This window comes from Nothobranchius furzeri, chromosome 12 (assembly GCF_043380555.1).
Source record: "Nothobranchius furzeri strain GRZ-AD chromosome 12, NfurGRZ-RIMD1, whole genome shotgun sequence".
Taxonomy (NCBI): Eukaryota; Metazoa; Chordata; class Actinopteri; order Cyprinodontiformes; family Nothobranchiidae; genus Nothobranchius; species Nothobranchius furzeri.
The window spans coordinates 21086400-21230578 of NC_091752.1; the positions used below are offsets into that span (position 1 = coordinate 21086400).

General features: G+C 41.8%; 4 protein-coding genes across 6 annotated transcripts in view; all 4 read right to left on the reverse strand.

Annotated features, from left to right (window-relative positions):
• The window catches only part of LOC139062090 (uncharacterized), a 9253-nt gene extending 5239 nt beyond the window's left edge, over window positions 1–4014 (reverse strand). For both annotated transcript variants that reach the window (XM_070542403.1, XM_070542402.1), the window contains exon 1: window positions 1–4014. This exon is cut by the window's left edge. The gene's annotated coding sequence lies outside the window, so the exon portion shown is untranslated.
• Window positions 4015–7122: 3108 nt separating this feature from the next.
• Window positions 7123–52217, reverse strand: crtac1b (cartilage acidic protein 1b). Of its 2 annotated transcripts, XM_054750102.2 has the most exons (15): window positions 52046–52217; window positions 47815–48005; window positions 43953–44149; window positions 43576–43712; window positions 37261–37417; window positions 35882–36016; window positions 35670–35812; window positions 21224–21360; window positions 19732–19814; window positions 19355–19455; window positions 19102–19270; window positions 15031–15176; window positions 14753–14795; window positions 14514–14657; window positions 7123–13478 (listed from the first exon to the last, which is right to left on the reverse strand). In XM_054750102.2, exons 1-15 carry the CDS (start codon window positions 52130–52132, stop codon window positions 13363–13365), a joined length of 1986 nt encoding a protein of 661 aa, XP_054606077.1. In that variant the 5' UTR covers window positions 52133–52217; the 3' UTR covers window positions 7123–13362. The 2 variants fall into 2 exon arrangements, with proteins under 2 accessions (XP_054606077.1, XP_070398505.1); XM_070542404.1 differs by having other exon boundaries at window positions 35670–36016.
• Window positions 52218–75186: 22969 nt separating this feature from the next.
• Window positions 75187–115742, reverse strand: loxl4 (lysyl oxidase-like 4). Its single transcript, XM_015944344.3, has 15 exons — window positions 115689–115742; window positions 114494–114826; window positions 110348–110649; window positions 110055–110269; window positions 98725–98763; window positions 98378–98591; window positions 98116–98293; window positions 87658–87812; window positions 87414–87581; window positions 86936–87098; window positions 86613–86856; window positions 82928–83043; window positions 82508–82644; window positions 77719–77830; window positions 75187–77642 (listed from the first exon to the last, which is right to left on the reverse strand). Exons 2-15 carry the CDS (start codon window positions 114804–114806, stop codon window positions 77572–77574), a joined length of 2427 nt encoding a protein of 808 aa, XP_015799830.1. The 5' UTR covers window positions 114807–114826; window positions 115689–115742; the 3' UTR covers window positions 75187–77571.
• Window positions 115743–130238: 14496 nt separating this feature from the next.
• zgc:123010 (stress-induced-phosphoprotein 1) overlaps window positions 130239–144179 on the reverse strand; it is a 15180-nt gene continuing 1239 nt past the window's right edge. Inside the window, exons 2-16 of the mRNA XM_015944343.3 lie at window positions 140953–141035; window positions 140777–140857; window positions 140611–140667; window positions 138076–138294; window positions 137838–137951; window positions 137674–137719; window positions 137405–137495; window positions 131750–131891; window positions 131578–131682; window positions 131409–131502; window positions 131246–131279; window positions 131050–131127; window positions 130860–130962; window positions 130655–130776; window positions 130239–130493 (exon numbers count right to left, since the gene is read on the reverse strand). Of these exons, the coding sequence (XP_015799829.1) occupies window positions 130358–130493; window positions 130655–130776; window positions 130860–130962; window positions 131050–131127; window positions 131246–131279; window positions 131409–131502; window positions 131578–131682; window positions 131750–131891; window positions 137405–137495; window positions 137674–137719; window positions 137838–137951; window positions 138076–138294; window positions 140611–140667; window positions 140777–140857; window positions 140953–141035 (1505 nt within the window). The 3' untranslated portion in view covers window positions 130239–130357. The remainder of the gene's footprint in view (window positions 130494–130654; window positions 130777–130859; window positions 130963–131049; window positions 131128–131245; window positions 131280–131408; window positions 131503–131577; window positions 131683–131749; window positions 131892–137404; window positions 137496–137673; window positions 137720–137837; window positions 137952–138075; window positions 138295–140610; window positions 140668–140776; window positions 140858–140952; window positions 141036–144179) is intronic.

Genomic DNA, 144179 nt, shown 5'->3' on the forward strand with positions numbered 1-144179 from the left:
TATGTCTAAAAATATTTTATCGCACACTGAGTCTTTTTCACTGCACGTGCGACATATATCTCTCTTGTTCTGATCTGCATCAGTCTGCTCTGCAGCTGCATGCTAGGGGCTGCATGACTTAATTTTTTTTAAAGTCGACAGTCAAGTAATGGAAATCGAGTCGACTTTTGACTAGTCGTTGATGACGTCATACACCTGAAGCGGGTTGGTTGGCTGGAGTTTTTGACAATAAAAATTTCGCCTACATTTTCTAAGTTAAACACATCTCTTTTAACAACTGTAGTTTCTGCATCTTTACTGTTCCCCTGCTTCAGCCCTCTCCCCCTCCCCCTGCGCAGTGGCCACAAACTCACTGATGCGCCTGCAGCCTCTCACCGCCATCCACACGCCGGCTGCACCAGTGAGGAGCGTCACCGGAGGACAAAACAGGTGATGCACTCCGCTCCGCAGCAGCAAAACGTATCAGGCACAAATAAAAGACAGAAAACATTGTAATGTGCAGAAATGGTCACTTTTCACCTACATATTGACCTAATATGTAGGAGTTGGTAAATGCAGTGCTTTAAGAGCCTAACATATTACCTCTACTTATGACCAATAGGCTGTGATACTCTATATAAATATAGAATATCAACCTGCTTGGTCTTTGGATGTTTATTCAGAAGATTCTAGGATTCTTTGTTTATTCAGGGATTGTAGACACTTCGTCTTGGTTCAAGGAAAGAGTCAGGTTTATAAAAAGTAAGAATTTATTTTCCAATTAACACAAGACAAGTTAACTAATATTACAGTGAGTGAATGGATCTAGGTGGATGGAATGTAATGTATGGTGCCTATGTGTGAATATGATATCAGATCTTTCGTATCTAGAAGAACTGAGTTCTGGGTGTAAAAGGGAAGAATTTGGTTTTCGTTAAGCTATGAAGTTGATTCCTATCAAAAGGCATCAGACGCTATCTGTGTATCTACTTCACCCTTTCTTGGAGACCCTCTTCGTGGATCCGAAGGTCAGAGAGGTCGGATGACCTCTGGCACCGAGGGTTGTAGAATCCCGCAGCACCAACTCTTCAGTCCAGAGATGTTTTCTGGGTCACAACAGACGGATGGAACTGCTTGCGTCTCAGAGGACTCTGAAGGAGTCTGAACAATATCAGCTTTGTTCTGCAGGAACCGTTTGCCGTGTCAGCAGTAGGCAGCTTTTAGCAGGGTTTTGGCAGTTCGCCAAAAATGCTCAGAGTTAAAGAGGTGTTGCTCTGGACGGCCGTTCCGAAGCGTTCTCTAGGACTGAAAGCTGAATGATGAAAGCTGGAATGTGACTACAACTGCCGAATTGCTGTAAGTGATTCTGCTGTAATATTCTCATATTATGATTTACATGGCCATTTGGAGCGTGTCATGTTAAGGGATATTACAAAGGCAACCTCAGAAAACACGCCTTCTTGAGATACCGGATGCTCTGATCTGGGGTAAAGAAATATCTATGTGTCATGAGTTTAACTTAACTTCAATTTGTCCTTGTGTCCGAGTGCGGGTGACGACTGCCTTGTCAAATCAAACATTACTGATTACCATATATATATAAATCAATGTAATACTTCATTTCATTTGAATAATTCAAGCACATATTAATGAAACATTATTATTATCCATATAACATTTGTTAATTTCATTTAATGAACGATCAACTCATATAAGCTGAAGCAGTCCTCCTATTATAGAGAGTGGGCACTCCTGCAGTGTTGTCAGAGAAGGCTTTGTTTGGGAACACAGGTCGACAACATGTCCCTCCTGAAATGTCAACAAGGTTGCAGTATCCTTCTGGGCTTTTAGGAAGATAGAGTGTAAAATTAGAGGATAGAATTAGGTCTGCAGATGGCCAGTGGCATTAGGTCAATATGTAGGTGAAAAGTGACCATTTCTGGACATTACAACATAAAAGGAAATGAGTCGACATGAACGATCGCGTGTTAAATTTGTTTTTGAGGTGGCGACACTTAATTTGATAATGCTACTGTGGCCGTGCTCAGGACGCAGATGTCTGGAGCGTGTCAACGATCAGAGCTTTGCATGCGCAAGCTGGTTAAGGTAAGGATGGGGGTGAGGGGAAGGTTAAATTGCAAGAGGGTAAAGGTCACAATTCAGTCATATGTCCATTTTACCGCGGGCGTCAGATACCCTCCCGACGCGCAGGGGCTCGTCACCTGCTGTCTTTTCCGAGGACTGCATCTTGTCGGTCATTATCACGTGACAGCGACTAGTTGATGAAAGGCATAAAAAGTCACTACAGAGCAGTGAAGTCGACTGGTTGACACAACCCCTACTGCATTCAAATGAGCAGCGCACATTGACTGCTAAGTAAAGGTTGCGTGAAATGAAACAGTTGCACAACACAATGAGTCAATGATGAAATGCGTTGCCAGTGCCTTTCTTCATCGATTTTTATCGATTCGTTGTTGCAGCGAGTGTGTCTCGCTCGTTGTCAACTCCCCCTACTAGTTACTCGTAGATTGCAGCTTGTGAACACGTCGTACTAATTTGGGGGGATGCTTCAAATCAATGCAAGTTACGCAGGGCAGCCATTTAAAACATGCATACGCTTCATTAAAAAGCAGATATATTTCCGGCTAAATGATATCTCTGTGCTCTTCACTTGATTTCTTTGTTCGACTATGTTTTCCAGAGAATATTTATCTGTTCATCATAATGCTGCCCTGAAATTTGCTTTCATTTTTTTGGCTTCAGAGTGACTAACATCTGTTCTGTTAATTCAAAATGTTGCATAACAACATTACATTAAAAACTGAATAATATAAATCAGCATACTTTTGTTAAGGTCGGGTTAGGTTGCATCGTTTAAAAGCAAGACTGAGTCAATGCATGGCATTTAGTTTTTCATCTCAATTCTTCAAAAAGCTTTTAAATAAATCAAGTGTGAGATCACGGAGGTGAATCTGAAACAAACTGTCAGACGAAGAGATACAGAAGACTGGATCTGTTTTCAATACCCAACGCCACATTCGGGACCAAAGCAGGAGATAAAAGATGATGAGGGAATTCATCTCACCTCATTAACCATAACTGATGCTTTCAGGAGAAATGTGGAAGAGTGAGAGCAAGAGTTTAGATTAGTAAACTATAACTAATTGCCTATTTTATGTAGTTTATTGACCTTTTTTTAATCTATATAACTAATAATTAAATTCCGACTGATGGGTGTTTTTCTGTAAGACTGTATTTTCTTGCATTTTTGGAAACAAAGCTAACTGAAGCATTCACCTAATAATGTTTAGATTTATATTTTTCTATCAGGTATTACTGACATTTACAAAAAATCCATTTCTCCTTCATGTGTCCCATGAATCTACACAGACACGGTGGATGAGTAAGCTATGCGACTATTACACCAAAATAAAATTACTTGTGACATTTTCAGACAGTGAAAGAATGAGATTTTATTTCAGTAAGCACCAAATTGCTTTGTCCAATATGCTGACTCATGAACAGTTTGCAAATCAAATAAATAAACTGAAGCATATAACGGCTTATTAGCATGAGAAAATATAGAGGTGAAGCTGAAAAGAAAAAGACCACAGTCGAGTAGACAGGCAGCTATTTAAACTATTTATTATCCACCATGGATACAGTTTGGTAACCTAATTTTATTCAAATCGGTGCAGTCATCAAGAACCACTGATGTGATTTATTGAAACTATAAGAATGTAATCACTAAATGCACATCTGCAACTGATTAACATTTTAAGTCAACCTATTTTCAAATGGCTTCCATGTCTACTCATAAAATAACACAAAAATGGCTATAACTTTGTTGGGTTTTCTATATCTTATTGGATTCCCATGTTAAGCTAAAATTTTGTGCCATAGTAGCTAAGAGTCAACTTCATCACTCTGAGCAGTAAATGTACAGATTTAGCTCAGGCTAATACTATTTTCTGCATTACACAACAAAACACAATACAATAAGAGCAAACACTGATCTGTGTCATACTGTAAAAGTTGTGTTCATTAACTCAACCACCTTGACCCACGACTGCGAAAGGCTTTGTTGACTTTGCTGCAAGGAGAGAGCAGTGTGTGTATCAGCTAGCAGAAGCTAACTGTTAGCTTTAGCAACAATACAACATGGAAGAACTCCTTCAGGCTTCTGTTATTTATGGTGAAAACAACGTTGACATTTTCAGCCAAAGATAAAATAGAGGCAGTTAAATAGCTGTGTTGCTGTTAGCCAATTAGAAGCTAGATATTTGCGCATCGCGAATATTTGCGTATGACTTCATATCCTGCCATGTTTTGCTCTCCTACTCTTCAGTCTAACTTCTATTTGCGGAAACAGGAGCACTAGCGCTTCTATAGAAAACGACTCACAAGGCATTCAGTCATACTAGACCACACCGTATTTATTTACATAACAAGTGTAAGCCCACTTTAAAAAATGTACCACTAAACTGTTGGAATCAGCCCTCCTCATCTTATACCTCATTGATCGTTTATTGAAACTTCCAGAAAATAATTTAGATGTGCATAGTGAACCTAAGTCATGCCCATCTACTTCTGTTAGATAGGAAGAATGAAAAAATTATTGCAAGGCAATTGGGCTAAAAACACTATTTTCTAATCCTGCTAGTTTTGTGCCATGTATCTCAAATATGATGTCCGTGAATTTTAAAGAAGCTTCTTTCATGGAAGTAAATTCAAAGAGTCGGAGTACCCGGCCCAGAGGGTTACCGGGGTCCCACCCTGGAGCCAGGCCTGGGGTTGGGGCCTGTGAGCGAGTGCCTGGTGCCCAGGCTTTCGCCCATGGGGCCCGGCCAGGCCCAGCCCGAACCGGATACATGGGCTCATCCAACTGTGGACCCACCACCCGCAGGAGGAACATGAAGGGTCCGGTGCAATGTGGATCAGGTGGCAGACCAAGGCGGGAGCCTTGGTGGTCCGATACCCGGACAAGAAAACTGGTTTTTGGGACATGGAACGTCACCTCGCTGGCGGGGAAGGAGCAGGAGCTTGTGGCAGAGGTTGAGCGGTACCGGCTAGATATAGTCGGACTCACCTCGACACATAGCATTGGCTCTGGAACCCAAGTCCTTGAGAGGGGTTGGACACTCTCCTTTGCTGGAGTTGCTCCGGATGAGAGGCGGAGGGCTGGAGTTGGCTTTTTGTTAGCCCCAAGATTCTCTGCCTGTGTGTTGGGGTTTACCCCAGGGGACGAGAGGGTAGCTTCCCTGCGCCTTTGGGTCGGGGAACGGGTCCTGACTGTTGTTTGTGCTTATGGGCCAAATATCAGTTCAGAGTACCCACCCCTTTAGAGTCCCTGGGACAAGTGCTAGATAGTGCTCCATCAGGGGACTCCATTGTCCTGCTGGGGGACTTCAATGCTCACGTGGGCAATGACAGCTTGACCTGGAGGGGTGTGATTGGGAGGAACGGCCCACCTAATCAGAACTCGAGCGGTGTTTCGTTATTGGACTTCTGTGCAAGCCGCAGTTTGGCCATAACGAACACCATGTTCTAACACAAGGATGCCCATCGGTACACTTGGTACCAGGGCAGCCTAGGTCGCAGGTCGATGATAGACTTTGTAGTCGTATCATCTGACCTACAGCCGTATGTTTTGGACACCCGAGTGAAGAGAGGAGCGGAGCTGTCAACTGATCACCACCTGGTGGGGAGTTGGATCAGATGGCAGGGGAAGATGCCACGTAGACCTGGCAGACCCAAACGCATAGTGAGGGTCTGCTGGGAACACCTGGCAGAAGAATCTGTTAAGACGGTCTTCAACTCCCACCTCCGGCAGAGCTTTGACCACGTCCCGAGAGCAGTGAGGGACACTGACTCTGAGTGCGCCTTGTTTCACTCTGCGATTGTTGAGAGGGCTGTTGCTAGCTGTGGTCACAAGGTGGCCGGTGCCAGTCGTGGTGGCAACCCCCGTACCCGCTGGTGGACACCAGAGGTTCTGGGAGCCGTCAGGCTGAAGAAGGAGGCCTACAGGGAGTGGCTGGTCTGTGGGTCTCCGGAGGCAGCAGACAGGTACCGGATAGCCAAGCGGGGTGCAGCAGTGGCAGTTGCCGAGGCAAAATCTCGGGCGTGGGAGGAGTTTGGTGAGGCCATGGAGAAAGACCATCGATCGGATCCAAAGGGGTTCTGGGAAACTGTCCGGCGCCTCAGGAGAGGAAGGCAGCAACTCGCTCACACTGTTTACAGTGGGGATGGGGAGCTGCTGATGTCAACTGGGGCTATAGTTGGACGGTGGAAGGAATACTTTGAGGAGCTCCTCAATCCCACCTATGGGCATTCTGAGGAGGAACCAGAGCCGGGAGACCTGGGGATGGACTGTCCAATCTCGGGGGCAGAAGTTGCTGAGGTAATCAAACAACTACACAGCGGCGGGGTCTTGTTCACGAGTGAGGGTAGGAGGGATCGGGAGATCGACAAGCGGATTGGTTCAGCATCTGCAGTGATGCGGACGCTGGGCCGATCTGTTGTGGTGAAGATGGAGCTGAGCCAGAAAGCCAGGCTCTCGATTTACCGGTCGATCTATGTCCCAATCCTCACCTATGGTCATGAGCTTTGGGTAATGACCGAAAGAACGAGATCGCGGATACAATCTTCCGAAATGAGTTTCCTCCGTAGTGTGGCCGGGCTCAGCCTCAGAGATAGGGTGAGGAGCTCGGACATTCGGGAGGGACTCGGAGAAGAACCGCTGCTCTTCCGGATCGAAAGGAGCCAGTTGAAGTGGTTTGGGCATCTGGTCAAGATGCCTCCTGGACGCCTCCCCGGGGAGGTGTTTCGGGCATGTCCTGCCGGGAGGAGGCCCCCGGGTCGACCCAGGACACGTTGGAGAGGTTACATCTCCAATCTGGTCCGGGAACGCCTTGGGGTCCTGCCGGAGGAGCTGGTGGAGAAGGCCGGAGAGAGGACGGTCTGGAGCTCCCTAGTTGGGATGCTGCCCCCGCGACCCAGACCCGGATAAGCGGAGGAAGACGACGACGACTTTTTGATACCACTTATTTTCGGACTGGGGGGAAACGTTATTTTAGGTTTTGTGTGAAAATAAGTCCTGGACTACAAATGCGCTTCACAAAGTGATGTCATCGAACCAGACACGGATAAAAACAGAGGGAAAATGGCTCTTAGTTCGGCTAACTTCAAGTTCTTCCCGCAGGAGGAAGGAACCACCATAAATCTGGACAAGTGGTAAGTAGCAGCTATGCTAGGGGAGAGGAGATTCCGTATGCAACGTGCCGATTTCTGGTGTGTAGTCTTGCTAATTACGAACTTTTACAAGCTGATAAATCTCAAAGTACGTGACTGGCATGGTCAAAACACCCATCATTACTTTTCATTCAAACTGCAGTACAACATATGTGCGATCCAGGGCGTAAGGCAAAGCAGATTAGAAAATTGCATTTTTAGCCCCGTTGACTTCCCTTCATTTATTCGTTCTTCCGGGGACCGATGAGCCAACCGGAAAGGAAGGGGACTTAGGCTCCCTATTCACCCAAATAGGTCAATCCCATTCAAAATAATCTTTACAGCTATTTAATTTTGATAAACACCAAAATGGCCATATCTCAGTTACAGATACCAAGATAAGATTTTATGTGGTAGCAGCTGAGATAGCATGAGATTGTGCATTTATGTTTTTATTACACTAAAAGCAATTATAACTCCATTATTTTTCAACATAAAATGATCCAAGTTTAAACCCCTGGAAAACAAGGTGGCAGATGATATGCATTCCTTTAAAAACTCGTTTTTCTTTTATTTCTCCCAGACCTGTGAGTTGTGCATCATCCGTTTCATCTGCCATCACTATTTACAGCACAGTTTGTGTTTAATGGTGTAAAGCAGGGAAAATATGGCTTTTAGATCGTCTTGTTTATGCTGTCATTCCACACACATGAACACCCACTGGGCTCCTTGGAAAATCACACACTGAAAATTTTCTTCAAGGTTTTATTGTGTGCAATGGCTCATATTCATCCCAGTAGCGAATCACACAGCTGGAACATCTCAGACCCAAACAGTGCAATGCTGTGACAATGTCAAACACACCAACGCGCGCACACAGACATCCTTTTTTCTGCAAATCATTGGATCATCATAACCAGAGAGAAAGAATCCCAACTGTGCACTCACATCGGCCCTTATTTTCATTTGTGCTTCCACAGAGGAATGAAGTGTTAGCACAACCAAAACCAACATTTTATCATTATTCGTGTCTCTCAGGACACAGAAATGTATATGAACTGACATCAGTGTTGTAATAGGAGTAAGAAACCTCACGTATGTTTAGGTGAATTGAAAAAACAGAAGAAATACTTTGCACATTGTGTTAAAATGCACATTGAATGCACAAATAGCAAAAGAATCAGTCTTTGATAACTCTTTTGTCTAAAAACTTCTGAATCAGCTAAAAATCAACTGTACAAAAAGAAAATAATTAAGCAGAATCACACAGCAATGTAAATAAAACACTGTTGAGAAGGAAAACATGATCAATAAGGTAAAAACACCAATAAGCATGTTTTTCCAAAGGGTGTAACTCTGATGAACACTTTTCGTCAGGCAAACATGTTTTTATTATTATTATTTTGGTCAGAAGTGTGACTTTCACAGAACAAAAGTAAAATAAACTCCCGTACTAATTCTGTATCATCTTTGCAGCTCCATTAAAACATATTTGACTGGAAACGGAAAAAAAACTTCACAAAGCTTTTGATTTGTGCAGACAAGGCTTCAAAACAATATGAATTCAACAGTAAAATGATGATGCATTGACTGTTTTATCTTGTGTTTTTGTGATCTGATGCCTTTTTTTTCATAGAAAATTGAAATTGTTTCGATTGACTGGAACCCGTCATTAAATGTGGCTGATTATCAATGAAACACTCTTTTTGCAATGTCCTGCTGGGAAAACCTGCATGTATGCACTAGCACGGGTGTTCCTTTGACAGTCTCAACCGACCTTGACAATCTTGAGGACCACTGACCTTGTTACACAGAAACAGCAAACCTCTACAACAGTAGTAGCCTCTGAGAAAAACCCAGACCCTGTAAAACCCTCAGATTGCAAACCAAGTGCACAAATTAGATGACATCAGGGAGGGTGAAAATAATCCCAAGCACCGGTGACAAAAAAGTAAACTTAAAGACTGACAATAAGTTGTTCTGTATCATTTTCCTGCTATTTAGCCTAAGTGTGCTTAAGCGTGTTGATAAACTAATAATCTGCTGCAGGGTTTGTGGTTTTATCAGTTACAGTTAGCAGTTCTAAAGCAGCAAAACAGTCCCACACCATCACACTACCACCACCGTTTTTGATTCTCGGTTTGATGTACTTTTTCTGAAAAGCTGTACTACTTTTATACTGCATAGAAAAAGACATGCACATTTCAAATTGTTTCACCGTATTCCTCATCTATCCACATAATATTTTCAGTACAGTCTAAATGATCATCAAAATGCTTTCTGACACGTGTGAGACAGATTTTGTTGTTCTTTTTGGTCAGCAGAAGTTTTCATTTTGAAACTTTCCCACAATGTCATTTTGCATTTTCTCTTTCTGACCTTAACCATGTGAAGTCTGTGAAAGAAGCTTTTTTGAGATATATCATAGTCAGAGAGGTTCTACTGAAGCAATTTCTTAATTCTACAAGTCTTGCGGTTATCAGGTCTAGGTGTGGCATGGGAAACCGAACTCAGCTTTAATCAGTTCATGATTTAGCAAGAGGGGCAACGACTGTTCCACACACGACCAGGTTGGTCTGATATATCAAACATGAATTGTAAAATTGTTTGTTGCAAAAGAACTCACTTTAATACAACAGGAACTCCAGCACCTGCCTATTTCAGGAGGTCCTTGATCAGATGATAAACTATCAAAACTAACTAAAAAGGCTCAGTTTTATAGATGGCATTAAAAACTCAGTATTTTTTTTATTTTTTTATTTCAAAAATAAAAGTTATACCAGGTTTTTTCAGCATCTTGTTTCAAAGGTGCATGAAGTGAGAATGGCATCCTGTGGTCAAATTTGAGTACTTCCGTCTATGTATCAAAACCAAAGAGTCTGCCCTCAGCCACTCCCCTCTCCCCTTCTTCAGTTTATGGCTGTTGCCAGTCACAGATCAGCACCTGAAGATTCTAGATGTCGAACGAAGACGAGTCATACACAGACGTCCCATATTCCAGTCAGAACTGGCAAAGCTCCTCGGATGAGAAGTGAAACGTCATCAAGAAGCCAAAGAAGTCCAATTGCCTTCATTTGAACCATTTTGGGTCATACACAGTAAGTTGATAAGTAGATAAATACATTTAACTGTAATGTCAAATAGTTGGTAATTTTAAAAAGTAGCTTGAGATATTTTTATAGCTGATTATTTTTTCTAAGTTACCATTAGCTCAACGTTAGCCTCTAGCCTTCTTTAGCTGATATTAGACTAAAACAAAAAGGATACCGTGGCATCTGAAGCCTAGTTTGTACTTCTCCATCAGCACGTTTACACCCACACGTGTTGATGGAGACGTTATCCTTTTATGCTTCTCTGCTGGTGTTAGTGTTGTCAAGCAATTCTCCACCAGGACAGCAGAGGGCGTACCACTTTTCTGGGGTATCCTGCCACCATTGCAGTAACATATCTAGTGTGTTTAGGTTGTGTTTGTGTATTTGAGTGTGTTTAACATGGAAAATGCCCCTCAATCTACTCCACGTCCAAACCCACATTTCTTGTATATTTTTTGACACAAGGAAAAGGTTTGCTGCGTATATTTGTACCCCTTCAGCCACGGTTGTATTAACGCTTATATTCTTGAACTTTTTCCACGATATTTTCTTTAATCTGATCCGTGTTTGTTGCTAGATATCTTTGGCTTCCTTTTTTTTTTTTCATTTTAATTTTGAGCTCAGTGGCCTAGTGGTAGAGTGTCTTCCCTGAGACTGGGAGATCAGGGTTCGATTCCTGGTCGGTTCATACCAAAGACTTTGAAAAAATGGGACCCAATGCCTCCATGCTTGACACTCAGATTTAAGGGGTTGGATTGGGGGATTAAACCACCAAATGGTTCCCTAGCGCGCCCGTGTCTGCAGGATGGGTCAAATGCGGAAAACACATTTTGAACACACATCAGTGTGTGTGACAACCAATGGGACTTTAACTTTTAACTTTGACTTTAATGGCGGTGCTGTTGACCAAGTTAAAGGAAGCGGAACCATGCCCAATCACAGGTTTGCAGTCTCCATCACTTTTGGCGGATAATTAGACAACTGGGCTCGTCCTTGCGAGCCTGTTGGATCGTCTTTGTGACCACAGATAATGGCATTGGGTGTCTCTGCACTGATGCAGATGGAGAAGTATAAACTAGGCTTTTAAGGTTCCTTTTACTGACTTCCATTACTTCCACAATGCTGCCCTTTGTTGGCCGATGTGGAATTACAAATGGCAACCTTGCACGCTCAAAACTGATTGGCTCTGGAAGTACGGAGGCAGGACAGATTGTAAACAGTAACTATGTCCCTCTTTAGCCTTTTTAAAAGGAGAAAAACAGACAACCCCTCAGCAGGCTGAGAAGGAAATATGTTTAAATGCAACCTTAATTCCAACATGATCAAACAGACTGTTTTGTGATTATTCCACTAAAAAAAGTCTTATTGTACCTTTAACTGAGTACTTAAAGAGCAAATCACCCCCAAATCAACTTTTTTTGCTGATAAATCTTCTCAGCCTGCTGAGGGGTCATTAGTCTTTTGGGGCAGCAGTAGTTCAGGAGGTAGAGCGGGTTGTCTCATGATTGGAGGGTCATGGATTTGATTCCAGCTCCCGCCAACGGTATTCTGCTGTTGTGTGCTTGAGCAAGACACTTCACTCGACTTGCCTGTGTTGGTGGTGGTCAGAGGGGAACAATGGCGCAAAATGGCAGCCTCGCCTCTGTCAGAGTGCCCCAGGGCGGCTGTGGCTACATAGTAGATTACCATCACTGGCAGTGTGTGAATGTGAGAGTGCATGAATAATGGAAAGCAATTTGGGTGTCTTGAAAAGCATTGCATAAATCCAAACCATTATTATTATTATTATTATTAATAATATTAATAACTATATAAATGAGTCTCTAATCGTGCTGTAGACATGTGTAGTCAATAATTTGGCACTTTGGTGCATTTTAGTTAAAATTTAAATATTCTGATTAAAACTGCCAGTGTGGCGTCACATTCAGGTAAAAACTAAGCAATGCATTTGAATTTAAATCTGCCATCGCTTTTGGCTAAGAGGTCCACTATGACATTAGCTGGTGCATAACGATGTCACAATGTCATTGTTAGCCTGTGTGTGTATTTGTTAGCGGCTCCACCCTCTCGGTCTTCCAGGCAACAGGGTAGCTGTGGCTGCATTAGCTCATCACCATCAGTGTGTGAATGTGTGTGTGAATGGTTGAATGACACAATGTAGTGTAAAGCGCTTTGGAGTCCTCTGACTCTGAAATGTGCTATAAAAATGCGGGTCTTTTATCATTTTTCGAACAGGAAGTGGAAGTGGAGTAAGCCTCTGGTAGGGAGTGACTTGCTCTTTCACAGTTGCTTTTACTGCAAAAAGACCAAATGAAAACTCTTGATTTTCTCTCAAATCATTTTCCTCTCAACACCTGCTAATTGTTTAATTAGAAATTTCACCCTAAACTACTTTCCTATCACAGTGCACGTAAACAATGAACTGGTTCAACATCTTTGTGGAGTCACTCACACATAGCCTTTTGTTTATCATCTTCCCTGCCCTGTTGCATTATTCATAGGTATCAAACAGCATCCCGCCATCGAAGACAGATGGTCGGACATATGTTTTCTCTATGTGATCATACACGTCCGTGTACATACACACACTTCGCACACATAACCTACAGCTTCCTTAGCTCCCTAATAAGTCCAAAAAGAAAACATATGTACCACATTGTGTGGACTGGCGTAGCAGCGTGGTGGATCACAGATGGGGCCTTGGAGTGTGTGCGGTGGCTCTACTGTAGCACCACTCACTGACCTGGCATCAGTTAAGTCCCACCAAAATAAATGCCAGGCAATGACATGGGCGCTCCACAGGTGACACAGTTACTTCTGATCTCTGTAGCTCCCAGCGAGCATGCTCCCTGCATGTTTCTTTAGAGTCCAGAGGGGGCCAGGAGCCAGGAAGTGACATATAGCAGCAGAGATGTTGTGGGGAGGTGGTGAGATGCTGATAAAGAAGAAAAAATACAGCAGAGATCCATAGAGAAGAGGGGGGAGCATCTTTTTCCTTTTTTGAGAGGAGAAGAAAAGTTTACAGGTAGAGTTTCTGTACATCTCTGCTCAGAAGTGATAGCTACAGCAGTCCCGTCTGCAATTGGGTGGAGATGAGTGATAGGATAGAAAAAGAAAGCATGTGGAAAGCATGGCGTTCACCAGAGGACCGTGTACCACCAAAGTAAGCCACCTGAGCTGCAGAGTAAAACAGACAGACAGGTTAACCAGAGAGCTAAAACATGAGCTGTTTACATGAGGAAGTTGTGCACGATGATGGAGAAAGAGAGAAACTTTAGTCTTCATTCAAAACTGGGGAAACGGTTGCATCTTAAAGGTGAGGTTCAGTGAGAAACATATAATACTTATTCATTTTAATTACAGTCGGCCATGTTGAGTTTCATATGCATGCCGAACATGAAAAGCAGTAGAATGTAAAACACTCAGGTATAAAAAAGCCACACATCTATGCAGGGATGAGTACTGAATTTGGTACTTTTTAAGGCATCGACCGAATTCCATAGTACCGGCTGAGTACCGATTGTTTCGGGACCCGTTCTTCAAAACAAGAACATGCGAGACAGCGATTAGCCAAGATAGACAGCAGCGCCGGCGGCGCAAGAGCGTAATGTCGTCAGTCACTGTGGGCGAGCTGTAAACAGAAGCAGCATGGCAGAGAGGAAGCGTTCTGAAGTTTGGGTCCACTTCACTAGATGGGATGGTAACTGGGTGATGATGAAACCAGCAACAAAGATCTAAGTTGGGCATCATCGTCTTAATCTGCTCCGGTAGGTAAGGAAAATGTTTAAGATAACGTTAGCTTGATATGTTGGCTTCCGCTCAGCTAATGGTGCGTTCGCTTTCTCCTCAGAACTCCAAAATTCCGACTAGAAGACGGCGAACACGCTCTAAAGTTTGGCTTCACTTTACCAAATGCAATGGGCTATTGGGTGATGTTCAAATATTAGGAAATAAGACTCAAAATCCTTCCGTGTTTAGCTCTCCTCTGATGTGGCATTCTGCTAGTTTCTGAAACAAGCGCATCTGAGCGTTTCTTCCCCTCCAAGTACGACTTACAAGACATTCATTCCTACTAGAGACCACTGCAAACATATTGATTAAACGACTGAACCACAAGTGTAGGCCCACTTAATGAATCATTTCCTCCAACAGCACCATCCTTTGATCTCCTAATCTTGGTAAGTCAGCTAAATCTCTATCAGGACCACTCACCCACACAGGCTGAGCCGTCATCATTTGGCTCAAAGCCCTGGTTGCATCTCCTTTTGGCACGACACTTATAGCTGCCATAGGTGTTGGTGCACACAGGACGATCAGAGGGGCACACAGAGGGGAACTGGGTACATTCATCTTTATCTGAGGGAGGGATGGGAGGGTGAGGAAGGCAAAGGCTTAGAGGACAGATAAAAAGACAGGTGCAGGGTTCAGGTGACGGAAACGTCTCTCCTCACCTGTGCAACGGCCATTCTCGTTCAAAGCAAACCCATGACCACACTGGAAGACACAAATCATTGGTTTTATTCAAGAGCTGATAACTAATAATAAACCACCTAGTTCTGATCTTGCACCACTTCTGCAAAACTTCATGGCAACTATTCAACAGGTCGACATTCATGCTAGAATTGTCTCTATGAGTAAACCCTGACACCACGTGGCTTTTCTCAGAGGTAGAACAGTATTGGCTCAAACAAAACCAAGTTTTCATTTGGCATTTGCAGTTATTTTTTACCTCTATTTCAACAGTAGGAGTGACTTCCTCCTCGTCTCTTGGATAGTGGATCTCCAGCACCGAGTTGATCTCTGACGGCTCCAGGGGACGGGCTATAGAGCGTCCATCTGGCCAGTAGACCTCAACGTTTGTGGCCACATCCTTTCCTGCCAGGTATCAAATCTGAATAAATTACACCGAATTTTATATCACATATTTGTTGTACCCCCATCTTTACAAATCGTACGGACTACTTTCATCACCCACAGAAAAGACTTATCATAATGGGACACTTTCTGGTCCTCGGCATCTTCTAAAACAGATTTTCACTGACTCAGCCAGACAGACTGATCTGGATTAGATTCCACATCAGTCCTGATGATCATTTATGACATTTCTTGTTTAAAGCATAAACCTTCACCTCTGGCTTATTTTGACTTTGGTTCATAGCCTTTAAACCCCTAGTATTTAGGGCTGAAACGATTCCTCGAGTACCTCGAATAATTCGAGTACAAAAAATCCTCGAGTCAAATTCTCTGCCTCGAGGATTCGTTTAATTCATGTTTAATTAATTCATGGCTTTGCAATCGCCCGGGGTCATGTTTCACCCGGACCGAAATAAGTGACGCACATGGCCACTGGACTGAATGCACACGCGAGTAGCGAATGTAACTTAACTTTCTCTTAAGCCATGGCGGACAACGTGGACCCCGGTGGAGTGCGAAAAAGACAGAAAATGTCAAAGGTGTGGGACCGTTTTTCACGTCGTAAGGTGGAAAACGTACTCCAGTATAAATACTGTAAAATGGATTTAGCCTACCAAAACACCACATCCTCCAAGCTGCAGCACCTGTAAATGTCCCTTCTGCAAGCGGACTCAGAGCCTCTACAAGATAATGCATTTTAGCCTGAATTTCTATATATTCTGCAGACACTGTGCAACTTTTTCGTTTGTAGCACTCAGTTTCAGCTCACACGTACGTCTGGTAGCAACACGTCAGGCTTAAAATGTGCTAAAAATAGCAGTTTTTACAACACGTCAGACTTTTTACTGTGTTGTTATTGATGTCCGTTGTCCCTCAGGATTGCTGCAGGAGGACGCAGGTATTTATGAGTGGCGGAGGAAAACGAAAGAAAGTAAATAAATGTTTTGTGATCAGTATAATTTGACTAAACCACAGCAAACATGCTTTCTCGACAATCCTTGTTATTGTGTGAGAAAAAGTGTAGAAATTAAAACGAATGTGTGTTAATAGGGAAACAGCCGGCGAGCTGTTTGCGCCATGAGCGGTTCTGGTTCTGCTTGGGCCGCAGCCGCTCGCAGCGCTACTTCAGCAGTTATCCTCCTAGTTTTTGTCTGGCTTGCAGGCTAGCAGATTCTCGCATGAGGGGAAAATCGGCTCAGGTTGTATACTTATTTTTTGCACAGGCATTTGTTTACTGTGAAGTACAGTTGAAGTGCTGAAGTTTTGCAAACTAATTTTGAATAAAACTTGAAGAATAACTGGCAATTGCTTTCTCATTTTAAGAGGTCTTTCATAATTATAACATGCTATTTGATATAATGGTTTACAAACACAAAAGGGTAATTTATTAGAGTACTCGATTAATCGAAAAAATATTTGATAGAGTACTCGATTACAAAAATATTCGATAGCTGCAGCCCTACAAGTATTATTATTGGTGTTTATATGAATATTATGAGGACAACATCCGTGTACTGTATGCTGGTCTGTCAGATTATATGGATGTCAGAGATGTGTGCATCTGCAAAAGGCTTCTTCCATTGTTGAGGCTGTCCATTTAATCTGTGCCTACTGCGTTGTAAACCTAAATGACATTAATGATGCAGTCATTTAGCAATGGTGAGACCCTCCCATCCCCCACCCCCCACCAAACACACACACACACACACACACACACACACACACACACACACACACACACACTTTTATGTCTCTGCTTGTGGTGTGATTCACTTGACCCAGACATGTAGTCTGGTACCTGTTAGTGGTCTGGCCTATTTCATCTCATGTGCAGGAGGCATGTTTAACAGAATAAAATAGAATTTCAGTTTATGCAACAAAAACACAGATTATAGCAGCAGAACACAAATATTTATATTTTAGAGTAAAGCATCAGGGCACACATCATTTCATTTTCTGTTCCTCACTTCTGATTACCTTCAATGGTGTCTGTTTGTTGCAACGACCAGGTACAAAAACTAACTTGTTTGTATTTGACTATTTTTCTGTCCTGTCTCTGTGTATTATCTTCCGGCATCTCCTCTCAATCCTAAAGCAAAACTGCTACCTGCCTTCATATTTTTTCACCTCATGAGTTACCTTTGAACTGCAGTTCAAAAAGATCTACCGACCGCAAAAACAGCGGAGTGCACGCTGACCGCACCGGTGAGGTGAATTCACCGGAGGATGAAACAGGCGATGCGCTCTCCAACACAGCAGTAAAACGCATCAGGCACAAATAAAAGATGGAAAGCATGAACAGAAATGAGCAGACATAAACGATCGCGTGTTAAATTTGTTTTTGAGGTGGCGACACTTGGAGAATGTTACTGTGGCCGTGCTCAGGACGCATCTGTCTGGAGCGCGTCAACGATCAGAGCTCTGCGCCTCTCAGCTCAAAATAATCCCTGGAGAGTCCACATTAATGATGTAATATCAGTAGAACCAGGATCATTTGGGGCCCCCCCTGGGTGTGTTGAGGGCTTCCAGGAGCTCCATAGCTCACCCGTTATTTGAATCCTGCGTGTAGCACAAGTTTGTCGCGTGAGTTGCCGAATCCTAGCAGACAGTTGCCGGTGTTCCACCAAATTCTGCGACCCATCACAATTTGTGACCCCAGGTGGCAGTGTTGCGTTTTGTTGCATCTGTACATCCTGAATTGGCATAAAAGAAGAAGATGCTATGTTAAAACCGTAAACTACGTAGGCATTGAGGAAGTTGTGCGGCGCAGACCATGGTCACACAATATGATAGTGTCTATCACAGAATGTGACCATCTGCATCTCAGTAATAATGCAGATGTCTTTAATTTTCACTAGAGATAATAACAACAAAAGGCGTTTCATGGTGTTTGTGTCAGTTTATGTCCCTTTTATCTCCACCAGTACATATGAGTGGCATTGGAGCGACAGGAGAAAAAAACGTAGCAACCAGATAATCTGCAGTGGTTTCTAATAAACTGAGGATGTAGATCACAACATTTATTTCAATAAATGAAAGTTCTGAACATTTTACCTGCGGACCTCGCATGGTGTAAAATCAATGTTTAAGATAGTCTGGCAAGGTGAAGAAACGAGTGCCCGGGCGGGATTCGATCCCCAGACTCCCGGGTGAGAGTCATGCGTGCTTACCAGTCAGCCAAAGGGACATCCCCTTGGCCAAGTAGCCAGGGCGCATGATCAGTCGGGACACTGTGACAGGACGCTCACACTGCCTCTTTAGCAAACATTTCTTGTCAAAGCCCTGGTTATCGCTGCATTTATAGTCCCGTTTGTTTGCAATAAACATTAAAATACTCTTTATAATATCCATGGTCCGCGCCACACAACTTCCTTAAAGCTTACGTAATTTACGGTTTTAACGTAGCATCTTCTTCTTTTATGCCAATTCAGGATGTACAGACACAACAAAACGCAACACTGCCCCCTGGGGTCAAGAATTCTGATGGGTCGCAGAATTTGGTGTTACACCGGAACGGTCTTTTCAAAATAAGATAGTTCCCGGATCTTGTTCCGGCAAGATCCGGCTCAGATTAAGCCCTGGGCGTACCTGAAGCTACAATGATGTGCAAAGTTTGCTGTTAGCACCTCATATAAAACTTGTAGAAGCTGATGCGCCCATGATGTAGCGACTGTGATTCCAGGACTGGACGACCACCAGCTAGCTGTCCCAGAGAAAAGTTATAAGGAGGTCTCACTGCTAACCTCTCAAATATTTTAAATAGTGTAAAGGAAACACACAGTCTGTGTTTCAGAATGCAACAAATCTGCAATTTGCACAAAAAACACTCCAGAGGAACAGATGTGATCAACTAAGTTTCTCTAGAGCCTAAAGGCATCAGTCTTACCAAGGCCAAAGTGGGCAACAGGCTCCATCTCACACAGATAACCAGAGCCACCATCAATAATCCGTGTGTGTGGGCCGCTCTTCTTTGTGTACACGACCACTTTAGCTCCTCTGGCAAAAGCCCCATTCTTGGTTCGTGGAATTACTCGCAGCCAAGAGTTAGAGAGGCCCTGAGGTGTGGGCAGAAGGACAAAGGGTCAGGCAGGCAGGCTTAAACTCATGCAATCCATGTGAATTAGAATCTACACACTCACCTGGTTAACTTTGTAAATGGAGAGCGGTTGAGCTGCACTTTCTCCGTGAGAGATTACTAGTTCAAGATGGCCGTCGCCATCAAAATCCGCAGCTACAGCTCCTGGAGAGCCATAAACAAAAATGAAGCAGCTGAGGAAACAGATTTCATAATGTTTCCTGGAGCCAGGACATGTGGATTTAAGTTAACAGCAGGGCACTGAAGCACAGAGGAAAACTTAGCTAACAAGTGGAGCTGTAGCGCCATCTGGTGGCCTGGTCTGGTTATAGCAGAGCCTAGAGCTGTTGTCCTGAGCTACATAATAACACGTGTGAGCCTACTAAAGAGATCAGCGAGTAGTCATTATTATTTATTTCTATTTATTAAAACAAGCTTCACCAGTTCCTCGTCCTTCCAGCTCAGCTGCCTCCCCAATATTCAGCTCCTCTATCTGGGGGTCTCCATGCTCCCTCCTGCTCACCCTAGGAAAGCAAACAGAGCACAAAAGGACCCAAAAGTATAAAGGCCAAATCCTTTTTCTTATATATTTTACTACATGTGTACGTAAAAGAATGTAGATTGTAAAGATCGCCATGTTTAACCTACTCTTAATAATAATAATGCATTTTAATTAAAAGCATCTTTCAAGGAACACAAGGACACTTTACAGCAATAAAACCAACAACAAACAAAACCAAGTAAAAAAAAGCAAAAATAAAAATAAAACACATGCAGAAGCTTAAAAAACACAAACTAGATAATAAAACAAAAATCATTTATATGTTTTCTACTTGCTGCAGTTCTTGGATTTTCGTTATGGTTTATGTGTTCTGTTTTAATGTTTATTTCTCTGCTTTTCATATATTACTTAAATAAAAAAAACAAGTTTCTAATAATTTTACAAATCATTTATTTAATTTACATTATAAATAGGCTAAGGTGTTCATTTAAACATCTTAATCATCACATGACTAATAAAGGCCCAAGCTAAGCTACGTATTGATGCGTTCTATTGAATTAATTAGCTTATTTTTGTCTCTCGGTGCCACATACTAGAATAAATTGGCACATTTATCTCCATAACAGACAATAGCTGAGCCACGGGCTGTGAAGCTGTGACCCTCGTCAGACCAGAGACTCGCTGTGCAGGGATATTCAGATCCAGGGAATTCTCCGGCACGTGCACTGATCACTGATGCTCAGCGAGAACTGAACTTTGAATCCTGTTTAGACAAAGTTACCAAATCAGATTTTATTATTTTATTTTTTCTTTTCTTTTTAATTCACCCAGGAAGGGTTCATTTTACTATCAGTAAACTGATTATATGATCTGCACATTTTGAGCACTGAGTTAATTAAGATTATCTGGAAAGGAAACCAAACTTGAGCAAAAAAATAAATAAATAAATAAATAAAACTGTTTTAATGAAAGATGTATTCATGCGTGGAGGAGGTGAAGGAGGCGGGACGCCAGACTAGATAAGTATTCTTTTGCTGGATGTTTTAAATTATTGTCAGCTTCCAAGCTCAGGATAAGAATATTAAACACAAGAGTTATTTAACCTCATCATTAACTATATTATATTTACACTTACTGTCAGGACTAAAGTGCATTTGTTGTATGTAAATGGTAAAATTGCCTGTATTTGTATAGCTCCTTCTTAGGGTTCAACAACCCCCCAAGGTGTTTTACAACACAATCAATCATTCACCCATTCACACACAGGTGGTGATGAGCTACAATGATGCCACAGCTGCCCTAACAGAGGCATGGCCTCCAACCACCACCAGCAGGCAAGGCACGTTAAGCGTCTTGCCCAAAGACACAACAGATGCATTCTCTGGTCCTGAGCTACTGCTGTCCCTAAGTAGGCTCATGATGTGTCAGTACCTAAAAAGCCTGTTGGCTGATGGTCCTCGGTAGGCGATGTTGTTGAAGAAGACCTCTAGCTCATTGTCGTTATCAAAGTCCGCAGTGATAACGGTTCGAACTGGAGATGGCATGGAGAACTTCTGGGAGGCTATGTCCTGATGATAGAAGCAAACACACTCATTTGTGCTCACAACATTTATTTTATTCAGCTTTTACTTGTTTTTGTGTTTTTTAATTTAGGTCCCATCAACACGATTCCAGAGAGATTGGACAAGTGAGTTTCTGCTGCGTTTGCACAGTGGCGACCACAAAATCTTTAATGGGGGGGCACTGTGCAAATGGTAACTCCAGAAAATGATCTGGGGGCAAGTGAAAGTTATGAGGTTGCACCAGCTATGTCCCTGCAGTAACTCTGGGAGCATTTAGCACGTAGCAGTGAAGTGCATTGATCGTTAATTATTTCTCATTAAAATAGACATAGACCTATGTATAAAACACATTTACCTCGAATTTCACAAACAAGGATTTCTGAAAAACAACGTTTCAAACCCTTATTTCAGTTATTGTTTCAAATGTTATTATATCCGAATATCAAAAGTTTCATTTTCCTGATGCTGTGTCAACTAAAATATGTACAAAATCTTTTGGGATAACTGTGATTTTCAGTGGCATACATGTCTATTTAAATTGAGATATATGAAATTAGTTATGAATTATTTTTTTAAATAGATGCATTTCTTGGTTTAAAACGCATGTCTTGAGTAAAGAAGATGGATGTGATTTATTAGTCGGGGTGCGAGGCTGCACGTCCCTGGACGGTAAGTGCGGTGGCCAACAATTTTTCAGGGGTCGCCATGGAAACCCCTAGGCCAACCCTTGGGGGCACACCTGCACGTGCACCTCCTGTCCACACTAGCACCAAAAAAGTTTCTGCAGCAGCTGAGAAAGTAACAGATATGTCCCCGCTTGAGTGAAACTGTGATAAGTCCAGAAAGAGTTATAGAGCAGCCCTTCACTCCCCCAGTATTTACCCCCCTGTTTTAATTATAAGGCTCATAAAGCTGCAGAGGTAAGGGCCGCCCACAATGACCTTCTCCCTCGCAGGTGAAGGAGAGGGAACGGCCATTCGAGGCCTCGAGAGAAGAGGACAGGAGCAGTTTTACATATTAACTATTAAGTTTATGCGTCATAAAAACAGAAAAGGGGCTCCCAACATAATGAATGCAGAATCGCAAGATTTCCCTTTGTTTTCAAATTTGATGCATGCAAAACATCTTATAATGGAACAGTTGTAGTTTATTCATGAAAATGAAAGAAAATGCTTAAAAATGTCTGTTTACACCTTAGAAAACTAAAATAAACTCATAAAACAGGTCGGCCTTTAAATTTGAATAGGTCATCCTTTCTTTTGTTGTAATATGTTTTATGATAATATAAGAAATAAAAAAAAAACTACAAAATTTGTCTAAGTGACTTTTTAATAACCAGCGCTCACGTTCACTTCAATTTTTAGTCTCCATTAACAAAAAACAACTGTAACAGCTTCTGCCTGTGACTTCTTACATAAATATAAATCAATATTCATTGTGTGTATATGTTTGTGTGTGTATGTGTGCATGCGCGCGAGTGTGTTAAACCTCCTGCAAGGCAAACTTATTCAATAGATCTTAATTAAAGCATAAACAGGCCTAATCTGCACTTTCCACTACCAAGGCAAGCTGCTGGCTCAGCCTAATTTAATTGGTGGTTTACTGAACTGATACAGCTTCATTATGCATGCCAAAGGCTAACACTGGATTACTACTGGAGGTGTCAGCCTGTGTGGGTGAAAGGGGTCTTAAATATGTTGTAGTATTCTGATTTCACAACATGGTTGTAAAAAAAAAAAGAGAAAAAACACACACTAAATAAATTAAAAGGGTCCTGCTAGTTTGCTTTGTCTTTGGTGAGTGTGTGTAGGAGCAGATGGATGTGAGTGTCACACATTAACCCTTTATTTGACCCCTATAAAGATGATTCCTGTGACATTTGTCTTTTTGATAAAGGATGCAGAGGCAGGCAGTGACAGGTAGATCACACACACACACACACACACACACACACACACACACACACCATCTCTCTTGCTCAGTTGAATAAGGAGATCGCAACCGTCTCACAGGAGTAATCTGTGGAGTCATTAAGCACGTAAATAACTACCAACGTGTCTTTAAATCCCACTCACATCCAAAGTGGGCAGTGCGAGTGGTGCTAATTCATTAGCCAATTGTCGAGAGTGACAAGACGGTGATTTGGCAAGAAAGAGGAAGGGATTGCTCAGTCTGTGCAGCTTTTTCTCAAAATTGTGGCAAAAGTGAAGAAAGCACATGTTTGCCAATGGTCAAAAATGTCATTGTCAAATGCCAACTTGACAAAATATTTTAATTAGCCCACCATAAACAACCCTTGCTAGCTTTGCTTTCAAAGCAATGGCTCATGGGAGTATTGACCTGCTACAAAGCATGTATGCTAGGTTGACTAGTTTCTAAATTGTCACTGAGTGACTGCTAAAAGGGTTTTTGTTTCTGTGAGCCCCTGTGATGGTGATTTCAGTTTTTCTACTGCAGTTAAGAAATAACTAGCTTGGCCCGCGCCAGTGAGGTGCTGAGATTTACGTGCTTTTAAATGAGCTCACGAGTGTGAGTGTGTATAGGAAACAACCTAAGTGATTTCTTGATTTAAATCATTTGGACGCAACAACGACACTGTTGGTAGAGAAAGCAGGAATGTGACCCATAATTCACCATTTTTACTTTGTTAAAACACCCAGACGATCAAAGAGTGGGTGGGCGTGGCCAGAAACAGCTTGTTTGATTTGAAACGACAGAACCCTGAAACGACTCACTCTGGAAGGTGATGAAAATGTTGAGAATAGAGCGGGTGAGATTGTTTTATGTGTGTGAATACAAAAAAATCATAATATGTCCCCTTTAAGAAAATGAGTAATAAGTGAGTAAACTTGAATGAAATGATTGACGGGCGGAGGAGCAGTTTGTGCCGCCTTGAGGTGGGCGTTTCCCAGTGGCTCCAAGATCACCTTAAACCTAAGAATTAAGTTTAGTTACAATATCTTTAAGCCAGCACAACGAAGCTGTTGCCCCAAAAAACCCATAATCTAACATGCTAATGCTTCAGTCTTTAATGATCATCTGGTTGAAGCAATTTTTAAAACCAGAAAAAAAAACAACAATAAAGACGACCTTTTCCACTTCAGTTCTTTTTACTCAGTTGTTGGAACACACAAAGCATTTTCTAAACAATAAGTTCTGCTTTGAAATATTTTCAACGAACCATCACAACTGTCAGACAGATCGGTCCGTTTAAACCCTGATATGAGCTCAGTAATAAATAAGCCAAGTTCAAATAAAAAGTCAGTCAACTTGTAAACTAATCAGAGTCAAGTTGAGTCAACAATTCTTTTTTAGTGTGAATGGAACATTTTTCAGTAAATTTGGGGAAAGAGTTTTGTAAATGTCATTTCTGTTGGAATAAAAAGCCCTGCATCAAGACGATTAATCTTCATAAAGAGAGGAAATCCACTTTTTCCTTCATCTACAGCAGCAGTGTCCAGTCCTGGTTCCTGGGAGCCATTATTGAACATGTTTTAGTTGTTTTCCTGCTCAAAAAGAGAGGGCAGTTGTCCAATTCTTGTCCTTCATTGATAAACAGTTTGACTGGAAATATTCTAAATCATGCATACATCGGACATAACTCAAGAGAGCACAGCAGCACTGTAGGTTAACAGGGCAGTGTTCCCCCTACATAGGGCTAGCTGTGGTGTTGAACCACAGCTGAATGAAGAACATCGTGCCCACAAAATGCTGGGAATGAAACTTGTGGCCAAATTATGGATATGCATTGCATCACGTTTTTACCTCTCCAAAGATGATGAAATCTTCAGTCCTCTCCTTGAAGATGGTTGGCAAGAGGAGATGTCCCCCTTTGAAGTCAACTTCTAGGTCATACGGATACAAATGAACATAATTACATTTTGATAGATATTAATAATGTGCAAATTCCCACAAGCATGGTCGTGCATTAGACACTCTACACATTGGTACATCCATTCTCTTTGGAATAGATCACACATGAATTACATAATTGTTGCACTATTTGTATGTGTTCAAATTAGCACCTGTAAGTATGCGGTCAATCACCACTGTTGTCTGGATTTAGCTTTCTGTGTTGATCCAGGAGAACCTTGATATGAGCCTCAATGGAGGCTGCATCTTCCCCCACAAAGCACAATTCCTTTGTCAAAGAAGATATCAGTGTTACCAATCATGTGTAAAATCTGACAAGTTCAAGTAACTTGAAGTAATGTGCACACTGAATGCCTTAAAAATGCAGAATAGGAACTGCAAGCTGAGCTAGAAGATATCTAGCAAGAGAGCTATGTAGAGAGATATCTAGCGGCAGACATGGAGCACCTTGAAGAATAGCTTGCAGAAAAATTCTAAAAATATGAGCTCTTTATTCGCAGAAGCATAAACTAGGCTTTAGAGGCTGAGGGTGTGAGGACTTACGAGAGAGGGCTTCAGTCTCTTCGGACATGGGCTGGTGGAGTCACCTGTGGTCTTAGGTTGCCGTGCGTGTCCAAACTTTTCTTTGACCCGTTTCACTTCCTCATTGCTGATTAGGGGAGCCCGTTCTGCTTTGGACTTTCTCTTGAGTTGGCTGTGCCAGGTATGCTAGTTGTTTCAAAAGGATATAATTAGTCAATTATGCTCACTTTATATTATTATTATTATTATTATTATTATTATCTTTAAAAGAAACCAAAAAGTGAAGGAACTCACATAACCATTCCCATGTACATCTCCTAAGAAAGGATACTTCACAATCAGTGCTTTGATGACCTGGATGTAGTCTGAGAGGGTTGGATACCTGTTTCAAACATGAGAAAATGACCAACATTACTTTAATTACTGAGGCTCTGCCACCACAGTGCCCGCCCATGCTGCCGGGACTGATGTTAAAGACCAATGTCAAACTAATGAAGCTTAAGTTGATTTTATAAAAATGAATTAGGGGTGGAGGAACACCCACACCTCTCCCAAAGTTTGTGTCTATGTATGGCACAGCCTAATGGCTGCAATCATGAATTATTAATTTATTCTTTGAGTAATTACAAAAAATAAACACTTTGGAGACAGAAGTGCAGACTACGCCTGAGGACACAGAATGCATGGTTTTGTTGTGTTATGGTGTAACCACCATCGACAGAGCACTCAGCCAGCTCCCATTTGTACTCTGCCTCTGTTACAATGGCATTATTAATATTAGGCATGCATTTTTAACACATTTATTCATTAATTCATTTAAAAACACAGAATAAACATACAAAAGATGTTTAAAAATAGTATGATATTATTGACAACATTGTGTAATATTTGGAAAGGAACACTTACATTGTGTATCGTGACAGCGTTTCATAAAGAGTCCCAATTATTTTCTTTCGGTACTTCTGTTCTTTCTGGGCTAGTTCTTTGACATCTAAGCGCCTCTGGACATCTTGTGGGAATTGTGGAATGGTAATGACCTCAGGCAGTCTACAGCAGGAAGATATAGAACTGCAATACAGTAGGAAACCAGCATCATCTCAGCCATTTTGCAAGAACTTGAATACAAATTGGCGCATTTAACGGGATATTCCACCCAAAATTGAAATTTTGTCTGTTGACATATTTCCCAGTGTTAAGATAACACAGTCTGATTATTTCGGTCGCCAAGCAGAACTGGGATCACTACTGAACGATTTTATGGACTTTTATACTCACAATGCTAGTTGGACCCATTCACTTACTGTGTTTTATGCCAAGCTAAAGCTAAAGGAGTACAGCTGGGTCAGGAGAATGACAGGTTTGGTTACAAATTGTTTTTTCACACTCATCTAACTCTGGAAAATATGTTAATGAACAAAATTTCATTTTGGGGTGGAAAATCCCTTTAATACAAAATACTTCTGGTTTGCTTGGGACACCGAACCTTCAGCTGTATCTTGATATGGCTTGACCGGTTGTAAAGTGATGATGACTTCCTTGTAGCGGTTTGTGAAGTCTCTGAACTTCAGCTGCTTTTTGAAGGACTTGTCAAAAAAATATGCGGTCATGGTTTCTGTAAGCCCACAGTCTACTGTCTCTCATCTACAATCAATTTCCCTCTGAGATTAATAAAGTATTTTTGAATTGAATTGAATTGAAGTTATCTGAAATGTAAAATACAGTATTCAATCAAAATAAAACTCTTTCCAAATTTAGTTATGGTAAATAGTTAAGATCAATATTTAATAATAATAATTTATTGTCATTGTCAATGTGTCTACATTACCCAAAAGGAAGTTTCACAATTCATTTTTGTGAGAGAAAATGCTTGTTAACCCTCCCACTGTCCTAATGGGTGTGACCCCCATGAGAAAAGTTGACCATAGAGCAGGGTTGATGGTTTATTCCTTGGGTCCATGTGGCAGGGGTGAGGAGTGAGAACCACCTCACCCCTGCCACATGGACCCAAGGAATAAACCATCAACCCTGCTCTATGGTCAACTTTTCTCATGGGGGTCACACCCATTAGGATAGTAGGAGGGTTAATTTAAAAATGTAAGTAAGTTAATCTAAAATATGGTTTAGGCCTAATGTTCAAGCAAAGATGAGGGACACTAACACCAAAATTATGTTCCCCCGTGTCAGGAGGTCACATTTCAAGCTATCTTCACAATGATAGACTTTAATGGGAAAATTACATAATGTAATTATTGCTTGTGGTGTTACTTTTATCTCCTCCATATGTCCTCCAAAAAACAATTAAAAAGTACAGTAAAAACGTTCTGGTCTACTCTTTTCCTGCAGGCTTATTTTTCATTTTTGAAAGTTATCACTCAGTTTAACCATCTTTTATTTGAGGGTCTTTAGACCTCAAAATGGACAATATGTCCTGTCAGTTTGGAAATATTTGCTTCTGATTTGGATAAGTTTTTAAGGGAAACAGAATATTTCAGGGAAACACAATTTCTCACAACACCTGACTTATGAATGCATATTATGCCTTGGCACAACGGAGGGGTCAAGATCACATGTAAATATATTGTAAATGAAAGTAAACACAGCAATAAGTTATGCTTTTGTAAACGGAATCAGCAGATAAGATAACCGAGCGATGCAGCGCTCCGGGACCTTCTCTCCGTTAGAGCTGGAGCTCCGATCTGCCAACAGTTTACAGAGGCTGTAAATGACAGCCACCTTTAGAAGCGGCTTGTTAAAAAACCCTTCATGAGCGCGGCTTCGATCGCAATAAAAAGCAAACTATGTCTAAGAAAAACGGAAGTCCGCGGCAGCGCAGAGACAGCCCCATACCTTCTTTATAACTGCCATCAAATCATCTTTTGTAAACAGGACATGATTGCGCCACTATACCGCCACGACCTAAGCTCCCTGATGTGTTGTGGAAAACAGGTGGCATTGTTTTCCGAAAGAGGCTCCTAATAATAACATTTTACTTTTTTTGACATTGAATGTGCTACTACTAGTTTACCCGTTTAATTACAGATTCTTTAGAATAAATACAATAAAGTTTATCTCTAACCAAAGAGAATATTTACCAAGAAATCACAGTGTAACCACAGAAACATTACTTGGTATATATGTTGTGTGTGTGCATGCGTGCGTGTGTGTGTGTGTGTGTGTGTGTGTGTGTGTGTGTGTGTGTGTGTGTGTGTGTGTGTGTGTGTGTGTGTGTGTGTGTCTGCTCTGTCTTCTTGATCCCCAGTGAGTCATGGCGGATGGGTGCTTATACTGATCCAGGATCCTCTGGAGGTTTCTTCCTATTAAAAGGGAGTTTTCCTCTCCACTGTCGCTACATGCTTGCTTAGTATGAGGATTGCTGTAAAGTCAATTTGCTGGGTTGCTTATATAGGAATTTTTTTTCTGATTGGCTTAATGAACTGACCTGTATTGGAATGTTTACCATGTGAAGTGCCTTTAGATGACTCTTGTCGCGATTTGGCGCTATATAAATAAACTTGAGTTGAATTTAATTGAATTGAGAAAATGAAAAGTCGATCCTTGATGAATACGCATCCGGCTGACATGATACTTTTTCCCTGCGCTGCGCTAACAGCTCTGTCATGTTCGACATTACGCCAAGAAGTTGAAATGGTACAAATGTGTACCTTTTATTGTTTATAATCCCTTCGAACGGGAAACAAGATCCATGGCTGATGAAATAAAAGTTTGCATGCAAATCATATAATTAATAGCTGGATTTACTTACTAGCATGCAATGAGACATAATTGATTTTAATAATGTTTGTGTACTCAATAAAACACAAATATGGCAGCCAAAGAGACATTGAGCTAATAGTATGGTACAAATTAGCACCCTTCCTTTGTTTAAAACTTAGCTACCAGCTAGCTAATCACTCATGCTAAAGACAGTTCTTCGGAAATTTGCTAACTTTAGGGTCAAATTACATGTCATCATTATTTAAAAACAAAAAATCACACCTCACTTACCTCTAAATTTTTGAGCCTCTTCCTCTGACACGCCAATGCCGCCTTCATCCAACAACTTTTGAAGGAGCTCCTCAGTCGATAGACCCTGAGAGTCATTTCTTGTGTCGACGCGGAGGCGGCGCCCACTAGTCTGTCAGCACAGCAGCCGTCGTTTATTTAGCCTGTGGTATTAATGCACTTCGCAAACTTCTCATATGACAATCAAAGTATGTGGTATTAATGCATGGTTGCTTAGAAACTGTTTTGCTGTCTTGGGGAACTATATAACTTGGTATTTTACAAAATAGAATTACCGTAAAATAGAAAGCTACTTGACATGGTTCCATGTTGTCATTCTTTTTTAAAACACAGAAACAGTTTTGTTTACCTGTTTTGTAGCTACAGTTTCGCCGACGGCTACCGGCTTCTTCAGGCTGACGCTGATGGTGGCGCGTCACTTCCTTCTCCGTTTATCTGCGGGCAGCAGAGGACGTTGTCGCCCTCTGCTGCCCGCTCTCCCCTCTCCGACGATGCAGTCCCATGCGTGGTCCAGCGTGTAAACTCCGTCGTCCCTGTTCATGGTCCCACATCCACGTCTCCTTATCTCGATTGCTTCCTTGATCCATCTTTTGTATTTTTGTTGTTCAGTGGTTATGATCCGTGTGCTGTCCCAGTCCATTATATGGTTTTCTCTTAAGCAATGATCTGTTACGGCTGACTTTTTTATTGTACTTTCTGCTTCTTCTTTTGCTGCTCTTGTGTGTTTTCGATTTGCCTCTTTCTCGCAATCCTTTCTGTGTTCTATTGTTCGTGTATTGAGTTGGCGTCCGGTTTCTCCTATGTATGTTTTATTGCAGAGTTTCCATGGGATTTCGTAGATGACTCCACATTTTTGTCCAGCTGATATTTTGTCTTTTGGGTGTACTAGTCTGTTTCTAACTGTTGTGTATGGCTTTGTTGGTGTGTTTATGTTGTGTTTTTTCATTGTTGCTCTTATTTTTTCCGTTATGCCTCTGATGTATGGTAGGGTGACGCGCCACCATCAGCGTCAGCCTGAAGAAGCCGGCAGCCGTCGGCGAAACTGTAGCGTCAATAACAGGTAACAAAACCGTTTCTGTGTTTTAAAAAAGAATGACAACATGGAATTAGAAATAACGCACAGCAAGAACACACCTAAGATACTTGACATTGTGACTTTAGAAGAACTCGGTTTAACTTAAAGAGCAAGCGACCCCCAAATCAACTTTCTTTCCTGATAAACTATACAAATGTGTGTCTAATCGTGCTGCAGACACGTGTAGTCAATAGTTTTGTACTTTAGTGCATTTTAGTTAAAATTTAAATTTTCTGCCTAAAACTGTCAGTGTTGTACGTTGTCAGGTAAAATCTCTGCACTGCATTTGAATTTACGTAAATCTGCCATCGCTATTGGTACGAGGTACCATAGAACGTTAGCTGGTACCATATGATGTCACAATGTTGTTGTGAGCCTGTGTGTGTGTGTGTGTGTGTGTGTGTGTGTGTGTGTGTGTGTGTGTGTGTGTGTGTGTGTGTGTGTGTGTGTGTGTGTGTGTGTGTGTGTGTGTGTGTGTGTGTGTGTGTGTGTGTGTGTGTGTGCGTGTGCACATTTGTTAGCGGCTCAGCCCTCTCGGTCTGCTAGGCAACAGCATTTGTTGCATTTTTCAAACAGGACGTGGGAATGGAGTAATACTCTGGTAGGGGGTGACTTTCTCTTTAACTTAATATTGCAAATTCCATAAAAACCTCACTGTAACACTTAATAAGGGTCCCTTTATTAACATTACTAGTACATTATTAAGCATTAATTACAAAGAATCCCTTTATTAATATTCCCAATATTTTTTACTAATTTTGAATGTCTTTAAGGTTGGGACAAAGGGACCGGGATGGGTGTGTGTGTCTGCTTAGTAATGCATTACTTGATATTAACATTAATATTAATCAGTTGTTAATACTTTAATAGTTTATTATTGTTTAATAATGCACTAAGTACATTAATAAAAGGACCCTTATTGTAAAGTGGTACCAACCTCACAATTAACAATTGCAGGATGTTGTAAAAGCAAAAAACTAAATGGCCAGACATAACAGTTAAATGATATCACATTTTTGAAAGCTAAAACCAATATTTAAAACATATTGAAAATTTTATAATGAAACTTAATAGAATGAAAATTTACCAGCCTAAGTCAGGCTTGCAGGAGCGGTGCAGGTTGAAATGGTAAAAATTTGTACTTTATATCCAATTGGACCCTTAAAGGAGCACTTATGGCCTTTTAAAGACCAATATTGTACTTTTGAGGGAAAATTTTAACCCTCTCAGGCTCAAAATAAGTTTTAATAAAAGGACGAATAATGTTTATGTTTATGTATTTAGCAGATGCTTTTGTCCAAAGCGACTTACAAGTGATAATTGGCATGTTGCCCTTGAAGCTAACGACAACAATAACAACAACAACTTGACATAAATCATGGAGAGGAGGGAACAAGGAGTGGACAGTAGAGAGGGTGATGGGTGCAGGGAAGGTGCTAGTTAAGAAGATGCTCTCTGAAGAGCAGGGTCTTCAGGAGTTTCTTGAAAATTGAAAAGGATGCCGCCGTTCTGGTAGTGCTTGGAAGGTCATTCCACATTTGTGGAACGATGCATGAGAAGAGTCTGGATTGTCCTGAGCGTGGTGTAGGCACTGCTAGCCGACGATCCTGTGATGACCGGAGCAGCCGAGCCGAGATGTAAGCCTTTGCAAGAGGATTCAGGTAGATTGGAGCTGTACCATCTCGGACTTTGTATGCTAGTGTTAGCAATTTGAATTTGATGCATGCTGCTAGCGGTAGCCAGTGGAGCTCAATGAACAGAGGGGTGATGTGTGCTCTTTTTGGCTGATTGAAGACCAGACGCGCCGCTGCGTTCTGGACCATTGGAAGAGGTCTCACAGTACAGGCTGGAAGACCAGTTAGAAGGGCATTGCAGTAATCGAGGCGGGAGATGACAGTAGATTGCACCAGGAGCTGGGTGGCATGTTGTGTTAGGTATGGTCTGATCTTTCGTATATTATACAGCGCAAAGTGGCATGAACGAGCAACAGAGGCAACATGATCTTTAAAGCTCAGGTGTTCATCAATAACAACACCCAGATTTCGAACTGCCTTTGAACAACTAAGTCCTTCAGGGGTACTTCTGAGTAAAAAAATGCTCATGAAATAGGTATGCGGAGTAACCAGGTAGGTAGGTTTTAACGTTGCAAATCTGCAGCGCCTGGGGTTGAAAAAATGTACCTTCAGGTACAAAAATGTTCTTCTCTCGTATCTCTATTTCTGAGAGTGTATTATTTTCCTAGAGCTCCCTGAAGAGCCACTAGAGCTCACATATTCAGATACACAGTGGTGGTCTTTCCGAGGAGAGCAGACGGGGTTCTAATTTAGTTATATTTACATGTAACAGCAACCTAAACAACTACCCAGAACTCCATAGGAGGCCATCTAACACAAACCACCAACTTCTGATTGTTGTTATTTATTCTAATCGCTTTTAGCTTCAAGTCTCTCTGCAATCTAGCAAACTTAAATAATGTCACATAAAGTTGTATAAACCTTTCAGACATGTGTACTGTATGACAGCTCTATTTGTTTTGTACAGAAATAAAGATTATTTTCTCAAAAAGTCAAGTTTTATTTCAATCCATCACGATTTTGAAGTTTTTATCAGTATTTTTTTTTAGGAAACATAGTTATATGGTCAATACAAAGTCATTTGCACAAAATCCCTCTCACATAAATTTTATTCAGCTGTTTTATTCCTGACATTTTCAGTACTTTCCAGAATGAGTCATTCCAAGGCTCTGTCACTTTAAGAAAACAAGCTAGAACTGGCCACGTCCACCCCGCCTGACTGGCTGCTTTGAGGTGAGGTGGTCAAAGTAGAGAATTCACAATAAGGGCCTTCTTGAAATGGCTCGTTTTGGCCAAATGATTCTTAAAACTAAAAACTGACAGAAAATTGATGGACGGATTTATTCATGTTTGAGAGTTTATAGAGCTCCGGACGTCACGTGACTCTCAGAGAGTAGACGCCATGTTGGCAGGCAACAAATGTAAACAAACTGAACGGGATCGGCTTGGATTTTACTTCGTCGGAGTTTACTTCACACTTTAAAACCGAAGAAATCATTTTATGTAGTCAGAAATTAAATAGATTAAGCATCTCTGACCCTTACCGTGCCCCTGGGATACTTTTTTAAAACGCCAGAAGCTGTCGGAGCGGACTTCTTACTGGACCTGGCCGGGGAACCCCTTGGGATTCCCCCGGAGGAGCTGGCCCAAGTGGCTGGGGAGAGGGAAGTCTGGGCCTCTCGACGCTACTGCCCCCGCAACCCGACTCCGGATAAGCGGATGAAAATGGATGGATGGACAAATATAGATTTAAGATGTAAGTAGTTTAAATAGAGTGCTGTGCTGTTTGAATGTATAAACTGAACGCCAAGAGAAATCACTAGTCTGATTTTTTTCCGTGAATAAAATAAATATGTCAGGCAGGAGCGTCTCAGGATCTGTCTGAGATCTGTCTCGGTGAGACAGATAATAGCAATCCAAAGTGCTTTTTATGTGTGATCTGACAATTAATCAACCATTGCTTAAAAATGAAATACAGCTTAGCCGGTTAACTGCTGTGATCATAAAACACGTAAACGGCAGCACGCAGAACTCACGAGGCAACGTTTTACATGATGTTTACTTGTTGCTGTGAGTAATAAGACAGAAAAAACCACGCCAAAATAAGTTTAGGAAGCCCACTAAGAATCGTAATAAAAGCATTTAAAATAAATACCATACACAGTTGAGGAAACGTTGGTTTAAGTACCTGATATGAAGCGGTCGCTGCATAAGGAAAACCTTTACTCTCGGGATCCCACAGTTTCATTTTAGCCCGGTCACTAGCGCATTTTATTACAATGATCCAACGTTTGTGGTGTTCCGGATCTTGGGGAATCCTGTAGATGGCTCATTCCTTATGTCGTCCGCGTCTGTTCTGGCATCCTGGGGCACAACAGGAATCTACCATATTTCCCGTTTGATTGAGTTTTCTGACAATAACAAATAGTCCAGCTGCGGGCTTCTGCCTGCCAAGATGGCGCCGTTTCGATTTGAACTGTTGCATGCCGGGAGAAGTGACGTCAACTCCCGGAGCTCTATAGGCAGTAGAGAACCACATGGCAGCACAAAAGAGTGCAAAAGGTGAGTTTTGCTAAATATGTACTATCTTCATTAGAACCTGCCTGACTACATTAAGGGGGGTAAAAGATGTCAAAAAGCATAACATCAAGCCAACCCTCTAAAGAAATACAAAAACAAAAAAAAAACATCATCCAGGGCTGCTAACTCTCATGCATTGAGCGTTAGACACACACATTTAACCCTATTCACACACTCCCACGGCACACCTCCAATATCTCACACTGATTAACACACACACACACACACACACACACACACACACACACACACACACACACGCACACGCACACACACACACACACACACACACACACACACACCACTCTGCCAGGCAGGGAACAGGGTGAAACGGTTCGCCCTACGAAGGCTTTGTCTTATTCTCGTTTTTCTCTGCCCACAGCTGGCACTTGTCTGGTGCCTCGGCCGTTTCCTCTGTCACCTCCGAGCTCCTCTGTGTGTTTATGTGCTGCTGCTTCTGCTGGGTTAAACAGGCAGCCTGTTGATTAGTCTAAGCGCCGCTGCTACCTACTGACTGGGGTGGTTTAGCGTATCATGATAATGGATTCTCCTGCATTTAGCACTCCCCCTGGGGGGTCTGGCTCTAATGACTCAACAATAAGAGGGAACACAGTCACAAAGGGATGAATGAAAGTTTGCCATTTGTGTGTAAAATACGATTTATCCACCTTAAACTTCTGCTTGCGGTTATTCAGCTGTATATACAGACGATGAGGTCCATTCCAGTTTCCATAGACGATGTCCGTCCTTCCATCCCGGTTGAAGTCTGCCAGAGCAACGCCTCTGCCGTGCTGCATAGGGTCCTCCACACCTCGAATGACATTTTCATGTGACCTGACGCGAACTAAACTCTGCACGTCAAGCTTGCAGTTGCCCTTACCAGCCTGCTGCGCCACATCAATAAAAGTCCCATCGCCGTTGTTCCTGAACAGGAAGTTAGATCCATATTCGTTGTCACAGAAGATGTCTGACAGAGCCTGACTAACAATGGGCCCCACCACCACGCCTCTTCCTCCTGTACAGATGAAGATGATGAGCAAAGTCTTAAGAAAGAAAGTAAAGCAGCTAAATAGAAGAAAGGAACATACAATTGGGAACAAAAGTAGAGATCAGCTCTATAACACAAGGGATCATTATTGTGTTTCCAGACCATTTGCTGAGAGCAGGGTGAGCCTTCTGCTGACACGGACATTGACTGTGATTGGCCACACACACACACACACACACACACACACACACACACACACACACACAGGTAAACATACCAACACTACCGCAGCATTACGACACATGCTGAGGATGTTTTGCATGAACCACCTTCCTTCCTTACAAATTGATCGCCGTGACTGTTCAGTTCACTCTCAATATCACCCCATGATTTTCCAATGACTTTCTATTAAGTGAAGTATCCCAGTGAAGTGTTTCATCGCAGACCAGCAGTTTAATTATGTAGCTGAAAGGGTCTGAATTGCCCTTCTTGTATGCCGAGTCAGAGCCATGAGCCAGGACTCGCTCCTGATTTACTGGCTCGCTTCATCAGCCCAGACAAATATCACTTGCCCCCCTCAGCCATAAACCTCTAATGTCCCTCCAGAGATATGTAACCATCAGATATACAACTTCTCCGGCTGTCCATCTGCACTGATTAACGGCAGGGTGACGACAAAGCCATCAGCGTACATTATTTATAGTAATTCGGAGCCAGCTCACTTTGCCCCCCTGGTGGATCAGATGATGTCCTTCATGTAAAAAAGATCCAAAGATGATGAAGATTCATTCTGCTGCACTCAAACACAAAGTCATGGCCCATTTTGGAAACTTACTGGAACGCCAGCATCAAGGACTTTGCGGCGGTTACGATAAAGTATCATTAATCCAGGATGGTCTCGATTACGGAGAGACAAATCACACTTAAGTTGTGCATTTTTGACATTTACTGTTCTGTTCCTCTAATTACGTCATACAGTTCAGCTGATGCAAACCATAGAGATGAGCCATTCTGTAGTATTATTAATAAATAAACACATTTTATGATTTTTTATTGATCATAAGAATAAATAAAACTGTAAAAAAAAGTCATTCAGTTTGCATGTTCTCTCCTCCAGGTTTCCCCATCCTCCTTTTCCTTTTTTAAATGTATTTTCACCTGAAACTTCTGCAATTTTCTTCTAGTTTTACTCCAACTTGCACATTTGTACTGTCACATTTCTGTCAGACCTTACATCCTCTTCAGTAGAAGTCAGTATGGATCATACCCACCTATTAACTTGTTGACTCCAGCTTGCTCTGCCACGTTGGAGAGGGCAACAACACCCTGCGAGAGGTCGCTGGCTGCCTCGTCCATTTCTATGAGAGCATGAGGCCCCACACTTCCACTGGCATAGTTAGCGATGTAGATCGCATAACGGCCCGTACCCTGTACAAATAACAATGTGGTTTCCACTGGTTTATACGTGTATGTTTATAAGGGAGAGATGCATGTGTAGTGATGGAATGATTCTTTTTGAGGAGTATTTTCTTCAGAATTAAACATTTATGCAGCAGCCCTTAGCCAAAGAAATTAAATGTTCACACAATTTAAAGCTGCTATCCGGAGTTTTCCCCTTTCAGGAATTTTGCATGGTTTTTCAGAAATCCATAAAAGTGATTGTTTTATCAAGTACTGTGATATAACGTAGAAAATGTGTCTTTTTTTGCTAAGCCTGCCCCCGTCCTGTAGAGCTCCATGCAACATGAACATTGGTCAGCTCTAACCAATAGCGTTAGACTACCGCATACGTACAGACGTCAATCACAGAGTGTGCTCGGACATTTAAGGATGTACCTCGGGTTGATGTAGAGTTTGCGACCTTTCTCGTGGATAAGTAAGTCTTTCAAATATAAATAAATCAAAACACAACATAAGGTGAGCTATATAATTGTAAAACAATGTGTTTTAGCTTTGTTTAGTTGGCTACAGGAGGGCGTTCAAGAACAAGAGGCGTTGCTTTCGGCTGTAAATACGAAAATGAAACAACATCTTGGTGCGATACGCTTGTCAGCCACTAGATGGTGTCATCAGATAAAAAAATGCTCTAGACATCTACTTTAACACTGTGATGCTTTTCCAGACACATTTTAACCCAAAGCACCGATGTTAGAACTCTTTATGAAATAAACCAAACACAATAAAGCAGAAAAGTCGGTCTGTTTGTGTAGATTCTCAGTTGTCCAGGGCATGATAATCTTGAATGTGAAGAAGCTGAGTTGGTGGTGAAATGGGGCGACGGTAGCACAGGAGTTAAGAGCTCGTCCCGTAATCAGAAGGCTGCAGGTTCGAGCCCCGCTCAGTTTGTCATTGTCATTGTGTCCTTGGGCAAGACACTTAACCCCCCCCCCCCTCCTACTGGTGGTGGTCGGAGGGACCGTGGCGCCAGTGCTTGTCAGCATTGCCTCTGTCAGTGTGCCCCAGCACAGCTGTGGCTACATTGTAGCTCATCACCACCAGGGTGTGGATGTGTGTGTGAATGGGTGAATGACTGATTGTGTTGTAAAGCACCTGGGGGGTTCCAGGACTCCAGAAGGTGATTTATCAAATACAGGCCATTTACCATTTAGAAGTCTTATGAGGTGTGGTCTGGAACAAACATCTATTCAGATCCCTGTTTGTGTCGTTGGTGCTGACAGTCCTTACAGGTTACCAACAAAGCCCACATGTGCACTATTTTGGTCACATATCTCAAAGTGTGAGTTTTGGTTTAACTGTCTGGGGACACAAGTCAAAGCTGCACTGCAGGTCTTGGAAAAAGGAAAACTAAAGCCTGATTTATACTTGTCGATCAGCTGAGTTGTGTAGTCGCACACATGTATTGCCCAAGACATTTTCCCTTCAGACATCTCTGTTGCCCGGGGAGTGTTGCAAAGCATTTTCCCGCCAAAATAACAGAGGGCATAACACTTTTCTGAGGGTATCCTGCTACCATTGCAGTCACATATTTGGTCAACAATAGTGTATTTACTCTGTGTTTATATACAGAACAGAGCAAAAGTTTGGACACACCTTCTCATTCAATGTGTTTTCGTTATTTTCATGACCATGACCATTTACAAAGGGGCCAACAAGTACCAAACAACTCTGGGAACTCCTTCAGGACTCTTGGAAAACCATTTCAGGTGACTACCTTAAAGCTCATCAAGAGAATACCAAGAGTGTGCAAAGCAGTAATCAGAAATGGTGGCTTTTGAAGAAAATAGAATATAAAGCATATTTTCAGTTATTTCACCTTTTTTGGTTAAGTACATAACTCCACATGTGTTCATTCATAGTTTTGATGCCTTCAGTGAGAATCTACCAATGTAAATGGTCATGAAAATAAAAAAAAACACATTGAATGAGACAGGTGTGTCCAAACTTTTGGCCTGAACTGTATCTCTGAGACATTTTAACACGGACACGTGTCCTTCATTCTCCTCCACATCTTCATGCAGTCACCACCTCTAAACCAATGATTTTAGCTATTTCCGTTCAAGAATAAAAATTTGAAGACGTTGAATGATCTGCTCCATGTCTGCTGCTAGAGATCTTCGAAACTCTTAATTTTCCAAAAGGCCAGTATTGTTAGCAAATTTAAAACACGAGAGAGCCCACATGTGACAATAAAAACATCATGGATCTACCATGTGTTGGCATACTGTGTGTGATGTGCAGTGACATGGATGAACACTACACATAAACTGATTTCACACATGAACACTCCCAGGTCAGTAACATGGGTCATATCTCTAAAAAAGTCTTGGGATAGAAAGTGACTTTGGAGTAAACAAACATGGTGGAGGAGGAGTGTGAAGTGGGCCTCCTCGCTTTCTGACTGGCTACATGTCAACAGTTAGCATGCTCATTTGTCCTTGAAATTGGACAATCCAACTCATTTACTGGGGCGACGGTGGCAGAAGAGTTAAGTGCCTGTCTCGTAATCGGAAGGTTGTTGGTTTAAGCCCAGCTCAGACTGTCACTGCCGTTGTGTCCTTGTGCAACTTAACCCACGTTGCCTACTGGTGGCGGATGGAGGCACCAGTGGATCAGGATTGGAGCCATTATTGTAACCAGGTGTGACTATCAGAAGAGGATCAGGTCAAAAATCTGCATAATAATCTTGGCTAAGAAAAACTTACAGATGATGTTAGAAACAATGATCACAGAGACAAGCCTGTTTGCTTATAAATCTGCTAATTATTGAAACTAACTAAACACATTAAGTTATTTGTGCAAAAGGTTTTACGCTACAGTGAATTATTTAACAGAGTCCCTGGATTCTTTGGGGCAATTATGACCACTTTTGGTTCTCAAGAACAAACCGAACACAACCGAGATCTATCACCACCGTTATGTTGACTACCAAACATTTGGAACCTTGTGTCTGACAATCTGATGGGTGTTTTTGTTTAAACCGTTTTCTTTTCTCTACATTTGTGATCTGAAAGCAAAAGAAATTTTACGGAAGACCATTAAATCATTTCAGTTTGGAATTCCTCCACGTTATTTTTTAACACTTTAATGCTGTTAGCATTGCTAAAACACACAGCAACAGTAATAAAAACACAAATGATTACCTATTGCATTATCTACAGTGGCTCACGTAGGACTAAAATCAGCCTGATTTTTGCTGAAACATTCTTTCTTTTTTCTCCATGTAAATATTCATCACTTTTTCCAAATCAAACCTTTAATTTTCCCCTTTAGCTCTGATTACCCAGTTCCTTACCCAGTCGTTTTTTTTTTCTCAGCCCTTCTCCCTTGCTCTGCCTTTCTTTCTTTTGAGATTAATTTCACACTCCATTATCAGTCAGAGTCCCTGCAGACACAAACTCACAGACGGAACCACACTAATAGACTGTACACTCGATTTCAATGAGCTTTCCCACCAGGCCTAACATGTTTCCATCAATGCAAACACATGCAAGACCACACAAATGCAAACCACTTCACCACTAGTGTTCTCCTGACTACGCATAAAAAAGGCAAGCGAGTTGGGTTGTGTAAATGTCACGTTAGGACAAGCTATATGATGGTCTCTCTCACGCACACGCACATGCCCAAGAACTTAAATAAAAGACCTGAAGGCCACTGGCCGTTATTTAACTAAGTTAAAAGTCAATGATTTTTCAATAAGCCTTTACCTCAAGCTAATTTCTGTCACCAGGATCACAAGTGCAAGATATACAACATGTCTGCCTGCAAAGTGCGTGTTGGTGCAAGGTCTGAAGGCACCACTTCCATCTGCTTGCATCAATAAACCACCACCCTGCTATTAGATACACCTTTACCACAATTCATCAAGTAACGGTGTGTATTTTCCCTGGCGATACGGGGCAGTATATACTTAAATCATCGCAAGCAAGCTGCATTTTTGTGCTTGACTAAGGCCTTACCAATGGATGGACATTAGGGTCAAAAATCCCAGGGAGTGCGGTTTTTGAACGAGTACTTTGTCAGATCGTTCAACCTCCAGCTACGAGCAAAGAGATAAATGTGTAAAACAACAAATTTTATGAATGGCGAAAGTTTTGTAACTGCTTGTGACAAAAGAGTAAATGTCCTCACGGGCTCCCGTAGAAGGGGCGTCTAATATAGCGTTGCCCAGAGACTTAGACCTGCTACCTGATTTTTATGGTTTTATGTTACGAAACCGCCTATATTTTTCAACAACTGGGCGTCCTTTAATTCATTTTCAACAGCATTTCGATGGACATTTCCAGAGATCAATGGTAAAAACTACACAGCGTTAATTCTAGTATGTAGTTAAACACGCTACAACATTGTCACTTTAAATTATATATTATAAAATGTGACAGAAGTTGCTCAGGAGGTAGAGCGGGTTGATGCAGGTGGTCACCAGTGTTCTGCAGGCCTCGCCTTTGTCAGTGCGCCCCAGGGCAGCTGTGGCTACAACGTAGCTCATCCCCACCATCGTGCGAATGGGTGAATGACTGTGTGGTGAAGCGCCTTGGGGGGTTGTAGAACTCTTAGAAGGTGCTATACAAATACAGGTTATTTACCATGTTTCTGTTATTTCAGCTTTAAATTAACACTAAACAGTTTTTAACACTTTAATGTTTTTGTTTAAAAGTTTTTAGCTTTTCTGTTGGTATCATGGTGGAGTCTGACGGTAAAAGTACAAAAGTAACGTCTTTGGAGGCGATGCAAGAAACCGGAGTGAACATTGGCGCAGTCTAAACTAGTTTGAGGAACCTAAAGGAGGCTACAAAATCACAGACTGATAGTGACCTGGCTTTGTAGCTATTGGACTTGTAAGTATTTTTTTTTTTGCCCAACAGTGTGGATCTTTTTACTTTGTGGTTTATTTTAGTGTTAGTTGGCTCATGTTGGTGTTAGGTCATTGTTAGCTAGCTACAACTGGCTGCTGCAGTAGGGTGTTTTTTTTAAAAGACAGTTGTAATTCTGCCTTCAACCAGTAAGCGGGAGAAGCTAGAAACAGTTTCATGTTACTTCAAAAATCTACGTTTTCTCTCCTGGCTGACTGCTCAAAGCAAACTGATCCATCAGTTCAACTCCTCAATACGTCACCCCCGTCAGTTTGTTTTGGAATAATAATGGAATGCCAGTTCCAAAGAGACAGGGAGAGAGAGAATGGCCGGATGACAAATGCACCTCTTTATACTGAAAGATAACATTTAATTTATGAGTAAACAAGACCAAACGCATTAACTACCCGGCTGAATCCAGCAGCATCCCTTGGCTTTGGTCTTTGCAACCTTCTGCTGTTGTTCCATAATGCGTTGCAATAAAACATGCTCAGCAACGGGAACGGTCGATCTGCTTGAAGTGGCATGCAAGAATACACATCAGGGCTTTGGTTTCTTCTAAAAGAAGTGTGCCATTAAAAGCAGATATCTCTCCAATCTGTTTGGCACCTGCACATCCTATCAGTGCTCACTGAGATGGGACTTAAAAAAAATCTATTGTAATCCCTGCCGTCCTCTTTCCACTATTACTGTCTTTATCCCATCGCCTGATTAGAAGAGACAACAGTATGTGTGTGTGAAAGATAAGAGACAAAAGAGAGTGTCTGTCACTCGGTCCGGAGGAAAAAAAAAGGGGGAAGCAAAGAAGATGAGAAAAAAAACAACAGGATGAGAACAAAAGGAACAGAGAGGAAGCGAGAAAACGCTACAATCAGAAAGCAGCGGCTTGGAGTCATCACTCCCCCCTCGTACGGCGTTCTGTAAAACAAACGAGCCTTTGCTTCTGTAATTACACTGGTGCGATGGACAGAGGAGAGAAAATGGCACACCACTCCCCCAAATGAACTGTCAGAGTACATGCTGAGAAGGGCGGCGTAGGCAGGGCATGAGTTATCGCTGGTAAACAAACAGAAGCACCCGTGCATGTGCATAGAAGACACTGGTAGGAAATGATGTGTGCGCGGTGTAAATCTACAGTTCATACTGTACTCTAAGCTGTGTGTGTGTGTGTGTGTGTGTGTGTGTGTGTGTGTGTGTGTGTGTGTGTGTGTGTGTGTGTGTGTGTGTGTGTGTGTGTGTGTGTGTGTGTGTGTGTGTGTGTGTGTGTAGTACCTTCCTGTCCACACAGGCCACTGAGCGCCCCGCCATTGGGTTGGCTACATCTCGGTGTTCGTTAATATCATCGTTAAGCAGATCCTCAAAGCGTCCATTGCGAAACTTAAACAGCTTGTCAGAATACGTTGCCCGACCTTAAAATGGAGAGATCACCAGAGCACAGAGGGATTAAATCACCACTAGAACCATGAGGCACATGAAACAGAACATCCGGCTGTTTGGCTGAAAACCGGGAGATTTAAGGAAAATGACTGAGTGAGTGCTGCGGCGTGTGGTTATCATCTGTCTGATGAAGGCTCTGATCAGATTAACTCAAGTTACTCCTCCTCGGTGTTTGTGATCCTGTGCACACACGATAGGAAGTCATGTCGTACCAGAGAAAGCATTATTGGTGTTGAGGACATAAATCTCCTCTCGTCCATCCCCGTCTATGTCACACGCTGTCACTCCAATGGCGTTGCCTTGACGATCTCTCAGGGCGTAAAACGGGGAGCCGCGGTCGTCGACAGCGATATTGACGAGCCTTTTCTTCTGTTTGTCGTACTTGAGCACTAGGTTTGGTCCATTGTAGCTGTCAAAAGGGTGGAAGCTAGGTGTTACGTCTAGATCATGAGTTATGACTCATCACACTCTACTCTGGACACTATCAGGCACATAGTAACAATAAAAATCAAAGACAACTAAATATAAAATAAAAAAAGGAATAAAAGAGTAAAAAGTTAAGTAGAACAGTTAAACAAAAAGCAACAGGGAGCTCATATTAAAACAGTTAAAAAAACATACAGGCAACAACGCCGGTGGGTCCAAAGACTGGAAAAGAAGCAAATTGAACTACGCTTGTTTTTGGACAGAATAGAAACAATTAAGTTGTCAGAGGCCATCAGACGGCACATCCATCTGTACGTTGGATCGCAAAGCATGGCAGCACAAGTAGGAATACCTGCATGCAAAAACAACTGGCTGGCACTGGTCCATCTAGCAACCTCAGGCCATCACTAAATGCCACCTGGAGTTTGTACTTGCTACTACTTCTGTAGTTCCACCACAGGTGGGCTGTGTACATGGTGATCTAAACGCTTTAAATAAAGTTCCAGTTTCACAGGACAAGGGCATACAGCAAATTTCTGGACGAGCATACTGGCCTGGGCATATTGCAGGCAACAATGTCTATACATGTGAACTGAACGTTAAATGTACAGATTTTTAAAATAATCAAAGCAAAATTTGGTGTGATTACAAAATATATAATATAAAACAGTTAGCTGATGAGGGGTCTTCTATAGCTAATACCCATTTTTAGAAGTTAGGGCTGCTATAAAACGCAGATTTCATTCACTGTTGCTAATATGTGCTCATTTTTATCAGAAAAAAATAACTAAAATGCAGCAAATCTGCAGCAAATTGGTGTGTATCAGTTGCTGCTGCAGCTCTGAAGGTGAAAAAATGAAGTTGAAGCCCATTTTTGTTATTTAAAAAGGAAAACATTGATGAATCAGTCAGCTGATTATTGTTTAGCTGACTGCTAAAACTTAGTCTCTTTCTGGAGTATTTATCTTATCCGATGAAACCATCTAGTGGCTGACAAGTATATCACTCGCTCCGTTTTTTTAAGATGGCGACTTCACGTTTCGTGTTTATTAAAAAATAACACAAGCCTGAAGGAAATTGCCAGGTTGTGAAGTCGCTAATGCTAACAGTTAGCTTCTACTAGCCGAGACATGCTCTGCTCTCTCCTGGACGCTAAATCAACAACAGACATCCCTCTAGCACAGTGGTTCCCAACCTGGGGGTCCCGACCCCCACAAGGGGGCGCCAAAGCCTCTCAGTGGGTCAATCAATCAATCAATCAATCAAAGCTTTATTTATAAAGCGCCTTCCGCAACCCTGTCAGGAAGCCCAAAGCGCTGAACATTGTACAGTTGTATGTAAATATATTGAATAAATCAACAATAAAAGAAATTCAAATTACAAAAAACAAATTACAAAATACAAAATGGAAATTACAAGATAGATGAAACATTCTGGTAAAGGACAAATGTGTGAAACACATTTGGATTGAGTGGATGGATTGAGTGTACCAATGAAAACTGTGGAATGGATTCAACATAAAAGAGGGCCAAAATCAAACATGTTCTGGAAAAGCCAAGCGGAGGAGGTGTGTTTTTAGGTGATTCTCAAAGACTGGCAGAGAAGGGGAAAGCCTAACTGACGGGTCGCCAGGACCTTTCCACTTTAAGGGATTAAAACTTCATTTATTACTTGTTTATAGCCTATATTAATGTCGATGTTTATAGCCTACATTTTGCTCACATTTTTTTTCATGAGTGAAAAGTTTACTGATATTAAGACAGGAAATAATTAGTACAGAAAAAGTAACACACTTTTCAGAACATTTTGCTCAGCTCACTGTTTTATTTTCAAGTGTCAAAAGTTCATTAAAGATAGGACTGGTGGATTAATCACAGCCTTTACAGTAAATAATCTAGTATAAACAGTAATACACACATTTAAGTACATTTTGCTCAGTGTATTTTTTATGTGTCAAACGTTTATTGAAAGGAATGATTGATTTGTCAGTGTTTACAAGAAACAATGTGTTCAGAAAAGTAATACAAACTGTCAAGCACATTATGCTCTGTTTGGTTTTGTTAATGACTTTGTTCTGTACCGGAGCCTACTATTACTGTTATCTATTGAATCAGAGCATATTAAAATGTGCTTGAACAATTTTATCATTTCTTAGTACTGTTTGTACTGTATTTGTAAATTTTACAGGTAAAAAAGGGGTCCCTTGGGAAAAAGGTTGGGAACCACTGCTGTGGCAGATGATGAGCTGTGTGGACCTATCTGACCCGAGCGTTTAGCGTCTCTTTTCATGTGGCGGCTAATGCAGGAAACAGGGATGGAAGCCTAGTTTCTCATTAAACCTGTGTGTGAAACTCAAAGTGATCATATTTCAAAAAGAAAGAGTATTATTCCTTTCTCATTCAGTGAACATCAACCTCCCGATATCCATGTTTTTAATTATTTGTTGCTCATAATTAATAGTAATATATTTTTTGTAAGTATTAATGATTTTATTTATTTAAAATCAAGTCTCTCTGATTAAGTACAACAGATGAAAGACGAACAGAATAAAATACCGCAGGTGGAGGATGTTGTCATCAACATGGACTGTGACCAGGTGTATGATTCCAGTCACAGCTGCTTCCTGTTACTCACGCCGCCACTGATCTGGTTTTTCTGTCGAATTGTTAACTGCTGCAGTTTGTCTGGCCTCAGTCCCTGGTAAGGACTTTTTTAGATCAGCGGAGAACTGATCTCACTACTCATGGCTGCACTGCTTCCAAACATCAGTTATCATATTAATCCACTTTAACTGCAGGTCAGATGTAGCTTTTGGGTCCAAAATCCTTGTGTGCGCGACATGGAGACTGAATTCACTCACATGTCCTAATCCTACAGAAGTTAACTGCTTTTTATAATCTTATAATTGTATTAGTATGTTATTGTTTTCTCTGAGGTTACTGTCGCAACCACATGTCTGTGTTATAATGAGTTATTTTTGTGAATCCCAGCTTATGTCTGAGAAATGCATCTGAAAAAATTTTGTTTCAATTTGATGTCTTTTTATGGGGGATTAACAATCTTTTTTTATTCACTCAGCAAAGTTTTGCAACAAGAAGGCAAAAGAAAAAAGTTAACTGCACATATAAACATTTCTATTTTTTTAAATACTTTTTGATGAAGAAGAAAAATATTTGCGATCATCAATGTGCTGCAGGTGCTGAATGTAAGCAGCGCAGCTGTAGCATAAACTGCATGAAGCTATTCATGCAAAGGCTCTTCTAATGGCAAATGAAATCACATCCTCTATAGGGCCGGGGTGATCTTGTGCACAGGTTACCTGCTGAATAAGATGTTTTGAATAAATGACATTTAGTAATTACGCTCATTTTGACTCATCTATATTGAGAATCTCACTGCAGCTTCATTGGACAGCGGCAGGCCCGCGACACCATTCTCATCAATGGCGATCTGTATTACCATATCCATTTTCATCACTGAGTCTCAGGTCACTTTAATGTCTCGTTTTTTTACATTTGTCATAAAACTTTGTGACAATGTTTAAAGACCTATGGAAACACAAATTGTGTTGTTTTATATTAAAAATGCATTGCTAAAAAAAGAAAAAGGTCTAGGGAACATTACAAGAAAGTGACAAACACTCCTCACCCTGCTACAAATATCTCCAGGTCTCCGTCTCCATCTACATCAGTGACGGCCATGCCGTAGTTGAGCTGCGTGGGGTTGTTATCGTAGTCTGGAGGCAGGACGGACTTAGTTATAGCCGAGAACATAGGCTCTGATCTCTGAGCCAGAGAGTGGGCAGAAAGGAAGAGAAGGAGGCACAACAACATCCTCACCTGAGGAGCAAAACACATCATTTATGAAAATATTTACATTATGTCTCAAATTTACTCTTCAGAGAATTCATATTGCTTTCTGTAAAAACATAAATATAAAAGGACTTTTTCTGTCATTTAAACTGAATATATCAATGAATAAAAAAGGCAAACATCCTCTAACTGTAGAGCATCGTCAGAGTGTTCCACCATACGTAAAGCACTGAATCAGCAGCGTTCTGCAGGGGTAGATCTGAACAACCCCTCAAACGTAGAACAGCCTGAGGGATTACAGGACAGGAAATCCATACATGGATGCAGAGCATTTGGGTGAACAAAGAGGAAACCAATATGACCTGATACAACAAGCTCAAGGTGCTGCCGAGTCAGAAATCAGAGAGGAGCGCTGCTTTTAGCAGGATTAAAGGTGAAACGTGTAAGAAATTAAGTTCTGCACGAAATCAGACGTTAGGGGGTTCAGCTGGAAATACAAAATAAAAGCGGTAGAACGAAAGGTCACCTTCTGGATGCCAGAATAAAACTTCACACACACATACACTAAATGGTGTTTACAAGCTGACAAGTTGATTTTCTCTGCTGGTGGATTTATGAACACAGCCTTAGTCATTCCATCTGTGGCGCCGCTGAGACATTCCCATCTCTGCATGCAGACTGCTGCATATTCCTCCTTTCAGCTCTGAGTGTCCAGGTGATGTATGATTCCTTAATGTCTCCTTAAACAATTCAATTTAAGATAAAACTACTGTGTTGTTTTGGAGTCCTCTCCAACGTGCATCCACTGTGAGGCAAAGCACCTCCTCTGACATCTGCAGAAAGACGTCTGGGTCTGGTGCTGGCGTTGGAGCTAGGCAGCATGGAGATAAGCTGACAGAAACGTAGCGCCTGGCTGTTAGCAAAAAGGGGTTAATTAACAGCCGGGTCCCCCCATTAGAGCAGGATGTGATGACAAATGGGCCGCACACTACAGAAAGCAGTTTACAGACTTAATACTGTGTTTTAGATAAAAGCGGAGAGCTATAAATTATAAAAAGACAACTTTTAAAGCTGTGGTGGGAGTAGTAACTTAAGTAGTAAAAGCACAGATAAAGGAGTAAAAAAAAGTATTTAACCCTCCCACTGTCTTTATGGGAAACCCCACGTGGAAAGTTGACCATAGAGCAGGGTTGATGGTTAATCCCTTGGGTCCATGTGGCAGGGTGAGGGGGTGCTCACTCCTCGCCCCTGCCACATGGACCCAAGGGATTAACCATCAACCCTGCTCTATGGTCAACTTGCCTCGCGGGGTCACACCCATTAGGACAGTGGGAGGGTTAAGAAAAAGTTGAATTATCCAACAACATTTTGACTGTTCTACTGCACTTGTATAAGTAGGGGGGGCAAATTAAAGTACCGGTACTATTACTATTTGGAACTGTAGTGCAGAGAGGACAAAGGAGTTTGTTGTTGGTCTCCATTGGACCATGAGTCGGACAAAACATAAAAAAAGTTTGTTTTTTTTACTTTTACTTTTAAGAAAATGTAATGGAGAGGAGATACAATGTACATATTACCATAAGTAAGTAAGTAAAAATTAGGCGTGAAGAAAATTCCTAAAAGGTCAACTTTACCAAAAGTTTTAAGACATTTGCAGTGGTCTCTAGTAGGAATGAAGTCCTGTAAGTCAATCTCTGGGGAAAAAGTTCTGTAATGTCAGCTGGAGGACAGAGAAGCTGCAGACAACAGAATTTGGAGTCTTATTTCCTGATATTTGGACATTTCACCTCTGATTGGCTGACAGCAAAGCAACTCTAGCTCCGTTTGCTCTGCAACATTGATGTTTTATCTCCAATAATAACACAAGCCTAAAGGAGTTCTGCTGTGTGGTGGAGTTGATAATGCTAACGGTTAGCTTCTACTAGTCGAGATGTTCTTTGCTGTTTCCTGGACACTAAACCACCAACAGCCTTCCTCGTCGCGATGGCTGATGGGTGAGTCCATTCATGTTAAGTGACAGTGTGATGTAGATCTGTCAGGCTTTTCTGAACCGAGCGTTAATCTGTCAAAAGGCAATGCAGGAAACAGGGGTAGAAGACTATTTTCATCTTCAGCCTGCATGTTAAACTCAGAGTTTACTGATCTTTTTCAAAAATTATAAAAATGGTTTCTTGGTGAAGAAAAAACAGGAAGTGATGGATAAAGTTGCAAGAAGGAAGAGCTATGGATAAATGATGCAACTTCTTTAAAGTGTCAGCGATAGGAGGCAGTACATAACTAACTCAAGCAAACAAGCTGTATTTTTATGTTCGAGTAGGATTTTACCAACGGATGGCCATTAGGGTCAAAAACCCTGGAAGTGCAGTTTTGGAACGAGTACTTCGTCATATCGTTCAACTTCTAGCAAAATAACAATCACATCAGACTCCCTTTCATCGCCGAGAACGAGCGATGAAATAAACGTTTATGAATGGCAAACGTTTTGTAACCACTTTTTACAATCCATAAATGCATTTTGTCCTCACAGGCTCACATAGAAGGAAACATGGCACCTAATATGGCGCCTCCCAGAGACTTAGACCTGCTCCCACAAATTTTAGACCCGATTTTTATGATTATATGTTACGAACACCTGAGCATCATTCAATTAATTTCAAACAAATTTTCGATAGATATTTTCAGAGATTAATGGAAAAGAACTACACATTGTCATATTAAAACAAGTTGAACTTCTGTGTCCAAACACACACACACACACACACACACACACACACACACACACACACACACACACACACACACACACACGGTTCAAAATGGGAGAAGATCTATTCCTTTGGAAAGTTTTAAGTTGAAGGACCCAAAATAAAGATTCAAAATGTCTAATTTCCTCTAATACAGACATAAAACGTGGGGGAAAGAAAAGACAGGTGAGTCTGTGAAAACCACTGGGGACTTCTGGCTTTGATGAAGTCATTAGTGTTACATTATCCAGTCAAGGACATACAGTCACTTCGCTGCAGTGAAGACCACAGCTTCCAGCTCAAGTCAAGTAGTAATGTGCATGCATGGATTCCCATTTCACGCACTCGTTTGGGGTTTATGATTCAACATCTGCAAGGTCGACAACAATCATGAGACGCAACGCATAAAGCCATTTGTACTAAAGTAGTCAAAGAGCGTATAATAGCCTGGTAAAAATAAAAAAAGAGAAAGAGAAAAGAAATGTTGTTTGAAGCGGTGAAATGCTTTCGATTTGGTTATTTATGTGAGCAGTAAGAGGCCATTACCACAGCATGCAACATCAGCATGTGCTTTCTGGAGCGTTCCTGCCCAGCTCCAATCCTGATAACACTGCGACAAAGGGCCAACAGCATCTTCACTTTAACACACACACACACGCATACACACACGCACACACACACGCACACACACACACACACACACACACACACACAGGACAACTTTAATGCGAGATAAGTGCACAGAGCACATGCTGTCTCCTATTTATCACAAACACTATAATTATGATCAAACTAAAAATTCTCCCTGATTCATTAAAGTGAAAAAAACACAAAAACTCTAACAAGCAAAATCTTGAGTGTTCACAACAACAAATGAAACATTTCTTTCTGTCTGCAAAACTTTTGAAGCCTTTAAACTAAATGTTTGCAGAGTTACACAATCATAAATCTATATTTATAATTACTGCACACAAATATAAAGTCAAAATGCAATTTTTTTTATTAAGAAAGTAAGAAATAACCATAAGAAAGTAAAGTGAAAGCAAATACTGCAGCCATTACTCTGGGCTCATCTTTACGCTCCTCGTCAGCGTTTTAGACATGATCCACGTTAATGGAGCACAACTCCGTCCGTAGTAATTAAAGGTTAACGACTTCAACAGTTTCACTTCACGCGACTTGTTCTGGAATTTATTAGCTGAGAAAATAATGAAGTTGCGTTGAAATTAAGAAGGAGAAATCAACTTTCTCTGCAGCGGACTTCGGCGGAGCGTCACAAGGAGGAAGACGGACAGCAGCATCCGAACTCGGGCAGGTACTCACAGGTTCGGAGAGGTTCGGAAAGTCCCAACAAATCCTGCAGCGATTGACAGCGAAAGGTGAGCGAGGAGGGGGGTTAGAAACACACATACACACCTACACACACGCGGAAAGTCGGCTAATTGTGCTGTGGGTGCCGACGTTATCTCAAGGGATTACCCCCCTCAATTATTCCCTTTGAACAACTTCCCAAAAATGTGCTTTCTGAAATCGCTGCTGTGAGATTTCAGCCAATTACCGCGCAGCTTTCTGAATATCTAAGCAGCCGGCCAATCACGGAGCAGGGAATCTGTGTGTAGGCGTGTCCTCGGGTGATTGTCTTAGTGAAGCGGGATGAAGATGCTGGGCTCAACTTGTCACTTTAGGATGCTTTAAATCCGTCTCAATAAAATAAAAACACAAATAAAATACATAAATGTTCGTGGTTCTGATTTATTGTTTCAAACTAATTATTTTTAATACTTAAAACATGAAAAAAACGAATCTATCCAAATGTTTTGATCTAGACCTTAGGATAAATCAAATCCTCACTATTACTCCAGAGCAAAACTCATTTTCTAGATAATGTCTGCACCCAATAGCATAAAAATATCAAATATCTTGTGTTCTTTATATATCATCAGTGTTACTTGAGAAGCTTCTGCCCTCAGTTTTATTGAATTCTAGCCTCAAACGCTGCAGGCTGTAAGCAAAGCATGGCAATACTTAAACAGCGTCATTTAGAAATGACAAAATATTGATTCTTCATAAGTGCACACATGCAAAATACTCAATCTCACCTAAAAATCTGATTCTAATAGTGGAATTGACAGTTTTTTCTGTTTGCTGTGGCAGTCTAACTGAAGCGAAGGAAAGCAATTAGTTACAAGCAAACTGACAAATTTGCAGGTTTTTGTTGTCTTGAGGGAATCAGATGGTGAGAAATGAATTTAAAAAACAGCAAATATGTAAAAAGAAGAAAAAAAAGCAGCTCATTGTCTCAGAATAATGATCAAAAAGTTCCTCATAAGTAGTGTGTGTGTGTGTGTGGGGGGGGGGGGGGGGGGGGTCAGGTTTACAGCTGTCAGTTGTATAATTCCTATGTCATGCTTCACTGAGTCCACTCACCTGGAGTCCCCCAATAAAATCAGTTGTGTGTGTGTGTGTGTGTGTGTGTGTGTGTGTGTGTGTGTGTGTGTGTGTGTGTGTGTGTGTGTGTGTGTGTGTGTGTGTGTGTGTGTGTGTGCGTGCATGTGTGTATGTGTGTGTGTGTGTGTGTGTGTGTGTGTGTGTGTGTGTGTGTGCGTGCATGCGTGCCTTGTGTGTGTGTGTGTGTGTGTGTGTATGTGTGTGTGTGTGTGTGTGTGTGTGTGTGTGTGTGTGTGTGTGTGTGTGTGTGTGTGTGTGTGTGTGTGTGTGTGTGTGTGTGTGTGGTTACGTCCAGCCTGGTGAAATGAGATGTTCACATCCCAAGGACGTCTCCCACCATAATTTAAACTCACCGGTGCTGGACGACTTCAAACCGAAAGTACTGAAGTCGTAAAACTGTGCACTTCTGTCTTTAATGTTATTATGTGCGATCGGCTGCTGTAAATCTGCAGGTGTGTGGCTGTGACTCCAACAATGCAAATACCAGGACCAGATTCCCCATTGTGATTGGTGTGCATTGACGGCAAACAATTAATACCGGAAAGTGTTTTTTACACGTTTAGTTTTCATCCTCTGTTGTACCAGCCTGGCTGCTCGATGGGAGACATTCTCCACTGGGTCACGACACCTTCAGCTATTTACTCCCTGATCTACCGTCCCTCACCCTGGAGAGCACTTATTTACGAGGGGACGGAGAAAAATCTGTCAGCACTCAGCTGAAGCCAGCGACAGTGTGTAGTATGGCTCTGATTCTGAGAGTGAATTGTATTTCTTTCCCTGGGACGAGTGGGGACAACCCTGGACATCGTGCTGCTTCCAACACCACCTTACCTTGTCTTGCTTCCCTTTCTACAGACAGTGATCATATGAGATGAAGAGGTTGGAAAGCTCTAAAAGAATGGGACAAAATGAAAGATATAGTTTATGGAGTTAAAGCCTTAAGATAACTCTTCTCCACGAAGAATAGGTGCACTTTCCTCTTGTTTTCATTAAACTTTCGTAATGGCCCCAGCGCTGAGTTGCTGCTATGGCAGGGTGACCTAGCATTTACATCCTTGGTCCCCTAGTCAGCAGATGTCGATAGATCACTGAGTTTTGGAGTCTGCACATCTGTCCGTCCGTCCATCCTATCTAGGACCTGGCCTAGGTAACAGTTTAAAGGTGGGAAAAATACATTTAATCGCCTCTTGAATGACCAAATCCCCCCAAAAACTCACCCAGTCTTTGTGAACATCCTGCTCTTAATGACTGGGTCACGATCCGCCCAAACGGCCCTCTGACTATCCCTCCCCCCTCTGTGAAGACTCTTCTATGTGCACGATTCATGCATTTGAGCAAGTAAACAGGAAGTAAAGCCATCTGGGCTAGCTAGTGTAACAGACCGAATGTTTCGTTCTGTTTGTCGTTTGCAGATTTCTTTGAAGGAGTTATTTTACATGTTCATTTTAGAGTCTGGTCCTGCTCTTGTAGGGGATGTTTAGGTGAAGGACTTGATGTCTATCAGTGCAGCTTGTCATCCGTCAGATGGCAGAGCTGTTGGTCAGTTGCTTAGGCAACGCGCCTTGGTGCATGAGAGCAAGTGTGAGGATTTCTGGGTCAGGTTCTGGAAGTTCTGACCTGTTGTTCATTGGGTTTTCCCAGATTGTTAGTGGCAATGAGTTGCTGTGATTTAGAAGTTAATAACGAACACAGAAAGCTAAAAACTGCCTCGTTTTTACCATAAAAACACAACACTATTAGTTTAGATGCCAAATTGTCATAGTTGTGTTATGTTAGGAATTGTGGCAGAAAAGGTGCCAACAACAGGTCGAAACGTAAGATACTGTAATGTTTTTATGGCTGCTCAATGGTATCCATCCAGTGTTACACCATTTTCTGTGACCAACTGTGACTCTAGAGAGTGGATCCTGAAGAAAGGGGGCTGGACCTTTTCATTTTCATTTTATAGTTGTCAGCTTGCTTGAAGGACTTTTTCCAAGAACATCCAGTATAACTTAAAGAGGAGATCCCCAGACATCCCTCTCCTGTACCTCCTCTACCCCATCCCAAAGGAATTCAAGGTATTCCCAGGCTAACTGTGTTATATAATCTCTCCAGCAGGTGAGGTGTCCTGTGGCTCATGTTTGAGCAAGACATCCAATAGAAAGCATCCAGAATTCATTATGCCTACACCTTCTTATTTGTTTCTTTTCAACACAAAGGAGCTCTGAGATCTTTATCCCTTCCCTGAAGGTTAATCCGGCTGCTGAGGAAACTTGTTTCTGTCACCTGATCTGATTCTTTCCGTCGTTTCAGCTCATGACCGCAGGTGAGGGTTGATTAGGAAATCGACAGCTTTGCCTTTCCACTCAGCTCTCTCTTCACCATGAATGATCGATGCATTATTGCCTCAATCCACTAATCACTCCATCACTCTATTATATTGTCATTAACCCTGAGATACTGTACTTCAAGTCCTCATGGTCACAATACTGATTTGCAGATGGCACTCTACGTTTTTCTAATTGAGGGCCGTGGCCTCAGACTTTCTTTCTGAAGCTTTAGTAATAGTCCCGGCGCTGTTTCCACCATCAGAACTGCTGGACCATTTTATGCCTAGAAGGAGAATTTTCCAGACCATTTTAGGAACCAACTGCGTACCGGAACAAGGGTATGTACTTGGAAAATGCCCGGCAGAGTCACTAGGCGGGACTTATGGCTAACTCATGCTGATTAGTTGTAACTCAATATAATGACTCGAAGACGAGTCATACACAAGTTTATAAGTGGATAAATACATTGTCATATCTGGTGTTAGCCCTCTTTGGTGTTTTACGGTAGGGAGCACTCACCACACATATTATGGTAATATGCATCCGCCACTGGAGGAAGTGTGGTTAGCTTGCTGTTATAGTTCTGAACAACTTGTGAAAGGAAGTAAAACTCCACTATTGACTCATTTTTCTCTTCACACAAACATTTCACTGTAATATTGAGTTATTGGTAACTGAAAAAGTAGCTTGAGATATTCTTAGAACAGACTTTTTTTTTTTTTCAAATTCATTGTTAGCATTTTTAGCTTAGTGTTAGCTGCCTTTTTTACTCAATTTTAGAGTAAAAAAAGATGCTGACTTCTTGGGTGTACAAGAAATAACTTCAATTCAATTCAGTATTTTTATAGCGCCAACAACAACAGTGTCAAAAGGCACTTTACTAAGTACACAGTACAGATGAGCCTGATTATCAGTGCATTGAGTTCAGTTCATTGTGCCAATTTGTAAAAAGTTTTCTATGTAAGTAAACCCAGCAGAACACATCAAGTCACTGACTTGTTATGTTAGTGACGTTAAAGAAATCTCCAAGTGCGTTTGTACATGCTGCCCCAAAGCTGTGGAACTCTCTACCCATTAGAGTTCGACAGGTTTTTAAATCTCGTTTAAAGACCCACTTTACGATTTGGCTTTTAGACAGTGACTTGTTTTAGGGTTTTATTGTGTTCTTAGTATTCCTCCTTTTTTATTTGCTTTTATTGATTGGTATTTTTATCTTTTGTTTTTGTTGCTTTGATTGTTCGTGCTTTGGTCCAGCCTGTGGAGCACTTTGGGCAGCTTCCATGCTGCGTTTTAAATGTGCTATATAAATAAACTATGGTATGGTACGGAGAAGCTGTGACTCTAATAATGCAATGCAAATGCAACTTCTGGGTCGCTCCTGTTTACTGGCTCTGGTTCTTTAAACAACTCAGGAGCTCTTCGTTGGCCGATGTCGGATCACAAATGTTGGCGCTGCAGCGTTAGCTCAGTGCAGATTCTGCAACCTCAGGGGCTCACATGATGTAAACAGTAACTACGTCCCTCTTTTTTATTTATATTTTTAAAGGGGTAAATACTGTCACAATGTCAGAGTCTGACACACAATCCCCCAGCCGGCTGAGAATAAAATCTGTTTCAATAAAAGTTTCCTTTTAACATGATTGTTCATTTCATATAACACAGTTAATCTGGCAGAAATATTTTGGTGTTCCTGATGGAAACAGCACCGACTGCACTAAAGACTCTGATTTGTGCTGTAAAGAACTACAGAACTCAGCCATGTAGCAGAAGCTGGTTCATACTTCCTCTGTGTTTATGGTTTTATGATTAATTATTTTCAATATTTTATCATTTGTAATCTAAAATGAACCACGTTTACATGCGGGGACACGGTTTTACCTTGTCAATGTTTTGTGATTATTTCACTGTAAACTTCTTTAAAATAAAAAAATATGTACTTAATTTAATTTAATTAATTTCATCTGGTAATCAAACATTTTACCATGAAGCTTATTCACTTGTTAAAAGTTTTAATGTTTTTTAAGGTAATGAATCCACTTTGTTCTGAGTGAAATACGTGTTTGAGGCTCCTGTGGGTTTGGGCTCATGTGTTTTTTCTGATGTTATTGCTGTTGTGTTCCACAGGGTCACCGTATAAACCTGACCTTACCCAAGCCTTTCCCCTAAAGTGTAATGATTTATTTTATGGAAGGCAAATCCCACCAATATTATTGATTTATGTCCCCATTATGCGAGCCAAGCAACAACACACACACACACACACACACACACACGCGTGCACACACACACATAGAGGCAGAGGCCGAGAGCTCTAAGCATGCTGTTTTCTTTTTGGGGGCCAACATTTACTTTCAGAATCAATCTTTCTATAATGTTAGTTTATTTAAATTTGTTTTATTGTTTTGTTTAAGAATCAGTGTGCAATGATCTACATTTTCTAACTGAAGCTTGCATGTTTCGTGGTAGAGCGGCTTCACCTCATTACTGTTTTTTTTTTTTTTGTTTCATCTGATGTTTAAACTATAATCCTCATATTTTCTGTGTGGATAAACTCCAGCTCTAATCTTTCAGCGTCACACTCCGAGTCCGCTCTGCCTGAACCTCCAGGGTGTGAGGGCATGTGTTACTTTATGCATTGGTGCCACTGCACTTGCATCTTTCACCTGCTCACACACACACACACACACACACACACACACACACACACACAGACTGGGGTATAGCTTTTGCCAGGGTCCTCCATAGATCAGCCTCCCTTGACAGCTCTCTTAAATGTCCTTGGCAGCCCCCCAACACCAAGCCTCGTTCTCGCTCTCTCTTCCCGCACCTTTTCCCTCTTCGGTCGAGCCTCTGATGGATGCCGCCATATTTCTCTGCTTCTCTCCTCTGGAATGCTCCCATCATTGGGCCCTATAATGCAAGACACAATCTGTATATATCCCATTAAGTGTCACTTTGAGGACGAACCTGTTTCTCAACACTCAGTCCAGCTGAGTCACGTTTACACATGAAGACAAGGCTTAACCAACACCTTTAAAGTCCAGGAGACACATTTCACATTTCTCCTGCCTTCTGATTTTTACATAATTTTTCTGTAGCTGCAGCTTAACAAAGCATCAATTTCCTTTTTCCTCTCCTGAACACGGATACTCTCCTGACTGTAATAAACTCCTCTCAACATGATGAGTGTTTTCCTCGTCTTCTGTAGTCTCCAACTTATTTTTTTAATTCTAAAAGACGTCAAACACACGCTCCGCTTTGCCATCAATCACATTTTTTAATTTAATGTATGAATATGTGATTTATGTGACCCAGCCAGATGATATAAATCTATTCTTTCAAGGGGGGCTAAGCGTGTTGATGTTCCTTTATTGATTGGCTGGCTTAATAGTGTTTGTTCTTTATAGCTGATCTCAGGAAATAAAGCAAATAAATAGTTGAAAATGAGTCCAGTCACTGTGACGCTCGCGAGGATGCGGAGGAGAGTGATCGAGAGCGGAGGAAGAAGCAGGAACAGAAATATGCAGATAAAGGAAAAAACTGCTGAAACATAAAAATCAAACAAACGTACAGATTTTCAGTCGTATGTTTCCTTTTTCTTTGCGTGAAATCAGGACATTGAGTTCATTCTTTTTACACGTGCGAGCCGAAGGTCTGTGCTGAGTTATAATAAGGTTAGCTTCCAGATAACTGTGTCCTTTGTGTGCAAAACGCTAACTTTTATTGACGTCTAGGAGTGACAGAAGACGATGCTTCTCTGGAAAGCCTCGTGGTCACACGTCAGGCTGGAGTCGTGTCTCTCCTCCTGATGCACAATGTCAGGCCATTATTTGCTCTAAGACAGTTTTACAATTCTCTGAGGATTTGTCAGATTGATTTGAAAAGCAAACAGAAGTTAACGCCCGACACCAAGATCATCGGACGAGTGACAAATTGGATTTGTCGTGACAGGTCGCATTAAGGGGAAAGAAACTGCTCTCTTTCTTCTTACATAAAGTCCTAATTTAATTTGTTTAACTTCAAACTCATCATTTAGTTTTTTTTGTTTGTTTGTTTGTTTTCCTGGTGGCAATCGTGTTAACTTTAATCACAGTCGACTGAACGAAACACTAAAACATCCTCAGCTTCAGGACCTCACCTCTTTCTCCACAGACTCGGTCCAGAGTGAGAGGAGGAGATGAGGGCATAAATCCAGCCCATTAGCCCTGGGCGCTCCTGATGACAGTTCCCGCCCTTTGGCTGATGTAAACCAAACTTCCTGTTTGGAGATGAAGAAGCCTGTCATTCGGCTGCAGCCTCCTCAGCCTCTGTCACCCTCCCTCAGCGACACTCCGGCATTAATTGCAAATCGATCCCAAATGAGGGACAGGAGAAACAAGAGATGGAACAGAGGAGGCAGTCATGTCCAGAGAGCATGGCTAGTTTTAGGAAGAGACTGATGGAAAACAACTGTATGAAGATTTTGATCAAAAGAAAATAGCTCATTAACATCTGTTCTTCCTTGAACATCTGCTGGTTGGGAACTCATGAGCTTAATCCTAATTTTAAAATGTTGAGATTTTGTTTTTCAAATGGAGGAGTTGAAGTATCTTGGCTTCTTGTGCATGAGAGAGGGAACGAGTGTGAGATCAATAGGCGGATTGGTGCTGCGTCTGCAACGATGCGGGTGTTGTACCGATCTGTCGTGGTGAAGAGAGAGCTGAACTGGAAGGCAAAGCTCTCGATTTACCGGTCGATCTACGTTCCTACCCTCATCTCTGATCACGAGCTTTGGTTAGTGGCTGAAAAAACAAGCGTCCAAAATGAGTTTTCTCCACAGGGTGGCTGGGATCCCCCTTAGAGATAGGGTGAGAAGCTCGGTCATCCGGGAGGGGCTTGGAGTAGACCCGCTGCTCCTCCACATTGAGAGGAGCCAGCTGAGGTGGCTCAGGCATCTGGTTAGGATGCCTCCTGGACCTGGTGAGGTTTTCCAGGCACGTCCAATCGGGAGGAGATCCCAGGGAAGACCCAGGACACGCTGGAGGGACAATGTATCCCAGCTGGTCAGGGAACACTTTGGGATTTCCCTGGAGGAGCTGGCCCAAGTAGCTTGGGGAGAGAGAAATCCCCAGCCTAAGCCACCCAGCTTAGGTTGTTGCCCCCGCAACCTAATCCCGGGTATGCAAATGAAAATGTAGGGACTGACGGCTTTTTAACTGTGTTTGTCTGATTATTTGTATAATACCTCATCAGTCCCTGAAAATATTTTTTTTAAAACTACATTTTTATGAAGCCAGTAAGAGCTAAAATGACTCTTTACAGGCTGAGTAATAGTCTCTCCGCTCCCTGTGGACTGAGTACCGCGTTTGCAACTTGAGCCTCTCTAGACCAGTAACCTGAAATCCTGTAAAGTTACTTATCTTGCGAGTCATTAATACTTCATGCCAGTCTACGTTTACACCTCAGAACCATAACCGTCAAGTCTCCCCTTCTAGCCGAGAAACTCTTGTATTTTACCTGTTTTCCACTTTTTTTCTAGTTCAGAAAGAAAATCCCGTATTAACCCAGTTGGCGTTTATTGAATCGTGTTGATCATGTCCGAGCTTCCAGAGTAAGCCTTTGTCTGATGTAGCGAAAAAGAGAAAAAGTACGTCTGAATGAAAGAGGGGAGGAACAGGAATGAACATCCGCAAAGCATTTCCTGATGGCTGAGATCTCAGAAACAAACAAGGGTTCAAACTGGATGCAGACCATCCACTCATGCTTCTGCGCTTGTACGGTTAACTTTAATATATGGTCAGCTGGCTTAAAAATACAGGTGCACGGCCAGGGCAAGAGGAAAGTCCGTTTTTACGACAGTAATTTTAAAAGGACACCAGGGGGTGTTAAAGCAAGCCACAACTGCCTAACATAGGTGTGGGGAGCACGTCTAATCAAACATTTGCTGTTGTCTCTGGTTTGAACGAATGCCTTGCAAGCCATACTTAGGGCCAAAAAAGCCCAGAATTGCTCAAGTCTGCTGCAGCAGAGAGTGGCAGCAGACATCTTGGACATTTTGCATCAGTTCATGACTCTACCACTGACTTGCAATGTAAATGGTAAATGGCCTGTATTTGATATAGCGCCTTCTAGAGTCCTGGAACCCCCCAAGGCCCTTTACAACACAATCAGTCATTCACCCATTCACACACACATTCACACACTGGTGGGGATGAGCTACGATGTAGCCACAGCTGCCCTGGAGTGCACTGACAGAGGCGAGGCTGCCGAGCACTGGCGCCACCAGTCCCTCCGACCACCACCAGCAGGCAATGTGGGTTAAGTGTCTTGCCCAAGGACACAACGACAGCGACAGACTGAGCGGAGCTCGAACCTGCAACCTTCCTATTACAGGGCGAGCACTTAACTCCTGTGCCACAATCGCCCATGTGGATGTTTTATCTCCACAAATAACACAAGCCTAGTGGAGTTCCTGATGCTAACAGTTGGCTTTTAATATTCGGGATGTTGTCTGCAGTTTCCTGGACGCTAAACCAACAGCCTTCCCAGTCACGTGTCAAGATGGGTGCGTCCATTAATGTTAACCCCAATTTCACACTGGAAGCATCAACGGTGCATAATGGCAGCAGAACGTCACTGCTTCAAACAGAATCTGTTGGTGCTTCAAACCAGCTGCAACGCGAAAAATTTCAGGCACGTCCCAGAAGCGACACGCCGCACCGCTAAAGACAGGATCTGGTTCTATTTTTGCCGTGTTCCGCTTCTGAGACACAGCAATTACCTTAGTTAATATCGTGCTAAACAGGAAATCACACATGGTTTCTGTGTAAAAAACCCACAATTTTCAAAATAAAAGACTATTACAGCAATGCGATTTCATATCTATGTAGTTTATGTCCTTGCATCATTCCAGAAGTGCTGCGGTGCATTCTTCATGGCTTTAATCCTGACAGTGGAGAGGAACAACATCATATATGACAAACAGCGGCATCCAATGTGTTTTCCTTCTTTTTGGTTTAATTAATGGTGGATGGCATAAACTAACCGGGAACTTTAAAGTCTTGAGGGATTTTGTGATCTTGCGAGTCCAGCCAGGAGCACAACGAAGAAGCTGTTCCGTGGCCAAGACCTTTCCGGTGTGTATGGGGCCACATCGAAGCTCGGGAGTAAACTGTTCCGCTGCCACTGATGCGTCCACTGTGAAATGGGGTGACCGTGTGATGTAGATCTGTCAGGTTTTTCTAATCCTAGCATTTCATCGTCTGTTTTCTAACAGAAGATAATCAGATCAGAAATAATATTTAAAAATTGTTTTTCCATGTTCTGCACCTTTAAAAACAATTTCATTCCAACTAGATTAGCTAAACAGCTAGCCTGAGCAGGGTCCCAGTGTGGATTGCTGCCATCCTAAAGTGAAGGCCTTATGTAAACCATCCCATCTGTTCAGATAAATGTAATTACATAAACCTTTACACCATTGTTCATTTCATATTAGTTAATCTGGCATACATATCCAGGTGTTCCGGCTGGAAACAGCACTGGCTGCTCTGTAGACTGTGATTTCTGCTGTAAATAACTACAGAACTCAGTTAAAATTGCTTTAGTCATATAGCAGAAACTGGTTCATCCTCTGTGTGTTTATGGTTTCATTATGAATTATTTTCACCACTTTTAATCTGAGAAACGAGGAAATGAGAACAAAATCTCTAAGATAAAATCAAATCTTTGCACCTGTAGTCTTTGGTTGATTGTAATAATATGTAGTCCTAGTTTGGTTTTTATCCCATGAGCGAAACGCGGCCGGCCATGCAGCGATCGCCGTTGCTGCCAGCCTCAGTCAGCAAACGATCCCTCCTCCTCTGCTTCTGTCACTGTCTTCTCAATGGGGTAATCGGGCATTCTCCTGCAAGGTAATTCCTGCTCAGGAGTGCATGTGGCCGACACTGCGGAAATTCATTTTTTGGTTTAATTTCAGGCCTATTGATCGTGGAGCACTTTACGACTGCATGACATCCATAATCACAACAATGGTATGACAGTGCAGATAAATAATGTGGCGAAGGAATGGAGATGGGGGGAGGTGGGGGGGGGGGGGGGGGAGGAGGAAGCGAGAACGGAAAACAAAAGGAAAAAGCCAGGTTGAAACTCTCACTGCATTCTGTATTAATTACTGGTCTCCTCCCTTCATCGTCACCTGATTGATCTCCCCTCGGAGGCCGTAAATTAGTTTTCTTCCCCCCAGTCCCTGAAATCTGTTTGTTTAAGCACCCATTAAAGGACAGTAGTCTGTGCTACCATGGTAATTACAAAAGCCAGGGTAATATATAATTATTGTGATTAGTGGAGCAGAATTAAGTTACTGCTAAAGAAACCACAAGAGGCCAATGCCAGAGCATAATGATGTGAGGCTGCAGCGAGCTGAAACTATTTAGGGAGCGGCAACAGGGAGAAGGAGACTGTCAGCTGCCCTGAATGATGCAAATATGCAGAATGTAGCTTTAGCTTCAGGGAGCCTGACAACAAAACTGAGTAAATATTTAAATTGCACACCCAGGAACAGAAAGTTGATTTGTTCTGGCAGAGCTGTTGACCAACATTTAACATAAGCCATTTGCACATTCTTGTACACTTCGAGGAAATTTGTCGAACCTTGCACACATTCCCGACATGCTGTTGAGTCATTTTCTACTCAGTAAGCATACATGCCTATTTCAGAAGCATGGAGGCCAGTGTGGTGAGAATCTGTGTGTGTGGAAACTTTCAGAGGGTCAGGAGAGCTGTTTTAGGCTGGCAGAGGCCACAGAAGCTCCCCAACCTCGCCTACAGAGTGTGTGTGTGTGTGTGTGTGTGTGTGTGTGTGTGTGTGTGTGTGTGTGTGTGTGTGTGTGTGTGTGTGTGTGTGTGTGTGTGTGTGTGTGCACATATATAAGAGTTTCGTGTACCTTTACTATGGCTTTGCTTACATTTAAATAGCCTCGGCTCTGACGCGTGATTAAAGTGAGATTTTGTATTTGTGTCACACAACGATAAAGAATAAACCGAGGCCTAAAATGTGACCTTTTATAGCGGACATGCAGTGAAACGATAACGGTGTCTAGTAAACAGTGGTGCTGGTGATGCAGCAGTGCATAAAGCATGTCTCTTCCTGTTGTTGGAGTCCGACAGTTCCCTCTCATAAAAAGTCTCAAAGCAGGAAGGCGATAAGGATGCAGGTTTTATGCAGCTTGGCTCTCAGTTTTATTTGTGCAGAGAAGTCCTAATACCCCCACCCCCACCCCACCCCACCCCCACCCCCACCCCCACCCCCCACACACACACACACCCGCTGGTGAGAGACCAGAAGTGGGGTAGAAACTGTTGCCACATGGGGAAGCAGTGGAGCGATGGAGGGTGAGCTAAATAAAATGACATGAGTGATAATTGGGGTATTGATCTGTTATAAAGTCCGTTTTGAACTCAAAGAAAATTTAGGTTTTTCCCCAAAAGCATTCAAACTGTTTATTGATATTGGCTAATTGAAATATCTGAAATGCACTAAGGGACATATGAAAATTGACATGAATAGAATGACATGAAAATGTTTACAACATCCTTCAAATGCTGCAACATGCATTAGCGACTGAACTTCCTTGAGTGTAAAATCAGTAAAATAAAAATCTAACTTTGACATAAAACTGCAGCAGCTTTTTATATACCCAGAGAGTGTCTATCCACTGGATACAGAAAAGCAGCTCAGGGCATTCGTTGGTTTTGTTGGTTATAAAGGTTTATGTCTGCTTTTACCTCTTCCAGTGAGGAAGAGCCTGGGAACTGTGAGTCAGGATCCCCAACCTCTGGTGCCGAGGTCACCGAGGGGGTCTCTGCTTAGGCTGCTGCCTCTGCGACCCAAACTGGATAAGCGGAAGCAAACGGATGGATGGATGGTAACATTTATGGTTCAAAACAGACATTTTGCTGTGTTTCTAAGAATAACAGCAGCACACTAATTTTAATTATAAAGCCGTAAAATAAACTAACCTATTTTCTTTATTTGGTACTTTATTTATGTAAAACAGCAAGTTTCTGATCATAGCGTGATTTCTTTTTTTTAAATTAAAGGTGTGGAACACTGAAAAAACATTTAATTAGTGGCTCATCACTACCAGTGTGTGAATGTGTGTGTGAATGAATGACTGATCATGTATTAAGACACCTTGGGGGGTAGTAAAACCCTAAGAAGATGCTATACAGGCTGTTTACCATTTTTACAATTATTTCTGATTATAATCTAAACATGAAAATAGTCTCCTACACCTATTTGCTGCATTAGCTTCTGCTAGAAAATTGATGGTGAAACTCTAGGATTTGAAAACCTGATAGAGCTTCATCACACGGTTGCTTGGACTCACCCACGCCAGGAAAGGTTGTTTTAGCTTACAGGAAACAGCAGCTATGTCTGCCTCAGCTAGCAGAAGCTAACCGTTAGCATTAGCAACTCAACCACATGGAAGAAGCTTCTCCAGGCTTGTGTTATTTGTGGAGATTAAACATCAGCATTAGTCAGTGGTAGAGGCGTGTTGCTGTTGTCCAGTCCAAGGCAAGGTGTCCAAATATCCCCTGAGTACGACTTGCAAGGCATTCATTCCTACCAGAGACCACTGCAAATATTGTGTTCAATACCTTTAAGTTACACTTAACCTAAAAATGGTTTCACTTGGTTCTGCACAACCCTGGAGATTCATTGCTGCTAAACATGCATACATAATGAGACAATGGTGGTTTTAACAAGCTGTTTATTGTTGTTAATGATTAAGACCACTGCGGGTAGACTGCACAACAAAGTCCACAGCGCTGATTGACGGTGGCTATTTGTATGTGAGTCCAGCCTCTTGTGCTGTTTTGCTGGGAGGGCCATTGACCCTATCATAGACACAACCCTTTAAGAGAAGCAGCCTCTTCTTATCTGCATGCCCTTGGAGTACACGCACCCATTGATATGCCACCGTGACTTTATCTTCATGCCAAGATGCTTCCAATTATACGAGCCGCTGAAGTGAGGCAGAGCGTGGGTTTCCGTACGATGAAAAGTGATCCATGGGTGATGTGATCTTGCTGCTTTTCCTCCAAAATAGATGGCTTCTGCACAATGATGGAGGGGGCGGGGTTATAAGAACAGCCACATATTTCTGCTCAGAACCTCCCAGTTCAGTTTTTTTGCCAACAGTTTTATAGCCATATCATAAAGATGGATCTTTTTACCCAATGGCTCACCTCTGGGGCCTAGTTTCACACAGGGGGGTGGGGGGTGGGGGGTAGACTGAGATAGATGAGATTTTGTGATATCAGTCTTTCTTTTGATGCCTTTCTTCAGGATGGATGATGTCACCAGACAGCCCAGTTGAGCTGGCCTCTCAGCTCTGTCTAACCCTGTCACTAACACTATGCTGTCCCTCTGAAGAAGTCACAAAGGCAGGAAGGGACAGGTGAGTCTGAGTATATATACATACAGTGCTCAGCATGAATGAGTGCATTTGTCAGAAAACCCTTTGTTTCCTTTCAGAATTTTCTATGAGATACCAAACTACAAAATACTCCCACAAATGTGGACCATTGATTGCAAACAAGATTTGTTCATTTGCACACGAAATAATGATTTTCCTAACAAAACCTTCAAGCTCATGTTGCAAAAATGAGTACAGCCCAATTATAGTCTTGGGAGAAAAGCCACACTTAAGACTACATTCAGCCACAGGTGAGTCTAGTGGTTCATTTAAGAGGTGTCCAGCAGACAGGTGACTATAAAAGAGCATTACTTAAAGTAAAGCCCTTCCATTTCATGCTGTCACCAAGGGCTCCACATGGAAGAGAAATGTCACAAAATCTGAGAAATAGGGCTACAAGAAGATCAGCAAAGCTTTACATGTCAGTCAAATACTGTAGCAAAAGTGATCCAAAAATTTGTGAAAGATGGAAGTGCAACCATCTTACAGAGACATCCAGAACGTCCACGGAAGTTAACATCTCCACAGAAGCATCTTCTGATGAGAAGCGTTGAAGAAAATTACCATGCGAGTTCACTGCTGTTAGCTAAAGCACTAGAAAGCCTAAGTAGAATGACTGTTTCCCGTGACACCATGCGGCGCACACTGCAGAGGAATGGCATGCATGAGTATTGTCCACGAAGGAAGCCTTTCCTAAAGCCCATACACAAAAAAAGCACGCCTTGCTAGGGCTCATGCTGAAAGAGATGAAGACTACTGGGACTCTACTCTGGAGTGATGAGACAAAGATCTCTGTTTTTGGAACTAATGGTTTCAAAACTGTTTGGCGTCGTAAAGGTGAGGATTTAAAAGAAAAACGCATGGTGCCTACAGTGAAACACGATGGTGGCAGTGTCCTTATGTGGGCTGCATGAGTGCTGCTAGTGTTGGGGAGCTGCATAACACCGGTGTCATGAACTCAACAATGTACTGCTCTATACTGACGGAGAAAATGCTGCGATCACTCCATGCACATGGTCGTCGTGCACTTTTCCAACACGACAATGATTCAAACCACACATCTAAAGCTACTGCTGCATTTTTGAAGAACAGTGTGAAGGTGGATGAATGGCAATTCTGTCTCCTGATCTGAACCCAATCCTACACCTGTGGGGAATTCTGAAGCTGCAAGTTTAGCGTCACTCTCCATCCAGCATCCAGGCTCTAAAAGAGGTTCTTCTTGAAGAATGGGAAAAGATAGATGTTGCAATATGTTGCCAACTTGTTCATTCCATGCCTAGCAGACTTGGTGCTGTCCTTGAAAATCACAGTGGTCATACAAAATAGATGTAGTAGTTTTTTTTTTTGGGGTGTCTTCATTTTTGCTTCAATCCATTTTAGTAAAACTCAAGATTTTGTGATCAAAGTTATATTATTAACCTTCATTTCATGTTATGGAGTTAAACAAGTGTTCAGTAAACCCAGCCTTGTGAACATTCTGGAAATTGTTCTTTTGTTCATTGAGCCACTGATTAAATTTGTAGTTTTTAAAGGGGGTGTATTATTTTATGCTGAGCATTATGTGTGTGTATATATATACTGTATACACACACACACACACACACACACACACACACACACACACACACACACAGTGTAGTTTTTGTCCAAAGATCGTCTTTCTTTACATCTCTGGTTGATCTATTTCTATTTACTCCACCACATTTTGTTTACATACATTTTTAAGTATTAAAAATATTTAAATTTTAGCATTTTAACAAAAACTTTATGAAACAACACCCTCTTGAACACCCTGCTTTTTCAGTCTAAATGAAGTCCATTTGTCACCTCTGCCTGAAGAGGGCAGCACGTCTTTACCAATCACTGTTGTAACCACTTCACAGTACTAACAGCAGGCCTCTTTGAGGAAAGGCCTTCAAAAAGAGGTCATGTTTGGAGTTTTTCCACACGGAAAAGTGCAAAAACTACTGCTTATCTCTTTAATCTGATCCTCCCCACCTCCCTGTCTTAAAAACAGAAGCGATCCATACCAAAGTACCGCCTGTGAAGTGCACTGTCATTTATGAAATGTGCACAGTCCAGTTTACGAGACTTCAATCACTTCCAATTGTGCTGCCAGTTGCCCTTCATCCTGACTCTGCCTCCCCTCTCTCCTGCCTGGCCTCACTTTTTTGTCACCCCCCCCCCCCCCCCCCACCACCACCACCACCACCCCTGCTCCTTCTTTGCTCCTGCTCCACCCTATAATCACGCTGGTTCATGGCTCTCATTTGGAGTGGTATATATAGCCGTAATTGTCAGGGTGCAGTACGGAGACTGGGCAGAGCGTGTGTACTCTCTCACAGGGCTCTTTTGCAGTAAATCTCTTCATTGAGAGGAGAGGATAGGGGTTGGGAGGGGCATACGTGACCAGGGACATGCACGTTCATAAAGGCAAACTCACTTGTTCAAAGGATACCATACCATACCACTTTATTTATATAGCGCTTTCAACACGGCATTACAACCATACACTAGGCACACAGACGACACAACAGCAGAGTAACAGTGTAAGGTGTTTTATATTACTGCCTATTAATAACACCCTTAATGAGTTTGAAATGAATTTTTGGTTCAAATTTGTGTTTTTCCATCAAGAGAATGGGACAGTTATTCAAAGCATTCATTAGTCGAGAAAGCATTACCGTATCTCTCCATATAAGCACCTTGATGAGTCTGTGTGCCATGTGGTTCGTTTGTGATATATGCACATAAACCCAAATAGAAAGCAGAAAAACAACTCAAGGCAGCCAAATTTGGAAAACAAATTAGCTTTAATGTGTGGTTTACTTGTTTATTCAGTACATTTGCAGTGTTATCTAGTGTAAACCAATGCCTTATGAGTCATTTCAAAGAAAAAGTTGTGATACTTCTGGGTTGCAGAGGTGGGCTGAAAACAGAAGTATTACTCATTAGTGATATGCACACACCTCGCTTCTGATTGGCTCACAAAACGTGTTTCAAAGTCACTACTTTTGACATATTTTCTAACTGCACTGATTGTATTACCTAGTTTGTAATTTTAATGTTTCTATGTATTTTTTGCTGTTTTTTAACTCAGATTCTTTGTTGTTTGTTTTACTGCTGTAAAGTGTCCTTGTGTTTCTTGAAAGGCACACAAAATTAAATGCATTATTATTATTATTATTATTATTATTGTTGTTGTTGTTGTTATATTATCACCAAGACATGCTCCGCTCTTGCTCCTCCCTGCAAAAAAAAAAAGTTTAAAAAAGTCTTCCTGTTGGCGGTCGCGAGGCCACGCATGCAAATTCACATTGGGACATAGATATGTGAGGATTTTCTAATCCCAGCATTTCACCGTCTATTTTCTATTGGAAGCTAAAGCTTGGTTTATGCTTGACGCATTCACTTTCCGCTTGGTGATGCGGCTCGCGGATGGAACGCACTTCACAACTCGCAGCGTTTATGGTTCGTGCGGCTCGTCTCTGCGGTGAGCCAATATTCTCCCAAACTGTAGGGGGCAGCATGGAGCTCTACGGCATGCATCCAACACTACACCATAGTAGAAGTAGAAGTGACTGTTTACAACATGGCATTTTAGCATTTTTAACAGCGTTCTCGTCTTTTCCGACAGTGCGAGCTATTTCTCTCCAAGAATTATTTACAACATGTTGATCACGGTGATCTCTGAGAGCTGAATCATACAAATGTCTCTATTTACGATCCTCTGCCATACTAGTTCTTGCCGTTCCGCCATGTTTTTCTGCGTCCGTCCGTCCGCGTGGTTAGAAATGTTCCGAGGTGCACGTTGCGGAAATTCTGGGCTGTGCGGAGGCGCGGTGGAGGGGCGTGGTTGTTAAAATGACGCAACTTTTCCACGCAGAGCCGTGCGGACCTCGCGGACGCGTCAAGCATTAACCAACCTTAATGCAGGAGATAGGTTAAGAAACTATTTTCATGTTTTTTCATGACATATTACTGGTATAATCAGAAATAATAATTTTTAAAAAGCAAAAAATAAAGTTTTTTTTCAGTCAATCACACTTCACACGTGTTCAATACCTAGCTTGTTTGCAGATTCATTATAACAGCTTTGAAAACCATCATTCATGTCAGGTTCCTAGATTAAATAACAGCTCCTCATCTCATCCCTTGGGATAAATAAGCTGCCACGTGTCTTCGGATGAAGAAACTCCTGATCGGTATCTGAATTCTGATCACTGTTTAAGACATGGAAAGCTGCCTTCCAAAGAGAGGACGGCAAAACTGGTCAGACCATCTGGTTGTTTAAGTCAGGGTGGTGGTGGCGAGGTGGAGGGGTTGTAGCTTGTATGGACAGGTCTGTCATTCAGACACCACACACAGTCCTCATTGTGAAGCTGCCTGTGACCCCCCCAACAGGGGGGTGGGAGGAGGTCTACAGAATGAAAACACGGGTCGCACACAGGAAGTGGGGCCGAGAGGATTCAGGAGTTTGTGAACAAAGTGTTCTCATATGTTCTCGCCCCTGAGATGTCTTTTATTCTACCGTTGTTTATTTCAACGAGTTTGTGTGTTTGGGTTTCACCTCAGTCGTCGGTCAGCACTTGCAAGAAGGAGCCTCTCTGGAGATGTAATCAAAGTCCTGCAGACAAAATCAAAATCTCTTAAAGCAAGTGGCAGACGCTGTTGTCTACCAGTGGGATGAAATCACTCAGATCTTTTCCACAGAAGGAGGATGTTTCCAGAGAGCAAGTGGTTTCGTTCCCGACTAACATTTTGTCCAGGTCAGGCTCGTTGGGGGTGGCTATGAGGTGAGAGTCAGGAAACAACCCAAATATGTCACGTCTCCACCACAGAGCAAACACACACATAGACAACAAGCAGAATCATTTCCAAACATGCATGCTTTTAGACTTTAAAGGTGAAAAAACAGAACACTCAGAGAAACTCAAATCAAGGCAAATGTGTGTTTTCAGGGACACTCTGCAGAGCGAACATGAAAGGATGCTGTGAGTACACTCCATGAACCCAGGTGCTCCTGCTTTCAAGTGTTTCTTTCCTGTTTGGCTGGCAGCTGCTCCGTCCAGCAAATGACCACTTCACAGCTCTGCTGTTTTCTTTCTGGGTGGATGTGTCAGCTGCGATCAAATCTGACTTTTGTTGAGAGAAAAATTTCTTTCCAGACACGGCTGATTACTCCGTTCCACCCTTGTCTGCCGAACCAGAAATGCTTGGCTTCAGCCTTTTAGATATTGGACACTTTTGAGCATCTTTGTTTCTGGAAGAGTTAAGCAAATTCTCAGTTTGGAGAACAAGCTGTTTGCAACACCAGTCCAACTGCTGGAATGTATCTTCGGGTAGACAAACTTGAAAGGATTTCAGGTATACGAAAATTATGAGTGTGCAAGAAGTCTAAGTAACTATTAGGGACAAATCAAATGTTCTCATATTGTTAGGAGCAGAGAAATAAGGTAGTGAGTGTCGGACCAGCAAGTATCCGCTTGGGGAGGGGGGCCCCTGCTGAATAAACCAGCATAGACCAGCCCAGCTGGTTACCAGCACATGTGTTTTGATGATGGTATGCTAGTCAAGCATGGGAAGCTAGTCTAGCATCATGGACTAGCACACTGCACCAGTATTGTATGCTGGTCTACCAGCTAAACCAGCACAAAAACACATTTGCTGGTAACATGCTGGTCTATGGTTTGTCAGCAGGTTGTGGGAATGGGGACAAACGAGGAAGAGGACAAGGACTGCTAGCTAGTCAAGTCAAGTCAACTTTATTTATATAGCACTTTACAACAGCATAAAAGCTGACCAAAGTTCTTAACAAGCCAAAAAGAACAAAAGTTCCCTAAAAATTCTAAAAATAAGATAAAAAGTTCATCACAAAGACATGATAAAAACAAACATATCAAACTGACATTAAAGCTACTAAAAACAGATGCATTCTCAAACTGAATTTATAGCAACTGAGAACAGATGACTCTTTAAAAGTGATTTAAAACCCGACAGTGACGAAATCATCCTAATCTGAATTGGGAGTTCATTCTAAAACCTTGGAGCTGCTACTGAGAAACCTCTATCACCCCTGAGCTTTCTCTTTGTTCTCGACCTCCAGGAGAAACTGGTCGGCTGACCTCAGTGACCGAGACGGGGAGTGAGTAACTAAAAGTTTGCACAGATACTGCGGAGCAAGGCCATGTACAGCTTTAAAAGCCAATAAAAGAACCTTGTACTGGACCCTAAAATCGACATCCAGTGCAGTGAAGCTAAAATTGGGGTAATGTGCTCCCTCTTTCTCGAACCCGTCAATAGGCGTGCTGCTGCATTTTGCACCATTTGAAGACAGGAGAAGTGAGACTGAGGAAGACCAAGGTACAGTGTGTTGCAATAGTCAAGGCGTGAATCACCGTCTCAAAGTCATGACTTGAGAGCAGACGCTTAACCTTGGCGATCCTCCTTAACTGATAAAAACTGGCTTTGGTGACGGCACTTATTTGCTTTTCCAGAAGCAGATCACTGTCAAGCCGGACTCCCAGACTGGTCGCTACAGGTTTCAAAAATAGGGCTAGTGGACCAAGGTCAGCAGAAGATGGCCCGCTGCTAGCTAGTGGAGCTTGTATAGTGTGGATATTCCCTGGACATCCTGGAACATAAGTGGTGCTCCAACATTCTTCATTGTTGTTTCTCTGTTGTCCAAAATGTATGTTAGCTCCAGTTTTTTTTTTTTTTTTTTTTTTTTTTTTTTTTTTTACCGTGTCCTGTCTGGCTGTGAAGCAAGCAGAATTGATGTCTGAATGCTGGTGACAAGCCTTACAGATTTATTCTCAGGTGGAGCATCAAAGCGTTTGCTTTTAATGTCACGCCTGATACTTAAAACTTTATTGTTATTGTTGTTGAATGCTTTGTAATTCCGACCAGACACGGAGACAGAGGTGAAAGAGAAAGGAAAAGAAAAGGTGGGGAGAGAGGGGGGGGGGGGGTTTTCCACAAAAATAAACAAAAATGAACAAGAGTCTGCTTCTAGACCTGCAGAAAAAGAGATAAAAAAAAACAACAAAGGGACACAAAAAAGGGACACAACAACAATACAACAAGATCTACCTATCACTGCGTCAACTTGATGAAAATAAGAATTATATATATATAATCAACATTGCTTAACTGAAGAATCACAATAATAAATCACAACGCATTAAGTGCCCACCATAGTCTTAAGACCTGTGTTTAACGTGCCCAAGCCCATACTTTTGAGAGCACCATGTGAGCACCTGTGTGTGTACACGCGCTTGTTTATTTAAGGTTTTTCTATAGGAGCACCCAACAGAGAGTGTGAGGGACCACAGATCCGCCCCCCAAAGATGCGCAGGAGACGGGGGGAGCTCCAAGTCCCAGAGATCCAGGCGCTGCCCAGAACGCAGGAACCCCAAGGTCTCCTTGGGGTTCCCATGTTAGCTCCAGTTTACCATCAGGCTAGCATTAGCTCAGGCTAGCATTAGCAGTAGCTCACATTTAGCAATGTCCAACCCACGTTGAAGTAGGTTGGACATTGCTAATTTAAGGGTGTGTGTCTATATTTATGACATGTCAAACCTGCTTTTCTCAGAATGAACCCTTCCTCTGTGACCATTACTAATTTGCACAGGAAATCAGGTCAGACGGCACAGACCTGCTACATTAGATACCACAGGCTGCCTATATTCAACAACAAAAAGTTCAATTTTAGGACCATTAAACTTTAGAAATACAGTTAAGGTTTTACAAAACTTAATGAAAAGGTCAGTTTTACTGTGAAATCATTTAAATCTTTACAGTTATTGTACTTTCGGAACGAGAACTGGTCCAATTGAAAGATGGCATTAAGTCAGTGGAATCACTGTTTAGAGAAATGAAGCCAACTTCAATGTTCCGTGTTTTTTCTTTTCCTAAGACCATCTGGTCTGAGGTTCAGCTAGCAGTTTGTCCTTATCCCCAAAATCTCTTCTTGACATCTGGCCTTTTTTCACAAATTTGCCTTGATACGTGATGCATCTTATTTGAAAGTCTGACATCTGAGCCTCTTTAGTCTGAAATACAAAGTCGCTTCCTGAGACCTAAGTAAAAAAAAACTGTGTGAATGTTATTGTTTGAAAATAATCAACACTTAACACAGTATTTACTTTTTTATTATTAGTCAGCAGTTGTCTAAACTACTTTCCAACTGAATATTACACCGAGTTATGCGTTAACGAGAACGAGGCAGGAAGCATGAGACAGCTTAGTGTGAGATGAAGTTTTATTGATTCACAGTAATGATGAATGAATGGATTGTGATTGGGTTCTGACTCAGCCAGTGTGTATCCAGTTATCTGAACGTCCCTCAGGGCAAAAACTTAACAAGGCTTATCACCACCATACCTTAGATTCTTTAACCAACAAAAATATAAACATGTGGGTACATGTCAGTCTTTTTAAGAGCGCCATCAGTCCAAACAGCTCCCGTTGGTTTGTTGTCATCACAGCTAAAAATCAAACTAGTCACATCATATGAAATACATATTTATATATTTTAGTATTTAGACGAGGTCAAAGTCCCTGAGAGCACACATCAGCGTCATTCAGATCAAACTCTCAGCTTTAAACAAAACTGGCCGTAGAAAACAATATCCCAGTGCTATGCTCACAGCATAGATATTAATACAGTATTAGAATGAAAATGAACCAACTGAAGCTATGGAATAACATGTCCTTTTTAAATAACACACAGAACAGACAGGTTATGAAATGAAAGAAAGTCAGGAAAACAACGTTTTTGTCTTTCTAGCAACAAAATTCCTAAATAGGTTTCGTTATGAAACTGATTTAGCAAAAATAATGACTTCTGCTTGGGTCAAAACCAGGATTTGGACAATTTTCTATAAAAAATGCTGAAAATCTTCAGTCGGAAAAATAAAAACAAACATTTCCTTCAGGTTTCATAAAGATGAGGCGGTATCATGGTAGAAAAATACAGTACATGTCATAAGACTTGGCATCAGTTGAAAGAAAGTCCCTGTTTACTCAGCTGAAGCATGAATATGAGTTTATTTCTTCTCCCTAACATGCTGTTTGAGCTGAAAGTGCCAGCCTGTGGTCTCTAAACGACTGCCAGGAACAAGGCTGCAGTTTTTTGATATAAAAGCTGCACATCTGCCCAAGTCATTCGCCAACTTTGACCCCTTTTCTCTTTTCTCTCTCCATCAATCCTAGCCTCCTCTCTTCTTTAAACCCCCTTAGAAGTCTCCATCTCTTTTGTAGCTCGTGTAAAGATGGAAATCCAGATTCTTGTCCTTTCCATGGTTGCATAAGTGACAATTCTTTATAAAGCACATGCTTGAGCCTCAATCCTAACCGTAACCTTAAGTCTAACCAAACAGAGGTAATTAAAAGGCTTTTTATGCGCTCTCAAAACCCAGCCTTCCTGTCTACCACAATACTGTGGTTTCGTCAGGCCACTTTTCCCTCCCATCAGAGAGGCAGAAAGAGAAAAAGAACCTGTACATTTAACATTGTTTTAATGACTAAAATAAAATAAATCAACAATTACTCTCCCGCATGATGGAACTGGTCCAGTAACTACTGCAGAAAGGAAATTTTTTACCGGTTAATCATGTCAAAAAAATAAAAAATATTAGGTTTTGATTAAAACTAGCTAACAACTCTTTACTGAGCATGCTGTGTAAGTGTAAATTCCAATAAATAAACTATTAAAGAATAGCATAAATAGCACATTGAACAGGAAGACTAAACAAATAAACGTACATTTCACTTTCCAAAATGTAAAACACAATATACTTATTTTAGATAAATACACTAAGTTATGGATTTGGCAGATGCTTTGGGGGTAAATATCAATACTTCGGCTTAAAATATAAAGTGCTTTCTTCCTTTAAAAAAATAACCTCTTGTTATCCGTTTTGAATGTGAAGCACAACTTTTTTTATTAATATGACAAATTTGTTAAGACTAAATTATCACCAAAGTAACTGTTAAAAAAAAACTGCCTAAACTTGCTGTACAACATTATTTACCTGAAAGTCAGTGAGGTTAATGTAAGAACATAAGATATCACCTAAGAGCACCAGTGGTGCTGCAATAGAAAAGTAAAAAATTTGTTCATTGTGAATTCAATTATTTTTTTGCATTTGAAATTTTTGGAAGTTTTTGCAAACATGGGAATAGAATCTTAATTTTTATGCAACAAAATGTACAAAATTGCATTATTTTTCACCAGTTTTCCTTAACTCAGAGTGATATTTTTCTAAAGCACCACTGTCTTTGTTAATTTTGTCACAGAAAAACTGCATTTTCACCTTTTGTACATGTACAAGTGAATTACTGATTTCACTAATAATAATCCACATTCACAAAAACCCTGCTTGAGAGAAATTTGAAGCTAAATATTTAGTTTGAACGACGCGTGTTCCTCTTGCTGATGTAAACATCCCTGCGATGGTTGATGAAGTCACATGAAGTGCTTATGAATATTTCGCCAACATCTGCTGAAGAGATGAGCACGAGGCATTTTGTAACGTTATTATGGGCCCTACGGCCCTGGGATTCCTGAGGCCGTTGACCTTTGCCCTCCACTGTACGCCCTTCACACCAGACATCCTGGAATGGGCTACACAAAGTTGTTGTTGATTTGTCTTTGGTGCTCAAACAGGTCTTCAGTCTCTGCACTATAAGCATCACCTGTAAAACAAGCAAAAACGTTAAAGCCAAAGGTGGTAAGGGAAATAAAGCCAAGAGATACTGTTTTGCTCCTCACCAGTGTGGCAGCTATACATGAAAACTCGGTGGCCGTCATATTTGCATCGACATCTCATGACGTTGTTCATAAAGTCAGACTCCGCCATGTCCAGCGAGGGGTTCACTTCCACCTGCAAAAGAACACAACCTCTTATTTTTGTCCCTCCTGTTGTCCACCCAAACACTAAGCTCCAGTTGACCAGTTTCATGGACACTACAGGATGAGTCTCTCTCCAGACTGGAAAAGTCATTTTCAGAAAACAGCAGTTGCATGTTTAATTGTGAGAGGGATTCTTATTAAACAGCACTTGTGGCGGGTAATGTTTTTATAGTCAATGTGCTTCTCATCCATAAAAACATTACTGGATGACTTTGCCATACAGATTTTCTATTTGTAAAGATAAATACACAGTGCAGACTTTTCTCAAGGACTTGATGCTGGAACGATTTTCACTTAGTCGTTCACAGCAGAGCATTAAAGACCAAGTTTACTCATTTTTTTCAATACCTGTGCAGTGATCTCTAGTAAAGCCCTGGTGCTCCTGTTTCAGGTACCGAGCAGAGGTGAGCTTAAGACGGCAGGCCTTATTTCCTGATATTCGGACATCTCGCCTCTGATTGGCTAAATAGCGCGTTTACATGCACATCAGAAAACCAATCTTTTTCCCTATAGACTGACGTTGTTTTTATGGACGCGGTCTTCTGATAATATCATCAACACAACACGTGTAACACCATCAAACAGGACAGTACGTAAAAAAATAAGCTGTGCTGCAGCATTGTTTTTGTCCATTCCTTCAGCCATTGTGCAGATCCTGTTTTAACTGCGTCCGCTTCACTCCTGCCAGCATTTGTTTGCCATTTCTGTTGCTAACCGAAACAATGCCAACATGAAAAGGGTGCATGTCACCACCTACTGTACAGGAGTGGAATGTAATTCATTTGAAAATTTGGTTTTCTAACATTCACGTAAACTAGGATAAAGGCTCCCAGTTTGTTACTTAAATTGACCTAGATCAACTTACATGTGCATTTAAATGCTGGTCTTGCTGCTTCTGTTTTCTTTTTTTGTCTCCACATAGACACAAGCCTGAAGGTGTTCTCGCATGTTGTGGAGTTGCTAATGCTAACGGTTAGCTTCTACAAGCCGAGCTACTCTCATGGACACTAAATCAACACCAGCCTTCTCCGCCGCGAGCCAAGATGGCTGAAATCATGAATGTTAATTTGACTATGTGATGTGCAATTGACAGGCTTTTCTAATCCGAGAGTTTCCCTGGCAGCTAATGCGGGAAACAGGGGTAGAAGACTATTTTCATTTTCAGCCTGCATGTTAAACTCGATCATGTTCCAAAAACAACAAAAAAAAGTTTCTCAGTGAACTTGGCCTTAAAAAAGCAACAATAAAAGCACTTTACCTTTTACTCACATTTTACAAAAAAGACAAATACTAGAGGATCATTAGAGAAAATCCAGTGTATAAATGTTTCAGCTTGTGCAAACTTGTTCTGTTTTAACTATAAAATGTGGTAGCTGGCTGCTGAAGAATTTCTACAACTCCTTAGGAGCGGTTATGAGAGTTCATCTGTGCAGGTTAAAGCGCCTGTTGACGAAAATAGTGTGCACTACTCCTTATGCCACTATTAAATTACAAAAATAAAACCCTAATTAGCCAAAATGAAATCTGTAGCAATACACTAGTTAAGTGTGTTTATATGTCTGAAATCAGTCTTATTCAGAGTGCAGCCGTACATGTACTAATAGTGTGTCATTTGCAGAGTAGCTGAGCAACTGCTGATACAACCGTTCTCCTAATCTGGCCTAGTGATAGCACTGTGAAGCCATTTACTCTAATAGCTGCTCTGTAAACTGCTACACCCACTATAAGTACGGGTTCTGGGAGAAAGAAGGCAATCAACACCAAAACGGGAGAACGCTTCAACAAAAACAGCAAATTCACAAATAGTGTCTCTTAATTTTTTGTGTACATTACAGTGTTGGACCAGAGTGTGCAGGGCTTGGCCGAGGGCTCTGAAGCAGAACAAGTCTTTTAATAAAAATTAAAATGACTATAAAAATAAAAACAGGGCAGGAAAAATTCCTTGGTGGCAAATTAGCCGTTCCTAATAGAAGAGAGGGCTAAAGGTGCTGTTTGACTAAAGGGAGCCAATAGTTAATTTGGGTAAATTGGTGTGTTTCATTAACACTGGGTGGTTCAAGGGCAGGTTGGTCAGGATCAGAGCTGTTAGCTGTGATCAGCATTTTTCTAAAGAAAGAACAGAGTGGAGACAAACTGAGCTGCTGTACAGATTTTTTTACCCACTTACGTTTGTTGTCTTAATACATTCCTTGATTTGTTGTTTACTTTCTTATTCCGATTCTTCAGTATCACTAAAAGGCATCCTGACCTTTTCACCTCCTTTTTTATTTTTACTCCAGTTTTATCAACCTCTGTTATTTATTCCCTCTTTGTGTCTGCCACTTTATAATTAAACCCCAGTCTACCTCCTTAAAATACATCCAGCCGGCACACACATTTACATAATGTGCGACACCTCGGTCCTGGTCTCCAATAGAGAGAGTAAAGAAGTGTCAATTAAAGAGACTGAGTGCGTATCGGCAGTAATTATCAAACTAAATGGGCAACAAACTGGGCAACAGCAATAATTAACAAACAGCGAGTTTCCAGTTAATTGGCACCACGCTAAGATCTGAAGAATGCCACATAGCGTTAAGGTTCTGACATGGATGATAATGGGGGTGGAGGTTTTGATGTGTTTTTTCTTTTGGTAACCACAAAACGGGCAAAAACAGAAAAACAGAATGGTTGATGAAGAGAGAAGAAGAAGAAGAAGAAACAATCTTTTAAATAGTGCCTGTCAAGATAAAAATAACAAGGCTCTTCACAAGAACAAAAAAATAAAAGATGATTACAAATATCGTAATAAGAAACGAGAATAAAGGAGAAATTTAGATTTTTTAAATGTGAAGGAAGAAGAAAGTTAATAAATAAAAGGTAATACGGGATCCCGAGAAGGACAGAATTGGTAGAAACAGCAGCATAAAGAGAAGGTGGTGAGGAAAAATCAGCAGGTCACACCAAAGCCAGCTAGAACAGTCAAGAGTTTTCAGCTGTTTTTAAAAGGGAACCACTGAAGTTAGCAGGTTTCACTGGAACAGACAAGAAGGAGACAGTACACTTCATTATCGTTAGTTCAATGAATTTGCAGTGGTCTTCAGAGTGAACGACCTTGTGAGTCGGTGTCTGTGAAAAAAAGCTCTGAGGCTCCTGTTTCAGGAAGTAGGAGTTAGATGGAGGAGAAGGGGGCTGAAAATGGAAGGATTTGAAATTTAACTCATTAATACTCATAATACCTCGCCTCCAGCTGATAGAACTCAAGTGTTCCATGTGCCTCCATAGGGAGCCTAAGTCTTCTCCGTTTCCAGCCGGCTCATGGGTCTCCAGAAGTACAAAAAAATAAGGCTAGTCAACGAGGCTAAAAGTGTTATTTTCTAATCTGCTTTGCCTTACGCCCTGAATCACACACATGGTCTGCTTTAATTTAAATGAAAAGTAATGATGTGTGTTTCGACCACGCCAGTCACGTACTTTGAGATTTATCAGCTTGTAAAAGTTCAATTAGACATCGGTATGTCGCATATGACGTCACCACAGAAGCTCTTCTCCCCTAGCGTAGCCTCCCCTTTCCTACTGAAAGAAGGCTTTTAAGTTTGCTGAACTAACAGCCATTTTTCCTCTGTAATTCTCCATGTTTGGTTCAATGACATCAGTTTGGTTATGCGCATTTGTAGGGACATATTTTCACACAAAACCTAAAATAAAGTTTTCTCCCGTTCAAAAATTTGCGCTTTCTTAGCATCAGAATGCGGCTTTAAAATTCCCGGACATCATATGTGAAATCCATGGCACATAACAAACGGGATTAGAAAATAGTGATGGTCCAGAAGTTGATGGGCGTGACTTAGCTCCCTACTTGCTCTGCAACGCTGATGTTTCATTTCCACAAATAAAACAAGCCTGAATGTGTTCTGCCATGTTGTAGAGTTGCTAATGCTAACAGTTAGCTTCTACTGGCTTTGCTCTCGCTACAACACTAAATCAACGCAGCCCTCCCCGGTCACAAGTTAAGGTGTGACGTGGCTCTGTACGGCTTTTTCTGACCCAAGAGTTTCCCTGTAGGTAGAAGACTACTTCCATGTTCAGCATGCATGTGAAACTCAGAGTGACTGATCATATGTCAAAAAGAACAAGTATTCTACATTTGTAAGTGAACCTCACCTTAAATAAAATACTCCTACTGTATAGATTACTTTCTTGTTAAAGCTAGCTGTAAATTATCTCCTCGTAATGGACAAGATAATTTACCTGGCAGCTTCAATGTGTTAACTGGTTATTTCTGAGGTTCTAGCAAAAAAAAAAAGTCACTTGTTCTTTGTGCTGTTGGTGAAATCCATTTGACATCGGACATCCAAATCCCACACCTCCTGTTTGAACTGGAAAACTATCAAAGGAATTTCAGGAATTTTCTGATCCCTAAATATAAGCCCTGATGTTTGCGCCACACAATCAAATGAGGGAACTTTGAGCAAATACTTAGTGTATTACCACATCTGCTTAACAGTAGCTAACAAACCATACAATCACTGGCCTATTCAAACAATGAAAATCCAAAGTGAGCAACATACATGTCCAACCCATAAAAAAGGGAAAATGGGCATATTTATGACAACAAACTGTGCCAAAGTCACAAAAGAAACAGAATAAGTATTCCTAAATAGTCTCTGACCTGGAATATGTAGTCCCCAGGCCGTACATCTGTCACGTCGACCCACTGACAGTCAATGTCATGGCGATAGGTGTCCCAGCAGCCCACAGAAATGCCCTGATCGCCCATGTTGTAGCAGGAAAACCGCTTTTGGACCCCTACAGCACATTTGCACATGTACCAACAGTTTCATCAATCATAACATCAAAGCTCATTTAATGCTTAACACTCCCTGTTAAATTTAACACCCTAAAGCTTCATTAAAATAAAAAGCGTATTTTTTCCAGTGAGAACAGTTTTACATAACATGACAATTAAACAGAAAGGGAACGAACAAAAACAGAAACAGTGATTTAATACATTACCACAAGTCAAACTGTGAATAACTGAAGTATTAATGTCATGCCATTAACTGGGACTCGTGAACGTTGCGAACATTACCATCAGGACAGTATGTGTCCTCCAGACAGAAGCTGGCCTTGTGTCCCTCTGCAACCCTTGTGCCGTTCAGCGTCAGCAGGTCATAATGTGTGAACACCTCGATGCTGTGGTAGTGCCTGTGTCGTCAGAGGGGAAAGTCCAGGTGAGTGTGTTTCTGCTGAATGCGCTTCTACTCTGGCTGAACACTAGCGTTCTATAGCTCGTATCCTCATGACCTCACCTCTCGAGCATGAGCAGGGTGTCACCATAACACCTCAAACAGAGGCTTGCTTTAGTGTCAGCTGGGTTGGACTATTTGCTCATTCTAAGTGAAAGGAGGGCTTTGAATCTCACATACATGTAATAAACTGGAATGGACTTGACTGAGCCTGGGTTCCCTCGTCCTATGTTTGACTACCAACCTGAGGCGACCAGTTCGCCCATCACTGCTGCAGACAAGCTAATGGATCCGGAGAGATGACCACACTGTTTTAGGGTTCTAAGTGACAATCAGCCTCTTAAGTCTTGTGTCCACATTGCATGCTATATGTGGCAACCTCATCAAAGTTTTTCCTTCCTAGCAGCAATTAAATGCAGTTAAATTAAATGCAACTCAAAATGCAAAACATGGAGGAAGCTATGTCATTACTACTGTACAAATAAGTAAATGAAACATGTTTTTGACACATCCAGGACACCAAATCACAGCTCATCTTTTTCCTTACCAAGAATTCACAGACTTTATTTGGTGGTATTAACACTCCGGGCCTCAAACTAAAAGAATGCTTGAGAAATGTGAGTGAAATGGTCTTTGCATTTGATCCTACTGCATACACGTTTCATTTTGAGCTTGCACACGATTTGGAGAGAAGAGTAAATTATGCATGGAGACTTTTAAAGGTGCAATATGTAAGAATATGAGGACTTCACAGTGAGAAAATCCCAAGAGTATAATATTTCTGTCATTTTGGAAGGAAGGTTATACTGAACCATATTTTATATCCAGCAGGCTGTGGGGATGGTCAGTTTTTCTCTTTTCAAAACAAAGGAAGGAGGGACGTGACTACTGTTTACCATCAGTGAGTGTGGGGTTGCCGTCTCTCCCACGAGCTAATGCTGCAGCACTGACAATTGTAATTTGACGATGGCCGGCAGTTGTTTTACCACAGAATCTCATTTTTACTTCATTTCTACATAATGCACCTTTACTCTTTCCTTTCTAACGTTTGCATTTGAAGGAACTCAATCAAGTAATTGCATCAAAAATGTACAAGTGTAACTGGCTAGAGAACCCATATGAAGGAGGAGATTCCCAATCTGTGTTAGTGTATTTGCATTTCCCAAAAAGAGCTGACTTCACAATGACTCTCAGGTGATACAGATGTAGAGAAGATGTTCTTACATTTAATTAGAAAACATAGAATGTGAAATATCATAAAATACGAAATATCACCTTAATGGATCTTTGAATAAATTTAACCAGAAGATCGGATCTTTTTATTGCAGGGATTGAGCAACACTTCATATCAACTCCAAGAAGGAGAGAGAGTCAGGTTTAAAAAGTTACAAGATTTATTTCTAAACAATTTGAACAAGACTAACTTTAAACACTATGTGATGATGAACTAAGGTAGAGTAAGACTGAGAATAGTGTATGTGTGAATATGTTCAGAACCAGCAAATCCGGATAAACGATTAGTTCTGATGGGAATGAGACGGTGTTTCGCTCTAAGCTTTGGCTTGGAGATTATAACACACATTGAGATGCCATCTGTCGGTCTACGTACCCCAACGGAAATCCCCGTTTAGATCCGGAATGTCGGGGGTCCAGCTTGGACACTCTTGGAAACTACGCCTGTAGATATGCAGCGGTTGCCGACCCTACCAGTCTTGAGTTACTCCCAGGTCACGGCAGTTTTATTCACATCTAGCGAGACCCTGAAGGGTGGTTCAGCTTTTAATCTGAAGGAACTGTTGCAGCAGGTGGAACATGCAACAGATTTAATCCAGCTTGTCGTTAGGTTCTTTCGGCTTTAAGAGGAAAGTTACGGATTGGCCACTCCGACAACTTCTCTAGAACGCTTTGAACTGAAGTTAAGATGACGTGGGCATAGTTTCATAATTTGGATGTTTTGATTTACTATCGAATCAGAATTTCACAACAAAAGGGGATTTAACAAAAACCAACAACACCACACCTCGCGTCAGATCTGGAAGGTTCTGATTGGATCAGAAAAAGGAATGTGTCATGAGATTTTTAACATTACATGTGATCAGTCTAGTGTCTAGTTTAAAGTTATATTACTTATTAAACTATCATAGGATTATAATATCAAGTAATTAATATTCTCATTTCACAGATTGATTGAACCTTGAGCTTTGCATGCTTATTTGGACTAACAAAGTTATTTGATTATTTTCTAATAGAGAAAAGTTCTGTCTTCCCCCTTCTTTCTTGTGCTGTCCGGTGAAGCAACAGTTTAGATAAGAGCACAGAGCATGAGTGGCCTTGGCCCATATCTTGTAGATTAGGCTTGTGTCAGAAACTTCTGGTTTTGCTTGGGCAGAGCAAATAGAGCAGGGCCTTTAGGTCAGAAATGGACAATTCATCACGCTACACTGATAACTTGTTGGAATGTCAGTCTAGAAATCTAGGCAGACAGTAGCAGAAGCAAAATGATTTTGCTCTGCAGGTCGGTCTAGCCACGCTCCACTGGAGCCTCGGCAGCCCTGAACAGTCTCATGTTTTACCCATCACAATTGGTTTTGTGGGCGGGATGTTGCTGCGATGGAGCAAAACTGCTAAGATGGTGGCGGCTCCTATTAATCGGCTTTGGCATCAACTTTGGACTAATTTGACTTGGGCTTTTCTTTGAGTCAAGCTGTAGAGGTACTTAAATTATTTAGAAAAAGGATGCATTTGCATCTTCTTCGACCGTGTATAGTGGACTGCCCTGCTTACAGACACGCGTAGCACTGAATATTTCACGTTGCTCATTGTCCAATAACATGCAGAGACAGTTAAGAGGACAAACATATATTCTGTCCCATGACTGAGCTCTGTCTATAGTTTATTTTAAAAAACAGTGCTGCCAATTTGCCGAAATGCAGAGGCAGCATCAGGAAGCCTTTGGTCATTTTTAAGTGGTCAGACGGTAGCGGTAATGTGGCGAAATCGTGTCCTTTTTACAAAAGATTAAACAATGGCAGTATAAAGGGGGTACGGGCGGTTTCTGCGCTGCTGTGGACTTCCATTTATCTTGGACATAACTTGTTTTTACTGCAATTGAAACTGACTCGTTAACATTTTTAACAAGCTGCTTCTAAAGGCATCATTCCTCCACAGTCTCTGGTGATCTGAGCTCCAGCTCTAACAAAGAGAAGCTCCTGAGCTCTGCATTGCTCCAGTTTATCATCTCAGCTGATTGTTTACAAAAGTAAAACATTATGTCCATGTTTGTTTTGATTTCCAATAGTTGCCGGCTGGAGTTCGGCGTAATATGCATTCACAAGTTTGGCGTTACGGCGATATTACTACCAAGTGTGGTGGCACGAATGCAGCAAAATTCCCACAATGCCATGCCACCACGGCGCCTTCATAAGACACACAGTGGCGGGAGTATTATGCTGATTTGCCGGCATGGTGTGTCTTCTAAAATGTTCTGTTCTGTGCTCTATGTTTGCTCAAAGTAAAAGAATGTCCTACCTGTGGCACTGGTGCCATGTCCAGGTGTCTTTTGATGCTTTGGGTCTGAAGTCAGACCGACCAAGGTTCATGATACGTGAGGAGAAGCGCAGCAGGCGTCGGTGTCCATACGGCCAGTTCATCCTGGCAGCAGAAGACGACAGACAATTCTCTTCATTGGCACAGGTCAGCAGATGGAGGGGTCGGTCTTCCAGGTAGGTCGTCTCCTGAACCAGCTGTGCATCCAAAACAAGATCCGGAGCAGCTAACAGGGGGTTTAACATAACATGCCATGTTAACATTATTACAGGACAAGAGAAGACTGTGAGGAAGACTCAACTCACTTTCTGAACAGGTGACCCCAGCAGCCTTGGCTCCACCTCCACGAGGGCAGTGGATGTGGTTGTTACGGCGACACTGTTGGATTGAAAACTCGGTGCCCACACAGTGAGTTCCACTAAGAACCACATCGCTTGCATTTGGGTCACCAGACCAGTACCATGTCTCCTGTCAAAGGAAGGGCGTGAAGAGGTGACATGATAAGTTTGCCAGGTTTTCTATCAATGAGCAGAAACATAGCTCATTATTTACCACAATGAATGTAGGGGCTGTGACTATGGATCTGTTTCCAAGTATTAATTTCATTTTTACGTCAATAACTGTGACTGCACCGATGAGATTTTGACATTTCTTAGAAAAATTATATTTTTTGACAGATTTGGTGGGAGTTCTGCTTTGTTTGTTCCTTCAGGACTTTTAACAAGTTGGTGACTTCATCACTAGGAATGAAAATGATGAGTTATTGTTTAGAGAGTGAGTTACCTGATGAGCACTGGCAGCAAAGCCCAGGCCTAGCTGTCTGCACACCACCATGGCTTCGTTGATGCCCCAGTTCTCGCTACAGACAGAGCCCCAACGCTTACGACCCCCAACCTCCATCAACACCTCCACACGGCCCTCTGAATGGACTCTACCACCAGCAAGCCGCACCTAGACAGCCATTAGAGTCAATTATTTATTATCCCTGAGAGCGTTAGCGTTAATAATAAAGGTCTGGTTCTTATACCGTTTTCTCTGAGCCAGTCTTAGGAACATTACAGCGTACTGAAGCATCTTGGCTGTGTTTGAATGTCCATGGTTGGACTTCTTGGAAGTAGCAGTCCAAGATGGAGCGCTCTGACCCCACACACTGTACATTGTTCATATGAATCGGTCCAGTTCCTGAACAGAAAGGAAAACACGTGGAAGATGTTATGATGTAAGATATGGAAGTGTAAATGCAACCACAAAGCAGCTTTTCTTGTAGATGTCCTGGGCCACCCAAAGTGGGCACAATGCCATCTGAAGATTTTATCTTGCAAAGGAGCAAATGTGTTCTTTAAAATGCACAAGATTGTTTCTACTGAAGCACCAAGCCATCTATATAAGGTTGCTATCTGTCATGACAAAAAAGCTCTTGCAACCTAAAGAGCGGCAGCAAAGCATCTGCTTAAGGCATCTGTCACACCTCATTACCATCATTCTTCTGCTTCAGGCACAACAACAACAACAACAACATTGTGTGTCGTCTGCCACACCGAGTGAGCACACAAGGCAAATTTAGTGCCAGCAAAATAAATAACTTACAGGTTTATGTTTGTACCAAGATCCTCTAAACAACATAAAACACTGAAACTCTGGCACCAAAAGTAACGGAAGCATAGAATAAACTATGGCTTCAATGTTTTCCTATGCAAAAGGTGCAAACTTTTAAATGAGGAAGCAAGGAAATACACACGGCCAAAACCACTAAAGTTACGGCAAAGAGAAAAACCAAAAAAGGATGTAGTGAAAGAAAGTGGATACTAGATTGCAGCCTAACTCAAACTGTATCTCTGTCGGTTTTAGTAGATTGCAGGCCACCGCTTGTGGCCTGTAACCACCGCTGTATGTATGAAAAGAATGGATCATTCCCACTTCCACCTTTAGCTGCTGAGGAAAGGCCACAAACTGGATCAAATCTTCTACGGTTTACATTATCAAGGCAAACTAATCAGAGGGATCCGCAAAACTAAATGTGGCATTCTCAATTTAAACTTTACCCCAAAAAGAAAGGTCAGCCTGACTTTTCATTCACACAAGAACACACAGGCACAAAGATGATTCAGTTCCTTTATATAAGTCTCATATCTATTTATTTCATGGGCTAAATTACAAGTAAAATAACAAAGATGGTTGAAAAGGAAATGCAAACCTTGTCCCTGTAATTTACCTCACCAATGATGATGATGATAAATGTGATCACGATGAGGGCTTCAAAAGACAGTATTAGAACCACTGGGCTTTAAAAGTCAATTTTCCAAACAACAAAATACTGAATTTCAGCTTTGAATGTTTGTTAATAAAAAGAAATACATCAAAGTGGGAAAATGAGACGAAATATAAATGATGTGTATTGAATTTTATATTTAAACACACAGACAAAAATCAAAGTGAAAACTGTTCATCAGATCTGATCAATGAAACCTTATTTAAAGTTAAAGTTTACGATTTACACCAGCACCGGTATCTCAGCACAGTGTGTTTAAGATGAAAACATATTTCTTTTATGTGGTGAAATTCAATCTCCGACCTCTAAGTGGCAGCAGTTTTAACTTCCTTCATTCTGACAGAGCGTGCAGATCACGTAAAAAACCCTAAGGTCGTTTCTCAATATGCATACTCGTCTGTATTTGTGTACTCCCGTACTTGTGAAACGTTATCAACGTTGGCCCAAGTAATGGGCACCCTGTGGGGGACGTTCCAGGAGTATGGGGTGGGTGGCTTTCTGTTAAGGGCCATTCAGTCCCTTTACCAGAGGAGCGTGAGTTTGGTCCGCATAGTCGGTAGTAAGTCGGACCTGTTCCCAGGGAGGGTTGGACTCCGCCAGGGCTGCCCTTTGTCACCAGTTCTGTTCATTACCTTTATGGACAGAATTTCTAGGCGCAGCCGTGGTGTGGAGTGTGTCGAGTTTGGTGGCAGGAGAATCTCGTCTCTGCTTTTTGCGGAAGATGTGGTCCTCCTAGCTTCATCAAGCTCTGACCTTCAGCTCTTGCTGGGTAGGTGCGCGGCCGAGTGTGAAGCGGCTGGGATGAGGATCAGCACCTCCAAATCTGAGACCATGGTTCTCGACCGGAAAAGGGTGGCTTGCCAACTCTGGGTTGGGAGAGAGGTCCTACCTCAAGTGGAGGAGTTTAAGTATCTCAGGGTCTTGTTCACGAGTGAGGGTAGGCGGGATCGGGAGATCGACAGGCGGATTGGTTCGGCGTCTGCAGAGATGCAGACGTTGAACCGATCTGTTGTGGTGAAGAGGGAGCTGAGCCAGAAAGCCAGGCTCTCGATTTACCGGTCGATCTATGTCCCAATCCTCACCTATGGTCATGAGCTTTGGGTAATGACCGAAAGAACGAGATCGCGAATACAAGCGGCCGAAACGAGTTTCCTCCGTAGGGTGGCCGGGCTCAGCCTTAGAGATAGGGTGAGGAGCTCGGACATTCGGGAGGGACTCGGAGAAGAACCGCTGCTCCTCCAGATCGAAAGGAGTCAGTTGAGGTGGTTTGGGCATCTGGTCAGGATGCCTCCTGGACTCCTCCCTGGGGAGGTGTTTCGGGCATGTCCTGCCGGCAGGAGGCCCCCGGGTCGACCCAGGACACGTTGGAGAGGTTACATCTCCAATCTGGTCCGGGAACGCCTTGGGGTCCTGCCGGAGGAGCTGGTGGAGGTGGCCGGGGAGAGGACGGTCTAGAGCTCCCTGGTTGGGATGCTGCCCCCGTGACCCGGACCCGGATAAGCGGAGGAAGACGACGACGACAACCCAAGTAATGTTCCAATCCTATGTAGGCATCATGGCAAATACTTTCGAAGATCCCAATGCGTTCTTGCTCCGCCCACTGAGGATGCATTGATGCATCTTTCAGCAGACTTGGGTCAAAAAGGTATCCCATAATGCATTGAATCGCAAACAGCTACACCCCAAATGGAAAATGGCAGAGGAGAAATCTTGTAACTGTACTGTTTTGTATTAAAAATACACCTAATAACATCTAAATAAATGAATATAAAGTTGTCTGTTACCATAATTAATAATAATAATAATAATACATTTTATTTCAAAGCGCCTTTCAGGACACCCAAGGTCACTTTACACAAAACACGTAATAAAATACAATAAAACAATAATAAAACCCAAAGAAGAAAAAAACAGAGAGAAACATTTCAATAAAATCAGAGGTTGTAGGCAGATTTAAACATATGTGTTTTGAGTTTTGATTGGAAAAGGGTAAAACTGTCGATGTTCCTGATGTCTGGGGGAAGTGAGTTCCAGAGTCGAGGAGCAGAGCGGCTGAAAGCTCTGCTCCCCATGGTAGCGAGACGGGCAGAAGGAACCGCAAGATGGATGGAAATTGATTGTGTGTAATTGATTGTGTGTAACCTGTAAAATTACCTCTGTGTTTTTTTCTGACTCTTCACGACACCTCAAAATGCTAACTAGCTAACCCACTATCAAAATAAAAGCAGCATTGCCTCAAATTCTTTGTTTCGATGAAAAAAACTTATTTTCTTCATTTAACAGCCATAAATGCTGGTATTTTATCAATTTTGTTCAAAACTGGGCCAACTATTATGCCAGTATAATGTATTAATTGTTATTTTTTATTTTAACAGACCGTAACATAATGCAGCGCTTGTTGTTATGATGTAACAGAGTATTTTTCTGTTCAAAATGGCGTCCTCATCCTCTTGTACTTAGAATGGATTACCTGCTGTACTTGCCAAAAACACAATTGACAAGTATGCAAGAACACATTAGCATACTTGGGCATTGAGAGGAAGCCTAAGTCACGCCCATCTATTTCTGGACCTTGGTTCCCCAGAAGACCGAAAAATTAATGCAAGTCAACGGGGCTAAAGATGCTATTTTCTAATACCGCTTGTTTTGTGCCATGGGTTTCACATATGATGTCCGTGAATTTTAAAGACACATTTTGATACCTTTAAAGCGCTTATTTTCGAACGAGGGGAAACGTTATTTCAGGTTTTGTGTGAAAATAAGTCCAGGACTACAAATATGCTTCACGAAAGTGACTTTATTGAACCTGACACGGAGAAAAACAGAGGGAAATGACTGTAAGTTCAGCGACCTCCAAATTCTTCCTTCAGGAGGAAAGAACCACCATAAATCTGGCCATTTGGTAAGTAGCAGCTACGCTAGGGGAGAAGAAATTCTGTGGTGACGCCATATATGCGAGGTGCTGACTTCTAGTTTGTAGTCATGCTAATTACGAACTTTCACAAGCTGATAAATCTCAAAGTACGTGACACGCGTGGTCGAAACACCCATCATTGGTTTTCATTTAAATTAAAGTACAACATATGTGTGATTCAGGGCATAATGCAAAGCGGATTAGAAAATAGCGTTTTTAGACTAGTTGATTTGCATTCATTTTTTCATTCTTGCAGAGACCCATGAGCCGACCGGAAAGGGAGGAGACTTAGGCTCCCTATTAACAGCCTCAGTCTCCTCCCCTTCTGGTTGGCTCATGGGTCTCCAGAACAAAATAAATGAATGGAAGTGAACGGGGCTATATGTTATTTTCTGCTCCGCTTTGACTTACGCCCTGAATCACACATTTGTTGTACTTCAATTTAAAAGGAAAAAAATGTTTCGACTATGTCTGTCAGATAATTAGAGATTTATTTGCTAGTAAAAATCGATAATTTAAAACACTAGAAATCAGACGTCACAGCAGCATCTCTTCTCCCACCGCGTAGCTGCTACTCGCTGACGTCGTTAGGTCTGTTTTAGGGGGGCTGAAGCCCCCCTAAAATAATCACAAGCCCCCCTATCATTTTGAGTTTTTTTAGGGCTGGGACTTTAACGCGTTATTATGATTAATTAGAAAAAAACGACACGTTAAAAAAATTTCACACATTTAATCGCAGCTTGCATTTTGAGCACGGCGGAACCTTTGTCATTGCACGACTTCCTCGTAGACAGAATATCACTGACTAGTTAGTGTTCCTGATCATTCTCAGAATATGCCATGCCTGCTCTGGTGTTAAAAGTTAGTACATTTAAGTCCTAGATCATATTTGTGCCTGTTCTACTGTCATTTTGAAGGATTATTATTTATGTGTTTTTACTACATTATGAGTAGAAATGCTAATAAAAACTCCCAATTATACAAACAAGTGAAACTGGAAAAATTAGAATCTGGTGCAAAGCCAAATTTATGTCAGTAATTCAACTAGACAGACTATTTAAAGGCTCAGGAACCCTTTGCAGGTGTTTTCTATTTGTAATTATAAATTTTAGTTGATTTGGGTCTTGTTTCATATCACACAGTGACATTTGATTAATTAAAATAAATTTTTTTTTATTAAAAGCTTTAGTTTTATAGTAATAACGGCCGTCGGCGAAACTGTATCTACACAACAGGTAAACAAAACTGTTTCTGTGTTTAAAAAGAACGAAAGCATGGAATTCTTCAGATAATGAATTAATTGACAAAGTTTTTGCAGGGTGTGAAAAAAATTTTCAAGGTCAAGCTCCTGGGGCTAAGCTCCCCTATACCTCAATCCTAGTGACGTCCATGCTGCTACTCATAGTGGTTTTCTCAATATTTAATGCTCCTTCTTTGGTCCTGAAAGAAAAATCAAAAGCTTGCTAAACTCACAGCCATTTTTCTTCTCTTCTCAGTGACTGGTTTGACGATGTAAATTTGGTGAGATGAGCATTTGTAGTCCGTTGTGTCTAGGGATGGGTACCGAATTCAGTACTTTTTAAGGTACCGACCGAATTCCACAGTACTGACCGAGCACCGATTCACTTCATTTGAAACAGTGCCTCGTTTCGGTACCCGTCCTTCACAACGAGAACTTGCCTAGACAGCTGCGCATGCGCAAGAGCGTTATGTCATCGGTCGCTGCGAGTTGTAAACAGAGCAGCATGGTAGAAAGAACGAAAGCTAAAGCTTGGGTCCACTTCACTAAATGTGATGGGTAACTGGGTGATGATGAAACCAGCGACAACGATCTAAGTGAGACATCCTCATCTTAATCTGCTCTGGTAGGTAAATAAAATGTTTAAGATAACGTTAGCTTGATTTGTTAGCTTCAGTTTCACTAATGGTGCGTTCGCTTTCTCCTCGGAACTCCGAAATTCCGACTAGAAGAACATGAACGCGCTTTAAAGATTGGCTTCACTTTACTAAATGCGACGGGTGATTGGGTGAAGATGAAACCAGTGACAACAATTTAACTGTGAGGCATCATAGTTTAAATCTGCTCCAGCAGTTAAATAAAATGTTTAAGATAATGTTAGCTTGATATGTTAGCTTCCTATGCCACTATTGTTATCATGGTGTGTTCGCTTTCTCCTCGGAAATTCTAACTTCCCAGTAGGAAAAATCAAATGAAAAAGGACGGTAAAAGGAATGAAGATACACAGTAAATTTAGTTCACAGTAAAGATGTTTGCTTCAGTTTAATTATCAGCTTATAAAACTACAAGGACGATGTTAAAATACAAACAGTTGTATGTTATTTATCGTGAAATTTATCAAATATGGTTATATATTGAGAAAAATATATATTTAATTATAAAAGAGAATTTAAAAATATTAAACACTCAAAAGTATCGAAAATTGGTACCGTTAAGTACCGGTATCGATTCATAGGTACCGGGAATTAGTACCGGATCGATTCAAATGTCAAAGGTACCCATCCCTGGTTGTGTCGCACAAAGCACTTTCTTGGCATCAAAATGTGTCCTTAAATTTCACAGACATCATTTGTGAAATCCATGGCAAAATAACATTTATTGCTTTGTGTTTTTGGCAGTAGGAAACCCATGGTTCAGAAGTAGATGGATGTGACTTTGGCTGCCTATAACACTGGATGTGTTTTCTATATAAATTTAGTCTTAAAAATTGCAAATATCCTCTGCCTTTTAGTATGGCCGTATGACAAGTTGTATTGCCTGTAGTGAAAAATACTGTATGCCCAGATTCTTGCCAATACACATGCCTAAATTATACTGTGCTTGTCTGTGGCACTCTGTTCTTACAGACTGAACCCTGAAGGATGTAAATTAAAGCTATTTTGTTGGGAAGTTGGCTTGAGCAAGCGTCTTTTCAATGTACTTGTACTGAAAGTCAAGAAAGGCATTTGACCAAAACAAGCGCCACTTCCAGAAAGCCTTTGGCTTGTTCCTTCAAAGGGTTTTCCATATTACATGGGTTTGTTTTTATACACTGGGCTTCTGATACATGGAAAAATGTATGTAAAAGTGATTGTTTATGTCTTGCAGGCTGCATGTGAAGAAAGTCCTGAGAAGTTCAAAGGATGTGGAATAACTGCATCTATGTAACTGAGCCCTAAAGGGTGTGTGTGTGTGGGGGGGGGGGGGTGGGGGGGGGGGGTAAATTAGGGTGATATGTGATTGTCTGTCTCCTAAGTAAAGCTAACATGTATGTTATTCTGTGGTCACAAGTATGTTTATGAACATGTGGACTTTGCTGGTGTCAAAGCTACACATTATTCCACTTCGTACGCCGTAAACTATGTGCAAGATAATGAAAAGTGCAAATGAAATGGAAAATAAATATTAGAGATGGAAAATGACTGAGTGTGATTAATAAAGCCTCTCTCAGTCTCATCTCTCTGAAAGGGCTCCACTAATCGTTGAGAGACTTGATGTAAACCGACTTCTCTGATAAAAGTCTATAGGGTTATTGTGTTGCTGTCTTGTGGATAGTATTTATTTGAGGTAAAAGTAGCCGACAGCCGAGCAATTGCACTGTTCTTCAATAGCCTTCTGAGTCATTAGATTTATCACGATGACTGTTCTGCTGCCCTCAGATGGCTACACAGATATAATGGAGAAGCTTTTCACACAGTTTGAAGAAGTTATAGACAGACACCGTCACAAGAATCATTCAAACCCACAGTCACGAAGTCTAGGCTTTCCTCCTGAAAGCACGATGCCTGTCCATCACAGGGCCAACACAGCCACACAGAGGCATTACTCTGCACACCCACTCACTCCTAAAGTCATTTGAGAATCACTAACTAAAGCAGGCATGTCCAAAGTGTGGCCTGAGGTTCACTGCTGCCCTCAGAGATGTTGTTCAGCCACCAGTTCCATTTCTAGAATGATGGCTTTTGTCTCAGGCAGGTTGCTCATGCAAATGTAGAAATCAATGCTTTGTGGACACAAAGACCATTAACTTCACAAATCTGGCTCTTGTTTTGAAAGGTTTAGCCATTAATATGGCTCAATAAATTACTTCATTTTTGAGAAATGGAGATTAGTTGAACAGATTAATGAGCTAATGTCTAGTTGGTACGAGAGTAGTCCTAAAAATTATTATTGCTGTTTTATAACAACTTGTCACCCCCTAACAGAGTCTTACTCCACCCACACTTCCTGTATGACAATTCTGACAAAAGGAGGAGCAGGCTGGCAGACGGAGAGAAAGCAGTGCTACTGAGATTTCCCATCAGAAAATTAAGACAGGGTCTAGACTCAGCTGCTTTTATACTCTACAGTGGCAGAGGTGCAAACATGTTCCAGTCTATTTGACTCAGGGATGCTGAAGGAGGATGCTGAACATTGCCAACCACTCCCAAAGTTGCATTCCACTTTCTGACTCATGGAAAAGGATACAGGGTTCAGATGATTGTGACTTCTCCATGATGAATTTTATCAAGTTTACTTTTATGAGGTTGGTAAATGGTGAAACGGTAAATGTATAGTGCCTTCTTAGGATTCTACAACCCCCCAAGGCGCTTCACAACACAATTTGATATTCATCCATTCACACACATTCACATGCTGGCGGGGATGAGCTACGATGTAGCCACAGCTACCCTGGGGCGTGCTGACAGAGGCGAGGCCTGCCCAACACTGGTGCCACCGGTCGCTCTGACCACCGCCAGTAGGTAAGGCAGGTTAAGTGCCTTGCCCAAGAACACAACAGCAACGGTCTCTGGTCAGAGTCGGGATCTAACCTACAACCTTCCGATTACTGGACAACCCACTCTGCCTCCTGAGCTACTGTTGTCTCTGGTTGCTTTAAACAGACATGAAATAAAGAATCAAAAACAGAGCCCTCAGCACGTTGTCCACTCACTAGTCAATGCTCGACGGCCAGTGAGCAATCTGAAAAAACAGCAGGAAGGCTGAAGCACTCGAGTCAGAAAAACATTTAATAGGTGCAAACACAAAAAAACTAATGTTTCTGCACTATCGTGTCTTCATCGCTCTGAAAAGTATTTTTTGAAATAAAGAATATTTGAAAATCTTTAGGAAATGTTTTTAAATTCCCTGAAACAGGCAAATAAGATTTGATTCTTGGGTGAGATTCCTGACTTCGTAATTGCACAATTACTAAATTATTTTACAAGTGACATGTGAAAAATTTGAATATGGTGCAAAAATTCATTTATTTCAATTATTCAACTCAAAAGGTGAAACTAACAGATGAGATAGACTCGTTACATTCAAAACCACATATTTCAAGCCTTTATTTGTTATAATGGTGATGATTATGGCTTACAAAATCCTCAAATTCAAAATCTCAGACAATTAGAAAATTGTGAAAAGGCTCAATATTCCCAAACATCTGAAAAGGGTTCCCGAACCTTCAGTTTGAGTTGGATTAATTAAATGAAACAAAAGGAGTTTGCACCATATTCTAGTTTTTCCCATTTCACCTGTATAATCTTAACCAATAGAACTGATCACCTTTAAATGCTAAGTGGTAAGAAGACTCATGAAATGATTGAAAGCAAAGTAAATCAGACAACTTTGGAAAGCTGCATGGCGTGATGATATCTCCTAAAAAATACTGAAGTATAAAATTATGTTTACTTTGATCATCCGAACATCTAAACCAGCAGAAATGCCATCCTGCATTCCATCTCCTTTAGCATGTTTTAGGACTACACCCAGGCTTGAGGCATGGGGAAGTATTTTTTTCCCGCATGTCACAAGGGTGGGGACACCACTGGAACAGCTGGATGTTGACTGAAATTGTATGCAACATCAAAGGAGCACATTTGAAATTTAGAAGAAAAAGCAATCAGCCAGTGAGTGGGTAATGAAGTTGCTTGAGTCTGGCTGGATCAGATCTCTGAGCTAGGTTACTAAATGCCAAAGTAAACCTCCGTGGCTCACTGTGTTTCTTTTTCAGTACGTGCATGTGTACCACTGGCACGGGGCTCGTATAATCACAGCTGGAGATACTGCAATCAACACATTTGCAGCTCACAAGGTAGCATACACAGACAAAAAGCAAACACACATGCCTGCACAGTACCTAATCAGTTGGAGCAGACGGGCGCGGCGTGTACCATACGCAAAAGTCCCTGTCTTCTTGGGAATACCATGACACATCATAAACACGTTTAAACAACCAAACTTCAAATAACTGGATTTAAAATGGACTTCTCCTGATCTTTTTGAATTGTGGAAAACCGTCTGAGCAAGACTTCTCTCTTACCTTGGCCCATAAAGGCTCCTTGCAGGGCATCTTTGGCGGTACCAAAACCCAGCTCTCTGCACACCACGCTGGCTGCGGTCCTGTCCCACAAGTGATCAACAACAGTCCCCCATTTCCCGTTCCGAAGCACCTCCACACGGCCTTCGCCCAGCCTGGGGCCTGCCTTGAGGCGTACAGGCTGTGTGGAGCAGCACAGATGCCATAAATCAATGTTCATGCAGAAACGCACTGAATCATTCTGACACAAAGCTGTCAACCTTACCACAACTGGATGTGGAGCCTGGGGTCTTCCTGAGGAGATGCGAGCAAACTGAGGCCCCGGGACACACTTGACCACTGCATGCCTCCCGTTCTTACAAGGAGTGGGACTACGGGGGATTGACAGCTGAGCGTGGCACTCTGATAAACTGTTCTCAGTGCCCAGACAGTGCACCTTCTCTACCCAGAATCCCTTCTTCTTTGCCATCAGACTAATTCTACAAAGAAAAATCAATAAGACAATCTCAGAAAATTTTTATTTTTTACAAAATAAGGAAAATTTTTCAAAAATAATTTTTGAACTCCTAAAAACTACTTAAGGTTTGATATTTTAAATCGTCTTTTGGTTACCTTGTTGATGGATCCAAAACTTTGGTGTCCCATATTTTTCTGTGAACAAAAAACAAATCCCAAAATCACACATCCATACTCAGTACAGTCTGCTCCGTGTGTTCAATCTAACATTATTGCAGTACATTTTTGACATTTTAGTTTTTTATTTTTACAAACACAGTGACATAAACATCTACTTCAATTGTGTGTCTCTTAAGTAGGCAAACATTGCACCACAGGATTTGGAGTTTAGCTCATTAATATTCATGTTATGCAAATTAATGACCCCCAATCTTCTACTGCCTTTGTTCACAGTTCTTTCTTGGGTAAAAAACAAAATGATGTGTTATTTCAACAAAGAACAGAAGCTTGATGGAGTCCTGCCACATTGTAGAGTTGTTAATGCTAACAGTTAGCTTCTACTAGCTAAGACGTGCTCAGTTCTCCCCTGGGCGCTAAATCAAATACAGCCTTCCGCAGTCACGAGCCAAGATGGAGGAGTCCCTGAATGATGTTTTACAATAGAATTGTGTGGATTTTTCTGACCCAAACATTTCCACGTTTATTTTCTAATGCAAGATCGGGTTAGAAGACCCTTGGCATGACAGATCATATTTTAAAAAAAATAAAAATACAGGGCCAATGCATATGAGACAGAGTAAACTAGTGTGCATCATTCATATTGCTACAACTAACTCTAAAATTCAAATTCAGAATTGTTTTTCAAAAGCATGTCATGCTACATCAGTGACAAAACACTTCTGAGAAAGCAGGGTTTGACCAACAGAGGTATGCAAACAAAAACTGCCAACCTCGGCTGAAAACAAACAATGGTTTATGCAGATGCTTACTTGGCTAAGGGGCGAGGAAAGCCCTCTGTTCTCTTGGCTGAGATACAACAAATACATGCCACACAAACCATGCTAGGACTTTCACAGACCACTACAAAGGAGCATGTTCTCCTACCAACAATAACATCAGCTGCACTTTATACACTCAAACATGCACACACTGCAATCAAATTGACATATTTTATGGGCCAACACTTATTTATGGTAATGTACAAAACAACTACTGCTTATATCCATCCATCCATTCATCCATCCATCCATTTTCTTCCGCTTATCCGGAGTCGGGTTGTGGGGGATACATCCTAAGTAGAGAGGCCCAGTTTTCCCCTTCCCCAGCCACTTGGGCCAGCTCTTTCAGAGAAACCCCAAGGTGTCCCGTGGCCAGGTGAGAGACTTTAGGTCTCCTCCCGGTTGGACGGGCCCAGAAAACCTCAACAGGGAGGCGTCCAGGAAGAATCCTAATCAGATGCCGAGCCACCTCAACTGGCTTTTCTCGATGTGGAGGAGACAGAGCTGCTCACCCTATCTCTAAGGGAGAGCCCAGACACACTGCGTAGAAAACTAATTTTAGCTGCTTGTATCCAGAATCTTGTCCTTTCGGTCACTACCCAAAGCTCATGACCATAGGTGAGGGTAGGAACGTAGATCGACCAGTAAATTGAGAGCTTCGCCTTCTGACTCAGCTCTCTCTTCACCACGACAGACCGTTACGACGCCCGCATCACTGCAGATGCAGCACCAATCCGCCTATCGATCTCACGCTCCAGTTTTCCCTCACTCGTGAACAAGACCCCGAGAAACTTAAAACTCCTCCACTTGGGGCAGGACCTCATCCCTGACCCGGAGAAGGCATTCTACCCTTTTCCGAATCAAGACCATGATCTCAGATTCAGAGGAGCTGATTCTCATCCCAGCTGCTTCACACTTGGCTGTGAACCGCTCCAGCGAGAGCTGAAGATCACGTTCGGATGAAGCCAACAGGACCACATCATCTGCAAAAAGCAGAAATCTGATCCTCAGGCCACCAAAACGGATGTCCTCCACACCTTGGCTGCGCCTAGAAATCCTGTCCATGAAGGTTATGAACAGAATAGGTGACAAAGGGCAGCCTTGGCGGAGTCCAACTCTCACTGGGACCGAGCCCAACTTTCTGCTGGCAATGCGGACCGAGCTCTGACACCGGTCATACAGGGATCTAACAGCCCGTATCAGAGGGCCTGGTACCCCATACTCCCCCAAGTACCCCCAGAGGGACGTGGTCTAACGCCTTCTCCAAATCCACAAAACACATGTAGACTGGTTGGGCGAACTCTCACACAGCCCCCAGGACCCCCTAATGGTATAAAGCTTGTCCAGTGCTCCCTGGCCAGGATGAAAGCCGCATTGCTTCTCCTGAATCTGAGGTTCGACAATCCGACAGACCCTCCTCTCCAGAACTCCTGAATGAACTTATATAGTCCCCTATAGTTGGAACACACCCTGCGGTCCCCCTTTTTAAATAGGGGGACCGCCAACCCCAGTCTGCCAGCCCAGTGGAACTGCCCCCGACATTGCAGAGCTGCGTAAGTCAACTCTGCCCTATGATATCCAGAGTCTTAACTTCGTTCAGATCTCATCCACCCCGGGGCCTTGCCACCGAGAAGCTTTTTGACAACCTCAGTGACCTCGGCCCCAGAGGTTGGACAGCCCAACCCAAAGCCCCCAGACTCCGTATCCTCATTGGAAGACGTGCCGGAGGAATTGTGTTTGGCCCCCAATTGCATTTGAAGATTGATGAATTCTGTCTCTCCAGCAAGCTGCTGATATAGATCAACATGTTCTAACATTTTTATGTTTATTATTTTATAAAGCTGGTTATTGATTCAAATTTCAAGAATCGATTCGATTCCAATTCTACAGGGTTAGTTAGAATTGATGATCACGATCCAATCCAATTCAATCTGTTCGTGTTCAATACTGATGTGGGTTGGTGCTATTAAATTTGTTTTTGAGCTGTTACCTTAATTATATGCCCATAATTCAGTGATGCAACACTGGCTGAGCTACAGTTCACTGGGGAAAACAGTATTAGCCCTTTCAGACTTAAACCCTAAAACGGCCATCTGGACTTTTTCTTTCAATTTTAGATGTGAAAAAGGTAAACTATGTTAAACAATTACATTTTGGACAATTCAATCCAATTCTTGGATTTTTTTTAAAGAAGAATTGGTTTAATGAACACAGCACTATCATTTTACTAATTTGACTATTTTAAAAGAAAAATCACCATTAAATTATTTTAACATTTTTAAAATTAAATGATGAATTTTTTTAACTGTGAGGGCAATTAACTTGACAATTTTGGCTCTTGTCTTTAAACGTTTTGGCTCTCCTGCACTAGACTGTTATCTCTCATTTGTGTGAGCATTGCATCAACCTAAACTAATGACTTTCCCTCATGAAGACACATCTCTGTGTGCTTGTGCAAATGCTAAGGTAGGTCAATATTTGTATTCCACACATAAAACTCCACACCTTTCTGTAAAATCAAAAAAACAGCCCTTAAAAAAGAAACCAAAGATGTTGGACTCAACAGGATCATTGTCAGGAAAGTGACTTTATGTTGACATTTGAGTGAAATCATGGGCTGCTGAAGACACATTTAACCTGTTTCTTGATGCTTTAAGTAGTCGCTGACCAATGAGAACATGCTGTTCTCAAGTTAAAAATATCAAACATCTAAAGCGTTTCAGCTCGTCTAAGACTAGTGTAATTTAATTTACGCTCTTGAATTCGTTTTTTTTTTACCTCAAAAATACATTTTTGTGGAACTTTATTTATGGCAAAAATGACAAAAGACTGATAAACTTCTTAAAAAATGGTTTAGATCATTTCTGTTGGCGGCTCTAAATGGTGACTGGTCACTGAGTTCAACACTTATTCTTTACAATCCCATGAATTACACTTGTAAAGAATCCTAAATGTGTCTACCATGTGGTGGTGAATAGAAAGCCAGGATCGTGCATCTTCCCATGAGCCAAACATGCCTGCGACTTGTTTGTGACCTCCCCACAGACAAACCAGGCTAATCAGTGAGACACGACAGGTTTTCTGTGATCACTTCAGCTCTTACATTACTGAATTACATGTAGCTGATAAATTTCATTATTTCAAGTAAAATAAAATAGTCAAATGCATCACTATAAAGAAGTAATTTTTGTTATTTATATGGACAAACTGCCGATAATTACATTTCGCCACATGCTGCACAAGGATGGACCACATAGACGTCCCGAGCTTCTTTTAAACTTTGTTCAACTAAACATTCTGTCCAGCATGAATGCAGCCTAATGATAGGGGCTCACACCAGACTTTTAAAAAGCAAATACACAACAGTTTAAGTTACATCACTCTGACACTGCTCAACAACCTAATTATAACGTACGCCCTCTGTTGTTTTCTTTAAAAGCAACATGAAAGAGTTTTGAACTCTTTAAGCTATTCCTTTAAAAGTGGATTTCGGTGAATCTTGAGGTACAAACTTCCCCAACTTTAGATTGTACAGCCCTCTGCTGACCAGAAACCAAACTTAACAGTTAAATTAGGCAGAGCTCTCAACCTGCTTTACAGGATTTAGCAGTTTTCTGTGCCAATAGCAAATATAAAGGCTAGATGTTTGCTTTTATAGTTTGCTGACCATCAATAAAATGTACAATAAAAAGATGGGTTTTACTTTATTTGTTGGCTTAATGTTGGAGCCTGGAAGTAAAAGTAATAAAGTTGTTTCTTTGGAGGCAAAGCAAAAAGCTAAAGCCTGAGTGAACATTGGTGTGGTCTACACTTGCTTAAGGGAGCTGAAGGAGGATCCAAAGTCATGGACTGATGATGGCCTGGCTTTGTTGCTACTAGACATGTGAGTAATATTCTTTTGTCCAACAGTGTGGATATTTTGACTTTGTGACTTTTGCTTATTTCGTGTTTGTTGGCTCATGTTAGTGTTAGTTTGTTGTTAGCACTAGCTACAGCAGGCTGCTGCAGGGTTGTTTACAACAGTTGTAATTCCACTTTCAATCAGTAGGGCAAAGAAGCAGGAAACTGTTTAGTCTCACTTTAAAGACATACTAGGCAGTTTGGCTTGCTTTTAGCACCTCCTAGTGTCAGTTTAGAAGAACCAAAAGTGAAACTTATCTCCTCGCTGTGTGTTTGTCTTTTAAATCCTTAATCTAACAGCTGAAATGTCTTCTCTGTCTTTATTAGTTTCAACAGGAGCAGTTCATCACTAAGTCAAAGAAATCAGCTGTGTTCATTGTCTAAAACATGCAGGAAATGTGTTTGAAGCAGACTTCAGTGCAGGCATGTCAGTTCCACTTTTACTGAGTCCAGCAGAGACTGGACCAGCACTCTGAAGTTGAAAGTGCTAAATTCTGACCATGGAGGGTGGAGGGGTCCGACTGACATTTTATTAATCCAGTAAAGGGTCATTTTTAGCACATGCTGGCTAAAGAAAATTATTTAAAAATATGAAATAGTTACATAGTACGCTTTTAAAGGAAACAGCTAAAAGGAATGTTGTTCGTTTTATTTGAAAAAGCACACATTTATTTTTAAAAGAAAAATATGATCATATGAGACATTTAATATATAAGGAAAGTGGAAAAAGGAGAACCAAGGTTGAATCTACTGCAGAATATTACTTACTGTTAAGATCATCCATTTTCAAACCCATCATTTCATAAAAAGGATCTCGCCGTTATAACAGAAAGTTTCATAAAGATCATAAATTTAAGTGATCAAATATTTTCCTGTTTCTTCAATTCCAACTTTCCCAGTCTGATCCGAGCCAAAGGTATAGCCACTGGAATGCGTAGAGAAATTAAAAGGTGGGGAAATAAATTAGAGAGGAGGTTACTAAGGAAGATCACACAGACACCAGACAGGAAAACCACATCTGGTCACAAAAAATGTCACTAAAAAGCCTGAAAATGATACCCCCATCAGAAGAAATTTCTGCTGAAACATAATTAAACAAAATGCCGGTTAAGTCCCCAAAATCACTACGGTGACGGACGAAGACAGACAGCTGCTGACGCAGCGGACAGCGCTGCACAGCGCAGCTGTAATCGGCCAAATTTCACACAAGCAAGCGAAAATCTGGTTCTCGTTCCCGTCGCCTTTTTCACTTGTTACTCTCTCACACTTTCTTTGCCAGCTGTGTTTCACTCTCTCTCACACACACAGTTATAATTGGGGTGTGCTTTTTCACCCTCAGCAGAAACCCTGGAGAGCTTTGGTCCTGACCAACTTGTAATTACAGCATCTTCAGAGTTTCATCCAAGAGACACATGGAGCTGAGAAACATGGCAGGGTCCAGGATTTCTAAGAATGGACTGAGAGGTTTAGCCAAGGAGGTAAATTACGGGGGAATCTCTGTTGGATTTGGTGAGGCACTATTCTTACTTTTTTTCTTTTTTTTTTTTTTGGTAAAAGCAAACTCATTGGCAACATATTTGCATTCACGTTTTATGACTATAAAGCCAAAAGCTTCGTAAAACGTATTTATTGTTGAATCAAATATATTCTAAAACCTCTAATCAGCTCCAAGGCGCGAAGGACAAAAAGCTCTTGATAATAATCAACCTCGTCCTGATTTAGAACTTCTAGGAATTCCTGCTGCTTTCAAGAAGGAATCAAATACCAGGAAAATGTGTTTAAAGTTGAGTACATCACAAACATCCAAGACATTGAGGCATCTGTGCTCTCCAAACCAGTCTGAAGGCAAAAGCACACATTAAGTAAGAGCAAATATGCATGTGCAGCGACAGAAAACAGGTACAGATTTGGAAGCAAACACACCATGATGATTTAGACCAGTGTAGGTTTCAACTAAATACCAGGTCAGACCCAGGGCAGACAGACCAAGATGCAAAGTCATGGCCGCCTCCATGTAGGAGCCTTATAATTTAGAATAAAACATTTCAACATAACGGTTTAAGTTTGCCCAGACTTAGTCACTTTTATGTGGCTTGACTCAAAAACTAGAGCAGAAAATGCACGATCATTAAAGTTTCTTTTACTTGACCTTAGAGGAAAATTTTAAAACACACATAAGAACAGTCCATGAACAGATTCCCTGCAGGCTTGGATCCAAGTCCTTCAAGCTACAGCAACTTTATTCTCTTCTGTCAGAGCCGTCTTCTTGGTCAGCAGCCAAATATCAGGTAAAACATTGCAGCCCTACAGATCCACACTTTTTATTCTCCCCTCAAATAATACCTGTGCTTTACATCTTCATATCTTTGCATCTGTGCTGTCAAATCTGCACGGCGAGAGAAAATCCAGCAGACGTACACAAAAAGCCTCACACCTGCAATGCAGGAAGCTGTAATAATAAATGATCCTGTTCAGAACTGAGTCGGGCTGCGTGGTTCAACACTGCGTTTTCTCATGAAGGCCGTTTTATCACCAAAGATATGATGCCGCGATTTCCTCTTTCCACACTCAGAGCTTGTTATAGCTTCTCCCTGTTCCCAATAATGCTTGTTTATGGCAGACGGCTCAACTCAAGGGCGATGCACAAATGCTTCCAAATACAGAACGTTCTCCACTGAGGTCATTTGTAAAGTCAATGGAGTAAAATGTCCAGATTGAATTAATTTCCCCTGGTGTGAGGAACCGGAGCAGATGTCGTAGCCAGTTACCAGTTCAGTCCCGTTGACCCCAGCCAAGAGGAAGAATGACTGAACTGGGAGTCATCTATGACCAGCAGCTTCCCAAATGGGTTCCATTCCACCGATGTTCAGATACTTTTCATTCTTATTCTTCAGATCTCTAGATGTGTGGTCCTCCTCCTGTGGCTTTAGAGTAAAACTGTTCCCCAAACCACCATCAAGGTTTTCAGCAAGCACAGAAGAAATGGACCTCACTGCCATAGAGTCAACGGAAGACTTCTGGAGGCAGTAAGCACATGTTTCACTGCAGTGTTTAAACATGTCTGACCTTGTTACTTTGTCCTTTTGTTGCTGCAGTTTTGCTTGTCTGTTTTTCCCTTTGATGTATATTTTTACAAGTCATGTCTGACATTACCTTGTTTAAAGTTGGCTGTATTAAATGCAGCTATCAGACCATTAAAGCTGGGGTTTTTAGTGTGACATCATCAAAAAGGGGAGGAGGAGATTTGAAATTCAATTGGCTATGGTATACTCAGGGGGCTAAAGACACAAGTGCACCATTTCCAGGAACTAGAAGTGAGCTACATCATAGCTGGGCGTCAGACGACAGGATTTGGAGTTTGATTTTCTGATATTTGAAAATCTTGCCTCAGCAACCACTAACTTGCAACTCTGATCTTTTATCCCCACAAATAACAATCCTGAAGGAGTTCTGATGTGTGGTGGAGTTGCTAATGCTAACATTAGCGTCTGCTAGGCGAGACGTTCTTAGCCTTCCCCGTCGCGAGCCGTGATGGGTGAGTCCATGAAAGTTAAGTGACGGTGAGACGTAGGCCTGTCTGTCAGGCTTTTCTAAACCTCGACTTTCTCCGTCTTTTTTCTATCAGAAGCTAACACAGGAGATAGGTGTAGGAGACTATTCCCATACTCAGCCTGCATGAAAAACTCAGAGTGACCGATTATAATCTGGAAAAAGATTTTAAACATGGTTTTTCAGTGTTCCGCACCTTTAAGCACCTTCAACGTTACGTGGACATTTTAAACGCTCTACTGCATGACTTTTGGTTTTCGGGCTGAAAAAATGTTTCACCCCATACTGTGGGAACTTGGTCGTCCATGAAAATATATCCATCATAAAATGAGATTTTACCAACACACCATCTGAACCATGTCATGAGGAGTATCTTGTAAACCCACTTTCTTGGTTTCGCTGCTAAGTGTTGCTTCAGCCTTCCCTTGAATGGGGCCATTTGTTCATCAATGGCCAGCTTCTCACCCTTTAGGATTGAGGTCAGTGTTGGTCGGATCTTGACCAGTCGCTCTTTATTTTCCTCTTCTCTTTCTTAAACTAAAGACCTTTTTGTTTGTAATTGTAATGTATAGAATTTTTTTCAACGGCAAAGTAAAAAACTAAGTGAATCATGTTGTCACAAAGCAGATATCCGAACTGTCAAAAGGTATTGTCTGAGATTGCATAGAGTTGCCATGGGGCAACATATGAAAACAGATAGTATTAACATATAAATGATAACAAAGCATGTCTTAAAGGGGCATTATGGAAGTTTGACAGCCAAAACATGTATACAAATAATAAATTTCTTCTTCATACATTCTCCTGCAATGTCCTGGTCCTGTAGAATGAGCCCTGGCATTTTTACTGTGATTGCCTGTTTTTCTGTAAAATCACAGAAAAAGAAAGATGCTCGGGTCGAGCAGGCTGCTTCATGCGCGTTCATGCTCAGGCATCGCCCGTAGCATTTGCTGTCAGTAGGCAGAGAGAGAGGTAGTGCCAACTCAGCGACTTTGTCGCTGTTCCTAACACCTAGTGATGAACCTAGCAACATTTCTGAGGACCCTTAGCTACTTTCTTCTAGATATTTCCTGCAAATTAGCAACAAAATAGCCATTTTCGCTCCGAACCGTTCTTTGATTTGACGTTGTTTCAGCTGTCATCAAGGATATAAAAGTTAAAGATACTTTGATGGTGTGTAGCTCACCTTGTAAGATGTCTGATTCACATGCAGAAGACCTGGTTTCGATTCTGGATGTGAACATAGTTTATTTAGAGTTTCTTTTTTACATTAATGATATATTTTTTTACAGTAAGATGCCCAAATTTTTATTTCAGACTCGCCGAACGGCATCGAATTCACAGATACAGAAGATGTGGGTTCAACTTTAATTTTGGAACAATTTTTCAAGCAAGGGAAGGTAATGATCTGAGCGTGCAGGAGGACTGACCCATCATAAACCTTTGTCGGCTGTGCTGAAGAGAAAGGTACAGAACCAAATTATTTAATGAATTAGCTGCGTGTTCTCCTGTCCTCTGTCCTTCGGGCCACACACACACACACACACACACACACACACACACACACGGAACTGTCTCAGCTATTATTTTCGTTAAGGAGTGTGCACGTACAGCATGCGCGCCTCGTGCACGAGCCTACTATTGAAGCTGCCATTACGCTTTTGGCCTGAGGGGGCAATCGCGAGCATCAAAATTAAAAAGTCCGAAAAGTCCCTTTAAAATAATCAAAACTGCTTCTTTACATGTTCATGCTCATGAATATTTATTTTTATCTAAAGCTGACACAAACGTAAACATGACAAAAAGCTATTTACCATTCTATGGCAGTGTGAATCATGTAACTCTGCTTCACGAAAGGACTCGTCCTTGCCCAGACAAAGGGTCACATGCACCACAGCCCTCTTTTTATTGGACAGGTACATTTCTGGTGATACTTTTATTCATCCCACACCAAATAAAAAAAATAAAGGGGCAGTGTGGGGTGCAGATATGTGGTTTGTTGCTTGGAGGCAACACTATGCCATAGAGGGTACTACTTTAACCTGCTTTAACTGGCATTTAATGGCAGCCCTACCCATAATATCTTGCAAACTAAATAAAATCGGCAGATCACTAATTAGTCTGTTAATCCTTAAAAAACAAACAAGCCATGTTAATTAAGGTTCCTATTAAAAAAGAAAAGCACCAACTGAGGACATCTGAAATTAGAGGTTTATTTTTTTTTAGGTTTAAGTATTTTCAAATTTTTAAAAAGTACCATAAGCCAGGTCTTAATTATTTATATTCATCTTTACTTTCCTAGAAACAGGTTCCTTTAGTTGTTTAATGAAATTATATCTTCAGAATAAAACAAGTTTTTATACTTGCTGTGTTTTAACACAGAGTGAGCATGTTAATACACATTGTTTTAGTACTAACTGCATTATGTTACACATCAGGTGTAAAAAAAATGGCTGAGCTTTTCCTGAAGAGGCTGTCCTGTCAACAAGACTAGTTGTTGCACACAGACCCTCATTCCACCGCCCGATGGTGACCTCACTCATGCATGGTGTCGGTGGGACAGAAAAAGCACCATCAGTAGTGATTTTACACCTCAGGATGAGAATCTAAAAGCTAAAATGCTGCATTTTGTCTGAGAGCTGCAGGAGGAAGATGGTATCAGAAGGACGGAAGGGGAAGGAGTGAGAGAAGGGCAATGAGGTGTGCACCGGTGATTTGCCAGAAGAGAGGTGCAGAGAAAGGGCAATGGGGGAGGAACGGAAATCCTTTTATCATCCACCTATAGGGCTGAAAAAGAGGAAGTGGAAAGGGGAACATGGGTAGAAGTGGCTGCAGGGAAAAGATAAGCCCAAATCAAATCCTTTACTGAAACCAGCTCTAAAGATGCTACAACGGTGCGTTCACGTTTCAGGAAGTGTTTCTCATTCATTTAACAACCGGATCTTTGAGCTGAGTTAAGAATTCTTTAATTTTAATAAAAACTCTTGAGTTTTTGACATGAATGGTGTTTATGGCCAAACAGAAAAGATTCATGCTTACTTGTATGTTTTGGCGTTGTGTTGAGAGGCCTCGGGAAAGCCCAGCATCCCGCACACCACCCGGCTGCTGTTGAGACTCCAGCCCAGGTCGCAAACTTGCCTCCATCTCCCAGCATGCTTCACTTCCACCACACCCTCTGCGACAAGGCTCTTCTTCTTGGTAGCCATGAGGATTGGACGAAGACGGACCTCTTCAATTCGAACCTTACTGTGACCCTTCCGAAGGAAACACACGCTCTCAGTGATTTCATGCTTTTCTAAACATAATGGTGTTCCAAAAGTAAACGGCACTACCTGGTAGTGGTGAGGTCTCTGGAAGCTGGGGATCTCATACGGATGTCCATTTCCATAGTACCCGTATCCTGGATGCCTCTGGGTTGCAACAATGCCCCCCCATTGAGGTGCTTGGCTGACAGAAGGCCTGGCAGCAGTTGTGTGACCTCTGCTGGGTTGCTGATCCACCCTGTGCTCAGGGGCGCACACAACCCCCAAGTCCTCAGAGTGTTTACAGTCATTCACCCCCCAGCCGTTGTGTTTGCAGTCTTTCAAGGACCTCTCCGAGCCGCCGCACCGTACATTATCCATCCATATTGGACCTTGTGAAATCATAAATTCACAACTTCATTCATTAGGATGTTAACTGATTGTTCGATGCACGAGAGCATCACCACAGTTTGAATCAGTAGCTAAATACCTAACACTTGACTTTTATAGGCAGGCTGATTTAGGGTTGCACCTTGGCAGTGTGTTTAGCTGGAGATACAGTATTTTACAGGTGCTGTAGATCTTGCTCCCTAAATCCATTCGAGCTTCTCTTTAATTTGGATTTAAAAGCAGCAGTAAAGATTGTCCATAAACCACTGCAAGTGTTGCACAACTCTGGCAAGCAAATGCTGTCATTACTCCTAAACAAATGCCCTTTTTTTCTGCTTGTATATTTGCACAGCTAGCCTGTCAGTTTACCTTAACGAGACGTGGTCTACAAACACAAAACACGATATCTTTGTCACTTAATGGCGCTAGTTATTTTTGAATGTTAAAATTGGTGGTCTTTGCATGAAGCCAAACAGAAGCTGTGGGGTGAGGGGGCTCTAGCACAGAGGATTAGAGTGTTTAATTTTACAAAGTACTATAATAAGACTTTTTGTCTACGCTAAATGTTAAAATAATCCATTTTAAACATGAAGATACTGTGTATTTTAAAAAAAGTTTCATGAAAAGCGGCTTTGGCCTAAGCTTTTGCAAATGAACAGTTTGGCCTTTATTGCATAAAACTGAAGTTCAGTAAAAATGAGTACAGAAGCCAGGATGAGCTGTGAACGCAGTTATTAGCTAATTTGAGATTTCCTCAAGATGTTGATTATTTAGTTATCCTAAGGTAACCAAGCTAGCTTCAACTTGCAGTTGAAATAAATTGGTCTCATAGAGTTTTTGGATTTTTTTTCTTGCAATCATGAAATTATAAGATGTAAAAATAAATTGTTCTTATGTTACACTAAAGGACTCCGATTACGTCATGCGTGTAAATGTATTTGATAAATTCACATGACATTTTCAGCTTGAACCAGCATGACTCTCCAGGACTTCAATAAATTGTTTTGTTTTCTTACAATTCTAAAATAATTTTAAATTTACGAGAAGAAAAAAAACGTAGGTCAAAATAACTATAAACAGTCTTATTTGATGTAAGTGGCGGTTTGAACTGCCTAATTTTTGGAGAAACATAGATAACTTTTGAGTCCTTCCAGTGTCATTGAGGTTATGTTAACAGTATTTCATAAGCATGTGTTATGTCATCTACAGGTGCTGGCCAGTAAATTAGAATATCATCAAAAGGTTGAAAATATTTCAGTAATTCCATTCAAAACGTGAAACTTGTACATTATATTCATGCAATGCACACAGACCAATGTATTTCCAATGTTCATTACATTTAAATTTGATATTCATAAGTGACAACTAATGAAAACTCCAAATTTGGTATCTCAAAAAATTAGAATATTCTGAAAAGGCTGAATATAGAAGACACCTGCTGCCACTCTAATCAGCTGATTTACTCAAAACACCTGCAAAGGCCTTTAAAAGGTCCCTCAGTCTTGTTTTGAAGGCACCACAATCATGGGGAAGACTTCTGACTTAACAGCTGTCCAAAAGACAATCATTGACACCTTGCACAAGGAGGGCAAGACACAAAAGGTGATTGCTAAAGAAGCTGGCTGTTCGCAGAGCTCTGTGTCCAAGCACATTAACAGACAGGCGAAGGGACGGAAAAAATGTGATAGAAAAAAGTGTACAAGCTCTAGGGATAACCGCACCCTGCAGAGAATTGTGACGACAAACCCATTCAAAAATGTGGGGGAGATCCACAAAGAGTGGACTGCAGCTGGAGTCAGCGCTTCAAGAACCACCACGAGGAGACTCATGAAAGACATGGGATTCAGGTGTCGCATTCCGTGTGTCAAGCCACTCTTGAACATGAAACAGCGCAAGAAGCGTCTCGCCTGGGCCAAGGACAAAAAGGACTGGACTGATGCTGAGTGGTCCAAAGTTATGTTTTCTGATGAAAGCAAGTTCTGCATTTCCTTTGGAAATCAAGGACCCAGAGTCTGGAGGAAGAGCGGAGAAGCACAGAATCCACGTTGCATGAGGTCCAGTGTAAAGTTTCCACCGTCAGTGATGGTGTGGGGTGCCATGTCATCTGCCGGTGTTGGCCCACTCTGTTTCCTGAGGTCCAGGGTCAATGCAGCCGTCTACCAGGAAGTTTTAGAGCACTTCATGCTTCCTGCTGCTGACCAACTTTATGGGGATGCAGACTTCACCTTTCAACAGGACTTGGCACCTGCACACAGTGCCAAAACCACCAGCACCTGGTTCAAGGACCATGGTATCCCTGTCCTTGATTGGCCAGCAAACTCGCCTGACCTTAACCCCATAGAAAATCTATGGGGTATTGTGAAGCGGAGGATGCAATACGCTAGACCCAACAATGCAGAGGAGCTGAAGACGACTATCAGAGCAACCTGGGCTCTCATAACACCTGAGCAGTGCCACAGACTGATCGAGTCCATGCCACGCCGCATTACTGCAGTTATTGAGGCAAAAGGAGCCCCGACTAAGTATTGAGTGCTATACATGCACATTCTTTTCATGTTCATTCTTTTCAGTTGGCCAACATTAGAGAAACAAACATTTTTTCATTGGCCTTTAGAATATTCTAATTTTCTGAGATACCAGATTTGATGTTTTCATTGGTTGTCACCTATAAATATCAAAATTAAACGTAATAAACATCGGAAATACATTGGTCTGTGTGCATTGCATGAATATAATGTACAAGTTTCACGTTTTGAATGGAATTACTGAAATATTTTCAACCTTTTGATGATATTCTAATTTACTGGCCAGCACCTGTACGTGTCTTAATGTCACATTTTATGATTATTGACATCAGAAATCAGGAGAGCTGTAACACTTCCAGCTGGAATTCTACCTATTTGTTCAAACAGTTGTGTAATATCAAAGCAACTGCAGATTTGGAAAAACAAAAATGCCTTTGCAACAACTGCTTCATTTGGTTTTGAGATTGAAAATATATTTCGGAATCGGCCCTACTCAGACTGTCTAGTCTGTAGTTCTCCAAACTGAGGCTGTTCAAGAACGTAACTGCAACAAGTAAAATAAAAAATAAATGTGCATTATACAGTAGTAATTTTGACTAAAAGGGGTAGGGAGGACAGAGGTGTATTAATGAGGACTGCATTCTATTTAGAAGAAGTTATACTCGCAGCTTTACAAATCAAACAGCATGTTTGCAGAAGTGCAATCTAGCCTTCATTGTTCAGAACATTTAGTCAGGAACCCATCTCAGCCACAGACATCATATCTGTGGTTGTGACGTAGGCTGGCACTGCCTATTGGAGCTGGCGTAGCAGCGGGCCGCCATATTGGACGTGTTTCCATTCGCCCCCAGTGCATTTATCTCTACTGAGGAAGGTGTTAAAACTCTAACATACAATCAGACATATGGTATGATGTGACAAAATATAAATATAATTAAATTAAATAAGCAAAAACAAATTAAAATCTAAAATCCCAACAGGTAGGCTTGAAAAGTCAATAGTAATCCCACGTGATCTGTTTTCAACAGTACACCAGTGTCTGCAATCGCAGGCAGCACAAGAATATAGTTATAGTTTCTCACACTGCGCTGACTCCAGCTGGGAGTGAGGAACCCACCCAGTATGGCGGCAACGCTGTTACGCTCTCCAGCGCACAATGGCGTGTGACGCGTCTACGTATTTATGTCTATGATCTCTAAGCGCTATTACAACAGCAAAATTATTGATTTCTTTTAAAAAAATAAAAAAGCTAAATAATTCTGATGTCCTGATACTTTAGGCATGGCCTCTATCGGCTTCCATAACATTTAAAAGTTCTCACCTGTTCCCTCTCCATATTTGGCGCTGTGAGCCCACGTCACAGCCCCCCGGAAGCCCAGCTCTCTGCACACCACGTTAACCAGTTTAATGTCCACTTCGTCATCGCAGATAGTCCCCCAGGTGTTGTTGTGCAACACCTCCACGCGCCCTTCGTTCGCCTCTCGCACATAGTTTCCCGCCAGTCGCACCTTAGCGACGGGTGCGCGCGCCACTCTTCGCTGGGAGGACGTGCTGCGTCGCGGTTCTGCGCGTGCGATGCAGCTGAGGGACAGAAGAAGAAGAAGGTGGGCGCCCAAGCTGAGGGAGCGGGTCATCGTGGGTGAGAGGAAGAGTCCTGGCGGTGAAGGAGGAGGCACATAGTGAACTTAAGCAACTGTGGGGGTTTACAGTAGATTTGGGGTCAAAAGTGTTGTGTAATAAGTTAAATAACCTAAATGAATGTAATGAAGTCTAACTAGAAAAATAACCCTTAAATGTAATAATTTATCTCTGAGACAGTTACAACTGCTCTAGTAACTTATCTGCTGACAATCATTGAGATAAAAGCCTTGTTTTCTGATTTGAGTCTGAGCTGCTGCAGCCGTCTCAGTGATGCCTCACATCTCAGATGAATGCTTTCCTCTCATGTCAAACACAGGCATATAATTAGAGAAACAGCAGCACGCTTTTTGTGAGGCAGTTTACGTGAATAAACATCCCTTGAGGCGAACTAAACCAGACAGAAATATAAGAGGTAGGTTTAAACGGGTGCTGAACACAGCCAAACACGGTGGTGCAGCGGTGGAGTTATTTTAAACACCAACACACAGCGAGCCACAAGACAACATGGTGTACAAAATGCACCAAAACTTGTGTGTGTGCGTGCGCTTTGATGATAAAATGACAAAAGAAACAAAGAAACCTCCAACAAGTAAATACATTCCACTGATTCTTGGTCTATGACAGGATTCCAACACCGCTCCCCACAACTTTTCTATTTAAATAACAGAAAAAACATTTGTGAAAGGATGAAGAATGAGAGCATCTTGAGCCCACATGACTTCCTTTAAAACACCTGTTACACTTCCACTCTGGCTGGCCTCTCTTCCCAGAGAGACACATGAAAACAATGAATTCATTTGACTTAATTCAAATGTTTTTCATTATTTTTCTTTAAAATGACTTTCGAAAAGTAGAAGGGGTGAAAGTTCACTCACCTGGCAGGCAGCAAATGTGAATGTCAGAGGCAAGAGGAGAGTGAGAGTGTGAAGGAGAAATCTTTCCTTAGTCAGTCCTCCCCTCCTCCCTCCTCTCTGTATATCCCTCCCTGCCTGCCTGCCTCCCTCCTTGTTCTCTGTGGATTTTTCTTTCTTTCATAAAATACTAAAATGTGAAACTAGTTTGGACTTGACTGATCATCCGAAGCTCTAAAAACACCACAAGTAAATTCAATCCCATAATCACTCGTGTTATTGTGTATTTCTGTTGATATTGATGCACAGTAATGTTAGTCTGAAACTTGTTCTTGAAAGGGGTTGAAAACTAGTTTAATAAATGTATTTGCAGTGGTCTCTAGTAGGAATGAATGCTTTGTAAGTCGTACTCTGGGGAAGAAAAACACTAGCGCACCATTTTCAGGAATTTGAAGTGAGCCACATCGCAGCTGAGCTTCAGACGACAAGATTCGTAGTTTTATTTCCTGATATTTGGACATCTCGCCTCGGATTGGATAACAGCAACACGACTCTACCACCAACCTCTTCTTTCCATCAGAAAGCAGCGCGAAACGGCCGTGGAACGTACTACGCTGCAATTACCCGCTGTTCTAGTGGACAGGGTGCTTTCCACTAGCTGCTGATTGTAATAGATGCGTCCAACAAGCGAAGGGATGATATCATTACATTTAAAATCTAGTCTTTACGCGCTACGGTTCCAAAACACGTCGAACTGCAGTTCAGATTGAGAAAGTCAGACGCAAAGGCGGTGTAAAACATCTGGAAACTTTCAAAATAAAAGTTACCTGCTGTTAGAGCTAGGCGATATGGCCTAAAATCAATATCACGATATATTGAGGATTTCACCTCGATAACGATGAATGGACGATAGCTACAGGTGTGCAAAGAAATCAAAGTTTTCCACTAGATGGGGCTGTCACATGTATTACATAGAGTCATTTTTACGTGACAAGACTGTACAGTTTCTTAAAGGGAGATGAATGTTGCCAACCTACATACATCTTTTAATTTTTTCATTAAATTTATTGACATGGGAAAAATTATCACTCCAAGAGTCAGAAATTTTGATAACGATAAATTTTTTATTTATTGCCCAGCCCTACTGGTCATTTGCCATTTCCTGTGAAACCCCCGTAGCCGATGTAAACAAAACAGAATGTGAAACCACACTTTTTGGATACATGCAGATGCCTTTCTCCTTGCTTTTTATCGTGTGGACTTCTGAAATCACGTGTGTTGTTGCAATTCTCCTGTAATTTTTGTGACCGCCCTGGATCAACTGTGTGGAACGCTTCCGCTCCCATTTTGCGTCAGAATTGCTCCCGACTGGGAATGAACTTGCAGGTAAAACACTTTCATGTTCAGTGGAGAGAAGGGGGCTCTTTCAACATGGATGCTTTGTCTTCTCAACTGCAACAAGCCTGGAGGAGCTTTGGCTGTGTGGTGGAGTTGCCAATGCTAATAGTTAGCTTCTACCTTACCTGATGTCCTCTGCTGTTTCCTGGACACTAAACCCACAATAGCCTTCCCTGTCATGAGTCAAGTTGATCAAATCCATTAATGTGACAGTGTGTAGTTTCCCTGGACACAAGGGGGCAGTACATACCTAAATCACTGCAAGCAAGCATTATTTTTTTGTTCAAATAAGACCTAACCAACGGGTGACCATTAGGGTCAAAAATCCCTGGGAGTGCAACCTCCAGCAAAATAACAAGAACATCTGATTCTCTTTCATCACTGGCAATATGTGAAGAGGTAAATGTGTAAAGCAACAATGTTTATTATTGATGAAAGTTTTCTAACCATTTGTTACAAATCAGTAAATGTGTTTTGTCCTCACAGACTTCTGTAGAAGGAAACATGGCATCCAATATGGCGTCACCCAGAGACTTAGACCCGCTCCATCTATTTTAGAACAGATTTTATGGTTATATGTTATGAAACTGCCAATATTTTTCAAGAACTATAGGCATCTTTTAAGTCATTTACTACAACATTTTGATGGATATTTCCAGAGATTAATTGTAAAAACTACACATTGTCACTTTAATTGACAGTGTGACGTAGATCTGTCAGGCTTTTCTAAACTTAGACTTTTACTGTCTATTTTGTATTAGAAGCTAATGCAGGAGATAGGTGTAGGAGACTATTTTCCTGTTCAGCCTGCATGAAACACTTAGTGACTGATTATTATCAGAAATAAGATTTAAAGGTTTTTTTCAGTGTACCACACCTTTAAAGATAAATTAATAAAACATTCTAGAAATTATTCTCCAGCACCAAAACTTGTTAATCTCGAGATTGGATGTTAAATACTGAATGTTATACAAAATTTGTAAAAACTCTTATGTATTCTTTATGCAAGGAAGTTAAAGGTGCTTTGCACAACTATACCCTATGGGCATTACACAACTTTAGGATAAGCGTGTAAAAGTAACCGGCAGGAAGTATTCAGCTTCCAGAATAGTTTCAAATTCTAAGTTCCAAGTGTCTTAAAGAAGCTCCCTATACCACAGGGTAGATATTTCCTTGTTGAGATGGCCACAAACCACCGTCTCTAAAATAAGCCGGGCCTCACCGTAGCTATGGTGAACGTGACTGATGAGAATATGCATCGCCACCCTTGTCCAGGAGCATGTAACAGTCTAACATATCATCGTGACAGAGAGCGAATAAAGATTTAACTCATCAGTGCAGATTCAGGTTTAAAAAAAGGTCCAGATCTGACTTTAGGTTTCTGCCAGATGTCCTCTCTGCATGTTTGAAACTTGTTTGTTTGTTTTTGGGGGGCCATTTTTAGAGGATTCAGGACCGTTTTAGCTGCGTGGAAAACGTCGGCGTCAGGTTGTTGTGTTGATAAACTGTATTTTAGTTTTCAAGTAAACCTCACTGGGCACCTTTCTAAAGCAGCAGAGTTTATTCATAGACATGTAAAATGGCAATTATGACAGGGGAGGCAGGAACTTAAACACGCCACTGCCATTAAAAACACTCAACACTTTGCAGATTTCCAGCAGTGTCCGAAAGAATTAGACATCAAAAAACCTATGCGTGCATTTGTGTGTGCCTGTTCGCTATATGCATCCTTTGAAGCTGTAATAGAGATGTTTGGGTGACCCAGCGACGGTGCCACTGGGTGGCAATGTGGCCGTCCCTCCCATACTGTTAAACCCGAACAGGAAAAGCAGACCCCCTATTAGCGGGGCATAATCAGAGGGATCTCCAAGGCCGGCAGGGAAGAAGGAAGAGGAACAGGAGAAGGAAACAGGGCGCTATGGCTTAAAAGGAAAAATATCACCACTGTGTCTGTCCAGTTATAATTCGTGATAACAGTTTTTCATGTCAGACTAAATAAGCCTGACCAGACAGGTGTCCCTTCCTTTCGAGCTGAGTGGGGGTGTGGGGTAGTGAGAGTGATTTTAGGGCTCTCCCAGAGCTCGTTGGACAATCTGAGCGAAGCAGGTCTCTGCGGCAGAGCGCTGTCTCTCTAAACCTCTCTAATTACATGAACCAACCCAGCTCTGCCCTTACCCACAATCTGTGGAGGCATGAAATAAATACATGCTGTCCAACAATAAACAAGTGCCTTTTCAAGTGACGGCACCTTCTCATGCTCAACCCTGCTGCTGTCTCCCCAGGTTTTCATGATGCTCTAGATTTTAACTGGAGTTATTTATTTAGCGGCCGTGCAGTGAGCTACTGAAACGTGAAGGGCTGATTGTTTGGGAGTTTTGATTTAAAAAAAGATTAAAATTTAAGAAGAGATCAAATTTAGCTGCAAAAATTGTTCCAAGATTAAGCTTTGTTTTTTCTATAAGTTGTGATGAGTTTCTTTAAGAAAGATGAGTTAAATAACTTTGTGTTGCACACTCAGCTCCTGATCTCTATTGTTGACTTACTTTCTATGTCTACATCATTGACATATAAATATTGGACAATGGGTTTCCATAGACTACAATAAAGCGTTTTTGAAGAAAAATGGGAGGTGGCCACCACCGCCATTTTGACCGTGTCACAGGTTGCGTCAAGCCCAGACAATTCCATAAAAGGGAAGAGAGGTGGAGCTGAGGGTGTGGCTGTAAGGCTGGGATCAACTGACGACACCCAGTCGAACTAGCTACAAGCTAACCTGAAGCTAACCCAAAGCTAACGGGGAGGTGGGAGCTAAGCTAATGGAGGTAGCAACCTAGCTACAACCGGAGTTAACTGTGCACTACACCAGAGCTTCTGAGTCAGAGATACGGCGGGCTGACCGCTGGGTAAAACCGGGTGGAACACAGAGGTCTCCGAGACCTCCACAAGCCTGCAGCCGCACAGCAGACAAGCGCCGCTGAGATGCGCAGAGCTGCCGCTGGGGAGAACCGGGTGGAAAGGTTTCCATCCAGAGCTCCATAAGCTGGCAGCCCGCGCAGCAGACCGAAGCCACGATCAGACAGAGATGCGCCGAGCTGCGGGGAGGGGAGAAACGGGTGGAAAACATCGGTCTCCCAAGAGCTCCACAAGCCGATAGTGGGAACCCAGCTCCACCAACATGTTATATTTCAACCCATTTTCTAAAGTGCAGCATTATGTTAAATGCACTGGGTTTTACCCTGTTACATTTAAATTTCATGGTTAAACAGTACATGTTAAAATCTAAGCTCAGCTCGGCAGTGACCTAAAATACATAAATATAATTTTACTTACCGAAAAAAATGAAGTGGAGACTCCTTGGACGCTCTATTAGTGCAATTAATGCCACATCAAGTCATTTTGTTCAACAATTGCACAAAAAATATCCAAAAAAGAATACACAAACACAGACTCAAAATCCCGGAACAGTTTCCAAGCCAGACCGAGGCTCTACTGAGGCCTTTCCACGGAGCTAGCTCTGTGGTCACGTGGGCCTGATGCTCATTAATTATACAGAATTTTAGGCTTTTAATACACTTAAACAGAAGAGTGAGAAAAAAATTCACCTCCCTCAGAGTTGTCATGAGTGTAAACTAGATAATTTAAACAAAAAACATGTTTTGGTACCAGGCTGTAAACATGTTTATTTCTGCTGTGGAATTGGTATTTTTAACATGGGAGTCGATGAGGATTTGCTCGCTTCTGACACCAGCCCCCAGTGGATGAGGGCGGAAATGCAATTTTTGTCACTTCCGCGTTGGCCTCAATTTTTCACCCGCATTGTGGGGGCTTGGTCTACGTCAGCCACACTGTAATACAACCCCGGTGCTTTGCTGAGCCACTTGTCTTTATTCAATATTATCTTTTCTTTCATCAGGAGTTGGAGGCGGGACCAACAGCTGATAGAAGTTTTAGCAGTTCTAAATCTCTGAGTTAGGGTTAGGGAGAAAGCGGCGTTTAACATAATAGCAGCATTTTACCCGTGAGCTCCCTTCCAGGCGGGAGCGCTTCAGAAGCTAAAAAGAACGTTCCATGTCACTGCATGTAACTTTTAAATGTAAATGTTTAATCTAAATCTAAATATCAAATCTAAACCTAAATATAATTGTTATACCTAAATGTTAAATCTAAATTTTAAATGTATATCTAAATGTTGAATCTAAATCCAAATCTAACACACCCTTAGCGCCATTTTAGGTGTATGGCTCGCGTTGCTAGGGGAAGCCGCAGCTGAAGTTGAAGCAGAAGAAAAGTCCAAAGGATGGAAAAAAGAACAAGGACGAACTCATCCCTTACAGGAATAATCTTGTAAAGGAGGACAGGGAACTTTATTTTCAGAAATTGTTTACAGTCAACATTGTGGATCTTTAAGACCTCAAAAGAAACAAATGGAGCTCAGCTGTTTCATTACTGCTGAAAATACAGTATATAATTTGGGTAAGTAGCACTACTTCAACATGTCTGTAATCAAGTAAAAGTAAAAAGTAGCTGTCCAAAAACAGTATTCCCCTAACACAGGTGCTGCGCCAGGTTTTATTTTCTGGATGGGCCTTAATTAAACAAGTTAACATAAGTTACAAGCAGGTACAGAAACAATACCTACATGCAGACGTCGCACTAGACATGTTTGTTTTCATTTTGACCGACAAAGTTTTAAAAACAGCCATGATCATTTCCTCCCATCATTTTCATTTATCAAATAATACATTTAAAAACTTTTTTTTCATTAATTTTGAGGCTAAACAAGTTGACCAGCGTGTCCAGCAACATATTAATGTTACAATTAAACGATTTCACTTAAAGTAGGAACCTTTTACCTGCTGCCTTCTGGTTCTGCTTCTGCTGCTGGTCTGTGACCCATAGACGTGCTCCAGGCTTTTCTCCAGGTGTCCAGGTCTGAGATAATGCTCAGATGTTCCGATGGGAATCTTTTCTGATAGATCTATTTACCTCCGAGATGTTCTCTGTACATAACATTTAAAATGTCTGCACAACTGCATGCGCCAGACTAATTCCAGTCTGTCAGGATAACCAACAGCCTTGAGATTTCTCCGTCAAAGTAAACGGTCAAAAACGGAAAACTTCCAGCTAACGCGATCCCTCCCTACATTTCACTTTTTGCCTCCTTGTGAAGGTGGCATGGCAGGCCTTCGTACAACACGAGTGTACCATTTTCTGCTGTTTATAAGCTCACAACACACAAAGCGACCGGTTCTTCCTTTTTTTTTATATACACCTAGCTATCGCATCATGCAACTCGCTACAGCACCCGACACGTCACCTGACAAGGACCGACTGAGAAACTGTAAAGAGGGTATAATATGTTGCTTTTAAGCTTAATATATTACCTTTACTTATGACCAATAAGATGTGATGTTCTATATAGATATAGCATATCAACCTGATTGGTCTTTGAATGTTTGATCAGAAGAATTAGGCTTCTTTGCTTTTTCAGTGATCATAACACACTTCGTATTAATTCAGACAGAGTCAAGTTTATAAGAAGTAAGAAATTTATTTTCTAAACAAATTAAAACAAGACAAGTTATAAATAAGACGAATGTGATGGATGAATATAAGTGCATGGAATGTGAAGTATGATCATGGAATGGTGTGTGGTGTTTATCAGAACCTTGTATCTAGAAGAAACTATGTTCTGGGTGTGAAAATAATTTGGTCTGCATTAAACTATAAGTGATGGTTTATAAAACGACATCAGACACAATTCATATCGTGCCTACGTACCCAGATAGGAACTCCCGTGGTAGATCCGGAATGTCGGGAATCTCTGTGGACCCCCAGGTACCGAAGTCCGCAGGGTCAACCGCAGTACCACTAGACCGGTCTCGAGTTGTTCCCAGGTCACAACAGATAGATGAAATCATTTGCATCTAGAACAGCTGTTTCTGAATAGATGAAGGAGCAAGTTTCTGTGTCGCTGCAAGCAGCTTTTGGCTTGTCGAAAGCTTTGGTGGTTCAACGTCCCTTCAGGATTGGCCACTCCGAAGGTGTACTTGAACTGAACTGAGCTTGAGGTGAGCTTCAACTGACTCACTCAGGAAGTGAGTTCTGTTTTAATTATTCTCATATTATGATTGTATGGCCAACCAGGACTTGACATGTAAAGAGGTGTTAACAAACAAACCTCTGATCCACACCTTTTTCAGGTACAGGATGCTCTGATTTGCAGATAAGAAAATATCTATGTGTCATGAAATTACTTTGACCTTGTGTATGAGTGTGTGGCTGATTAGCTAGTCACGTAGACTATCAGTCAAATGGATCATTGCAGGAAAATATTAATTTCAACCTTATTAACTTAGGCACAGATTAATCAACCCTATTATTATAAGCACAGATTAATCAAAAATTTTCATTTAACCATATTGTTCATTCATTATATGATTAATTTACTCATATGAGCTGAAAATGTTCACTTTTATTCAGAGGCAGGAGGAATCCTGTAGAAGCGATAAGGGGAAGCTTAAGGCCTTGAAACGGGAACAGTTTGTTAACACTATGTTATCCTGTGTTCAAAGCTGCAGAGGCCTGGACTCCAGCTGACAGAATAGCAGGATCCAGCAGATTAAAGGCAACACATGTAGACTCATGTCTCCTTATGACCGAATACTGAAGAGGTCAAACTGCAGATGAAAAACTGACCATTTCTGGACGCTACAACTGCATAATAGTTGTTCTTTTGGAAATATGGTCACTCTGAGAAGCATAGACGCGCTGATCATAAAAATGATCTTCCACCCCTATTTCCTGCCTTAGTCACTGTAAGAAAATAGTCTGGGAAACACACGGCTTAGAAAACGTCACACAGATCTTCATCACACTGTCAGATTAGCTTACATGGGCTCACCCACCTTTGCCCTTCTGCACAGAGTTTCCATGTTCTCCCCATACAAGCATAGGTTTTTTCCGGGTACACCGGCTTCTTGCACCTTAATTTTGTTGTACAATGTCTCATTGCTAAAATGGCAATAAACGTTCCGATTCTTCTTCCCCACAGACCAAAAACATGCATGTTAGGCTAACAGGGTACAAACATGTCCCTTAGGTGTGAATGTGTGTGTAAATGTTTGTCCCTGTGGGTCCTTGTGATTAACTGGCAACCTGTCCAGGGTGTTCCCCGCCTCTGGCTTGATGACCTCTAGACACCAGCTCCCCGCAACCCGTGGTTCACATAATTGATGGGTGGTTTTAACATCTTGGGGTTTTTTTAATTCACCACAGCAAAAACGGGTCAGAACATCACATAGAGGCCTTACCAGTTGCTGCTTCCATAAATACTTTTTAAAATATTATTTCTGGGGTGGGAATTTAAGCCATTAATTACAATCAATTCATTAGAAATAAATGCCCTGTGTATCAATAAATATCATCGAGCTGCACCTCTAACAAGACTGCAAAGCCTGGGCTAAGACCATGTAAACCATTTTTACCAGCTAAAACAATAATTAAATTAATCATGAAGAAAAAAATTGTTTTTTTAATATTATGTTTTCTAGTTGGTAGTAGTAGAAGTTTATGTAAATGGAGACAGTGCACAAGTTAAAATTAACCGAAAAAGAGAGATGCATTGTACCAGGATATAGCAAAGATGCTGGCAGGCACTGATATTAGGATAAATGATAGATGACCCGCACTTGTATCGCGCCTTTCAGAGTCGGAGGACTCCAAAGTGCTTTACACTACAGTGTATCATTCATCCATTCATACACACATTCACACGCTAATGGTGATGACGAGAGCGAGGCTGCCGAGCGTGGGCACCACCAGTCTCTTGGACCGCCACCAGCGGGCAGGTTGGGGTAGGTGTCTTGCCCAAGGGCACAACAGTAGAATTCTCTGTCCAGAGCTGGGATTGAACCTGCAGCCTTTCGATTACTAGACAACCCTGCCCCGTATGTTATCCATATGAAGTTTATCACAGCAGACACAGCCATCAGGCCAAACGCCCACCCCTCCTGTCATGGACAACGCATGTTAGCGAGGCACGGTAGCGAAACACCCCCCACCCCCGCTCTCACGGACGAGGCACATTCATTTTTATATTTACACATCCCAACACATCCTACAATGGTTACCTTTATGAGCTACCTATAATGAGACCAAAGTAATCAAACAGACCTTGTAGTTACAGAAATATACTCATTTGCCATAATGTGGGTATGCCATCTGTGCTTCACTAATATGTTATTCATTTAAAAAATTGCTTGAAAGCAAATTGTCTTGAACCATTAAAATGCGATTAATCAAGATTAATTAATTACAAAGCCTCTAATTAATTAGATTTTTTTTTATCGAGTCCCACCCCTAGTTATTTTTCTAAGTGACGTGTGTTATTTTCTCTGACCATAGGGGCAGTACATACCTAAATCCTTGCAAGCAAGCGGTATTGTTTTGTTCAAGTGAGACCTTACCAGCGGATGACCATTAGGGTCAAAAATCCCTGGTAGCACCATTTTTGAAGGAGTACTTTGTGAGATTGCTCGACCCTGGCAAAATGACAAGCACATCAAACACACTTCATCACTGGCAACAAGCGAAGGTTTTGTAACTGCTTGTTAGAAATCAGTAAATGTATTTTTTCTTCATGGGCTTATGTAGAAGGAATCACTGTGTCTAATATGGTGTCGCCCAGAGACCTAGGCCTAGTCCACATGTAGCCGGGTTTTTTAAAAAACGAATATCCGCCCCTCCAAAAACTTGCATCCACACCACCTCGCTTAAAAAAAATAAACTGTCCACACGTACCCGGATAAATACGTTGTTAAGGACATGCCAGACCTGTAGGCGGCAGTACTTCCCCCGTTCTTAACCTCGTCCTTTGTCTGTGGTCTTCCGCAAGGAGCAGTAATTCCGCTTGCAAAACAAACAAGCAAAAAGCGCTTGGACAATTGATAAAGCGAGCGCAGCTCTGAGGGCATCCATGCTGTCGGCTAGTGTAAACACAGGTCGCACACGTGATGTCAGCATTTTTCTGTCGCGGAAAGTGACGTTGCGGACCTTAAAACTCCGGTTTTGTCTGTCCACACGCAGACACCCAAAACGGAGAAAACGCAGATCTTCACTTTGGCCGGAGTTTTTAAAAAGATCCGTTTTCGTGTGAAAGAACTCTGTTTTCGTGTGGATGACAGGCCAAAACGTAGAAAAATATCTACGTTTTGACAGATCCCCGGCTACGTGTGGACAGGGCCTTAGACCCACACTAGTGTATTTTAGACCCAATTTTTCCAACAACAGGGCATTTTTTCATTAATTTTCAACAACATTTTGATGATTATTTCCAGAGATTAGCAGTCAAAACTACACATTGTTACTTTTACATTGTCAGTGCTTTTAGATTCAGTTGGGAAAATCATCACAGAGGGCTTTGAAGCAATTCTAAAGTTCACTGGTGACTTTAAGAAAACTGTTTTCAAAACTATCTGCAATCCTTCACAGAAACTTGCAATAAAAACTTGAAAAATGTACAGCTGATTATCTTTGGCTTTGAGTGGTTTTAAAATAAGTACCTTGGAGATATTTTTAAATTATTTTTATGAATGTTGTTGAGAGCCCTCCTTAACAGAGACTTTTGTAGGACTTTTAGGTACAGTTACCAAGATTCAGGAAAAAGATTTCTGTACTTGACTTAAAATCCTCATGCATTCACATCAATGTAACACTTAGCAAACACTTTCTTCTTGTCAAAGAAATAATCATCCCCATATGGCAACAGGATTCACCCGCCTCAGAGGAACATCTACAGCAAAAGCTGTGTAGAAAGGGCTCAAATAGCACATCAAAGAGTCTTAAGTGTTGTTCTGGGCCCCAAAACCCCCCCAGTTACTGATCTTGGTAGGGTCTGATGTCATCTGTGGGAGGCAAGCCTGATCCCAAAAGCACCACATTTCACGGGAGTTCCTATCTATTCCTGACATCCTGATTTCAGAAACTCCAGGAGATACCCAGGACTTCTTATCAGAGCTGTGGACATCCTCCTTCATGTGCCAGCATTCAAACCCATGCAGATCTCAGCTTTTTGGCTAGTTTTAGAACACTTTCAGTAATTTTTATTAATGCATAAAAGTAATTTTGGGAGTATAATAAGAAATATTGAGTAGTTTTACCTTGAAGTTCCAAAAGTTTAGTGGATTGTGAATTTTAAATGAAAACTACAGTAAAATACGTTTTGCATTAATTTAACATTTTTTTCTGAAGCACAGCTTCAACATACACCTTATCATTATTTAAATAGATTATTTTCCTTAGATAATAATTTACCAAATAGATTAATACTCTGTTCCTTAGAATGAAAAAGTTAAGATTTTGCTTTCTTGTAGTAAAATCAGGCGCCCTCTACTGGCCTGTAGGAATACTGCAGGAAGGAGGACTTTCACCAACGATTTTTTTTCTGCAGTAAATCATCTGCAGGAATGCTCCTCTCTAATTTGTTACTCTAAGTATATAAGTGCGCACTGAAACGAGTATGACTTGTAAGGAAAAAAAGAAAAAGGAAAGTTTGAAAAGTTAAGCTCTGATGGAAGAAATGCCGGGCTTCAGTTTCATGTGTTCTACTGTGTCATGAGGACATATGCATCTTTATTAATATTCTTAATACATATTCTGCACTTAAGTTGTGTCTGGCTTTCTACAAATGTAATCACTTTTTTCTACTTTTTTTTAAATCTTTTATATTAATTTTTTGTTTTTGTGAAGCACCTGGTCTTATCTCGAAAAGCACTATATAAAAGATAATTTTCTTTCTTAAAGTAAAAAAAAAATCCTAATTTTCTTTAGACATTTTTTTAGCTTAAAAACAAAAATTATTCTCTAGAAAAAAATAGCACTACTTAAAATATTAAGTATTATTAAATATGATTTTTTTTCTACCAAAGAAAAACATTGCTTGGCTAGAATTCTTAAAACTAGCTATTCAATCTAAATTTTTATTAATTTGTTAGTTTTAGGATCATATTTAAGAACATTTATCTTATCTTAGGTAACCTTTAGAGAATTTGTTTCCTTTTTAGACAAAAAATAAGAAAATGTCTAAAATTAAGCGTATTTTTTTTACTTCCTTAGAAAGTTTTGCAGTGTGCAGGTTGACTTGTGAACATTTTAAGAGTTAATTGAAGTTGATGTGAATGCTTTATTTTGTGGTGTGCCTCCTTTTAATTTTGCAACGACAGTCTCACACATGCAGAGACTACACATGCATCAGCTGGCATCGAGCCTGGGTTCCTGTATTTAAATGTCATCTGTGGTATTTGGGCTGCTTTTCCCCACGCATTCTTAGAGCTGCTTCCATCTTCTTTTGGTCTAAGTGGTTGAATATTTCCTGATGCATGCTTCACACTGGCCACACAAGTGTCTCCCAGTAGTGATGAGAGGGTTACCATGCCCCACACACCAGAGCAGCCCGCTATGGTGATAACCAGGATTCGAGCTTCAACATCTTGGTTCCTCGTGATTAAAAATGATGAATGGATGTGTGAAGCATGTGGTGAGATGGTTTAATTGATGGCATTTCAGTGCAAACCTTTCAAATTCAACTCTGCCACCTTGTGGAGACGATGAGGAGCAACAGAAACTCTGACAAATACGGGTCAAATATGTTTATTAAATATAAAACTCTTATTTGCAAAACAGTAATACAAAAAATACTAACATTTATTAACAGAATTACAGTTTGTTATAAATGTTTTTTGAATTTGGAAAAAAATATTCAGTGAAATAGTTTGAAAGCGTAAAATAGCCTAAAAGCAAACATTAAAAATCCAAGTTTGTACAACAGAAATTAAAAGATTTGTTTGAAATCATCAGTTATAAGTCTAGAAACTTTCATTTACTTTCCAAAAAGTATCTAAAATACTGAACAGCACCACCGGTGAAGGAGCGAGAAGTCAGTTGGTGCTTGCCACAGGTTTAAGTTGCAGAAGAGAAAAGCAGAAGTGCAGCGTGTGACTAATCTCCTGAGAGTGAGACAAAGGCAGATAACTAAAGCACAAAATGCATAAAGAGCTCAATCACAACGAAAAAAGGGTTAAATTAGGTTTGGAGCACAAAATGCATAAAGAGCTCAATCACAACGAAAAAAGGGTTAAATTAGGTTTGGAAAGTTAATTATTTTAAAAATCAACATGTATAAATAAAATAAATACTCTCACTGCGCAGTGCATAGTAAACTAGTGAATGTAGTGTGGATCTGGGCTGAAGTCGTCACCTAGTGGATGATCTAAACACACCAGAGGGCTTGTAACTCACTGCTTAGTGTCCAGAGTAAGGGAACTGTGTTTTTTATTTTTTATTTATCAACTCACTGAAATACTGAAACGGAAGCGTCACGGTCATAAACACTGTTATGAAATGGTTCAAGAGTGTCTCTTAAACTAGGGTGCTGCTTATTTGTGTGGTAAATCTGTGTGTGACACACACACACACACACACACACTACTCATCACATGATCCAGATCAACTAAACGAGAACATCTAGTCTGAAAACTGCTTTAAAGAAAACACACAATCCTCCTCAGACCGACTCGCTGAACACTGAGCGCTGCGATTGTTAATAGGACACAAAGTCCTTCATAACATTCCAGATCTGCTCGTCTGACTGGCAACAATTCATAAAGCTAATTCTGCACCTGATCCGCGTAAATAACTGACCAATTCGATCTAATTATATTTCCTTAGTCACATATCTTCACTAAGGCTACACATTACAGTTTCGATCCCCTTGTCAACATTTACTTTGCTTATGAAGCTTAAAACCGCAAAAGGGGAAGTACTGAAATGTCGAGCGAGTCTGTTGCAAAGTCTTTGGTCTGGTGCCGTGGATGTCAGGAACAGCTGCAGCTCCAGGGTGCTCATCAAGTCCAACTGAATTAAATTCATCTTAAAAACCAGCCATTCATTTACTGCACTTCAAATAAAGGGAGAAACGCAGCTTTTAGATGGCAGGAGGACATCACATCGGTACTCTACTGCTCTGTGGGACATTAGCGATGACTTTCAATAGGGAAAAAAATCTTTTACACTTCCATTTTATTTTCCTGGCCGGTGAGGTTTAGTGTGGGATTAGGTGGTCCTGTCCTGTTAGGGCCGTGTTACCTCTGGCTGTTTTTTATTTAGGTCTTTGGCACTTTCAGTTATTCCATCCCATTCTGCTACAATACGTTTGTTTTTGCCCTAAGATCACGACTTGGCTAATACCACCTGCAAGGGCACATTTGGCGCACCTCCCTTTCCCAAAACAGAGGAGGTCAAGGCTGCCACGGTTTCCTGTCCTTGCCTTTCTGATCAGGAATGTGTTTGTAGCGACATTTGTCTCCAAAGTGGCAGCCAGTGGTTCTCCAAAAGTAACACTCGTCTCCGTTCACAGGGCCACGCCTCCGAGGTCTGGGAACGGAAACACATTTAGAAAACTTTAAAGCTGATTTGTCTTTTGTTTGCACATACAAAACTACACAGGACGCTCCTCAAACGTAAATAAAACTGATAGAAAAACATGAAATTTAGATGAAAAGAAGCTGCAGCCTTGTTGTTTTAGTGCTTCTTACCCAGCAGCCGCCCCTCCCTGCTGTGTAACTGGGAGAAAGGTCTTAAGAGGAATGGGAGGGACCCTCTGAGTGCGACGGTCGGGATAGCGCACAACCAAACGTGCGTTCTCAATGCAATGACCCTGAGGGAGCAAGAATGCATGAAGTGTTTACAAAGCAAAAATAGCAGAAAAGATCTAACGCATGAATCTTAATCAGGACTTACGTTTAGTTTCTCCATTGCACGGGCAGCCATGTTTGCATTCCTGAAGTTGACGAAGGCACAGAATCTCTCGTGCAGAACACGAATACTTTCTATCTCACCGTGCCTGAGATTCAAAGCAGCGCAAGTATGAAAATGACTCCTTCACCCCTAAATGATATTATAAAGTCCTTTTAACGGATTAGGATCATACATTTTAAAAAGGTCCCACAAGTGTTTCTCCGTTATCTCAGTTGTCACGTTTCCCACCCAGAGAGACGGACAAGGGCTTCTGCAAAATAACGAAGTGAGATTATATGCCAGAATAAGGTATGGGATGTAAAAAGAAGCAACTTGTGGCTCAAATCAATATCCCCTACGTTTGCCCAGACAAACACACGATCACGTACCCTGGTTGAACCATCGATGGATCCTGGCCCCCGGCTGCAAAAGACCAAAGCAAGTCATCACTAAAATGCTCAGGAATGAAGCGGAGTGGCATCGACGTATGGATTGTTCTACAGAAACGGGAAATGTTGGCTGGTTTTAGAAAGCATGCAGATGGCGTTTTACCTCTAGCTGCATCAGAACAAGATCCAAGAGCAGCCTGTACAGACGAAAATCGCTCCAGCAACGCAACACTCTGCATCTCTTCAAAGCCATGCTCCTGTGGAGAGACAACGGTTACAACAGGCATGCCAACACAACAACTAAATACCACTGGGTTTGCAGATGCTTTCACCATTAACTGAAGAACTTTGCAGTTAAAAAGATCATTAGCAGCCTCCTCACAGTCTTTGTCCAGTTTCAACACCTGCTCCATTGCTTTCTCAGCTTCGCTGTACCGCTGCAACACCAACATAGAAGCATTTAGTGAGGTGAGTAACCGCCAGGAGATCATACTCCATGCCCACCTTCATGCCCATGAGAGCGCTGCCTTTGCGGAAGTGTCCTTTGGGCCATTCTGGAGCCAACTGAATGGAGTATTCGGCATCTGCCAGGGCTTTAGGGTAATGCTCCAAACAGTAGTAGCAGTAGGAACGGTTCCCAAAGAACCTGCAGGTTCAAAAGAAAAGGGATTAGGTGGATTATCCGTTTCTGGGGCATTTTTTGTAGTGTTGCTTGAAATTCGTATATCGCTGATGACCAATAAATCAAATGTCTTATTTGAAAAATGAACAACTCTAATCGCCTTAAAAGATACAATCCTGGAAAATAACTCATCCAATAATTGTGAATGTGTCGTTCCTTAACATATTCATTGCCAATGACGTCTAAAGTTGTCATTTGCATTTTTTTTTTTACATTTTTTTTTTTTTAACTTCCTGGGTGTCAGAACGAGCCCCCGCACCGTGTGAACAAACATCCCAGCTCTAAAGGCGATCTTCATTCGCATACGTCACATGTCATGGGACCAGGAAGCAAAAAATCCTTGTGTTAGATTGTTTTGGGCAGTTTCTGTAAAAAAAAAAAAGTGAGGCGCGAACTGGAAAAGCTTCTGCCGATCACAATTCGACAACAAATAATGAAAGAACGGATAATGCTCAAAATGCGAGGATTCTTCCTGATGTAAGAGGTGAGTCTCCTCTTTGTTTTGTTCGTTTTGGCGTCGACATCATCCTAGCGCGCAACGTTCTTTGACTCTTAAAACAAAGAGTCAGGAAACGGCTGGCAGCAAATGAGTTAATGATTGGATCATCCATCCATCAAGCTGCCCTCTAACCGTCTCCCCCTCTATCTGCATGAATCGCACGTTCTTGGCTCAGAGCAGCTAAACAGGAAATAAGCCCAAGCCAGGCTAGCTAGTGTAACATACAGAATGTTCTGTTCTGTTTGCAAGTTTAGGTGACAGACCCGTTGTCTGTAAAAACTCGTGTCGCCTGGCAGAGCCGTCGGTTGCATGCATGTGTATCAAGTTGTCCAATGGAAGAGAGCGAGTTGGAGCGGGTTACCAGTAGTCGCGGGGTTTTTCTGAGATTCACACTGATGTGTGAAATTTGTTCTCCGCATTTGACCCATCCTCTGGGGAAGCAGTGAGCTGCAGACACAGCTGCGCTCAGGAACTATTTGCTATTCTTTTCACCCATTCCCACACTGATCAACAGCTCCGTGCTACAGACAGAAATTTACTCAACAGCATCCAGCATGAAAATGAATCATGCATGCGGGAAACCCCCCGCTGGCTCATTCTTCTCGCAGACCGGAGGCGGTAGGCATAACTTCAGCTGGCCAAACAGTCCGGCGTGTCGCCTCGGTCCCAGCCTGACCGCTGGGAAGAAGGTCTGAGAAAAAGTCACCTCGGCACCGAAAACGCAAATCTGACCTGTGTGTGAAACCAAATTCCGGTGCCGTTCGATATATTTTGGGGCCGTGCTGACACTAATGTGTAAGCGCCCATAGAGGGTGTCCACATTAGCATAGCCTGCTTTTTTTCAGGGTGCAACCAGACTGTTTTTCAGGCCTTTTCCTGAGATTTTCTGCTTCAGGCTGACGAGGACCAACACACCCACTGCTGACTGATAAGCTGGCTCATCAGTCAGCAAATTCACACCTTCCATTAGGGGAAGCCCGATTGGTGGGTAGAATCAGCCCACGTGGGCTTAAGGCATGCACATTTCTTTATCATGCCGATTACCTAGCAGCTGAAAAACGTCTCTGACTGCTTTCCTAAGCAAGGATGTGTGGAATCAATCGGGCCAGGCTGGGGCCGACTGGGGCAATCCGGGAGTTGTGGAGTCAATGCTAGTGGAAAAGGAGCAATAGAGCTCCGGGAATTGACGTCTCTTCTCCCGGCATGCAACAGTTCAAATCAAAACGGCGCCATCTTGGCAGGCAGAAGCCCGCAGCTGGGCTATTTGTTATTGTCAGAAAACTCAAACAGGAAATATGGTAGATTCCTGTTGTGCCACATGGTTGCCAGAACAGACGCGGACGACATAAGGAATGAGCCATCTACAGGATTCCCCAAGTTCTGGAACGCCGCAAACGTTGGATCATTGCAATAAAACGCGCTAGTGACCGGGCTGAAATGAAACTGTGGGATCCTGAGAGAAAAGGTTTTCGCTTATGCAGCGACCACTTCATATCCAATCAGATATTTTATTAATCCCAGAGGGAAATTAGAGTTTCAGTACACACAATTCAGAGATCAAACATACATGGGCAAGACACATGACAAGAATTGGTGACTGTGGTCATTCGCAACCCTGAGTCGCGCTACCTTAATAGAGATAAGAGGGTAACATGAGGGTTGGTTCAGGTGAAGGGAAAAAAAAAGAGGCACTTCAGAGCTACTCTCCAGCAGGAGGGCAGCTTTGCTCTGCAAAAAAACACCTCAGACAGAGATATGCAACAGACTTCAGACAACACATCATAAGTGTCCACTAGGTGGGGTGGTGGGTTGGGACTATCCCAGCTTCAGCTCCTGCAGCCACGATGAAGCAGCGCATGTCACCTCAGTGTGGATAGGGGGAGGAGCATTTAGGGTTGGAGGGTTGCAGTGACCCTGGACGCTTCAGCGGCCTTCCCGCTGTCCCGCCCAGGCTGGGATAGGAGCCAGAGTTGAGTTGCCATAGCAACAGCACATTCCACATATCTTCTGAGGGGGGAGTTTAAGTTGGAGCCTTGCAGGCTCAAGGACTCCAGATTCCAATTAGAAATTGTTTGGGGGCCAGACAGAGACAAATTCCTCGCTGTCTTACAGTCTGCTGGTCCTCACCTCTCCGAATCCCAAGAGTAATGGACATTAATCTATCCCAATCCGTGCCGATTCGTCCACGCTCTCCGTGATGGCATCCATCTTTTGTGCCAAAGAATGAATCTCCGCCAAAGTCCAAAGCTTACGATTCATCTCGACAATTATTTGAGTCTGTGAATTCACAGCGCGGTGCAAACCATCTCGGAGCTCCGGGATCAGGCCACTATTCCTCGACAGCTCGTTAATTTTCCGGTAAGCCAGGTAGCCTCCAATGCCGATCAGCAGGAAACCTGACACCAACACCACGAATATCCACACATCTTCAGAGTCCTCCACAAACAGCTGAGTTAAACAAATCAAGTTCCACCGTTTCCGGGAGTTCATGATGTGTCCAACTGGGTCTGTCCCGGCGGGGCATCCGGGAGCCCCTTCTCCCATTCTCATCGTTGAAAAAATGTTATCGTGTTGAGAGACCAGCTAACAAGATCCATTTAAATGTATTTCAGTTTCCAGTTTCCAGAAAAATGCAGAAGCAGAAAAATCAGACGAGTAATTTCTCTTGGCGTTCAGTTTATACATTCAAACAGCACAGCACTCTAAACTACTTACATGTAGGGCTGGGGGTAAACGATTATTTTTAAAACGATTATTCTGATGATTATTTTATTGAATAGTCGACTATTCTAATGACTATTTATACAATTAATCTAATGATTATTTTTCTATTGCACAGTTAATAAAAACCAAAAAATCTCTAATAAATTCCTCCAAAAAATTGATTGTTACTGTAAGAGAATAAACACACAGGCCTTCCATTTTGTATAACACTGCTTTTATTGTGTTGGTTGGTTATGTTCTGGTGACGTGTAGAACTTGGGAGTGCAGGCTGCTGCCTGAGAGGTGGTTGGAGACGGAGTGTCTCCATGCTGCTTTGTTTTGGTCACTTATGTGTGTGAGGCGAGTGGTGTTACGACCCTTCCTGGGGAGTTTGGCTCGTGTACAAAAAGGAAGGGACAATAATGTGGGATTTAAAAGTTAAAATGATGATCAGGTTTATTTACAACTACAAAAAACCAAATCTTTCCATCCACAGGTTGGGAGTAATAAAACTAATTCTGCCTGTGGGGAATTAAAACAAAAGTACAAATAACTAGGGATGTCCCACTGGGCAAAGATTACTGGGTTCTGGACCAAAATAAGGATCTCCAAAAGTCCAAACTCTAAACAGGGTGGTTAAACCAAACTCAAGGTGATACCGTATTTTAAACTAAACTGAAAACCCACAACACTCTAAATGTAATAAAAGGGAGATCTGCACCACAAATTATTATTTTTTATATGTGTTCAACATGTTTAAATATCGCTTGTTTAATTAACCAACATTTCTAGTGTACAGCGCCTTGTTTGGTTGTAATGCCTTGTGAATGCGCTTTATAAATAAAATTGGATTGGATTGAAAAAAGATGAACTCTAAACCAAAACGTAACAGCTTATCCAAACGCAAGAAGCTGTTAGCGAAAATGCTAACAGTAGCTTTACCAACGTTAAGTTCAAGTTACCAAGTTTAAATAAACCAAAAACACCCAGCAGCAAACAGACCAGCATGGAGGAGAGACTGCTACCACCAAAACAGCTCTCCTAATGTCTGAAAGAAGCTCCTTTATGAAGGGAGAAACACTCCCGGTGATTTTCTGCATCTGCGATAGAGACGGAGCAGCGCATCTGACCCCGGAAATTGTTGTCCGTTGCCGAAAAACGAAGGCGGGCAAAACAGGAAAGGAATCTAGTAGTGGACGGACGTTGTTCCAGGTCTTCGGTATTTGGCGGAGATGTTAGTGAAGGCGGAGAAGAGAGCGAACTAGAGGAAAAACAGGCAGATTCCTCCTCTATTTACAAACTCCTGGGGATGCAACAAGTGGGCGCGGTGCGTCGACTACCGGATCTGACGTCGACGAATTTTTAGAATCGAGCCGTCGACGTCATCGAGGCTTCGCTACAGCCCTACTTACATGTAAATCTATGTTATTTGTCCATCCATCCATTTTCATCCGCTTATCCAGAGTCGGGTCGCGGGGGCAGTAGCCTAAGTCGAGAGGCCCAGACTTCCCTCTCCCCAGCCACTTGGGCCAGCTCCTCCGGGAAAATCCCAAGGCGTTCCCTGGCCAGGTCCGCTCCAACAGCTTCTGGCGTTTTTAAAAAGTATCCCAAGGGCATGGAAAGGGTCGGAAATGCTTAATCTATTTAATTTCTGACTATATAAAATGATTTCTTCGGTTTTAAGGTGTGAAGTAAACTCCGACGGAGTAAAATCCAAGCTGATCCTGTTCATTTTGTTTACCTTTGTTGCCTGCCAACATGGCGTCTACTCTGAGAGTCACGTGACGCCCGGAGATCTATAGTAGCTTATCACCGGCAGTAAGTGAATGTGTCAGTGGAAGCACTTTGAGTGCTTTGGAAAGCACTAAATAAATCTAATCCACCATCATCATCATAAAAATTAAACAAAGAAAGCCAAGAACTGCCTCATTTCTCCAACATAAAAACACCAAACTATATTAGCTAGCATGCCAAATGTTTATTCGGGTATGTGGGTGCATTATGTTAGGAATTATTGCAGAAGGGATGCCAACAACGGTCAAAAAGGTCAGAAAGTGTTGTTTTTATGATTGACGGTATTCACTGCATCCAGTGTTGTGGCATTTGGTGAAACCATCAGATTATGAGACTCTTGAGCGAAGCCTGAAGAAAGAGGGTCGGACCTTGGAATATTTTTTGTGAATGGCTTATTCCAAAAAACTTTGACCATTCCTCTCAGTTAGAAATGTTGAGCCGTTTAAAAACTGCTAGTCCTGATCCAAAAACAGAGAAGTACCTGTAATCATTTGGGTCACATTTGATGGCGTCTGTAAACAAAACAACCGCTTGTGCGTACTGTCCTTCTTGCACCAGCTTGATCCCTTTTTCTGCAGGACACAAACAATCATAAATTACTTTATCAGCCCAAAGGCTTAACTGGCTGCTGCGCTGCAGGTTTGTACAGAGAAATGTGGGATCAATAATCTTCTTCAAGCCTTTATGTTTAAATGAAAAATCAATTTAAATGCTGGTTACATAGCACAGTCGGCAGAAATCATTCCTCACCTGTAAGTGATGTGCTTTTCTTGGTCATGGTGTCAGTTCCACTTGTCTGTTAATAAAATAGTATTTTCATCATTTTACACACATGTATAGACACATTGTAGAAATAAAGGTCTCCATGGTCCATTTGTTGCACCTACACATTTGACATTACAAAATTATTTTACCTCTCTCTTGGCCTCGTTCTCCTTGTTCTCTTTGGACTTGCGACTTGATCCTTTGGGTTTTATATGGCTAGCAGCATTAGCAAAGAAGGCACTGCTCACATCCCACTCTGGCTCCTGTGAATCACAAAATGCCTGCTTTCAGATCACATACCGTAAAGATCATCACCATCGAGTCAAAACACTTCACAAGCCAATCCAAAATGGCGGTAAAAACTAAGTGGTTACATAACATGAGTACCTCTTCGGTGGGTCTGGCTTTATTCTTCTGATGCCCTTTGATTCCTGCAGGAGCCGTGACCGGCAAGTCAACATACTTGAGAGAATCTGTTGATTTTGACTCATTACTGTCATGTTTTTGGGCTCTTAGTTTCTCCTCTTCAGGGACGACATCTGCTTCTGACCCACTCTCATCCAGTTCTGACTCGGCACCACCATCCTCCTCCTCTTCCTCGTCCTCCTAATGCAAGGAGATAGCTTACAGGTGAAACTCGAAAAGCTTGATTATGGTGCAAAAGTTAATTTCAGTTATTGAACTTAAATGGTGAAACTAATAGATTTGTTAAACTGGGGGCAGCGCGGGTTGTCTAGTAATCGGAGTGTAGTAAGATCGATCCGGGTTCCCAACAGAGAATGCTACTGTTGTGTCCTTGGGCAACACACTTGGTAGTGTAGTGTTAAGTGCTGGTTGTGGTCAGAGGAACTGGTGGCACCAGAAAATTTAAATATTGTGATAAGGCTCAATATCCTAGGCTCAACGTGTCCCACTCTAATCAGCTATCCATTGCATCCATTTTACTCTGCTTATCCAGTCAGAAAAGAACTGCCTCAGATCTCCACGCATTATTGCAGTCGCATCAACCAACACAGCCCTACAACATCCAGAGCCTTAAGGAACTTCAGACAGATCTCATCCGCCCCTGGGGCCTTGCCACCAAGACGTGTTTTGACCACCTCAGCACCAGAGATTGGAGAACCCAACCCAAGTCCCCAGACATGCTGGAAGATGTGCCGGTGGGATTAAGGAGTTGAAGTGAGCAGCACACCGTCCCAACTATAAACAGTGTTGGTAGCGCACCGCTTTCCCCTTCTGATGCACCAGCACAGCGCTTTGTGATTTATATCTGTGAAAGGCGCTATATAAATAAACTTTTACTTACTTACTTACCAGATCGTGGGGCAGAATCTCCTCGAAGCCGTATGGAAGTCTTGCGCCATGGTCCCACCAAACTCTTTCACACACAGATTTTTGCCTTTGCAACCACTAGAGCTACATTACGCTTGGACTGCCAGTATTTATCAGCTGCCTCTGGAGTCCCACTGGCCAAAAGGACCCTGTAGGACTCTTCAGCTTGACAGCAACCCCAATTGCCGGTGTCCACCAGCGGGTTCAGGGGTTGCCGCTAAAACAGGTACCAATGACCCTGCTGGTCTGCCGCCTCTACAATGGAGGCATGAAACAGTGTCCACTCAGGCTCAATGTCCCCCACCTCCCCAGGAATTCTTTTTAAGTTCTGTCAGAGGTGAGAATTGAAGCTTCTTCTGACAGGAGACTCAGCCAGATGTTCCCAGCAGACCCTCACAATACGTTTGGGCCTGCCAGGTCTGATCAGTATCCTCACCCATCAAAGCCAACTTACCACCAGGTAGTGGCAGCTTCACCCCTCTCTTCACCCGAGTGTCCAAGACATGCAGCCACAGATCAGATAAGACGACAACAAAGTCGATCATCAAGCTGCGGGCTAAGGTATCTTGGTGCCAAGAGCACATTTGGACACCTTTATGCCTGTACATGGTGTTCATTATGGACAATCCATGATGAGCACAGGAGTCCAATCGCAAAACGCAGCTCGAATTCAGATCGGGGGGCCGTTCCTCCCCACCACACCTCTCCAGGTCTCACTGCCGTTGCCCACGAGAGCGTTTAAGTCCCCCAGCAGAACGAAGGAGTCATCGAAAAGAGCGCTCTCCAGCATCCCCTCCAAGGACTACAAAAAGGGTGGATAGTCTGACCTGCAGTTTGATGCATAAGCACAAACCACAGTCAGAACCCATGCCCCCACATGTAGGCAGAGAGAGACTACCCTCTTGGTCGCTGGGGTAAACCCCAAAGTATGGGCATCGTTGGTTGGTGGGAGGCAACAAGTATGCCCACCCCTGCTCAGCACCTCTCAGTGGGGGCAACTCCAGAGCGGTAGTGCCTCCAACTCCTGTCAGGGAAATTGGTTCCAGAGTCAGAGACATACATCAAAGAGAGTCGGACTACCTCACACACCAACTCAGACTCTAACCCCACCAGAGAGATGACGTTTCATGTACCTAGAGCCAACTTCTGTAGCCATGGGTCAGACCATCAATGTCTCCCCCTTCAGCTACCACCCATCTAATATTGCACCTGACCCCTTTGGCTGGTCCCACCAGTGGGAAACCCATATGATGGGGGGAACCATATCTCCTCGTCACGCTGTGCCCGGCCGGGCTCCATGGGTGAAAGCTGGGCCACCAGGCGCTCGCCAACGGTTCCTGGTGACCCACGTCCAACCAAGATTTGTCATAATCATCATAAATGGTCTTTGGCTCTACCTTGTCTGATCCCTTTAATCAGCTAATTATTCCAAAACACCTGCAAAGGATTCCTGAGCCTTTAAATAGTCTAAACTGAACTTCTGAAATAAATGGACTTTTGCACCATATTCTGGTTTTTCCAGTTTCACCTGTCTATTTGCATCCACTTGGTGATAGAGAAGTGCATACGTCGAAGGAATATTAGGATTACCTGTTCAACGCTGTCACTCTGCTTAACCTGTTCTTGCTTCTTGCGTTTTCGCCGGCGCTGAAACAGATAAAGTTTAGTGAAAATATTTTACAAATCTTATGTAACAAAATAATGAAAATTATCTTTTGTCCTTTTATTTTTTAAGGGGGGCTATTTTAATTCCTACCTTTCTCTTAGCTTTGCGTCGCTCTGCTTTCTGTCTAACCTTTTCTTCTTCACTCAAATCCTCTTCACCATTTAATGCATCCTAAGCAAACAAATCCAAAAAATGAGGGTCAACCGGGCACATTATCACTACTGCTACCTCTGTGTTGCCCTGTCAGGGTGACATCATTTGTTTACCTGTGACAAAGTGGCATCGTGATTTGGGTCAGAGTTTCTGGCACCACAGTCCATCTGGTCCTCTTGCTGCTGGTCAGCAGGGCCTTTTAGGAAGTAAAACAGCTCATCAGGTGTTTAAAGGGGTCCAGCAAAAGGGCAGCACAGTTAACGCGAATGAGTTGTTCCGTTTTTGATTTGTGACAATTGGAACAAAATGGAAGCATCCAACTAGAAAAGCTTTGATTTTTCTGGATTAACATCATTTTTACTAAAAAGAAACAATAACTTTTCTGAATCAACAGCATAATCTGTGCTTGTGGGCACCATTAACTGGCTAAGAAGAAAATATCATTTCTATAGCGCCTCTCAAGATAAAAATCACGAGGCGCTTCACAAAAACAAAAACAAAAAATAAAAATGTAAAAATATAAAAAAGCATTTAGAAAATGTTTAAAAAATATTTAAAATGAGCAAAAATAAGCAATTGCGATTTAAAAGAAAAAATGTTAAGAAAGAGAGAGAGTGAATAGGAAAGAGGGAAATCGGTGGATCCTGAGGAAGGTGGAATAGGTCGGGAGAGCAGAATAACGAGAGAGTGGGTGAAGAAGATCATACAAAACCAGCTTGAACAAGTGAGTCTTCAGCTGCTTTTTGAAGGAGACCACTGAGTCCACTGATCTCAGGCTCAGGGAGAGAGAGTTCCAGAGTCTGAGGGCCACAGCAGCAACTGATCTGTCACCTGTGGTCTTTAGCCTGGTGCTGCTCAACCAGTAGGCTTTGATCACTGGACCTCAGGGATCTGCTGGGGGTGTAGGGACTAAGAAGATCACCAATGTAAGATGGTGCTTGTCCATGCAAGGCCCTATAGACCAGAACCAAGATCTTGAAATGAACCCTGAAGTTGACTGGCAGCCAGTGAAGCTGGAGGAGAAGCGGGGTGATGTGGGTGTGTTTGGAGGACTTGGTCAGAAGCCGAGCACAGGCATTCTGAACCACCTGTAGACGGTTCAGGGAGGTTCTGCTCAGACACGTGAAAAGAGAGTTACAGTAGTCTAAGCGTGAGGAGATGAAGGTGTGGAGAACTGTCTCAAGTTCAGAGCAGGACAGAATGGGACTCAGCTTAGCAACGTTCCTGAGATGGAAGAAGGAAGAGCGAACAAGAGAACTGACATGAGAATCCAGGGTGAGAGCTGGGTCAAAGGTCACGCCAAGATTCCTGACTGAAGGTTTGGTGTGAGAAGCAAGCTGACCAAGAGAGTCTCTCACTTTGGGAACCAGCTTGTCTGGGGCACAGATGAGGATCTCAGTCTTATCTTCATTCAGCTGTAGAAAGCTCCCAGCCATCCAGGTTTTGATAGAGTCTAAGCAGGTGTGTAACAGCTGCAGCTTAGACATCTCATGGGGCTTAAAGGAGATGTATAGTTGGAGGTCATCTGCATAAAGATGGTGGGAGATTCCTTTGAAGGAGCTCAGGATGTGCTGAAGAGGAAGCAGATAGAGGAGGAAGAGCTGAAGCCCCAGCACAGAACCTTGTGGGACACCGTGGGTAATAGAGGTAGTGGAGGACCTAAACTTGGAGACGGTCACAGAAAAGGAGCGTTCAAGAGAGATAAGAGGAGAACCACTCCAGAGCAGTTCCTGATAGGCCTACCCAGTTTAAGAGGAACACAAACGAGTTTGCATTGGGATTGAGACTATGAAATACTCTCATCTCTAGACTATGTAGATGGGATTATTAGTCTGCTGACTTTGTGCAAGCACCTGCTTGTCGAGGTGCCACATCGGATCTTTGGGACATGACCATGATTCTCCAGGATCAGTTGGCCTAGTTTTTATATCGTCTTGTTAAAGTGGGCAAGCAATCGTTTTTAAACAAATTTCCTGTGAACTCCAGTACGAATGAAAGCCTTGCGAGTCATTTTCTGTGGAGAGAAAGAAAAAGCACTGGCGCTCCTGATATGCCAACATCTCGTCTCTGATTGGCCAACAGCAAGTTGACTCCTTCGCTGCCTTCGTTCCCTCTTCTTAGTTGGGTAAAAAATGTAAGCTGATGTTTTATCTTCACAAAAACACAAGCCTGACCGTGTTCTTCCACTTTTGAGTTGCTAATGCTAACGTTTAGCTTCTACAAGTTGAGAAGCGCACTGCCGTCTCCTAGCTGCCAAAGCCAACAACAGCCTTCCTTGTCACGAGCCAAGATGTGCGAGTCCATGAATGCTAATTTTCAGTGTGGCGTAAATCTGTTTAGCCCCTTCTATGTGTTTTCATATCTATTTTCGTTCAGCGGCTAGTGCAGGAAATGGGGTAAAAGATGTTCGCGTTCAGGTTGCATGTGAAAGTCAGAGTGACTGACTTTACTTAAAAAAGAATTATACGTTTCTCTTTGAACCTCTGCTGTAATTCAGAAAAACAGAGCTTTTTTTTTCAGGAGCAGGAGTGGGATGCGTTTTTTAAAGTGAATGCCAAACTCATGTAGAACCAAAATTAAAAGTCACACAAGGTCAAATGTTGCTTATAAAGATGTGCACAAATACAAAGACAAGGGGACACACACCCTGTGGCATTGTTCCTTCATATTCTACTTTACTTTAACCCTTAATAACAAAGAAACAAGTTAAAACACTGGGTGGAGAAAAAAATATTATATTTTGCGTTCATTTAGAAAATACTCTACATCGGACAAACGCCTGCTCAGCAAGATTGATTCAAGTTGTTTAATTTTGGTCTTAAGAGATGTTTACCCATCACGTAGCACGCACAGCTGCCTCGAGCGCCGCTGCTTCTCATAAACTTCAATTCAGGCCTAGTCCACACGTAGAAAGAAGAAAGAGAAACGACAAAACAAGAAAGGAAGCAGGAGCACACAAAAAGATAAAACTGTGGTGTCATGTTTGTGTTCGTGCAGCAAAGACTTCCAAATAATGACAGATCCATATTTGGTTTGTGACTCATGCTGTGACCTGTGAAGATGGGATTGTTTTGCTAGTCAAATGCATCTATAATGTATGCTATATTTCCTCTGGAATAGTATGGGAATAAGCCTCGAGGCTTCCTTGTTCTCTCGCTCTTTATTCTCCAGGTTCCACTGGCTCTAGCACACATTCCAAACAATAGTAAAAAAAAAACTTAGAAAAATCACCATAAACTCTGCCAGTAAAACTATTCACGCACATTCCAGAACATTTCTTCTCTTCTATGATTTGTCGCAGCTGGAGTCCAGCATTAAAGGGAGTCTCAAATGAATTGTT

Excerpts from the sequence above, each read along its gene's own strand:
- crtac1b (XM_070542404.1), bottom strand. The coding sequence starts at position 52,132 with ATGTGTGTTTCTAACCCCCCTCCTCGCTCACCTTTCGCTGTCAATCGC. Across the intron at positions 36,017-37,260 it reads TGGAGTCAACAAGTTAATAG|GAGGAAGAGGCGTGGTGGTG; the intron begins GTGGGTATGATC and ends TCATCTGTACAG. Across the intron at positions 15,177-19,101 it reads TGTTGCCCACTTTGGCCTTG|GAAAGGATGTGGCCACAAAC; the intron begins GTAAGACTGATG and ends GATACCTGGCAG.
- loxl4 (XM_015944344.3), bottom strand. The coding sequence starts at position 114,806 with ATGACCCGCTCCCTCAGCTTGGGCGCCCACCTTCTTCTTCTTCTGTCC. Across the intron at positions 110,270-110,347 it reads AGAGACCTCACCACTACCAG|GGTCACAGTAAGGTTCGAAT; the intron begins GTAGTGCCGTTT and ends TTCCTTCGGAAG. Across the intron at positions 87,582-87,657 it reads AGACTGGCTCAGAGAAAACG|GTGCGGCTTGCTGGTGGTAG; the intron begins GTATAAGAACCA and ends ATGGCTGTCTAG.